Source organism: Rattus norvegicus, chromosome 11, assembly GCF_036323735.1.
Source record: "Rattus norvegicus strain BN/NHsdMcwi chromosome 11, GRCr8, whole genome shotgun sequence".
NCBI classification, from domain to species: domain Eukaryota; kingdom Metazoa; phylum Chordata; class Mammalia; order Rodentia; family Muridae; genus Rattus; species Rattus norvegicus.
The window spans coordinates 13,997,512-14,141,690 of record NC_086029.1 but is presented as its reverse complement, the minus strand read 5'-3'; positions in this window follow the sequence as shown (position 1 = coordinate 14,141,690).

Genomic DNA, 144,179 nt, shown 5'->3' with positions numbered 1-144,179 from the left:
TCAGCTATCAAAAACAACGAGTTTATGAAATTCGTAGGCAAATGGTTGGAACTGGAAAATATCATCCTGAGTGAGCTAACCCACTCACAGAAAGACATACATGGTATGCACTCATTGATAAGTGGCTATTAGCCCAAATGCTTGAATTACCCTAGATCCTTAGAACAAACGAAACTCAAGACGGATGATCAAAATGTGAATGCTTCACTCCTTCTTTAAATGAGGAAAAAGAATTCCCTTGGCAGGGAAGGGAGAGGCAAAGATTAAAACAGAGACTGAAGGAACACCCATTCAGAGCCTGCCCCACAGGTGGCCCATACATATACAGCCACCCTATTAGACAAGATGGATGAAGCAAAGAAGTGCAGACCGACAGGAGCCGGATGTAGATCGCTCCTGAGAGACACAGCCAGAATACAGCAAATATAGAGGCGAATGCCAGCAGCAAACCGCTGAACTGAGAATAGGTCCCCCGTTGAAGGAATCAGAGAAAGAACTGGAAGAGCTTGAAGGTGCTCGAGACCCCAAAAGTACAACAATGTCAAGCAACCAGAGCTTCCAGGGACTAAGCCACTACCTAAAGACTATACATGGACTGACCCTGGACTCTGTCCCCATAGGTAGCAATGAATATCCTAGTAAGAGCACCAGTGGAAGGGGAAGCCCTGGGTCCTGCTAAGACTGAACCCCCAGTGAACTAGACTATGCGGGGAGGGTGACAATGGGGGGAGGTTTGGGAGGGGAACACCCACAAGGAAGGGGAGGGGGGAGGGTGATGTCTGTCCGGAAACCGGGAAAGGGAATAACACTTGAAATGTATATAAGAAATACTCAAGATAATAAAAAAAATAAAAAAATAAAAAAATAAAAAAAAAATGGGGTTCAGAGCTAAACAAAGAATTCACAGCTTAAGAATGCCGAATGGCTGAGAAACACCTAAAGAAAGTTCAACATCTTTAGTCATAAGGGAAATGCAAATCAAAACAACCCTGTGATTTCACCTCACACCAGTGAGAATGGCTAAGATCAAAAACTCAGGGGACAGCATATGCTGGCGAGGATGTGGAGAAAGAGCAACACTCCTCCATTGGTGGTGGGATTGCAGACTGGTAAAACCATTCTGGAAATCAGTCTGGAGTTTCCTCAGAAAACTGGACAATGAACTACCTGAGGATCCAGCTATACCTCTCTTGGGCATATACCCAAAAGATGCCCCGATATATAACAAAGACACGTGCTCCCCTATGTTCATAGCAGCCTTATTTATAATAGCCAGAAGCTGGAAAGAACCTAGATGCCCTTCAACAGATGAATGGATACAGAAAATGTGGTACATCTACACAATGGAATATTACTCAGCTATCAATAAACAATGACTTTATGAAATTCATAGGCAAATGGTTGGAACTGGAAAATATCATCGTGAGTGAGGTAACCCAATCACAGAGAAACACACATGGTATGCACTCATTGATAAGTGGCTATTCGCCCAAATGCTTGAATTACCCTAGATACACAGAACCCATGAAACTCAAGACGGATGATCAAAATGTGAATGCTCCACTCCTTCTTTAAAAGGGGAACAAGAATACCCTTGGCACGGAATAGAGAGGCAAAGATTGAAGGAGACACATAAGGAACACCCATTCAGAGCCTGCCCCACATGTGGCCCATACATATACAGCCACCCAATTAGACAAGATGGATGAAGCAAAGAAGTGCAGGCCGACAGGAGCCGGTTGTAGATCTCTCCTGAGAGACACAGCCAGAATACAGCAAATACAGAGGGGAACGCCAGCAGCAAACCACTGAAGTGAGAATAGGACCCCCGTGGAAGCGATCAGAGAAAGAACTGGAAGAGCTTGAAGGGGCTCGAGACCCCATATGAACAACAATGCCAAGCTACCAGAGCTCCAGGGACTAGGCCACTACCTAAAGACTACATGGACTGACCCTGGACTCTGACCTCATAGGTAGCAATGAATATCCTAGTAAGATCACCAGTGGAAGGGGAAGCCCTTTGTCCTGCTAGGACTGAACCCTCAGTGAACGTGATTGTTGGGGGGAGGGCGGCAATGGGGGGAGGATGGGAAGGGGAACACCCATAAAGAAGGGGAGGTGGAGGGGCTAGGGGGATGTTGGCCTGGAAACCGGGAAAGGGAATAACACTGTAAATATAAATAAGAAATACTTAAGTTAATTTAAAAAAAAAGTAATTAAAAAAAAAGAATGAACCTTTGACACTCTGAGTCAGCCCTTCCAATAATTTATCTATGACAGACACAAGATTATGCTACTCAAATATACATGAATATTGTTATAAGTTTATTTAATCACTATCCAGGAGTTCTCAAATATTTCTCATTTTGATAATCTGGGATTGAGGTAAACCTCACAGTGATGCCAGCCTAAGAGGTGTTGGTCTGTTTACCTCTGTGTGTGCCTTCAAAACATGGATGTTAAAACTTCATCAGGAATTCGATGGTCTTAAAGGTAGATTCACTGAGAAGTGATTAGGTCATAATGATTAAGGGAAAGTCAATGAACTTTTAAAAGAGACTCTTGTAACCCCATGGGAAGAACAACAATATCAACCAACTAGATACCCCAGAGCTCCCAGGGACTAAACCACCAACCAAAGAGTACACATGGAGGGACCCATGGCTCCAGCCTCATATGTAGCAGAGGATTGCCTTGCTGGGCATCAGTGGGTGGAGAGGCCCTTGGTCGGGTTAAGGCTCATTTCCCCCAGTGTAGGGGAATGTATTGAAGTGGGTGTGGGTAGGTGGGTGGGAGTGGGAGCATCTTCATAGAAACAGGCAGAAAGGGAGGGAAGAGGGGGGAAACAGGATAGCTTTTGAAATGTAAATACATAAAATATCCAATTAAAAAAAGGTGGAAAAAAAAGAGACTCCAAGAAAACCTTAAATTTCTACCTCATGAGGATGCAAAAAACATGCCATCCAAAGGATAAGATGACACTAAATAGGGAGTGTCTTATTCTGGACTTTCCAGCAGCTAGAAATATGAAAAATGTGACTTTATGAGGCACCATTTGTCATAAATTGTGATCATATGAAAGGAATAGGATAATCAAGATACATATGAAGAAATATTGGTCAGAGAGAGAGAGAATGAGGAAAGAAAATTAAAGAGGAAAGTGATGGGAAGAAAGAACAGAAAGAGAGAGAGAGAGAGAGAGAGAGAGAGAGAGAGAGAGAGAGAGAGAGTAAAGAAAGAAGCCAATTCATATGAAAACTTTTAAGATGTCAATGAATTAAACAATAAATTAATTGAGATGATATTCCTGAAACATAGTGTTTCAGTTAGGGTGTCTATTGCTGTGAAGAGACACCAGGACCAGGGCATTTCTTATAAAGAAAAACATTTACCGGGGCTGGCTTACAGTTTACTCCATTATTGTTATGACTGGAAGGGCAGTCGAGTGCAGGCAGACATGGTGCCAGAAGAGTTGTGAGGGCTACGTCTGTATCTACAGGCAGCAGACAAAGAATACTACACTGGGCATGGCTTAAGCATCTGAGACCCCAAAGCCTGACCCCAATGACACACTTATTCCAGCAAGACCTCCTAACATTGCTCACTCCACATTGTCCTGTGGGGTTATTTTCATTTAAACTACCACACTTAACTTTTTTCTAATTAGAAATAAAGAGAATTTGCTATAATAGTTAATGACTATCAAGGTATTTTTATGTAAATTTGATAGAAACAGTACAGTAGGGTAGATGACATCATGAAATAATTTGTAGTTAGGAACAATTGCTGATACAGAAAATACCGATTAGATTTGCTAAAGCAATTGAAACAACTGGCATGAAATAAGTCTGGGATTCATCACTGCAGAGACATTCAGTGAAGGTTATAGAACAGGAATGCTGACTGGAGACCATAAAACTTCTCCAACTTGTCATTTGTCATTTAAAAAGAGGCAGTTAGCTGTCAATTAAGAAGGAAAGTTTCAAGACGAAGGACAGAGGTAAGATTATATATTTTTGATTTTTATTGGTTATTTTATTTATTTACATTTCAAATGTTATCCCCCTTCCCGGTTTCCCCTCTGCAAACCCCCTAACAAATCCTTCCTCCCCCTGCTTCTAGGAGGGTGCTCTCCTACTCACCCACTCCAGCTTCACATGCCCCTATTCTGGGTACTTAAGCCTCCACAGGACCAAGGGCCTCCCCTCCCATTGATGCCAGATAAAACAAGCCATGGGTCGCTCCAGGTATATGCTGATTGGAAGATCATCCAGAATCTTCCCCACCTAGGGATCTATCCCATCTGCAGACACCAAACACAGACACTATTGCTGATGCCAAGAAGTACTTTCTGATGCCACCCACTGGAGCCTGGTATAGCTATCTCCTGAGAAGGTAGCTAGAGGCTGACCAATACAAATGTGGATGCACACAACCAACCATTAGACTTAGCAAGGGGACCCCAATGGAGGAGTTAGGGAAAGGACTAAAGGAGCTGAAGGGTTTGTCACCTCGCAGAAAGAACAAAAGTATCAACCAATCAGACACATCCTCGCACTGAGCTCCCATGGACTAAACCATGAAGATAAAATATTTTGTTCAGTATAGTGAAGGATCCTCCTCTCACTTTTCATAACGTAAGTAGAGACTAGGAAGAGTCGTACTAAGGAGACTTTCTCTGATTTCTGTAGGTGAAGTTTGTGTATTTGTAAAGAAGTCTGACCATATCAGTCCATTAGACTTCCTCATGAAGCATGCATCTAGCATTATTGTCCCTCACAGAGGTATCAATGCCACTGTTTGGGTACCTACTTGACCATAAAACTGTATTCTCAAAAATAATTTTCCATGGACAAGTGATGAAGAAAGAGTCTCTTTTAGAGAATCAAACACTGTGACATAATTAAAAGGAATTTGACTTTTTTCTACTTATTTTCTCATGTTTTGTCTCTTAACATAACATTTTTAAATGAAGATATAATTTGCACTATCTCTTATGCTTAAAAAGATCACCATTCAAACACTGTCTTTCAGAAATAAAATTCTAAGATGGCTAATAAATTTCCAAAAACATATTCCTTTCACTTAAGACCAAAACTAAAGCAATATAGCATTTGAACCATTTCTGATAATCTCAGTTGTGCCAGATAAGGTATGGTTTGTACATACCAATGAATTGTAGGAGAATTTTAAATAATATAAAAATGGGAATAAAAATGTTCTTAATTCATTAAGAATATTAGCACCAACATCTTTTGTGAAATTTCAATTCACACTGTGACTTCATGTTGACACCCCCCCCAATATTGTGCTATCATCCTTTCCAATTTGTACTTCAGGAAGCAACAAAGGCATTAAAAGGCTACAGAGCCAGTCAATGAGGAAAAACCAAGGTTTCTTTCTTTCTTTCTTTCTTTCTTTCTTTCTTTCTTTCTTTTTTTTTTTCATCTTTATTAACTTGAGTATTTATTTACGTTTCGATTGTTATTCCCCTTCCCAGTTTCCAGGTCAACATCCCCCTAACTCCTCCTCCTTCCCTTCTCTATGGGTGTTCACCTCCCCATCCTCCCCCCATTACCGCCCTCCCCCCAACAATCATGTTCACTGGGGGTTCAGTCTTGGCAGGACCAAGGGCTTCCCCTTCCACTGGTGCTCTTACTAGGCTATTCATTGTTACCTATGAGGTTGGAGCCCAGGGTCAGTCTATGTATAGTCTTAACACCAAGCTTTCAAACTGCATTGTTTTATTCAAAATAAGCAAATCATTTAAAGATAACCATCCATTGGTATCTGACTCTTGTCATTGCCAGATAGAGTCCACCAACTCATATCATTTCTATGTGCAGAGACTATTCAGGAATGGGTTTCTACAAATTGGGCATAGTTCATTCTGTATCTAATATTTGACTTGCTGGTTTTCCTTTGACTAGTGGAGTCAGATTTATAAATATTTATTCACTTGTGACTTTTTTGTGTCTCCCTCTCTTTCTGTTTCTTCACAAAATTACAATCCCCTTAACTAGAATCTTCTAGTTAGCAGAAGGACTACTCTGGCTTTCATTGCCTATAGAAATTAATTTAAAATTCTCTGTAGTGATTATTTGGTTCACTACACTGAAATCATCATATGTGCCTCTAATGATAAATATAATTTTTTAAAATGATGATAAGAAATTTGCATATAGACAGTATTTGGACACTAATATATTTAATTACACTGCATGAATATATTCCCATTCCATTTTAATTGTGGCAGGAATATTATTTTTCTACTAGTTAAACATGAAGATGAATAGTTAATTTGCTTTAGTATTACTTTAGTATAAATTGTAGAAAAATACTTTAATACACTAATCAATATGTTAACTACATAAAACTTTATGTCAAATATTCTGCCTGTATTGATCCTAAGAGTTTGTAGCATCTGACTCCTGTAGACATAGGGAATATTGGGACCCTATATGTTCAGGAATTACCATGTATATGGAGATGCAGATGCTCTATAAAGTACCTCATATTGAAGTGTTACATCATGTATATGTCCCATAAATGTATATAGTAATTAATTTGTATTTAACAAATAAATTATTCATTAATAGGGTTTTATACTTACTGTGACTTAAATATTTGGGAAATATTATTACACACAAGTTATTGTTGATTAGGGAGATGGTGAGGTTAACTTCAGAGTCCAGAAGGTGAGAAAGAAATAGTGTTCTACTGTTTGATATTACTAATTTTGATTAGAATTCAGAGGAGAATAATTGTCCCACCAGAGCACTGCTTGAGCAGTATCAGTATATATGGTTCATGCCTTTTCAAACAGTTGATTCTGGATCAGTATCAGGAGACTCAAGTCTACCAGGAGGTTCTCCCACTATGTGTAACTTATCTTCATGGTGATGACTTCCTGAAAAAAGATATCTTTCCAGCTTCTTCCTTGGGAATAGTATCCTTTTACTAAACCTCTTCTCACTTCTTTATCATCATTTAACTTGACCACTTTAATATAAATTAAATGGAGTGATTCAGATTTCCAAGGGACAAAGCATTCATTTTATACATGTAGTCATCCATGACGAGGGGAGTGATGACTGCAGTTTAGCAACAAACCAAAGATGATAGTAAAATCATTAACTCTGTCAATACAAATGCTAATAGAAAAGGAAATTTGGAGACATGCTTAGTATCCCATTTTCTCTAAGAGAAAATTAGACCAGAGAAATTGAATTTGACAAATTTTAACATTTAGAGACCGACCTCAAAATTGTAGTGTGTAATAGACAATGGTTGGCAGAATGGTTCCTAATTAAAATGTGCTTTGGTGGGGCCAGAATGAATAGTGTCTTCCTAGCAAGTGAACTGATCCACAGTCTCCCAGAGAAACTCTTAAAAATACAGTACAAAATAAAGGCCACAATATCATAAAAAAATCAAATTGATAAACCTGCACTAAGTATCTTTGGTATTACAACACAGCCAATGGAACTTCAGTCTGAAAGATCCTAAAGTTGGACTGATTAGCAGTGCCTTGAACTAACATTCAGAAGCAGAACACGCATTATCTGATGGTCCCACATAACTCCACATTCTACATTCAAGGTTAAATAAGACTCTTGATTTGTGTGAATGTTTAACCTTTTACTATAAATGATTTCATTTGTGGAAAAACAAAATTAAGTAAAGTAGAGATAGATAGATAGATAGATAGATAGATAGATAGATAGATAGATAGATTAGATAGATAGATAGATAGATTAGATAGATAGATAGATAGATGATAGATAGTAGATTAGATAGATAGATAGATAGACAGACAGACAGATATTCAATCTTCTTGCAAGAACAAAGATAAAAGAATTATTTATTTTAAAGCTTAAAGGTCAAATTCTCTATCTTTAAAAGATTGTTTGAAAGTACACATAAACTCAGATTTGAAAATACTTCCAGTAAGTTTTATTTACAAAAATGAAAAGTCTGTGTATTTTATATGTAATAAAATATTTTTCAGGTATCTTTGGATCTAGTAGGTATTACACACATAATATTAAGATAGGCATGGGAGTCTAGAAGAACAAGGAAGATAGAGTAATACACACTAAACAGGAATTTGCTGGATTGGCTTACACAATGTGGAAGAAACAATGGTTGTCTTCATGTGCTAGAGGCCAAGGTACTAACAGATGCTTTGTTCACTAAGCTGGGCAGAAGGATTCCTGGAGAGGTGTCATCTTTCCAGCCACTTAGGAAGGTGAAAGAAACTGCATAACAACATTAGAGAAAAGCAGGCAAGAACCACAACTATAGAAGTAACAGTAGAGATGCACCCTCCAAAAAGTATCAAAACTAGCCAAGCAAAAGAAGCAGTGTTGAACTGAGAATAGGACCCCTGTTGAAGGAATCAGAGAAAGAACTGGAAGAGCTTGAAGGGGCTCAAGACCCCTTATGAACAACAATGCCAAGCAACTAGAGCTTCCAGGGACTAAGCCACTACCTAAAGACTATACATGGACTGACCCTGGACTCTGAATATCCTAGTAAGAGCACCAGTGGAAGGGGAAGCTCTTGGTCCTGCTAAGACTGAACCCCCAGTGAACATGATTGTTGGGGGGAGGGCGGCAAGGGGGGAGGGTGGGGAGGGGAACACCCATAAAGAAGGGGAGGGGGAGGGATTAGAGGGATGCTTGCCCGGAAACCAGGAAAGGGAATAACATTCGAAATGTAAATAAGAAATACTCAAGTTAATAATAAATAAACAAAAAAAAGCAGCAGTGTTTCCCCCTGGGCATCTATAACTAGTCTCTTGCTGGACAACCCTATCCACTCCAAAAACGATCATCTCACTCAAGTGGAATCTTCTCACAGACCCATTCATAAATTGGTCTCTTTGTTGATCCAATCAAATTTCCAATCAAGATTAAACATCACTGCTATATGCTAGGCTTTGTTCTTCTTACAGCTCTACTAAGGTTAGTCAAGTGTAATCACAATAACAAAATTGATCTTATTTCTAGTGTTCAATAATAAGAAAATGAAAGATCCCAGCTCGAGTCTCAAGATGGCCACCCCAGGAAACACCGATCCCGGACGAGCCCCCAAATGGAAGATCCCAGTCTGAGAGACACCCTTATTCAAGTCTCGGGAAATCGCGGACCCCAGACACAGAGAGACCATTTTGGATGTAATAAGCAAAGGTGAGGTTTATTACACAGATCTATTATGGGGATCTCCAGGCCGACACGTACCCCACGCAAGAGACAGAGGTGTTGACCCCGAAACTTAAAAGTCAGGGGTTTATATAGGGAAAGCTAGGGGGTTTGGCGCAGTTACACACAATTGGCTAATTCAAATAGACAACACAGCAGAAGAGTATGTGCTGACTGGGCCGTACAGAATTTTAGAAGCTAGGGGTTTGAAAGACATCTGGTTAAGGTGTGACTCTGAGTAAGCTGGGGGAGGTGCCCTTCTGTACCTTAGTGGCCCATCAGTCTTGGCTGTAGGGCAGACCCCGCCCTGTCTGGATTTTGAAACTTATTTTTTTTAATTTTATATTTTAAACCTTAAATCTGTATAATTTCCTTTTCAAAAAACGCTGTGGCATGTATTTTGAAAATAACAACAGAGTCATCTGTATGAGCAGCCTTTGGGTTTGTTGCAACCAGGCTAAATTTTAGTTTTGTTTGCTAACTTGTGCCAGTTGGGGAAAGTGAATTAATTAAATGTAGAGGGCAAGAGGTTCCTCTGTGCATAAGTAAGCCTGAAAAATTTGAAAACAGGCTTATCTCTTCAAACAACAGAGATGTTTACCTGTCTTTCTCCTAGGAATGCTGGGAAAGGATATAGTTTACAACCTTGTAGGTCTTTGCTAACTGTAGAGCCAGTCTCTACCTGTATCCCCTGGAATATTAGCTTTATGTATCCCAGATCCTTTCTCCTTAAATAGTGACCATTGTTTCTAAGTCCATAAAGCCCATCTTTATGAGAGATAACACTAGCACTTTACAACATTCCAAGTGACTTTTCTTAGGGTCAGGCAGATCTTGACTCCCACAGGCATTATGTTTACCTCAGTGATTTTTTTCCCTAGACCCGTATCTTGAGCATTGTTTCTGAGTTAATGCAACCTATTTTAACAAACAAAGCCATAGAAACATTGTAAAGAGTTATAATGTAAACATTCCTTAAACTTTGTTATACACATGAGACTGAGTCATCAGAATTTTTTTTCCAAAAATCGTGCTGTACTTAAATATGGCTAAAATAAATGTCCTTGGGTAAGATTCTAGAAGTTTGAACCAGTAACAGCTAACTAAGTTAAACTGAATGGAATTTCATTCTTGCCTCTTCATAAATAGTGTGACTGCTAGAGCTTCTAGGAATACCCTACTCAGCCTGGTTATTAAAAATATAATCTTTCTGCTTAACAGACTTACTTCCTCCCTTCCTTAATTATACTTATTCTGAGCAAGTTCACACAAATACATTATGAATCTGCCCACTGTATATTAACACCTGGGTAGTGTTACTGCAGTGATGTTTGGTTTTGGTATTCAGCTAAGAAGTACTCCCCACAGTTCCCTGAATAGCACAAAAGTTCTTGATCTGTCCTTTTCTTCAATGGCATGTTTTCCATAGTAAACTCTTGTCAGATACACACAGTTCTAATTAACCTAATGCTATCAAATGTCCACACAGAGATGAACATATTTACATTGTCTCTAGCAATATATTTCTTTAGTTTCTATGCATTTATCATGAGAAAATTAATCTCATTTTTAAAATAAAACTTGATTCATATATCCCATAAACATGAAATTAACTAAGAGAGTAAAATACATTGTATTTTATTTTATTTATATTTATCATTGAATCATATCACCTAAACCCATCCATACACATTTAAAATATACTACATCAAATCTAGCCCTTTAGTATTTACCTAACACAAATATTCATTTGCTTCAATATCAACAAATAAAGCAAATATTACTGCACAGTTTTTATAGAATGTAAGCCCAGACTTAATGGCTGCTTTTCACAGAATCATATGTGTCTACAATATGCATGAGTTGAATTTTAATTACTGTTATATCTACGGATATACATACCCAAATATTTAAGCATTTTGTAAATAGGCTGGTAGAAATTTTAAGTGAAACAAATGTTCCCAGAGTTTCACAAGTTTGAATTAAAAGAAGTGGAAAATGAAACCAGTAAAGTTAGCTACTCCTTTTCTAAAAGGAAAATGTAGGAATATTGACCTCAGCATTGTTTTATTCAATCTATTGTTTTTTCTTCATGACTAGTGACAGCAATCTATTCAATCGAGTGGGAGGTGGGGTTTAAAGGTCTCCCATCGGAGAAAGACAGCATCTTTCTTAATTATTCCCAGAATGATGTATTTTAATACAATAAAAGGATTATTATTATTATTATCTTTATTGCATATTTTCTTTACTTACATTTCAAATGTTAATGCCCTTTCCTGGTTTCTCCTCCAGAAACCCCCTATCCCATCACCTGCTTTTATAAGGGTGTTCCTCCACCTACCTATCTACTCCCACCTCCCCGCCCTGGCATTCCTGAACACTGGGGGCTGAGCAACTACTAGATTCTTGGACTCTCTATTCATATATATGTATATATATATATATATATATATATATATATATATATATATATGGAGGGAGAGAGAGAGAGAGAGAGAGAGAGAGAGAGAGAGAGAGAGATTCATTCTATACATTCTGTGACTCTAGAGGACCATGACTAATACAAATGGAAAAATTGATAAGAACAATAAGGCAAGAAAATCTGCTGTTGGATAGTGTCTTCTAAAAGTTACAGGGTAGATGTATCCATGATACCTCTACAATATGGTGACTAAAAGATACCTGACTAATGATGATGCCAATAGACATGTTCACAGGGAAGAGAGAAGTCTAGAAGGGGCCATACTTGTAGACAAAGAATTACAGGTAACTAATGATTTTTGAGAAAGAGAAAATTAGTCTCTCCAAGAGTGAGTTCCCTAGCTGGTTATTCAGTATCAAGTAGTCAGGCCTGAAACTGTATACATACAAGGACTGTTAAACAAACTCAACAATTGGTATGTTTATACTTATGTATATATGTGTAATGATAATAAAAGTCCATAATTTTACAGGGAATAAGGGGGTATGAAGGTTGGAGGGAGGAAGTGTTGTTACGGTGTTTTAAATACAATACTTTTTTTAAAAAAAATGAGTGAATAGGGATTGGACAGATGACTCAACAATTAAGAGCATTCACTGCTTTGCCAGAGTTCAATTCCCTGCAAACACATGGTGGCATATAACCATCTGTAGTGAGATTCGATACCCTCTTCTGGTGTGTCTGAAAACAGTGACAGTGTCCTCATATAAATAAAAGAAACAAATCTCAAAAAAATATAGGATGACCAAAACATTTCAAAGTATTACAAAATAAAAGTTTAAGTACACACACACACACACATCTCTATCTCTATCTGTATCTATATCTAATATTTATATATAAATGGATACATATAAATACAATAAATATTTACATATAAATACATTATATTTACATGTATGGAGAAACAGAAAGATACAGGCAGAGAAAGAGAGAGAGCAGTGAGAACACAGAGCTTACACAGAGAACACAGGGCTGCTACTTTTTAATATTTTACTGATGTAGGTGTGGGTTTTTATCTGAATAAGATATGACATTTGAACACTTCAGTCCCTGTATCATGTAAATTCCTAGAAAAACATATTCATTTTGGCATTTTTCTCATTTACCAAACATATTAGCATTTCTCACTAGCAATACTATGTGGCTAGTTGTAAACAGAGAAACCAAACATCAAGGAAACACTAGGAATGATCTTTGCAAAGACTGATTAAACAAGCTCTTCTGGCCACCCTTGCAAATATTGGCTTATTTGGACATTGTTTTTTTAAAGATGAAGACTCTGCTACAGTTGATTATCTGCCTTATATTTGAAACTCTATTGATCACTTGACATGAATTAACGAGGTGAGTTTCTTAATTGGACCATCTGGATCAGGATGTTGTACAAATATTGAGGCAAAAGGAACCTTTTCTCTATTAACTATTTCATAAGCACTAATGACATTATATATAGGGAAATTTTCCTTCTTTTCCCCATTGAAATACTTTGATTTTACAATATTGACTTTTCTTGAAAATAAAATATGACTGGATAAATAAATTATTAGACTTCATTTTAATTGTTTGGGATTTGCTCTGTAATTCATTGCAGACATTCTTGATGCTTTTAGCAAATCTTTCTAGTTCTTGAAACAATTTTCCACACAGGGTGGCTAGAACCAACTCAGACTTTACTCTTCACACACAAAAAAAGACATTTAAACCTGAACTAGAAATAGCATGGATTTTCAAAGCTTCGAAGTATCTCTGAAAACACACCTAAACTCGTATTAAAAGTATGATTGTCTACTTGCAAGAATGTGATGATTCAGAGACACAAAGATGTATTACAAAGAAATTAGAAATCACGTTTTGAGAATGGTTGGTTCCTTAGCATTTTTTATTTTTTTTAAATTTATTTAATACTTAATAATAATTCTTTGGTTTCCGGGCAAACATCCCCCTCCCCCCTCCCCTTCCTTATGGGTGTTCCCCTCCCAACCCTCCCCCCATTGCCGCCCTCCCCCCAATAGTCTAGTTCACTGGGGGTTCAGTCTTAGCAGGACCCAGGGCTTCCCCTTCCACTGGTGCTCTTACTAGGATATTCATTGCTACCTATGAGGTCAGAGTCCAGGGTCAGTCCATGTATAGTCTTTAGGTAGTGGCTTAGTCCCTGGAAGCTCTGGCTGCTTGGCATTGTTGTACATATGGGGTCTCGAGCCCCTTCAAGGTCTTCCAGTTCTTTCTCTGATTCCTTCAACGGGGGTCCTATTCTCAGTTCAGTGGTTTCCTTAGCATTTTTTAAATATGTGTCACTCTTGATTGCATATGCATCATCCACGTTTCATGTCATTTGATAAACCAATTTGAGGCAGGTGTTTCCTGCCCTCCATGTCTTATAAATAAAAGCTTTGAATCTCAGGTAAATCTATACTTACTTTTAACAAAAGAGTGGATGGCAGACCCAGAATTAGAAACTATATCTCTTATTTTTCCTTGGGTTGTTTATGATCTATTCCACATTCTTTACATCAGACTACGAATTGACTAGTACATCATTAATGTGTTCACTTATATATGGACAACATATACAAATGTGGAGTATATTTATATGTTGCACTTAGAAGTAAATAGTCTTATTATCATTCTTGGCTTTTATTTCAAGACTATTGACTCTGAATTCATTAGCTCAGGTTTCTTGTGGCTAGGATTTCTTCCAACTATGACTTGAAACAAGTATTTAGAAATAAATCTCTTTTCATAAAGAGGGTTACTATTACAGAACACTAAACATAAAGTCTGCATTGAGTGATATGTCCATGTATTTACCAATGGTTCTTTCTAATTCAGGTATATATGTGATTTCTGGCAGAAAGAAACAAGCTATATAAACCTGGTATTTGAAGTAACCCATAAGTGTCCCTATAGCATAGGACAGAGTGACTGTTGTTTATTGTCCATGTCCTTTTTTAGCCTGGAATGATCTAAGTGCTTATAGTTACTTCCATTTACTAAACACTGAATGGCACAAAGACCTTTAACAAATCCCAAGGGGCAGACACCCCTCCCCATTCATTCAACACACCAAATTATTTCTAGAGGATCAGAAAGCTGGACCAGGTAAGTTAAAAGTTTAATGCTGTCACATAGAGAAAACATATAAGTGGTGTGACCAATCTGTATGATTTCTGGATGCAGGGACACTGATGAACAAGATAATTCCTATTCAGAAATGCTACATACATAAATTGCCAGGAATAATTTTTGTCCCAGATATAAATGGGACATTTCTAGTCAAGAACAATAAAGAATAAGCATAGACATTGAGAGGTGGCACAAAGAACATAGAAATGAAAACATAGGTTTTTGTAGGTGTTTTGCTTCAAGGATTGGGAAGATGCCTTAGCAGGTGAAGTGTTTTGTGTACAAGGATCCATATAAAGACCAGACAAAGCAACTCACATCTGTACTATAGGGTAGAGAGAAGCAAATCCCTGGGCTAACTCGTCAGCCATTCTACCAGAAAGAGTTAATGCCACACTCCCTGAGAGATTGCATCTCAATAATCATGATGATGGTGGTGGTGGTGGTGGTGGTGGTGGTGGTGGTGGTGGTGGTCGTGGTAGTGGTGGTGGTGATGTGCAAAACAAAAGAAAAATGCATTCAATGTTGACCTTAAGCCTCTGAGTATTCATACACAGCTGTGCAAATACAATATCCCTAACTCCAAACATACATAAAGATTCTCATAAATAAAGTATAATATGTCAGGAATATTAAGACTTGACAAGATCTCTGGAACTCTGTACTACATTCATAGTACATTCTGAAGAGTGTAATAATCCTAGTTTGTGTCATTTTTCTGTCACGAGGCTTATCTGAAGCTCTCAGGCACTAGTCAGAGTCCTTTAGTCCTGAACATTGATTTATCATACTTGATCATGCTCGGACTAGAACTAATGAGATCTGTAATTTTTGTTCTCACTATCCTCAAATCCAGTTCAATTTTGTAAACTCTGTGCCTAATACATTATGCCCAATGATTCTCCAATTCTAATTTCTTCTGAAAGGTTCTCACAAAAGCTTCATTTCCTTTACCATACTTTATTATTTCATCAATCCAGGGGTTTTTTTCCTTTTATTTCTCGGTATAAACTAGTCTCTTAGTCGACATAAAACATAAGCATTTTTATAATAAAATATATTTGTCCCAAACTAAGTGTTTCCTGGCTCTTCTCCAGTTACTTTTCACATTCTTTAAATATTGAATTAATTTTTCACAAAAAGTAAACATTTATGCAAACAACAGTCAAATGGCAGGCTTTCTATTTGGGGCAAGAGAGTGGAACCTTTAACTTTATAAAACTAATTCTTGTAGTAGAAGAGAGAAAAATATTAAGAATAAATGTATAAAACCATTGAAAATTTAATGAAACTTTATTCTGATGAAACAATCGAATGTTATTCCTTTTTAACAGTTCAGAGGGGAAAAATCTGCCTTAAGAAAGCCCTCTCATGTAGCATTTGGGTTTCCCTTCATAATGCTTCTAGATTAAGTAGCAAATGATGTTGGGATGGTACTCCTCTTTCAAGCTTTCCAGCTAATGAATTTGTTTTGAATTTCAGTTCAGAGGGAATCTTCTCTACTCCCACTGAGGCAATCTTGCTGATCAGCAACATTTGGTGCAAATAGTAATCAGACTTCAAAATTATGCAAAACATTCTCTATTTCTCAGAAATTTTCACTGAATTATTTAAAACTCAGTGGTGGAAACAAGCAGCAGCTGTGGTGAGAAGGGGGTAGGATCTTGCAAGCGGGCACAAAGGGTGTGGGAACTCTCTGTGTTTAATTCATATTAGCTGCACACCATTCCCCTGGATGGACTCTGAATTCTAACTAGGTAGCATGCATCATTTATCCAAAGATAATTTTTTTGATTCCAATTAAAAGTGTTCATCATAGCATCCTGGCATCTGTTTAAAATGTATTATTGGTATCATACAATTCCAATTCATTCATACAGGTGGCTTTTACATGATGTTAATTGTACACTCTGTCACTAGATGAAATGTACAGCAAACGAAAGAAATAGCACGAATCAAAGAGAAGCATCATTAACTTCCCAAGAGATTGTCACAGTATACATGACCACACACGTCTATTAGATCGATAAAAATAAAGTCCTAACAGTGACGAAGGGATAAAAGCATTTTTTAAAAAGATGAGCTGTTCATTTCAGCATAGTGAATCCTCATAAGACACAGCAGAGATTTGACAAGCCCTTGCTTCATCTCCATTGGAAGTCATATTTAACAGAAATCAAGAGTCAAACATGACAGGTTATTGTGATGCATCAGACACCAAATTCATCAGAACTCTAACATGGATAGAGACTCATGATGAATACTGGGAATGCATGTTGACCTGTTTACTCCATTTTTCCTATTTCTATTTTTTTTACTGAATTATGACCTACATAAACTCTGTCTTGTGTAAATTCAGAGAACAATGATGAGTGTTTTTTTTTAAACTTTCTCCCATTTGGAATACATTCCATTCATTACCACTCCCCAAAATGATTTATGTGAGCTGCCTATTTCTCTTGAGTTAAGTAAAACTTAATTAAATCCATTTTTCCTCTAACTTTGATTAATTCCATTAAGAGATTTTAGAACGCTAAAATAAAAAAAAAATAAGACACAGTCCCTGTGTGGTTGAAATTAGGGTTTTTTTAGTTAATGTGTACGATTTACTGAACCACACACCTGCAGATTTTAGCCTTGAAACAAAGCTATATTGGTCATAAATTTAAGAATAATAAACAAAGTTTACAAATTAAACACAGGAGAACGTGCCTATTCCAGTGATCCATTAAGAATTTTATCCCTGTGTGCATAGATATAAAACTTCCCAAACCTATGATGAATCTTTTCAAGGCTATTGGTATATTAAGAACTATAGGTAGAAATAAATAATCAAAACTATGCTATTAATTACTTTAAAGGCAATCATTTCTCCTGACCTGAACATGATATTCCACAAATTTCTGTTTTGTGACTTCTATTCCTCAGTGTAGAGGAAAAGAAAATACAACAAATTGAGAAGAATAGAGAAAGAAAATTAGTAGCAACATCTTGAACGTCTTAAGCGGAAAAACATGTGTAGAAGAGATAGGACAACCTGGTAGTAAAAACAGTTTGAGACAGATATAAAAATCACTGGATATTAGTCCAGTGAATGAGAACTTAATTGTCTTCATCCAAAAGAGTCAATTAAGGAAATAAAAGCCTTTTACATATATGTTCTTCTGTTTCATGGACCAGAAAGAACTGCTTCTATTGTATGTTGTTTGATGGAGTTTGCATTTAGTCATATTCTAAGTAGTTTTGCTTAAAATAATATGCTTTTATTGAAAACACAAGCAGGAAATAAGCAATGTTTATGTCTCAGATGAAGGTTGTCACAAACATTTTGTCCAATTTCACTGTACAACGTGTCTACTCTAAGTGTATATGACAGTCAAAACTGCCTGTGGGAAAGCATGAAACCAAAAAGAAATTAAATAAATTCCTAAGCTAGAGGGTCGGCTGAAGCAGTCACTCAGTTTCAAATGAGTGACTTACTGTGTTGATAAACAAAAAATTTAAATCTAAACCAAGAGTCATGTGGATTTAAAAAAAAAACACTAAACCTATAATTTTTGTTTTTACCTTCCAAAAAGAAAGACTTGGTGGTCAAAATTGTGAACAAACAATTAATATGGAATAAAATATGGTACATATTTTATTTTACATATTATTTTGTGGGTACAACTATTTTACTCATATAAGTTGGTGCCACTTCTTAATTTTACTGATGAGAACTGAAGGGATTAAATAAGCTACCTAAGTACTCTATCTAGATTCTAGAAAATTCTGAATTCGCAGGGCTCTGGGATATACCCTTGGCTTTAAATAAATGTACACACACTCAGGAATGTGTATTTATAAATATAACCTTATCAGTGTATATAATGTTATTCATATGCATTGCTTTTAAGGAGTGGCAGTCTGGCATTGGATAACCAATTGGTGTGTTCTTTACTAGGAGAAGATGCCCCCCCCCCTCTTAGCTTTCCTTAGTTGCTTGTAGTTCTTTGAATGAGATTATTGTACCCTACCACCCGTGTCACTTCTCATCCATGTTAGCATACTTTATTGTTATTGACATTTTGGGAGGTCAAATTTTGGCAGCCATGTTGGCATTACTGATGAATGTGGCTTTTAACAATTTTAGGAAACACAAACTGCAAATGTCCTGCTCCTCTTATCTAGTCTTTGCTCCCCATTTTCTTCAAGGACCCATGAGCCTTAGGTCTTAAGTAGTAGCTTCAGCAATGAAAACTAATTCAAAAAATTATCAGATCCTACTACAAAAGTCTATACTCAACAAAACTGGAAAATCTGGAGGAAAGAAACAATGTTCTAGACAGATATGAGGTATCAAAGTTAAACCAGGATCAGATAAACCATGTAAACAGTCCCACCACTCCTAAAGAAATAGAAGCAGTATTTAAACATCTCCCAATGAAAAAAGACCCAGGAACAGATGAATTTAGTGTAGAATTCTATCAGACCTCCAAAGAAGACCTAATAATATCAATACTCTTCAAACTATTCCACAAAATAGAAACAGAGGGAACAATACCCAATTCATTCTATGAAGCCACAATTATGCTTATGCCTAAACCACGCAAGGACTCAACAAAGAAAAAGAACTTCAGACCAATTTCCCTGCAGAATATTGATGAAAAAATACTCAATAAAATTCTCACAAACTGAATCCAAGAACAAATCAAAACGATCATTCATCATGGTCAAGTAGGCTTCATCACAGGGACCCAAGGATGGTTAAATATATGGAAATCCATCAACGTAATCCACTATATAAACTAAGTAAAGGAAAAATAAAACACATGATCATTTCATTAGACACTGAGAAAGTATTTGACAAAATTCAATACCCCTTCATGATAAAAGTCTTAGAAAGATCAGGAATTCAAGGCCCGTACCTAACAAAATAAAAGCAATATACAGCAAACCAGTAGCCAACATCAAACTAAATGGAGAGAAACTAGAAATAATTCCACTGAAATCAGGGACTAGACAAGGCTGACTACTTTCTTCCTACCTATTCAATATAGTACTTGAAGTCCTAGCCAGAGCAATTAGACAACAAAAGGATGTCAAAGGGATACAAATTGGAAAGGAAGAAGTCAAAATATCACTATTTGCAGATGATATGACAGTATATTTAAATGACTCCAAAAATTCCACCAGAGAACTCAGAAATCTGATAAACAACTTCAGCAAAATGGCTGGATATGAAATTAACTAAAACAAATCTGTAGCCTTTCTCTACTCAAAGAATAAACAGGCTGAGAAAGAAAGTAGAGAAACAACACCCTTCTCAATAGTCACGAATAACATAAAATACCTTGTTGTGACTCTAACCAAGCAAGCGAAAATCTGTATGACAAGAACTTCAAGTCTCTGAAGAAAGAAATTGAAGAAGGTCTCAGAAGTTGGAAAGATCCCCCATGCTCATGGATTGGCAGGATTAATATTGTAAAAATGGCTACCTTGCCCAAAGCTAATTACAGATTAAATGAAATCCCCATCAAAATTCCAACTCAATTCTTCATAGAGTTAGAAAGAGCAATTTGCAAATTCATTTTGAATAACAAACATCCAAAGCATAGCAAAACTATGCTCAACAATAAAAGAACTTCTGGGGGAATCACCATCTCTAATCACAAGCTGTATTGCAGAACACTAGTGATAAAATCTATATGGTATTGGTACAGAGAAAGGCAGGTAGATCAATGAAATATAATTGAAGACCCAGAAATGAACCCACACACCTATGGTCACTTGATCTTTGACAAAGGAGCTAAAACCACCCAGTGGAAAACAGACAGCATTGTCAACAAATGGTGATGGTTCAACTGGAGATCAGCATGTAAAAGAATGTAAATTGATCCATTCTTATCTCCTTGTACAAAGATCAAGTCCAAGTAGATCTTGGACCTCCACATAAAACCGGATACATGGAAACTATTAGAAGAGAGAGTGGGGAAGAGTCTTGAACACATGGTCACAGGGAGAAATTTCCTGAACGGAACACCAATGGCTTATGCTCTAAGATCAGGAATCAACAAATGGAACCTCATAAAACTACAAAGCTTCTATGAGGCAAAGGACACTGTCAATAGGACTAAACAACAACCAACAAATCGAGAAAAGATCTTTACCAATTCTATATCTGATAGAGGGCTTATATCCAAAATATACAAAGAACTCAAGAAGTTAGACCGCAGGGAGACAAATAACCCTATTAAAAATGGGGTAGAGTTAAACAAAGAATTCTCAACTGAGGAATATCAAATCGTCACGAAGCACCTAAAGAAATGTTCATCATCCTTAGTCAACAGAGAAATACATATCAAAACAGCACTGAGATTCCACCACACACTAGGCAGAATGGCTAAGATAAAAAACTCAGGTGACAGCATAAGCTGGCTAGGATGTGGAGAAAGAGGAACACTCCTCAATTATTTTATTTTCTATAACTAATAACAGCCAAGATGATATGGAGAGCTGCTGCCTGAGTTTATTACTTATTTCTTCCCAGATGAAATCACACGTGGATAGAACATCCCAAAATTTCCAGAGCCAGACTTTGTTAAAAATTTCTAGGCAGAACTCTAAAGCCTTGCTATCTTAATTTTCCAAAATTGCCACTCAGCTACCCCTATGTTTTCCTTTTGCACTTCCATTACATTTATAATTTTTTATTTTTTCCTTTGACTCATTTTTTCTATCTATAATTTACTAAAATAATTATAAAATTTCACTTACTAACATCATTTATTGGCTACTGGTTCACTCAATGTCTTAGTTTTATTGCTTTGAAGAGACACCAGGACCACAACAACTCTTATCAAGAAAAATATTTAATTGAGGCTGGCTTACAATTTCAGAGGCCTAGTCCATGATCATCATGGCGGGAAGCATGGGAGACATGGCAGAGTGCAGGCAGACATGGTACTGGAGAAGTTCTATGTATTGTTCAGAAGGCAGCAAAAAGGGACTGTGTGCTACACTGGGTGCATGCTGAGAACAAGAGATGTCAAAACCTGCCCTAACAGTGACACATTTCCTCCCACAAGGCCACACCTACTCCAACGAGGACACATCTAAGAACACCGCTGCCTATGGAGCAAGCATTCAACCCATGAGTCTGTGGGCAGCATTTCAATTCAACTCAATCTTTTATCACAAAGTCATCAAATATTTTTATTTTTAATGTGGTGAAATCTTAGTTGTACATTGAAGATGGAAATATGCACTTTTAATGAGTATGTAGTTCAAAAATTTCTTAAACACCTTCAGAAAGCATCTATTTTAACTTGGAGAAAATTAAAATGCAAGCTATTTTACAATGTGTTGATGTTGTAAATAAAGATGCAGAGGCTCAATAAGATGATAAATATGGTACCAACTGAATGTTAAAGTGACTAATTTTTAACTAATCTTAAAGGTAACATTGCAATATAAGTTTCAGATAGAAATAAAAATGCAAAACTTTAGAACATAAACTAGCAATGGGATTTTGATACTTGGCTAAACTACTGATATAGTTTTGGAAGTAGGAGATGATTACGCTCGAAGTGTAAGCAAGCACCAAAATGAGAAAGCTTTATACAACAAGCAGCAGGCTCTCTCTTTTAAAGAATCTCAAAAAGCATTTTTAAATATATTAACTAATAAGAAGCTACTCAAAAAACTTTAAAGGAAGAACAATATCATCTGCTATTGTACTCAAAAGACATGTTGTTGACAAAGCACCCCATACATTGGAGAGAAATGGATTCAGGAAAGAAGTCAGAGAGTAGTTATATCTAATTATATCACGATGAGAATCTCAGGTAAAGCAGAAGCCAAGTGGCAGACCAAAATGCCTAAAAGCAAAAGAAGTCCATACATAAGGAAGTATTATTTTTCATGTGAGGAGAGGATGAAAAATAGAAAGCTTCAACTATAGGAAATTTACAATTCAGTAAGTTCATCAGAGTGAATGATTGCCACTCTGGATGACATTACTGGGCAGGTGGAGGGTGTGCAATGAAACTGTTCTGAGAAGGGAGATGTCATGTGTCATGCAGGATAATGGATTATTGGGGAAAGTGTAGCTTGCAGGTGGGACCCAGAACTCCTTAGTTCTTCGAGAGAAATATCTCAATGGAGAAAGAAACAGCACTTTAAAACTAGGGCCGAAGGGACTCTGAACTGGAATGATCTGATCTTCACTACAAGATATCCTAGAGCCATAATGTATTTGAGGCAAGTAGTACTATTGCTAAGTGTCTAAAATTTAGTTTGGGTGGGAGTCTTCCCCAGGAAGGAGGTACACATTTGTACACTCCTTTAGATGGGAGCCACAGAACATAATTTATTCACTTAAGAAAAAGAATGAACATAGAGGTTAGGATGACACTCGAGTGGATGATTTAATTCATCCCCCCACAAGTAGTCTCTTAAGAGTCACTAAGAGAGGAAGAATCTGTAAAATATCTTCAAGCGGTTGAGGAGGGAGCTGCCAATGCAAGGAACTAAAAATGATATTGCTGGATAATCATGTCAGAAAGGAGGCTCCTGCAGAGAGCCCACTGAAGCAAAAGCAAAACAGATGTGTCTGACAGGTTGGAAAATGGCAGCAAAAGAATGAAGCATTGAATTTGCAAATTTATGAAAAGTTGGTTTCCTTAAGGGGTTTTCCTCAGACACTTCTGAAAAAAGAAAAGTGCTTGTTAGAAAGCAAATGTTACTGTATTACTAAGTGCTTAGGAAAATGGTTAACGACTCTAATCTGAAGATTAGAGACTTTAACTATTAACATTTTCCTAGACATCATTTATTCTACCAATATGGAGGACAGAAATACTAATAGGCAGCACATGACTCAGAGAAAAAAAGGAAAGGAGAGAAAAAACTGGAGAGAAAGCTGATATGTATTGAATAGGAACTGTGGTCTGAACACTGCACTTGATGTTTAACATATGTTTTCTCACTTCAACTTCATGAAAGTCTTATGAACTTACAAAATGATCATCTGTGCTAGAGTGGGAAGATGCATAGAGTTAGAAGAGTTTAAGCAAAAATATTTACTTCAGCAACTTTGTTATAAGAAATAATGTGTGAATACAAAAAAGATATTTATTACCTGAAAGAATAATGGCTTTAAACTGATAGGACCAACACTAAAGAACATATACAGAACAATTTAAGTATTTCTGAATGTAAAATATTTAAAATTATATTCACTTTTCATATAAAATATCTTTTATAAATAAACATATTTAATTATTCTTATTGGTAAATAAATACAATGTTTCCCTTTAATATGGTTCTAAAATGCACAAAAGAAATATTTGTTAGAGTTTCTGGAAAGGTTTCAATAATCATAATAAACTGTCCAAGTCCTTGTTCTTGAAGTTCTTGAGGTATCTTATATTTAAGAAGAAAGTCAACACAGAACTTGAATAAGGTCACTATATAACAGTACAATATTTCATGCTGTCTTTTAACTAGCTTTCTACAGGATTTTTGGAGAGTGTGGTTGAGTATTTAGTACAGTGGATATTAAATTTGGTTTTAAGGAAAATGTTGGTGTGGCTTTAGAGTAAGACCTAGAATAATATCAATGAAGAATTGATACTACCAAGAATAAGAATATCTATAATGTACATCTGTAGAACATGCAAATTATTGCATACAGAATAACAAATCTGCCTCTTCTTCCTACTCAAAGTATAACAGGAAATGAAAGAGATTCTTGATAAAGGTGCTGAATGGACACGTGAGTGACTAAAGAAGGCAATTGCAATGTTTTAGCGATCTGCCAGTTAGTGTTCCTTCACTGTGTCAAACACTGGAGATACAGGACAAAGAAAGGAAGACTCATCTTGCCTTGTGGTCTGAGAGTTTCCATTTATGGTCACATACTCACCAGAGTGTGAACCTTCTATGAATATGGACATCATGACAAGTAGCACGTGGTACAGCAAAGCTGCTAACCTTACAATGTACAGGAAGCAGAGGGTGACAGGAAGGACCAGAGACAATACTCGCATCAAAGCACTGCCTCCTTTTATCTACTTCTACCATCCAGGGTCCACTTCGTTAGCATCCACCACCTCCCAATAATGGAGAGCCTATTGATGGGTTAGCCTATTGTTTGAATTGGTGCTCTAATGATCAAGACATCTCATAAGAATTCAATCTATCAACTGGGAACAAAGCTTTTAAACTGTGAGTCTTGAGTGGATAACATTAAGTTATCCTTGAGTGGAAGCATTAAGAGCTATATTACAATAGTTTTAAGGATTATTAAACATGGTCTACCTTCTATGTCTCATAGGACTGAAACCAAGGCTTCATATTTAGTTTTGATTTTTTTTTAAATTTGAGTGACTTATCAAACTCATGTCTTCATTCTAGCATATTGTTTGAACCACATCACCAATATTAATTTTAATATGTTTTGCTAAGCCTTAAAAATTTTTATAAGACAATTCGTCACAGTGTTTATAGTGCCTATATGAGGTGGAAGAATTTAGTTAATAGCTAATAAATGAGAATTCATTTTCATGATGGTCTTTGGTTCCATTCTTAGGATTTTTGGATATGTAAAGATTCTTTGTTGAAAACATAACAGAAATAGAGAAAAGATTTATTAATAATGCTTTAATTGTGAAATAGGTACACAATTAGGTATAGCTTGTATACATAGGACTGAATTTGAAACAAGTCATTTATTTTTCAAAAATGTTAAAGGATCTGTTTCCATCTTTATGATGATATTAGTTTAAGTTCTGACATAATATCTTTTCTCATTTATTATTTAAAAATTAGTTAAGATATAAAATAGTGACATGAAATTGTATAATGGATTATTTGAACTATCTGGTCAAGTAGTGGCTACAAGTAAATGAGTATTTACAGTAAAACTTACTTTGGAATCATAAAGTTATAAAATAGATACTTAATTACTTTTAATTAAACTGGCTGCAGTCTACTGATCTCCAAAGTCTTCCCAATGCTAACACAATGTGCAAAAACTCAAAAGCAAAAATAAAGTGAAACCCTTTCTTTCAAAGCATCATTAACTGCTTTGGCCATTATTAATTTGATAATAAAATCAGTATACATTTTGAAACACTGATTTTTATCTTGATACATAAAGTAATAGTAATAAAAATTTATATCATTCACTATGTTAATAGATCTCTCAGGGAAAATGTTATTTTTGTATAGGTTTTTAAATCTAGTATTTGTGAAAGAAAGCATTAGAGAAAGAACATCTAAGACTATCTCAAATGTGTAATATGCCAAATATTGGCTTGTGTCTCATCTTGAGCATCTACATTAATCAACTTTTACAGCAGGGATCAGTTTGATGACTAAGACTCAGCAAGGAGTCAGCCTTTCTTTGTTCCTTATTAATTATTAATTTAAAAATTGTTTCATATTGATGACATAACCCTGTAATCTTTCTAAATCCAAAATGACACAGCTAATAGAAAGAGAGAAAAGCAAGAATGAGACCTGAGAAACAGAAGTTTTGCTACTGTTTTTAGATTTGCTACTTCTAAGGAAAAAAAAGATGTTCCTTTGGATTCAAGTGCTCTTTGCAATAAATGAGTTTCAGAAGACATGAGGGAAAGGCATCATTGCATTGGGCTGTTTCTTCCCATTTGCTCTCCCCAGGTAATTTTTACTTTCTTCCAGGAAGAAAAACAACACTCAACAGCTGCATAATTTATAACATAATTGACACACAACTACACTGGGTCCCCGTGTCATTTGCCAGCGCTTTGTCCTGATATCAGTTAGAGCAACATGGCTTGGTTTCTCGGAAGGGAAGTAGAGACACTCTCCTCATGAGACAGGCCCCTTATGCTGAGCCAAGCAAAACCACCATCCACTGTTCCCATGCTACTGTGTCAGGTCTGGAAATATTTGAGTTCCTCTTTATTCACATGGGACTTGGATCTTCGCTGAAGAACTGACTGCCCAGAGGTACAATACTTTGCCTGTTGCCTGACTTTTTTGAGGAAAGGTAAGCACCTTTCAGGTGAATGGATGAACAGGTCTATTGCTAGAACAAATCGCATTTCTATGGAGTCCCTTTGGAAAAGAAAAGAGCAGCTGCAGTTTAATAATTGTGTGGTTCTTCATAGCATACTGCAAACAAAGCTTTGTACATTTCTTGACTCTGAACATGTAATGTCCTCTCCCATGACTTCTTTAGACCACAGCTGTAAAATCTAAAATATTCCTTAGAAACTATCTATACTAACTTCAATTCTTCCATTCAAAAATTAAATGAAGAATTTGAACACTTGCCAGGCTTTACAAATACTTTTCCTTTAAAAAAAATTCTCTTGTCAAAGAAGAACATGTCTTAGCACTTGCTCTGAGAAATCAACCCAAACAGCTTCTCTTCTGTGAAAAGATGACCATCCCTGCACCTCATTCTCTAATGCTCTGATGATAATGGCAGTCATAAAGTATCCAGGGATAATCTCACCAGATTCAGTTGAAGCTCTAGATGTTTGTGAAGATGCAGGAATAATCAACATCCCTCTCCAGAAATTCCAAAAGTCACTCCACAACTTTCAGATAGGCAGAAGAGATTTTGAGTCTATGTTTTCTGATTTAAGAAAGATAAACACATTTGTTTTCAACTCATTATTTTCACTACCTATAGAGATCTCAGAACTAGCTTTATTTTTTTATCCAAAAAAAGTGATAAGCAGAATGAATACATACATGTTTTGTATTGATAATGCTACTATTAAACAAGATCATGCTCAGTACTTCTTTTGAAAATAAGAAATTATCTAAACAGAACTGTTACATGTTCCTTTACCAGTAAAAACTAAGGTGAACTACCTGAACAGTTTCAGAATTGAAAGGCAGAAGATGAGACAAACAGCTATCAACAACTAACCAGACAGACATGCATGGGATTCACGTCTGTATTCACAGTACTCAGGAGGCTGAGGCAGAAGGATCCTGAGTTCAAGGTCATTCTAGGATAAGTAGCAAGCCTCTATCTCAAAATAAAATAAAGATTGAAAAAATGTATTTTCAAAGAAAATTCTACAATTACTTCTTCAAACCATTATCTTAAAACTTTACTTTTATTTACTCTGGCTTTTTTTTAAATTTTCGAAAATATGACTAGAATTATGGCATTGACAATTATTGCATTTTTGCACAGAAGTGACTGTTTGGTATAATTTGACTGTGGATCATATAAGATATGAACTATTTATGAAGAACTCTACTTTAGGGATATTCAATGTATTAAACATCTGGACTTAAGGAAGATTGTCACAAAAAGTTAGAATCAGAAGAAACTTCAAAGATCTGTAAATCCAAACTACTTTCACTGAATGAAGAAATTAAGACCAATAAAATTTGAGGGGTCTGTTTGTTTAGCATCCTGACTTTGACAGAAGAACAGTTAGTTAGTAGGGAGGAATGCAGATGAAGAATGAATCAAGGTTGGCTCTTTTCTTTAAAGAGAATATTGTATTTTAGATAACTTGGTATTATCTCAGTATTTCTAGAGGTTACACAGATCTCAGTGAAACAGTAAGAAACAAGTCATTTGCTTTCATCATGTAAATCACAATCTGCACAGCAAATGCACAATATATTTGGTAGTTGATGCTGATGTATATACAATATTCTGTGCTAATCGATTTGCAAGTATTAGATGGCAGTAAGTTAAAGAGGATTCCCTGGTAACCTGCATTATGTATTATGCACAAACTTAAATGAACTGTCTAAATAATAAAAGCAAGCCATCTTCTTATGAAAAGATCATCCAATGAGAAAGGACGCCTAAGTGGAATACCTGACTTCTCACACATAAAGGAGCTACAGGTTGTACAGAAAGCCATTTGTGACAACCACAGCTCTAGGTAAGAGAGTTATATCCTTCATTTTCTGTAGGAAAGATAGCATATGTCAAAATGTCTTAGTATCCTTTGGATATAAATAAATTGATCATTAAAGAGCTTCTGAGTTGTGGCAAAAGGCACTCTTTAGACAAATGACACAGTTTATATTAATAGTTTACTTAAAATACAGATTATGTATAAGTTCTTATGTACGTGACAAAATTAAAATAGCTGTCTATTTTGTGCAGTTTTTTGTTAATGTACTCTATCAAACCCTGATATGATTTTTTCATCTGAGAAGATAGGGACAGGTTTGGTGAGAGAGCGAAGGGATCAAATTGTTTCCCTGTAATCTGAGCACCTTGAGAAACTCTGAAGGCAGCAGCTGATGCTCTAAAGTTAGCCACATGATACTGTAAATACTCCAGTTACCCTGTTTCCAAGGGGAAAGAATAACTCAGTGGTTTCCTGTCTTCTTTTCTTCTCTTCATCTTCATTAAATTGGGTATTTCTTATTTACATTTCAATTGTTATTACCTTTCCCAGTTTCCAGGCAAACATCCCCCCGAACCTCTTCCCTCCCCTTCTCTATGGGTGTTCCCCTCCCCCACCTCCTCCCATTACAGCCCAACAATCATGTTCACTGGGAGTTCAGTCTTGGCAGGACCAAGGGCTTCCCTTTCCACTGGTGCCCTTACTAGGCTATTCATTGCTACCTATGCAGTTGGAGCCCAGGGTCAGTTCATGGGTAATGGCTTAGTCCCTGGAAGTTCTGGTTGGTTGGCATTGTTGTTCATATGGGGTCTCAAGCCCCTTCAAGCTCTTTCAGTCCTTTCCCTGATTCCTTCAACAGGGGTCCCATTCTTAGTTCAGTGGTTTGCTGCTGGCATTCGCCTCTGTATTTGATGTATTCTGGCTGTGTCTCTCAGGAGATCTCTTCTGTCTTTTTTTAAAGAAGTCCTGGCCAGTTCATCAGCTCTGCATGGATACAAATATGGTAGGTGCTTAAAGGGCTCAGAAAAGGAGCCTAAAAGCTAATGCCAGTCATTAAATATAAGTCGTTTTCTCTTTTTCTTATGAAATAAAGTAATTCAGCCAGCTTTCCCTGATAAACTATTTGGATTATATCCTTCAGTTTCTAAGATACTCCAGAATGTGTAAACATGAAAGAATAAATAAACATTCATATCATTGATAATAATTATGAAATACTCATTTCATCATGTCAAACTGTCATTACATTTTCAAATAAATATGTTATTTAGTGTCCCTGGCTACCTATAACTTTCATATATGTACTCCTAGTGTTTTCCTAAGTCATTCACAATATTGATTATATTTTCATATTCCTGATCACAACCTCTGGAAGATTATATAAGAGTATATCATTGTCCTTGCATTCTACTTATTATATTAAAAAATAAGCTGAAAAATACTTTAAAGCCGGACTCAGTGAAATAGTCACTTTTTGATACAAGACATATGGCATATTGCTTCCTGAGTTAGTGTGCTTTAAACATAAATTATTTTCCAATGTTGATTATGCAGGAAAAATCTTATTTATGCCAACTCATTAGTTTTACGTGCATGCATAATTACATACATTGTACACATGCTATTCACAATTACTCTAATAGAAAATTAGTTGCATTAGTGTTATAGACTCCTAGATCTTAATAGCCCCCCAGAACTTAGCCCAACTGACACCATTATGGAAGTATAATTCAGTCCTTCAAACACAGCATGTAAACAGTAACACCTGCCAAAATAAGGGCAAAGAACTCATTCATCAAAATCTATCATTGTGGAAACTCTTCAGTAGCACTAAGCTTTTTTTTTCTGCATCTCTAGTTCCACTTCTGGTGACTGTTTCTGTTGAGTGAGGTATGACAACCTAGGATACGTTTTGTGTGCTTACAAGTTCACCATGAGAAAAGATCACATCTGTACTGGGATCTCAAATATACAGCATATTCACTGGTGAGCTAACAAAGATATGCTATTGACTGGAATTTCATATCTGTGTAACCTTTGATGGATACCTCAAGGATTAGTAAATACTCTAAGCACATAATGTACAAGTAAAAAAAAATGAATGGTCAGATTCTATATAACTAACTTGAAGACAATCTACTGAATGAGAAGGAAACCATATTTCCTTCAATGTTGTAGTAAATGTCCTTGCTTCTCAGATGAGAGTCACTAGCTAACAAACCACAATGGAATAGCAGACAACATCTACTGAACTTGAAGAAGTTTGCTTAGAATTGTTTTCTACTCACTTTTAAAAAGTAAAATTGAGGACTGTATAAAAATAATCTTTTGCCTATCTCTTTTAAGGAATTTATTAAACAAATCAATAAATCACTGATAAAAATAACTAATAAAATCATTAATCTATATGTAAACATGATATAAGCAACGAGTTCTGCCTTTCAGGAAATGGTCTGGTAATAAACAGCTAGTGCTGATAGGTACAAAAGCAACAAAATACAATTTGCCCATGCTTCCTCTCAAACACACAAGTAAAGACGATAGTTAAAGTTTTATTTATGGAGGAGGTACAGTGTGTAATATCCTCACAGAAGAGATGTGATTGATTTGAGTGTTAATTTTGGAAATGTCATTATCAAAAAACACATGTGAGAGGCATATAGAACAGACATGGCAAGTAAGATTTGTAAGAACCAGAAGCAGGAAGCAGATGCCGTGGTGGTGATAGCGTGTGGAAAGGGGAGGGATGAAAAGTGAGGTAAGCAGTGTCTCCGTGGGGAGACCTGGAGGCAACTTCCTGAAAATAGATATTGATTATTACATGATATTTATGCATTTGGGGGAACCTGTAGACTAGCCTGGAAAAGTTGGCTACTCTCTTGGATATTTGATTCATATAATGAAGCCTGGAGACAAATCTGTTCTCAGACCACAGCCTGGACGTAAAGAATTTTAATCCATACATTTATGGCTTAAAAAAATAGGTACTGGATGGGAAGTTTCATCTTTAGACCAGGCCCTACCAGGAACCCCACAGGTTTGCTTAATCGCTTTTTGATCACCTGCAAACATATTCTCTTGGCTCTTAGAGGTTTTTCCAAAGCTTAAGTTGAATTTTCATTGAGGTTAATGAGTTTTGAGCAGTTCTAGTCAAATTACTCAGGCAGTCCTGAGTACTTGGTGACTGCTCAGAAGACTGTGTAATGAATGAAACCAGAATATGATGGTCACAAGTGAAAATTCTATCTAGATCTTCTCTTATGAACATCAGAGGTTCAAATAAGTTCAATTTAATTTCATATAATTTTATTGAAGCCACTACTAGATGTAGGGAAACCCTGCTAATTAAGGTCACAGTCTACCATGACTGAATAGGTCCTCTGAGCCTGGTGCAAAAAATAAAGGACTCTCTTTTTTTTTTTCCCACTTACTTTTTTTTCTTCTTCTTCTTTTTTTTGTTTTTTTTTTTTTTCATCTTATTAACTTGGGTATTTCTTATTTACATTTCAATTGTTATTCCCTTTCCCGGCTTCTGGGCCAACATCCCCCTAACCCTCCCCCCCCTTCTTTATGGGTGTTCCCTTCCCCATCTTACCCCCATTACCGCCCTCCTCCCAACAGTCACGTTCACTGGGGGTTCAGTCTTGGCAGGACCAAAGGCTTCCACCAGGGTTTCTCCTTCTGTGAATTTGTCTGTGGTTCTGAGCCCCCATACAATCTACCTGAGTAAAATCAAGTAGTCCTTGGCAGACCTATAAGTTCAATTTCCTCTTTGCCCAATATAAACCCACATAGCAAGTACCTGGGATTCCTGGAATGCCTCTCCATGCAAATGAGGCATTCACAGTACTTCACCCAATGAATCACCCTGAAAATTCCTTCCCACTCTCCAAAGTTCCTATATAGCACTTTTGCACCAGGAATAATACTATGTATAAAAGTTCACCCTGAATAAGGGCATATGCACAAGCTAAGATTGTTGAAGAGAGCTGTTTCATTGAAGACCAGCAGATGATGCCTTCTTCACTCACTTCCAGCCAGACTTGGATCCTGCAGAACTCCTCTTCTGAATACCCTGAGAGGGAGGAAGTGGAAGATGCAGACCACAACTATACCCTGACATGCATACCTCAACTGGATTTGCAGTATATAGAGCAGACTAAAAGCTGCATGAAACAACCCCATAGGAAGAACAACAATATCAACCAACCAGACCCCACAGAGCTCCAAGGAACTAAACCACCAAAGAGTACACATGGAGGGATCCATGGCTCCAGCCCCAAATGTAGCAGAGGATGGCCTTGTCTGACATCAATAGTAGGAGAGGCCCTTGGTCCAGTGAAGGCTCCTTTCTCCAGTGTAGGGAAATGTCAGGATTACATGGGAGTGGGTAGGTGGGAGTGGAAGCATCCTCATAGAAGCAGGGAGGGTGGGTGGGGAAGGGGGGACCAGGAAAGGGAATAACATTTGAAATGTAAATACATAAAACATCTGATAAAAAAAACTTTAAGATGTTAATTAATTAAAAAACAAAAAGACATAAGCACTAACCTACAGTTTCTTCCTCAGATGCTTGCTCTAGAGGGCCATAGTGCTATTGCTGAAAAGTGAGGGAACAGGAATTCTTTCCCAGTTTCACCTTTCTTGGTGTTGTCATGAAAATAATGGTGGCTTTGAGGCAAAGATTCCCATAAGGTTATGGTGAGTTACCATGGTGGCATAGCAATCTCCACCATCTTCTTGATTCTCTCACATTGTAGACCCTAGACAGACTAAGGGTTTTTCAGACACCATGTACATTTGGAAGACTGAATAGACAAAGAAACTTTATAAACTTTATAAATGATAAAATCAAGTATAGTTATTAATAAAATTAATTATTGCTACTTAATAAGTCAGTCAACACATGATTGAATATAACTTTTGGAGGAATGATCACATTTCTGTAGGACAGATGAGTAGTTTCTGTCTCTCAATAGGCTCTGTACGTTCCCAGAGTTGGTGTTTACTCAGATGTATACATAGGATGTTGAGCCATTTTGCTGAAGACAGCCAAAATGACTCTTATGCTCAATAGAGTTATACAGTTTAATACAGAAAAATCTGAAATGGCATGTTATGTAAACAATGGGGATATACATCAATGCACTAGTCAATAAGCTAGGCAAATACTTATAGTGACTAAATTATTAAAGGTTATACATATTTTTTCAAAATATAATCAAGGGGTTTTGGAAAATGCCACCAAAATCTAAAAGCACTAATTATTGAAGTATCTTAGACACCTCCCCCTTTGGTTTTTAGACTTAAAGTCTCATACAGCAGGATATCTTATGGTTGATGTAAAAAAAAGGGGGGGGGTGTTCCTTACTTAACACAAATCCAACAACACCATCATTTCCCTTCTCAATGATATTTTGAAATATCTTTTGTCTAATTTTATCACTAATATATCAATATATGATTTTTGGAATGTGACAGTAATGTAACCAGTGTTATTAGCATGCTAACATTAGCCTAAGAATAAAAGCCTGCAGTTATAACCACATCTTCTACACCCCATAGTGTGAAAAAGAACTGACTGGCAACACTTGACTTGTTCCGGAAGTCACTTCTTTCAGACATCTATGCCTCCCTGTTCAAAAAAGTGCTGTAACTTTACACGGACCCTGGAGGAAGCCCTGCTGGTGCTGCAGATCAGTTATGCAGATGCAAGTCAAGGATGATGTCTCTGAGCATATGTTAGAGCCACTTGTGGTAGAGAAAAGCCAGGGCTCCCGCTGTCCCTCTTGATCCTTCTGAGGTGAAAAGGACAAGATTTATTGCAAGCTTCACGGCCTTAGAAACAGGCCGGCTAGCTCAAAGCATTCTTTTCCTGACTGCTAGCATGGAAATGCATTGTAGATACGGATTGATCAAAGTTAAATGACTCTGCTGACCTGCATTTACATCTCACTCCCCTTGCCATAGAGTCAGGATGGGCCTGGTGGTCAGTTTGACACACAGCCAATTGTTCATGGGCTTCTTTGCTAGCTATTCACAGGCTGGCTTTCTTTCCAGCTGTCATGAGAATCTGCACTTGTTCCTGCTTTCTAACGCTGCTAACTCTCTGCCACATGTAATTTCATTCATCCGCTTCTTCAGAAAACACAAAATATCCAATGGAGACCTATTCGATGAGGTTATTTTTTAAAATTAATGAAGGAAAATCTTCAATAGTTCTGGGTAGATGACTTAGAGGGCAAAAGCACTTCAACAAGAATGAGGTGCAAAGTTTAGATCTCGAGAATTCACAGAAGTCTGACATGGCTAATCATGCCTGTAACCTCAGCACTGAAAACAGCTAGGTCACCAGACTGTCAGACTATTTGAACTTACTGGTGGCACACTTGCCTAAAAGCAGCAAGCTCTGGGTTCAATGAGAGAACTTGGCTCAGGAGAATAGAGTAGGATACCTGGCTTCCACATACATGCATGCCATACATACACGCACCTTCACACACAAATATATACGTACATACATACATACATACATACATACATACATACATAGAGAGAGAGAGAGAGAAGAGAGAAACATATACACACATACATACACACAGAGAGAAAGAAAAACACACACACATACTCACAGAGGGAGGGAGAAACACACACAGGAACATACACTCACACACAGAGAGAGAGAGGGAGAGAGAGAGAGAGAGAGAGAGAGAGAGAGAAACATATACACATACATGCACATGCTAATGCTTTTCAATATTACCTAAGTTATTTTCCCATGTAATTATCCTCATGTAATATTTTCTCAGGTTTTTTTTATTTGAGCTTAATAGATAATGAAGCTACAAACTATAGCATTGCTTCTGTCCATTCTCAGATATATTTCAGATATATTCTTCAAACACTGGAGTGCATTCAAGGCATCCTAGAACATAGATAAGACTGTGTAAAGAACTCAGAATAAACACATCATCTTAGTCTATGTTCTGATACTACATAAAAATACCTGTAAGCAAGTCAGAAAAAATAAAAACAGAAAACAATGGAGATTGGTTCAGCTCTGTGTTTCCATAGGACAAGAAGAACGGTGTTTGCACTGTTGATTGGTGAGGATCTCACCTTGCGTTCTAGTACAGAAGGATGTAAACTGCGCTCTTGTGGGTCTCCTCACAGTGCTCAATGTGGATGTCTCACATCCCCCATCACCTGGAAGTTCAAACCAGTGTAAGAACTTACTACAGAGATGTCACCTTTTCAAATCACCTTTTCAGTTTCTCACTTTCTCAAATGGAACGGCTGCTTCTTGTTCCTAATCAGGCAAAGAAGTGCATAGCTCCCCACTTTTTTTTTTAATTTCACGTGTTCTTATGTATATTTTCATGTATGTGGACAGGTGTGGGCGTATACCTAATACTGATATCAGGAATTTTCCTCAATAATTCTTCCACTATGCATTTATTTAGATTTTATTTATTTATTTATTTATTTATTTATATTTATTTTTATATTATATATTTATATTATTATATATTTATATTTATTATTTTATTTATTTATTGAGATTCTCTCAATCCAACCAGACATCACCAATCTGACAAGTCTCCCTACCCAGCTCGCTCTAGGGATCCTGTCTTTGAGAGGTTTATTGCAGGCAGTCTGACATACCAATAAAGCATTGGCATAGGTTCTAAGAATCTAAACTTTGACCTCACACTGGCACAGCAAGCACTCTAACCACTGAGCAACCACTCTATTCCAAGACTGTGCTTCATTCGATTCGGTTAAACATCAGTAAATGGGACTGGGCATGTCCACCCAACCTGTTACGATATACTGTCACTTATGGTGCCACAGTTGAAACCTGAGGCAGACACAGTCCCACTCTGATTTCCTACTAACACTCACTACATAACATTTCTGAAACAATTGAACTTTCTAGATCTGAATTTCCTCTTTTTTTGACATGAGAACTTTGAAACTCAGTCTCTCAGCCCCTTTGTGGCTCTCAGATTTGGTGGCTTTGTGCTTAAGTTTTACAGACAGAATAAAAAACACATTGAGGTAGCTGTCAAGAGACATATTACTAGTTATAATCCCATTAAGAAGACGAACAGCCTTGAACAGTTCTTGGTTTTTCTGAGACTCAGTTGTCATACATGCAGGAGGAGAGATTTGGGCAGAGTCTCTCCCAAAGATGGCTTAATTTTATCATTTATTATTTCATGAATTTCTTCAATGCCACATTTTTTATTTTTCCACATGCACATACACCATCAGATTTTAAACAGGAAAGATGTATCAACTAAGCATAAAACTTGACTGAATAATCTCCCATCCAGCAAAGTGTCACGTTGGTTCAGGATTTCACGTACTGACTTGGTGTTATTTCATCATGTGCTAATCAGCAAGCAATTGGAAAACATGAAAACCGATTTCCTCATTCTCTTTCTGCCTCTTTCCCAGACATGCTAACACAGACAAATTTTCAAATCTTTCTGAACTTCATCAATAAGAGTACTATCAATTTTAATAATTTTTTAAATTATGTGCAAGTTTGTGTGAGTGCAGGTAAATATTTGTTTGCATGCATGCACATGTATTGCATAGATGTAGAGGCCAGAGATGAACCTCAGATCATGGCCCTTGGTAGGAATCCATCTTGTTTGTTTATGGCACAATCATTCACTTCAACCTGAAGCTAGAGAGTAGGTTAGGTTGGCTGGCTAGCAAGGAATCTGTGTATGTCTGCCTTCCCAGAGCTCATATCATAATCATATGCCACTGGCCAAGGTTTGTAAAGCACTTTATAGTTAAACTGTCTTTTTAGACCTCTTATTTTTTTAAACAACCTATATTATTATACAAAATGATACATTTCATTATGACTTTATGTACCTATATAAAGTATTATACTTTAAATAGTATAATAAAAAGTACTTATTTTTAATGGAGTTAACTTAAGAACCATATAACAAACATTTGAAAGTGCTCTTTACCAGAAAGAGTGGAATAAATGCTGGTTATTTTAACTAAACAAAGTGATGTAGAAAGAAATTGTGTTTCTTATTTGTCTAGAACAGCAATGAGATAGTATGTTTGTGACTGTCACTGGGATTTCTAATGTGATTATATTCTGTGAAATAGTATGAGTAGAAGCAAGAAGACAACAAAGAGTGTGGGCTGAAGTTGTAAAGAAGGCTCAGTAGGTAAGGGTACTTCTGAAAGCATGAGAACCAAACTTCCTAGCCCCATCACAGGATATAGCGAGGAAGACTTGTAATCCCAGACTGGCCAGACGTCACAGCTGAAACTACAAACTTCAGACAAAACATAAGGAAATAAAACATTTGATGCTTTCCCCAGCTTCTACTGACACATACCTTAGCACTTACATGCATGCACACATGCACGCATGCACACACATACACACACATACACACACACATGCGCACACACACACACACACACACACACACACACAAATACATGCATGAATCATGGGCTGAAGAATGAAGACGATTCTGGGCATTGGTGAGAAATACATTCCAAGAACAATGTGAATCTACTAACTATGACTATTTGCTGAGGCTCTGGCTCTCCCTCAAACCACATTCCAATCAAACCACATTTCTTGAGAAGATCCTCAAGGGAGGAGTCTGAATATTGACGAAATGCTCCTGCCATAGATTTTCTCATGTCCACAGAGAATGAGATCTGCATGTTTCTGTCTTCACCAGAGTGACACAGCACTCTCTAACCTACCTGAATTTCCTGCTTGCTCAGTAACTATCATCCCTCAGATTGTATGAAACAGAAACCATCCTTGCTTTCTTAAAAGTAGTTGGAAAAGAAAAAAATGCTTTATTGTTAGGTTTAATCTTTATGTATTTAAAAGAAGTGTTATGGAAATATATTCACTTTCTAGATAAACATATTTACTTGGAAATATATTTACTTGGAAAATAAATATGCATATCTCAGTAAATATACTTAGTCAGTGTTTCTATTCCTGCACAAAAATCATTACTAAGAAGCAAGTTGAGAAGGAAAGGGTTTATTCAGTTTCTACTTTCACATTGTTGTTCATCCCCAAAGGAAGGCAGGACAGGAACTAACACAGGGCATTGGAGGCAAGAGCTTTTGCAGAAGCCATGGATGGGTGATGCTTTCTGGCTTGCTTCCCCTGGATTGCTCAGCTTGATTTCTTATAGAACCCTAGACTACCATCCTAGGGATGGCACCACCCACAGTGGGCTAGGCCCTATTCCCTTGATCACTAATTGAGAAAATGCCTTACAGCTGAATCTCATGGAAGCATTTTCTTCAGGGAGGCTCCCTTCTCTGTGATAACTCCAATTTGTGTCAAGTTGACACACAAAACTAGTCAGTATATATACAACATCATTTTTTTATATTTTGCCTGAAGTTATTTCTCTAATTTCATTCACTTAGATATAACAACATTAGTAGTTTTTTTTAAGTCAAAAGTGTCATGTGGAAGAATCTAGAATTTTCATTGCCTTGAACACTGACTATAACCTCTGAAACTATGCCTAGCAGTTCTCCTCCATTCTGATAATAAATGAGTTCTCTTTTCCTAATCAGACTACATCACATTTCTCTCCTCAAAGCCCCAATACTGTTTTCTCCTGTAGCTGATAGTCTCACCTTTTAACTAATTGAGAAAATGGAAATAAGATGAGGTTTCAAATCATCCGCACATCTACTCATGCCCTATTCTGTCTTTTCTCCTTTCAGCTTCCCTCACAGAACAATTCAGACCCTTGGAGGACAAGTAAATTGTCTGACACTTAAGGCGGAGACCTTTGAACCACAGAGTTCTCTTCCTTCCCAGCCTATTTTGTGTGGTAAGATTCCTTGTTCCTTGTTAATGTTAATCTGACCACTGGCTTCCAAAGCTAAGCAGGACACCTCTAGCCAGGCTGAATCACCACCAAGCCAGTACTCCTATCTTGGCTAACTACAATTGCCATATTGCAAGACTAGTTAATGGTATTTTATGACCTATGGCTGGCTCTCAATCTATACTCTTTCATTCATTCATTCTCTCTCTCTCTCTCTCTCTCTCTCTCTCTCTCTCTCTCTCTCTGTATGTGTGTGTGTTCAGTGTCTGTCTGTCTCTATATCTCTTTATCTCTCCCTCCTTCACTTTCTCCCTCCCCTTCCCCTCTCTTTCAATATTCACAGTTGACAACTACTTCTTAAACTTTCTTTTCACTCCTCTTTAGGAATGTTCAGTGTCCCAGTATGTTTACACCATGTTTTCTTTCCCCTCTCAGCTTGTTTTGATGGTATGTTTTCTCCAACCTAAACATTAAACATTAATTATTAGAATGGCCAACTATTCATCCTTGCCTTTATCATCACCTTTCTTTTTATACAATACTCAGATGGGTTCTACATTATTTTGTTTCATTTCTCTATTTACATGACCACGATCACTTTTATAGCTTTAAGTAAAATGTAAATGACAAGCAACTTTGAATGTAAACTCCTTCTCTCTATACTGAAATCCAGATTAATATTACCAGCACAGACTTATGAGTTTCACACATATTTAATACATCAATGACAAAGATTTTTCTTTTCTCCATCTTTATTAAATTGGGTATTTCTTATTTATATGTCAATTGTTTCCCAGTTTCCAGGCAAATATCCCCCTAACCCCTCCCCCATCCCTTCTATATGGGTGTTCTCCTCCCCATCATCCTCCCATTACCGCTCTCCCCGCAACAATCACGTTCACTGGGGGTTCAGTCTTGGCAGGACCAATGGCTTCCCTTTCCACTGGTGCCCTTACTAGGCTATTCATTGCTACTTATGTGGTTGGAGTCCAGGGTCAGTCCATGTATAGTCGACAAAGATTTTTTTTAACCACTAAGTTATTTGCTTCTTTCTTGCTGCATCTCAGTAAATGTCAGTCACAAATGCTACAGGAGTTCAGACCAATGTCTAAGAAGTTGTCTGTGATTCTTCTTCCCCCATATCCCATGCCCAGTTCACTCAAAATACAAGGGTGTTTTGTACCAAGGGTAAGGCAACTCTATGTCATGTCACACCAGGTAGCTCCTGTGCAAATACCTAGGGTATATCTATTTCTACCTTTAGGTTCACTGCACCCATCAGCATGTGTCTGATAGTTTATGTGCTCTTAAGACAACCTAATACTTGCCCTGCCTTTAAAATTACATCTGTGCAATTTTTCTTAAAAGGCTTAGTATATCCATAGCAATTTGTATACTTTGTGGAAAAAAGAAATCATAACTTCATATAAATATTTGCATAGTTAGAAATGTTGCCATTTAGGGGTCTTGATTGGGTTTGTTTTCTCTACATGTTAATGAAATTAAAGACATGAAAAATCTCAAACCCCAAACAGTAACAGCAAGGGAAATCTCAGACATCAACATTCAGAAGGAGATGATAAAGAGAGCCTTTTATCTGGGGGTGAGGAAACACACACACATAAACACACACACACACACACACACACACACACACATACACACACACACACACACACACACACACACACACACACACACACACACACAATCCCCAAGTCACATATACGAAAAGACTTTTTGCAAAGTACAGAAGAGAATCAGAAACCTGAGACCTGATTTTAGGGTAGTTTTAGGGGTCCGTCAGGGGTTTCTAACCACGAATTTAAAGATGGTCAGTTTTAACAATGAAAGGGAATCTGATATGTCCACAAGTTTGAAGTAAACACATCCTGAACTAGACTTAGACTTGTGAGAGCAGTCGCACTAACATATATATACATGCAAGTAGTTGAAAAACAGCAAGTCAACGAAACAATAAATTTAGCACTTGTTTCTGGCAAATAAATAATTCATTTTAATCTAAAAGAAACTGTAATGTGTAAAGAATAAAAAAGTGCACAGTTAAGTTTACATGAAGTATCTCACAAATTATATCAAATTATATGTTCCTAACTGATTCCCTTGTACTAAGATTCTAGATTCCTGAAAGGAGATGTTCTCCCATCATTAAGGAAACCTGGATAAATACAAACACACACACACACACACACACACACACACACACACGAATGCATGCATTCAACATTTTCTTGTATCAACAATCAATTTCCTATCACAAAAAAACAAATCAATACTCTTCACTTTATTCAACAGGGGAGTAAAAGGGACACTAATTGTACAACAAAAATGTCCAAACACAATGAATTCCCATTTTCTTTATTATTTTGGATATATAAAATATTGAAACTGATACCAGATATATCAAAACAACCAAACTCCCCAAATCAGTGAGCATAAAATTTGTTTGGTAATCAAATCAATCTGCCCTTTTTCTTCAGAGACATTCCTACTTCCTGCTGAGCTCAAAGCCTTTACATGTCTGAGTGTGTGAATAATGGTCCGTTATTCAGGGCAAATAAGTCCTACTTTCTCTGGTATTTTCAACTACAAATCAAGATAATTTTCAAGTGTTGCTTTAGTGACCACCAAATGGCCCCAGTTCTGGAAATTATTTCTGTCCTACATTGTATAATGGGCTTGAGGCCAAAAACTTCTTAAAGGTATTCTCAGTGGTTTCCATGAGGGAGAAATAACTGTATCCTAAATTCTAGTTTTCAAGGAAATGTCATAAAAATGCTTACCCTTGCTTCCTTAATGTTGGGTATATCACGTCAAAGCTATCATATCTTTATGGATAAAGCTCCCCACCTGAAATTGTGCCTTTGACTACTGAAGTAATGAGAAATATTCCCTTCTTGATTAGCCTTCCTCTTCTCAGGTTGCTCGCCCTCATGGCAATGGGCAACCCATCATGCAGTCAACCACACTCATACTCCTGCCACAACAATTGCTGGATGGGAGGCATGGGGGCAGCATTGTGGGAAAGCAATCAAGACAGCATAGTGAATTCATTTTCTACTGTCAAAATGAGACTTCATAACTCACACATGTGAGGAATTGACAAGAAAACTTGCAGGCCAATCAATTTCTACTCATCAGAGTCTTCTTATCCCTGGAAATGATATAAACTTCAAACCCAATCACAATCTAGTTCATTTCCTCTTACTCAAAGAAATGTCTGTTCTCGATATTTTCATTTTAATCGTTTTAACATAAATGTCCAATCACCAAGGAAAGCTCGCCCTTTCAATTGGAAGATAAAGTGTGGAGCAATGTTAAAATAGCAGGAAAGATTCTTTTCTATTAAATGAATAATTTGACAATTTCATGTGTATAAAGTACATGCTGATCATTCAGCTTTTCTGTATCTCACTCACTTTCATTGACCCCATCTCATCACTATAAGTCACCTTCACACATCCATGATTTTGTGACCTACTGATTTTAAAAGGAGCCATCCAAGGTACTGTGTATAAAGAAATAACAAATCAATTCTAGGGGATATCATCAGTTGCCAATAGACCATCCAGAAGGAGAAGGGTTTCATGAGCTCCTCTCCTGTTCATGATTTACTGCTAACAGGTACACTCCATGAAGGCACAGCACAAACAACTTCAACTCCTGCAAGCTTTTGTCAAAGCAGCATCATGGCCAGAAAAGAGCATCTCACAGCTCTTTTGATGATCTTCCCTTCTTACATTCTTTTCACCTCTCTTCCATAATCTTTCCTTAGAGGTAGACATATAAATGCCCTGCTAAAAGGCTGAGCACTGATTTCTTCCTTACCTTTAGAATCTTGAGCAGCCATGAGCATCTGTACTCATTACTATTCTTTGCAAATAGAATCTTTTCTGTTGTGGTAGCATCTATCTTAGGAAATAAATAGAAGCATTTAGAAGGTAGTTTGACTCCATGTCAATTTGACAGTACATTCTGCCCTAGAGTCATGATCTTCTCAGCCATATTTTTGCATCCAATTCGCAGTACCAGACTGGAATTTTCTCCAGATTTTTTGATATTCCCATGGAAATACACATACATACACATAATTATGTTTACAGTCAACTAAGCAGGTTGTGAGGTGCTGGTCAAAGATCAAAGATAAGCAAGACCATACTGTAGGTCAGTGTTATGAGCTGTTTTCCTCCCAGCCCCAAGTTCCCCAGATAACAACTCAGACTCAAAATATATTTACAAATACCTACACCATATAGCTAGGCTTGTTCCCTGACTAGCTAATAATTTGAAACAACCCATTTACATTAATCTACATTCTGCCACATGTGCTGGTTACCTGAACTCAGCTCAGGTACCATTCTGTGTCTTTACATCTTACACAGTGACTTTGCTACTTTAATCATGCATGACAACATAGATACCTAAGGGTCTGAGAAAACATAGTTGTCATTTTTTTTTACTTTCTGTGGATACTGGAAAATTGCCCCTTTGGAAAAAAGGGTAAGAAAAATACATTGTCTTTATGTGGCTTCTTTTAGCTCAAATGGCTCCATGCATATTGTGCTGTGTACATTTTTCATTTTCTGAACTTTTTTATTAGGAGATACCCAAAATAATGTTCAATGGACACCTATACTTGAGGCTTTCTGCTCTTCAAACACAGACCATTGCAGAGACATTTTACAGGCCTAAATGATTGTACACACTCAGAGAACAGGTGGCAATGGTGTTCACAGACTTATCCTGGCTGCATGTATGTCACCTGGACCTTCCAAATGAGTAGAGACCATCTGGTCAATTCATTGAGATGCTTCCTGGGGCCATACATCCAGTTCTCAATAGTGCAGACTTTGGAGATCCTTCAGAATGCTGGCATCTATTACTGTAACAAATGCAAGTCATCTGATTATTCAGATTTTTGTGCTGTGTTTAGCCACAATATGAGCCCACTCTAAAGTCGATGTACTCTGGAGATTAGAAAACCTTTACAAGCTAAATTTACTTTAGATTGCTTCTATACCAGGCTTTTCTTTCGACAGAAATGATTTCTGGAGATATATTTACAATTTTACTTAATCTTTTTTAGACCAGCTGTAGCAAAATTGTGGAGAAGAGGAAGAAGAGGCTTTCCCTAGTGTGCTGAGAATAGAACAGACACATCAAAGGGTAAGATCAAGCTTGGTAAAGCAGAGAGAACTGAAAGATAGATGAATCTTGTCCCCAACTCCACCTTACAAACTCTCACTAAACACAGGGCAGACGGGTTGATTTTGGCTCCATTTAAAACCTTTATAAAGCCTTTACAAATAAAGTTTTGTTTCAGTATCTTAAAGAAAACACGAACGTTTGAGTTGCATCCCACATCTTTGTATGACTTACTTTAAGGCAACAAGGCTGGAGATAAAAATACACATCAAGTACAAGAGAAATGCAAGTCTATGTGGGAAGGGAACACAAAGGGAATCTGGAGGTCTTAGAAACAGGTCAATTCAATTTTGTGAGTCAGAAAACTTTCCCAGCTATGTATCTTTCCTCGTTTTATTTTTAATACTGTTCAAAAGTGTGGGAAAACAGCTGCTTGGTGGGATTCTGAAAGTAAAAATGGAGAGTAACACATAAACTGGGCAGAGATGTAGGCTACCATGGATATAGCATCTCCTTTTAGAAGCACCCAGACTCCTCTGAGCATACTTGGAAAAGAAACTGGGGCCATATGCTGCATTTTATCAAGCTACTGAATACGTATTAACCCCTCCCACATATACATTAAACAATACAGAAATGAACTAGGCCATATTCAAGGCAGAGATTTCTTTCAGCTTAGAAAGCATTAATAGCTATCACAAACAAGGAGATTGTCAAATATACCACATTTATTATGTAACTTGTAAACATATCAAGTGATCACAGTATTGAAAAGGAAAGCAAGCCAACAGTTCAAATACCTTGAAAATAATATTAACCTATAGGAAATCTCAGTGCTTCACTGCTTGTTCATCAAGCATAAGGTCTTGAGTCTGACCCCAGAAGCATAATAAAGTGAAAGAAAATAAAATAGTATCAAATTTTCATATCACCATAATATTCCCAGTAGCATCTATCAGGTATAACAGAAAATTCTGCATCCATGAAAACCTGAGTAGCAGCATTCATCTTTCCCTGCATCCTCATCAACTGAATTTTATCATTCATCTTTTAAAAAATAGCATGGGAATTCCATAAAAACCCAAAACTTATAATTGCAATATAATTCAGCTTTCTTACTATGTAATATATATAGAGAGAGTACTTAAAAACAACACATCCAAAAGATACGGGTACCCCTCTACATTCATCATGATATAATTAGCAGTAGCTAAGTTATAGACATTTCCCTGATCCTATCAACATATGTATATATCTTAAAATGCTTATATAAATAGAGTGAGACACCAGTCAGATAAAATATAAAAGCCAAGAAGTTCTCTAACTTGTAAAATATAAATGAGTCTAGAAGACATTTTGTCAAATGTGCCCAGCATTTGGTAAATTATCATCCTTACCTGTGATAGCTCATAAAGTCAAATTCACAGAAATAACTATTTTCCAGAGTCAGAGACAACATCAGAAGGCATAAACCAACCATGCGTCCTATTTTTTCTGTGGCTAGAAAATATATGTTCTGATGCTCTATTGCATAATATAATTAAAATAAATACATCATATGTTCCAAAATAAATAAAAGTTTTTCACTATTCTAACTACAAAGAAATGATCACTATTTAATATGACAGCTAATTATTTGATTTATTAATTCCATGATGTATTAGCATCAGTCTGGTCCATAAAATCAAACAAACAAATACACACACACACACACACACACACACACACATTAGTTACAATAATAAAACAGTTTTAAAGATCCAGAATAAACATCCAGAACGTAAACAGAGTTGTCACCTTCCTAAACTATAATTCACATACTTAAAGGAGTTAAATAGAGGACACTCATGCAAAGCTTAGACCTCAGAGAATTAGTATCCTGTACTGCTCAAGAAAGGCCCAGGTTCTATATTTCTCTTTTCATTCCTCACCATTGAAATGCTGAAAACTAATTTTCATAGCATTTTGAAGCGCTGATATACAGCTCAAGTCTGCGGGTTGTGTCTAATCTGTGGAGAACTGTCAGAAGCAAAAGTGTTCATTGCTAATATGAGCTACACACATGTTAGATGAATCTTCCTAATGAGTAGAGACAAGCTGTTTTAATTATTACTTTAATTATACATGACAGTGTAGATGGCTAACAGGTTTCAAGACCTCTCTCATAAATATACAATTTTATCCTTCCTAGTTACACCTTTCTTGCCAGCCTTCCAAGAGAAAGATACATTAAGCTCTTGGCAATTACTTTAGGCAGAGGCTCCAACTGGAAAATCAATTTAAAGTAGAATTTCTAGAAGAAAATATATTTAGTTTGTCTTTCCCTTAATCCACAAATCTTATGAGTCCATTTTTCTAAGTATCTAAATTGCATAAACCGGGTGCATGCTCCACATATTGAGAGCCATTCAGAATTCCTAGACCTTTTTCATGATTTCCATGGGAAATGCCAGTTGTTCCCTTGGCAATCTTCTACTGTGAAAGACATCTATTGACACCAGGTTTCTCTAAGGTTTTAAATTTTACGTATGTTATTTAAAACATATAATTTTTCCCTTCCTTTTCCTCCCTCCAACTCCTTTGGTGGTTTCCCATATCCCTCTCAATTGATGTCTGCCTTTTCTTTATTACTGTACATGCTTGTGTGTACGTGTATATATGCACATGCGTGTGCATATATATGTATGTGTATGTGAAATACAACTTTAGGAATCTGGTTTTGTTCTTTTTATGTATATAATTACAGAGCTGACTGACCACTTACCTTTAATATACAAGTTATGGATACATCCCTGGGAAAGGCTAACCCTCCCTCTCTCAATAGTCATTTTGTAATTCTCTGTCTAGGGGTGAGATTCTATAAGATGTTCTCCCTTCTATGTTAGCATGTCTTCTGATACTGTCATTGGTCTGGCTTTATTTAGGTAGCCTTTTCTTGGAGACTTAGTGTCACAGCTGGCTTCCTGGTTCTCTAACTCTTACAGTATTTCTACCCCCTCTTCAGTAATGTCCTCTGAGTCTTGGATGGATGCAGTAGTTACTTGAGAATGTGTTAACTGGGACTGGGATTACCCATGATTCATTCATTTTTGCATTGTGTCTATTTGTGATTTTTCTGTAATAGTTTTTATTTGCTATCAAGAGAATCTTCTTTGATTAAGTCTGAGAGTCACAATTTACTGCAGATATAATGATAGGCTTTAGAATTTTAGATTTATTCTAGTCATGTAAAGTGGTAGTAGGAGGTTTTCTTCTAAGATCTATAACCAGAATAGTTGGCTAGGTTTCTAGGACCAGACATGATTTCCCTCCTATTGAGTGTGCCTTTTGTCCAATTAGAGAGCTATTTTGCTTCTTCCCTTGGGTTGTCCAGATGCAACTGCACACCAAGAAGGTAAGGAGGATGGAACTGAGCCAAATTCCAAGGTCCTCATTTTCCCTTGCACACCAGGCAAGAAAGGATGAAGCAAAATCCAGATCGGGTGGGTCAGCAGGATCTCATCTTTCACTCAGTGCTGGGGGTCAGGATTGTAGCTCCTTTAGACAGTAGCTATCTTAGACAATACTCAACAGAACATCCACATCTAGTGTTCCTCACGGTGCCTCTATGTATAGGAACTCTGGGGAGTGAAAAGGGGTTCTTCTTAGGGTAACATTTCATTGACTGAGGTTTTAGGTTCTGGGGATACCTTATTTGCATGGAGAGACGTTCTACAAAATTGAATCTGTAATTTTTCTGAGGATTACCTGATATTCCTCAGGTAGAAGGTTGGGTTCAGGCTCTTCAGATCAGACAGAGAAGAAAGGGAGTCCTCCATTTTGGCCTGAGCTTAGAAAGCTATCGTGACACAATAGACTACTACCTTAGTAGTGAGATGCAATAGCTGTTGATTAGCACCAAGCTGTGAATGCCACTACTGCACCTTTAAGGATATTTTACCATGCTGTCCAATGCTTTGGTTCATAGGTGTCACAGTTGGGTGGAACTGTTGATTGCTTCCCTCCCTTGCCATTATAGTTTCTGGAACAATGAAAGCTAGACTGCAGAAAGGGGACTTTCAGGTTATATCCAACTGAACACATTCTATTTCTGTATTTTAAGAGTGTGGTGTCTTCCTCAGAAGGACTTACTTTCAGCCTTTGAGAGGCAAGAGCAATAGTATATTTTGTTTTGGGAGTCACTTAGACTATCCTGTTCAACAACTTGAATGGAGATTTCTCGTGGCTGGTACTGGTGCTTTCATAGGTTTTATGTAGCTCTTGTGAAGAACAATGCCATTAAATGGGGTACAACTTTACTTAATGTAAGATATGCATGTGTGTACATGCACTTAGATGTATTAAATGTAATTCCAAATAATGACAAAATAGAATAATTCCCTGTGACTTTATCAAACAATCTTGATGTTATCTGTCAATTATACATTGACTTTCAGCCCCTTCTCCAATATAAGCCACTCCCCACTTTTTCCATTCCCCCTTCTCACCTGCATCTGGCTATTTCCCTCTTGTAATGGCTATTCTTGGTTGTTAACTTGACTTCATCTGTAATTATCTAAAGTGGCTGAGCACAGCTGTGAGGGATATTTTAAATCAAATCATTTAAAGAAAAAAGACCCACTTTTAATCCATATCTATTGAGGTGACAAGAAACATCTTTAATCAGGATCAGAACTTTTGTGGGGAGCCTCTATAAAAGATATCGAGGAAGAAAAATGGATATTTCTCTATCTCCTTGCTCTAGCTCTCACTAACACATGCATTCCTTCACTTTACATGAATTCCACTTCTAAAATATTTGTTTATTTTTATTTTATCTGCATGTATGTATGCTTACCATGTGTATCCAGTGCCTACAGAGATCAGAAGGGCATGTTAGATCCCTGGAACATGAGTTAAAAATTGTTGTAAGCCATAATGTGTGGTTAGAAATTGAACCTAAGTCCTCTGTAAGAGCAATACCTGTTCTCAGTTCACACATGCTCCTCTTATCAGAGACAAACTCATAGATACTAAGCCATAGAATCCACAAGCATTTTAAGGAAGATGACTTTCCTATAATAATAATATAATTTACTACAACAAACATAGATACCATAAAAACTCATATTTTTTTCTCATTGGAGTTGATTGCTCCTCCAAAAGACCCAAAGGTCATCTAACAGAAATCCCAATAGAGTACATAAGAGCTCTCTTTTGAGTTGTTGGCCTAAGGGACTCCCAAAACAATCAGCCTGTTTCTGTTGCCCTTGGTAACTAACCACCTGCAGGGGTGATTGTAAATCTCTACTGCTGCAGACCCCATGGACTTCAGAAACAGTGTAGCTAAAAGTGAACTGGTCTGAATACTTTCTCCAAGAGAACTGGCATTCCTGCAAAGGTACAAAGGAGGGAAGCATCAAACAATACTGCCCAGCCATGATGCCTATGAGCCACATTAATGATCAGCATGGCACAATAACCCTAAGGGTGCAGTAAAGGCACAGACAATAAGCAACAATTCTCTACTTAGACTTAAGACCTGATCATCAGGAGGGAAAGCGTGCCTTGAACTGGAAACCTTGCTAATTCTTCAGTGATAGTAAAGTCATGGTTTTTAGAGCAGAACCTACAAACTCTAATTTACTAAATCAGCATATCTAACAACAATCTATAAACATTTGTCCTTATATCCACAGCCAAGTGTAGTCTTCACCCCTCATCAAGTAACCTTCCCTTTGTACTAGACAAAGGCTCCTATAGAAAACCAAACTCAATCAAAATACTGAGTCAAGGAACTCTGTTTTAGTGACTACATCTACAAAATACTCCCATGCCTAAGGCTTGAAGAAATATTGCAGAAGAGGTATGGAAATATTGTGGGAACCATAGTATCAGGGAGTTTGCTGTGATATTGTTTCCCTTAGTGACATTAGAAGCTACATCCATAAAGTCTCATGATTGTCCAAATGTGAACTAAACAAGGATGGTACCAATGGACATGACACACTGAGCAGAAGAAACAAAAAAGCCTAAAGGTCTCAACTCTAAGAAAAGAACTAAGGAAAGCTGGGAGCAACAGAGGTAGTCTTCCCCAGGAAGAACATACCAATTAGGTGTCCAGTGTCCAACAGTCATCCCTGAACACATACATACATGTAATATTATACGAACTAAACATTTGATATGTAGGAGTATATGTGTATATACATATATTCATGTAATAACAATTAGTGAAAGAAAAGATATCTTGAATTTGAAGGCAAGCAGGGAGTGGTATATTGGAAGGTTTGAAGGGAGAAAAAAGAAGGAATAATGTAATTTATTGTCTCAAAAAGAAAAATAACCTGACATCAAGATCTAAGGTCATAGTAGGTTTAAAATTACTCATCTTGGAGTTGTCACTCAAATGAAGCCCATATCTGGCTTCAAAAACCAGAGATGCTCTTGTCTCAGCTTTGGCATCCTTCATCTCATTCTACAAAAGTCCCTGGACTAGCACACCACCTTTTGTTCCAGGCGCTGCTTTCATCTCATACTGTTCTGATTGTGCTCAGATTGCTTCTACATTTAGAAAAATAAAATGGTGAAAGGAGACATGAAGAATGAGCCTTTCTACAAGATGCGCTGTTGCTATTTTTCTAATTTGCAGTGCTTTCTTGTTGGCTTAGACTATTTCCTAAGAGTAGAATTTTCCCATTGTTTCAGACAGGATCCACAAAAAAAATAAAAAAAATAAAAAAAATAAAGTCACATCTACCCATAATATTTTCCTATCTGGGAGTTTCTGTCCTCCCTACTGGGTGATTGATAGGTTAGTGCTGATGGCATAGGAAGACAAAGAAAAAACTTACACACAAGTGAATAAATTGTTTTCCTCTGTTAAATGCATTGTCACTTCCTAACCTTAGTCTACAAATTGTCTTCATCATCTTTCTATGTATACGTATATATGATGTATAATGCTTTACATATATTTTCTTTGTCTTGTGAGGTGTCCTTTCTGTTGTTGTAAAATTATAAAAAATAAAACACTGTCTTTTATCCCCACTTGGTCTGGCACTGCAGTGCCCCAAGATATCTGCTAGCTATCTTAACTCTTAGTCAGCAAAGGCTCTCACCCGCTTTGCTCCATTCCATATCACACTGCCTAAGGTCTCTCTCTGAGCCTGGCAGCAATCTCTCTACCTATCTAGTTCCCAAGGCAGGTTTCCATGCCAGAAACACACATCCCAACTCCATGGCAGCCCAGACCAGCTGCCCCACACTCCCTAACTCTTAAATCTGCACATGAAAGAACACACAACACAATAACTTTTGATCTAATTGATAAGATATAATTGCCCACCTAAACATACAAAGCCCTGTACACATCTATCCCTTAAGAACATTCATAAAACCTGTAAAGATACAGTGTAAAATCTTTTTTTTTAATCTTTATTAACTTGAGTATTTCTTATTTACATTTCGATTGTTATTCCCCTTCCCGGTTTCCAGGCCAACATCCCCCTAACCCTTCAGCCTCCACATTTATATGGGTGTTCCCCTCCCCATCCTCCCCCCATTACAGCCCTCCCCCCAAAAATCATGTTCACTGGGGGTTCAGTCTTGGCAGGACCAAGGGCTTCCCCTTCCACTGGTGCTCTTTCTTTTTTTTTTTTTTTTTTTTTTTTTCGGGAGCTGGGGACCGAATCCAGGGCCTTGCGCTTCCTAGGCAAGCACTCTACCACTGAGCTAAATCCCCAACCTCCACTGGTGCTCTTACTAGGCTATTCATTGCTACCTTTGAGGTTGGAGCCCAGGGTCAGTCCATGTATAGTCTTTGGGTAGTGGCTTAGTCCCTGGAAGCTCAGTTGGTTGCCATTGTTCATATGGCGTCTCGAGCCCCTTCAAGCTCTTCCAGTTCTTTCTCTGATTCCTTCAACGGGGGTCCTGTTCTCAGTTCAATGGATTGCTGCTGGCATTCACCTATGTGTTTGCTGTATTCTGGCTGTGTCTCTCAGGAGACATTTACATCCGGTTCCTGTCGGCCTGCACTTCTTTGCTTCACCCATCTTATCTAGTTTGGTGGCTGTATATGTATGGGCAACATGTGGGGCAGGCTCTGAATGGGTGTTCCTTCTGTGTCTGTTTTAATCTTTTCCTCTCAATTCCCTGCCAAGGGTATTCTTGTTCCCCTTTTAAAGAAGGAGTGAAGCATTCACATTTTGATCATCCGTCTTGAGTTTCATGTGTTCTGTGCATCTAGGGTAATTCAAGCATTTGGGCTAATAGTCACTTATCATTGAGTGCATACCATGTGTGTTTTTCTGTGATTGGGTTACCTCACTCAGGATGATATTTTCCAGTTCCGACCATTTGCCTACGAATTTCATAAAGTCATTGTTTTTGATAGCTGAGTAATATTCCATTGTGTAGATGTACCACATTCCTCTGTTGAAGGGCATCTGGGTTCTTTCCAGCTTCTGGCTATTATAAACAAGGCTGCTATGAACATAGTGGAGCACGTGTCTTTGTTGTATGTTGGGGCATCTTTTGGGTATATGCCCAAGAGAGGTATAGCTGGGTCCTCAGGTAGTTCAATGTCCAATTTTCTGAGGAACCTCCAGACTGATTTCCAGAATTGTTGTAGCAGTCTGCAATCCCACCAACAATGTAGGAGTTTTCCTCTTTCTCCACATCCTCGCCAGCATTTGCTGTCACCTGAGTTTTTGATCTTAGCCATTCTCACTGGTGTGAGGTGAAATCTCAGGGTTGTTTTGATTTGCATTTTCCTTCAGCGTAGAATCTTAATATCAGCCTCCATATTCTCTCTTAGAGGCTTCTCCAAGTCTCCTCCTCTCTTCCGTTCCTGTCTTCTCCTCTTCCTTCAAACTTTTCTCCCGTCCATCCTTCTTTCTCATCCAATGGCAGGCCTCATTCTTTCTTTTACCTGCCTCATCTTTGACATCATCCCATACCTTTCAAGTTTCCAACTGTTGTTCTTTATATTCAAAGTCATGATCAGAACATTTATTGTTTTAAATCAGTAAAGAACACTTCTTTCTTATGTCAAAAATTACAATAGAAGAGGAGGTAGTGGGTAGAGAACTTTTCATCTTCAATCTGCTTTAATCAGGTATTTTGTCATAGCAACAAGAAAAGTAACTAATGTATATGTTAAATCTAATCTTGTCAATGTTCAGGATTCGTATAAGAACACAAGACAGAAAAATATATAAATAATGGCTTAGTGGTCAAACGCGCTGCCTGCTCTTCCAAAGGATCTGAGTTTGATTTCCAGCCCTCACATGGTGGCTCACAATCATCTGTAATTCCAGTCCCGAGGATCTTACATTCTCTACTGACCTCCTTGAGGACTATTATGTACATGTTACTCAGATATACATATAATGAAATATTCAGACGTGTTACTCAGTCAAAATACCCACAAATGTTAAAAAAGAACAATTAAGAAGTTGTTCAGTAATTCAAATATACATAAATTTGAAGACATATTCAATGTCTATTGTGGTGAATAGCACTTAGGTAATGTTTGTAACTACAATATAAACAATACAGTTATGTCCATGTTATCATTATTTATATATTTTTCTTTCTTTTGTTCTTATACTAATCCTGAACTTATGCCAAGATTAGAATTAACATGCACATCAGTTACCTTTTTGTTGCTATGATAAAATACATGTCCCAAGCAGCTTAAAGATGAAGAGTTCACTGTGTTCTTATGATAATGACAAAGTCCATCAGTTCAGGAGAAGTACAGGAATGAAAGTGCTTCTATCTATAGCAGCTAGAAATTAAAGTAACTGGCCATTTTACATCCATGGTCAGAAAGCAAAGAGTGTGTTTGGTTTAGTTTATTATTATTCTGTCCAGGACCAGCGCCCATAGGAAAACACCAACCATATTCAGGGTAGGTCTTCTTAACACAAAATATCCTCCTAGGAAGTGAGCAAACCTAATCTCATCAAATGCACAACGAAGATCATCTGTTGCAATTTATTTCGAGTACTATAAAGCACAAACAATTATGATTTGTCTTTTCGATGCTGACAATAATTCTAGCAATATGCAAAACTTTATACACAAAAAGACTATATGGCTCTATAATGACTGAATTGATTTTTTATAGTTTCCCTCACATAGTCTCAATTTATTTTGATTTTTTAATTATATGCATATAGATATATGCATTTAGGGGGTTTTGAGTCACTCAGTGTGGGTGATGAAAATGGAATTCAGGTCATCTGCAAGAACAGAACTCAATCTTTTTTTATTTTTTTATTTTTTTTAAGATTTATTTATTTTATGTGAGTATGCTGTCTTCAAACACACCAGAAGAGGGCATCCAATCCCATTACAGATGGTTGTGAGCCACCATGTGGTTGCTGGGAATTGAACTCAGGATCTCTGGAAGAGCAGTCAGTGCTCTTAACCACTGAGCCATCTCTCCAGCCCCCCAGAACTCAATCTTAATGAGTTGGCCAGCTCACCAACGTTGCCTTATGCTTTCCTTTGCATCAAACCCTTTCTGCATTTTAAATCTATATATGCATGTACTGAAAAATTTAAATAATGGTTTAAACAATTAGAAAAAAACAATACTCTGAAATGACAAACTACAATTCCTCATTTCAAATGATCAAACAAATATCTGTGCATATTGCAAGAAGACACTAAAACTATCCCGTCATTCTTTCCTTATAGGATATAATGCATGGCACTCTGCCATTTGATAATGGAAAGTAATGTTTCTGTGCTATAACTGGCATGGAGTATAATAGCCCATTCTCCAAAACCAATTTCTATAGAAAACATGTTTGATACAGAAATAATTGAGCTCCTGCATTTCTCAGCTGCCATTTCATAGCAAGTTGTGTGCAACTGACGAATGATGGAGTAAGAAGTAAAGGCAGCTATTACCTCAGGATGTGTAGAAAAGATCATATATTGAAAGTATGTGTCAGTTCTAATCACTCGTTGCAGATTAAATTCATGCTTGGCCATGACAGACATCCCTGGGAATGCACCTATCTATGAGGATTAATAGAGTTTTACCTGAGTATTATTCTTGTTCAAAAGGATTGGGTGGTTTTCTTTCTCAATGGCACATTTGACAATTGTGTCCACAGATGGCAGTGACTATCAGATCTATCAGATTGCAAAGTATATAAATATTGAACTGTGTCTTTTGTAACTTTAAATCTTATTTTAATAATACTATAGAAATTATAACCTCTGTTTAATTCCATGTTTAAAATGTCAGTTACTTCTGTCAATTAAAATCTAAAATCAGAAGAAAGATGGATATAATGCCCAAAGACTTAGAAAATGAGAGGATTAAGTGTGGCACTGATACATTCTGTAAACATGTCTCCATCACAAGAGTGTGGCCATGAGAACTGTTCGCAGTCTGTCTAATACCAGGATTTTCCAATAAATGAAGAGCAAAACAGACCCTTAAGTTATTAAATGTAAATATTTCTACATTTATCTTACCTACTATTAGACAATGGGAGCGCTCTCTCTCTCTCTCTCTCTCTCTCTCTCTCTCTCTCTCTCTCTCTGTGTGTGTGTTTGTGTGTGTGTGTGTGTGTGTGTGCGTGCGCATGTGCACATTTAATTAAGCATGTAAGAATACAAACAACGTCCCAACAGAAATTTAGTAGTACACAATTTTTTAAAAAATATAGACGTTTCAACCTTGAGATCAAAATATTTAGTAAGTGCTTATGCTCCATCACCAAGGACACTGAAATGTTTGTATATTTGGACATGCCTTTGCAGAGCATATGCTTTACTGAAGAAATTAAAAAGAAATTTAGTTTCAAAATTTTCAAAACAAGTGATAGAGGGAGCACTACATCTTCAATGCATTGGTATAAAACAGGAAAACTAATAAGAAAGTTTATTGTAATAAGAGCCTACATGAAACATAAGAAAATTAAAAAGCAAACAAACTGACTAGCAGAAAAGAAATATAAATTTTCACAGGTTAGAGATAAGGTATAGTTGGTAAAGCATGTGTACATGCATGAGTACCCAATTTCAAACCCTGGCACTCATATAAAAATGCTAATCATGATAGTGATTCTGTAAAACATCACAGAACAAGATGAAAATCTGTGATTGTGTCAACAGAGCTAGAAAAAGCATTTGATAAAATTCAGTACCTATTTATGATAAAAACCACTCAGCAAATTAAGTCTGGTAGAACATAAATCAATATAGTAATGTCATAGATGAGAAACCCGCAATAATAGCCAGAATGAATGTGTAAAGCAAACGTTTTTCTCACTCCTAATATTGTTAGTACTCTAGTGATAAAACAGAAGGAAACAAGACATCTGATTAGGAGGGAAGAGCAAAATTGCTTCTGCTTGTAAGTGTCATGATTTTTAAACATAAAAATCCAAAATATTAATATATAAATTTAGTAAAGTTCTTAAATAATGCATGATACTTTTATAATTCAAATGATTTCATTGAAAAGTTAAGGACACAGTCTCACTCATAAAAATTACCTGAAATAAATTTAACCAAAAGAAGCCAGTGATAATTTATGTAATGCTAAAAGAATAAAATTTAAGAATTCTTGCTGGGCTAGGTTGGTGGACCAGGACTTCAGTCTTTGGAGAAGTAGGCTAATCTGTGTGATTTAGAGAACAGCCTAGACTATATAGTGAGTTCCAACATAGATGGGGTTATGGCCCTATATCAAAAATAAAAATGAAACAAACAAACAAAAATATTTCTAAATATACAAGGACTAAATGGCTAGAGCTTCTGTACACATGAAGCCAAGATGGATTGTGATAAATCCACAAAAGGACATAGACAATTGCAGTTATGTATTTCAAAAATGTTTCTGATATAATAAATGGGCTGATTTTTGATATACAGGTCAGCCCATACATAAAGCACAGAAACAAGCTGTTTAATGGCCAGTAACTAAAATTCAATGCAGTGCTATGGAATTTTATGGAATTAAATTTTGATTGATGCATTTTTTGTGGGCATGTGAGATTAAAGAAGTGATTGTCACTATCTTAATTTCTTGAGATTTGTTTTGTGGCACAACATATGATCACAAAGAATGCTGCAAGTGGAATGAGAACAATGTATAATTTTCACATTTGCAACACATATACAGCAGAGGACTGCTGGGTCTGAGTTCAGTCAGAGAAGATGAACCTAACTCTCAAGAGACTGGAGGCTCCAAGGAGTGGAGAGGACTGGTGGGGTTGGGGGAGGGGGGACATTCTCGTGGAGATTTTGGGGGGGTATGGGGTGGGAAACAGTCAGAGGGGCGGCTGGATGTAGAATAAAATCTGGAGTGTTAAAAAAAGATTAAATAAAATTAAAATAAAATTTAAAAAGAAAGAAGTAGTCTATAAATATCAGTTTTTTAGATATTTTAATCTATGGTGTAGTTTAACTCTAGGATTTCTCTGTTGAAATTTTGAGTTGATGGTCTTTCCAAAGATAAGACTGGAACAGTTGAAATTTCCTACCTTAATTATTTCAGAATCTATCTTTGCATTTGGACCTAATATTATTCCCATCATACAACTATATGTTCCAGAAGTTGGGGTATGTACATTTGCAATTACCATTCACTCACATTAAATTAATTTTTTTATTACAACATGGTGACACTCCTACTTTGTAAAGTTTTATTTTCCAAGTTAGCCTAATAATTTATTGTTCTTCATAGATCTTTGTAGATGGTAATCTTGGCTTAGAGTTCTAAACCAAAAGGACCCATTAGATCTGTTTTATACCCATGCAGGCCCTGTGTTTGCTACTTCAGTCTTTGCAAGTTCATGTGATTGCTTATCTGAACAGATTGTTCTCCTGCTGTCCTTCTTCCTCTCTGTCTCCCACTCTTTCTCCCTCCTTTCCCAAGGGTTTCCCTGAGGGGAGAAATGTGATGATGCAGACATCTCATTTAGAGTTTTGTTCCAAAATAATCAAAGCCTCTTTGATGATTGCTGAATAAAAGCACCAACCTATGAGTACAGCAGAATATCATTAGGAGAAATTTTGTTGTTTAGTAGATTTTCCTAAACCACTAGTATTTGGTTTTACCCTAGGTCGCTGGGCTATCTAGTCTCTGATTCTTGGTTACTCAAGCAGCATCATGTATGCGTTCCACCTCATAAGAAGGGCCTTAAGTCAAATCAGACAGTGGTTGGTTATTTCCACAAGGTTTGTTACACCATTGCCCTAGCATATTTTTCAGGCACAACTGTTTTCCATCTGCTTTGTGGCTGGATTGGGATTTCAGATTTTCTTTTTTAGCCTACAGAGTATCTTTTGATGTCAAAGATGCTAACACATAGAGGTAATGGTTCAATGTGGACACATCTCCATCTTCAATGAGTTGTGAAATTTTGTAAGTTCTTACTTAAGGTTTATTTTACCTGTTGTAAATATAGCTATTACCGTTTGTACTCTGCTTCCGTGTTTTCTCTTCTTCCACATCTTTTCCTTCAGGCTGTGTGTTATTACTTGTGAAGTGAGTTTCTTCTAGGCATCCAAAGATTCAGATTTAAATAAATATATTTACTTATTATAAATATATTTATTTATTATAAATAAATCATTGATGAGTATCATCTGAACATTTTCAACCTTATTATTGGTTAGTGATGGTTAGTGATGATATGACCATGACACTCCCTCCCTCCCCCTCTCTCTCTCTCTCTCTCTCTCTCTCTCTCTCTCACACACACACACACACACACACACACAGACACACACAGATATCTGAAACCATTTTAACTTAGTGTATATGGATCTATATAGGATAAAGTTTGTAATTAGCAATTTTCCTTCATCAAAAATAGTCTTGATTTAAAGGGAAGAGGAATGATGCCACATGAACACTGTTATTCAAGTCCGCTATAAGACAAACCTAGACCAGAAAAAAGAATACTGTGAAAGGCATTGTTCAAGTTCTTAAAAACAGAGAAAGAATAAAGCAATAACTAATCCAAAGCCTTGGATTAGTTATCAATATATTGGAGTATGGTTTCCCATGGGTTTACATCTTCATCCTGTCTATGCTTTAAAAATATGATTATTATCTCATTGTGTTGTGAGTAGACTTCTCTTCCTATAATGTGCGTTGGTATTGACTAATCAAGTTATCACAGAAGGACATCTACCATTAAATCCTAATATACCAGTAATAACAAGTGATCCCTGCATAGGTAATAAAGAGAAAAAACTCAAATTATATGTCCTTCAAAAGTTAAAATCAAGGTCCTAGGTATTTAATGAACAATGACTGTCCAAAAACAATTAAAAATAAAAATAAAAGTGGATACTGTGACCAGGTAATTGTCCCTTTCATACTTATATACCCCAAATTGGGAAGGTAGGTAGAGTCAATAAGATCATTCTATCTAGCCACTAGAAATGAGTTTACAAGTTAACAAAGAAGTTCACATACCATAAAAAGAGGAAAAGATATTTCTGGGCTTTGTAGCAAAATTTGATTAAAGAAACAAAAGGAAATTCACCAAGACAGTGGCATTCCTTTTACACACACATGTTGTTTCCAAATGTCTAAATTTTTAGTACACAGAATTAAACATAATCATCTTATTGGGTATAAATTCAATATTCAAACTGTATGCCTTCAAATAAATCAGTTTTGTTTGTAGTTTTGAAAATTGTTACATTTGTGGCTATAAATAACTAGTGTTTCTATTTAATAATTTATGTTGGATATTCCCCAAACTCATATAAACTCTCTTCATAGGACAACACCAAAATATATCTGTGTTCCTCCCTCCCCTTCCACTGAACATTACAGTGATAAGGCTGAACACTTAGTATGTCTATAGTACTGTGCAGTATACAGTCTGAAAAATATTTAAATCCCATATCCTCATTCAAAAATGATTTTGGCATAAGGTTGGGGCAGTTATGTGATTCATTTGGCATTAAAACTCAAAATTGGTCCTCTCATCCCAATACTGCTCAAATTAAGCTAACAGATTTTTTACAAGATTTTTCCCCTTAACAAACTCATTTGCATCTGTGAAATCTTGTTGTGAGGCTGCATAAGGGAGAATTAAAATAGATTTAGTATACATCTTTACAACAGAAGAACTCAAATGAACTCCTCCAGGTCTGTCACATTAGCATTAAAGGAAGACAAGTAACTCTACAGTACAGTTATGTGTCCTATCCTCATTCAAGAATGGGTTCTCTAACCTGTGGGGTATGCATAGAGCTTATCTGCACTAAATGGTGGTGACCCAAAGTTAGAGGAGTACAACAGATGCAAAACATAAATAAATAAGTCTCCAAAAGTCTTAAGGAATGAACTTCAGAGAGAGGTAATCAAAACAGAGCTAAAGAACGTTTGTAGTAAAGATAGTTTCCAAATACAAGTGCACAACCCACATGTACTCATAGAAAGCATGAGCTCTTATTTCCTATACCGACTGCATCAGGAAACCATTTCAACAAAGTCCTTGTATATATTTACAAGAGCTCACAATGGCATTCTCATTTGATAATTAAAAACATGCATTCTTAGTAAACACTTCTGGAAAATTCTCAGGAGAAATCATGCATGGTATATCACATCGGCACATAAAATAATAACTAATATAGACCGGGTAGAAAACTGAGTAAATATTTAGTGCTTTTAGAAAATAAAAAATGAAATATTTGTGGCTTTGAGTCAGGGAAGATACCTAAGTCACTAGTGATAAAATGAAACATTACTAAAAATCACAAGGTTAATCTTTCTCTTTCAAAAACCCTAAGTAAATGAAAATGCAATAATTTCTCCTGTCATATTTCTTTGAATTTTAGTAATTTGTGCTGAAATATATTTCATATAGCATTAAAATTGTTTATAAGCTTCAGAAACATTGAAAAGAGTAAAGAAAAATAAAGATGTAAGCCATGGAATACAAAAAAATTTGGCTAGTACATTTATCTAATAACTTTATTTCTGGAATACAAAGCACTCAAACAACTTAATAAGAAGATAGACATGGATAAAATATTTGAATGGAAAATGTACCACATAGTTGAACATGGTGTCTCAGGTCTGTAATTCCAGTACTTATGGGTGGAGAAAGGTGGGTGAGGAACTCAAGCCTTAATTAACTAATGATTTTGAAGCTAACTTGGGCTACATAAGACCTGTCTCGAGAAAGAAAATAATACACACAAAAATGTAAAGCTTATCAAGTACTATATACAGTTTGTAAATAAATACATGGATGAATAGTGCTTCTGTATTGTTTTTCAACTCAGACATACACAACAGAATTACAAGCCATTTAAGTAGCTACAAATCTAAAACAACAGAAAAGTTCCAAGGATGAGAACAGCTACAAACTTAACAAATTCTAGTCTTTTCAAATTATACTGCATCCCACATATTAAACAACTGGCAATGATTAAATTACATAGTTTAAAAGGAACAGACTGATTCCCCACAAGAGCACAGATGAATTCAAAATCATCAAGCTAAAGGATGCCAGAGGAAAGATTTCCCACACACTGTATAATTCTCTTAAGTATTGAAAAAGTCGCACCCCAGTAATAAAAGACATGGTGGTGCGAGAGGCCAGAGTTGAAGTTGAAGGATCACCACAAAAGAACGCCTCAACTTTTAAAAGTGATAAAAGTATTCTACTATCAAGATGATGTTAGTGGTTCAAAACTCATTATTTTGCAACTTTAAAGTGAACACATATGCTAGATACTGCACAACCCATTGAAATAGACTTTTAATAAATTAACATGTGGACGCATATTAGTATTGATCTAAATTTATTGTAGAAATAGAATTTATTTGTAGAATAGAATTTATTTAATGTCTAAGTCAAGCTACCGAAATCTAAACAAATCTGTCTTCCACTGTAGCCAGTGACCAGCAAAAGAGCTACAGCGTAGAGAGCCTTAAATGAGCTCTATCGCCATTTAGTTGGGGTGAGGGAGTGTGTTAAACTCTTAAGCTCTCTCGTTTGTTTGTATGGAAGAGACTGAGCTGGCAAAGGCAATGTTGCTGTAGAACACAATAGCCAAGGCTGAGCAAATGTCCCCATTCGTAATTCCTTCTATGTCCATCTGCCAAGAGAAACTGAACAGCAGCAGCAGCAGCTGTTCTGGCGGCTCCTCAGATTGCAAGCCATGTTTCCTGAATTAAAATCTCACCAGCGCTCTGCCATCAAAGTATACAGAAGACATGGACTCAGTCAAGATGTGATGGGGGCTGGGGGAGAGTCACAAGGCAAGCTGATTACACTTGGAAAAGAAGCGAGAGACAAACAGTCTGTGCAAAGCATAGATGGATGGGTGCGGGGTCAGTGAACAGGGCTAAGCGAGGAAAGGGAGTAGGCCTTTAAGAAGTGGAGGTTGAGGGGCTGGGGATTTAGCTCAGTGGTAGAGCGCTAACCTAGGAAGCGCAAGGCCCTGGGTTCGGTCCCCAGCTCCGAAAAAAAGAACCAAAAAAAAAAAAAAAAGAAGAAGTGGAGGTTGATAGTAAAACCAGAAGACAGTCCTTGGCCTCCATTTCTGGAAAGAAATGAAGAAAACAGAGAGGAGTGTGGCATGGCATGATCAATACTACCCATATGCCAAGCAATGAAGTAATATACTGGACCCCCTCATGCAGATGCTGCAAGCCTGAATGTAATGAGTTGTATTGATAGTGCACACTACACAAAATGTTAGGATGATCCTTCTTCCCGCCTAGCCCCAGAGAGTTTCTCCTAACCAAAGAGTAATGTTCATTCTCTTCTGACAACTCTGCCTCCACTTGTTCAATGCTGATTCCTATAGCAGAACTCTATCCCAGAGTTACTTGTCTGCTGCAAATGAGCCAGTAGATGAGACATGATAGCCTTTCACATGTCAAAAATTTTTAAAGCCTTTTGCTTTCTTCCTTTTTTTTCTTTACCTCCTTTTCCCCTCTCCTTTCACATTTTCTTTTAATTTGCACCTGTTTTCCCAAAACTAGCCTGAGTTTTGACTAGACTCACACATCCGAGGAACACCCTCTAGTAGACATAGCACATCAAGTTGAGGAAAGATACCCATGGTGTCCCAGAATGATAACCATTAAACGGATGTGTTCAGAGGAGGATAGAGGGCGAGAGTACTTGGAGCAAGAAATGTAGTGAGGGGTATGGGGTCTTTGAGATGAGCTAGGACAGTGGAAACTACTAGGAAATTATGAAGATGACCCTAGCTAAGACTCCTATCAATGAGGGATATGGAACCTGAAACAGCTTTCTTCATTAACCAGAAGAGACTTCCAATGGAGGGACTGGGATACTAACCCAGCCATAAAACCTTACACCTACAATTTGTCCTGCCTACAAGAAGTGCAAGGGTAAATGTGGAGCAAAAACTGAGGGAAAGTTTAACCAGTGACTAGCCCAGTTTGAGGCCCATGCCATGAGAGAGAGCCCACCCCTGACACAATTAATGATATTCTGCTATACTTGTAGACAGGAACCAAGCCTAACTGTCATCTGAGAGGCTTCACCCAGCAGCTGATCAAAACATATGCAGAGACCCACAACCAAACATTAGGCCGAGTTTGGGGGAGTTCTATGAAAGAGGGGGAAGAAGGATTGAAGGAGCCAGAGAAAAAAAGGACACCACAAGAAAACCTATGGAATCAACTAATCTTGGCCCATAGGGGTTCACAGAGACTGAACTACCAGAGAGCATGCATGGGACAAACTAGGCCCTCTGCACAAATGTAACAGTTGTGCATCTTGGTCTTCATGTGGGACTCTTAACAGTAGGAACAGGAGCTGTGTCTGACCCTGGTGCCTGCCTTTGGATCTCTTTCCTCTAACTGGACTGCCTTGCCTAGTGCCAATAGGATAAGATGCTCCTAGTCCTAATGCTACATGATATGCCAATGCAGATTGAATCATGGGAGGCCTTCCCTTTTCTGAGGAGAAAGGGGAACAAGAGGATGGGGGAGGTGGAGAGAAGAGGGGCTGGGAGGAGAGGAGGGAGGGGAAGCCGTGATTGGAATGTAAAAAAAAAATAAATTAAATAAGTAATCAATCAATTAGTAGTAGTGGTGGTAGTAGTAGAAAGTGGAAATCCCTTTGGATTATCCTTTAATGTCATTGTCATCTATTTCTAAGCAAAGAGCAGAATGAAGACAAGAGTTCCTATGAAATGTCACTTGATGTCGACGGTAGGTGCGGTGTAGAAGCTGTTCCAATTTAGCACTTTAATTGTGACTATGATTGTTTACAACTTTAGTGATGCTCTGATGGTATATTATCTATTGAGGAAAGGGGGATATTTTTAAATAAGCATACAAAGTCACGGGTTTCCTTTTTTCTGTTTTTTTTTATTTATTTTAAACTTATTTTTCCAGTTTTTTTAATTGGATTTTTTAAAATTACATTTCAAGTGTTATTCCCTTTCCCAGTTTCCTGTCCATAAACCCTCATCCCATTCTCCCTCCTGCTTTTTCTATGAGGGTGTTCTCCCACCTATCCACCTGCTGCTTTCTGCCTCCCCACCCTGAAATTCCCCTACACTGGGGGTTCCAGCCTTGACAGGAAAAAGGGCTTCTCCTCCCATTGGTGATCAATAAGGCCATCCTCTGCTTACATATACAACTGTGAGCCATGGGTCTGTCCATGAGTACTCTTTGGATGGTATTTTAGTCCCTGGGAGCTCTGGTTGATTGGTATTGTTCAGCTATGATGGGTTTCTGGTAGGCAATTTACTCATACTTATTTGAGTTAATCCTCCCTAATCTGTTCTCCTCTGCTCCCCCATCATTCTATCTCAGCTCCCACTTATAAACTTATGCTTTCGATACTCCCCATTCCAGGTTTGTATCACAGGTGTGTTATTACCCATCCCATGTGTCTCCCTGAAAGCCTTTACTTTTTCCTCTTTTACTGGTCTCTTTCTAGTTTCCTGGTCTGTTCCTGCACTCACTGACTGTACACATAGACACAAATTAGAAGCTATGGACTATACATGACATAAAACATGCAGTGTGTGTCTTTCTGACCATGGAATACCTCACTTCATGTAATATTCCTGGTTCCATCCACTTTCCTACAGATTCCATTATTCTTTATAGCCGAGTGAAACTCCATGTTATAGTGTAATATATCCTCATTATCTGTTAAGGGTCATGCAAACTAATTCTAGTGGATGACATGGATGTGAAAGGAGCTCTTAATAACATATAATATCTTTACTATATATTATAGTATATTATAGAACAGTATATATCTTCAAAGGAAAGCATATCTAAGTCATACAATAATTCTATTTCTAATTGAGAAAAGCTCATAATTCCATCATGGTTGCACTAGTTCATACTAGTTTATACTCCCACAACAGTAAAACTGAACTCTTCCGCATCCTCGCCAGTACTTGCTCTCACTTTTTTTTTATTGTAGCCATTGTGACTGATGTGAAAGGGAACATCAAAGTGGTTTTTATTTAAAATTCCCTGTTAACTAAGAATATTGAACATTTAAAACATTTTTGCTTGCCAGCTCTATGTCTTTGCTTAAGAACTTGTTTACTTCATTGGCTCATTTCCTGATTAGAAATTTGAGGTTCTTGTATGTTCATTTTTTCCCATGTTTTCTGATTTCTCAGCTACTATGATGATGATGATGATGATGATGATGATGATGATGATGATGATGATGATGGAGGAAGTGTGGCAGGCCTTGAGTGCGTAACTGCCCGAAGGGATGCTTTGCTCACATAAGCATGGCCATTCCAAGCACTCCAAGGCCTTGGTCCCATGGGAAATTGGCAAAGCCATCAATCATACAGACAAAGCTCAATGAGATGACTAAACTTCCCTAGAGGGTGGGAGTTTCAAGTGGTTATGGACCATTGAACAGTGGGCAAAAACACAAGTGCAGCTTTCTACTCCTTCTGAATATTTACCGCCTGACACAGCTCCCCGAGAGAGATCTACTACTGAGAATAGTCAATCTTTCCCCTGTGCTGTACATAATAAACATTGTAGATTATGTGCCATTGACAGTATCAGATGTCTATCATCAGAGTCGGCATACCTGGACCTTAACCCAGGATTTCAGAGTACATATCTGTGTCTATCTTCTTATCATCCCTATGTTGCCCCTAATCAGGGCCCCAGGTCCCAGACCATGCAGTTATAGCAATATAACATTTTATTTTATTCAGATTCTATTCATGCAAACAATTCAAAATGTTTATAATCCATTGCACAGTGTAGAAAGGTAAATAACCCATTGACCTCTGTAAAGACCAATGAACTCAACACATGCATGAAATACAATCTAAATACAATTTGAGGAAAACATTTATTTGCTGAGAAGAAAAAGTATATAATTTTATGCATTTCCTGACTATAAGTTACATAGAATTAAACTTTCTAAAAAGGAGTGGATGCTTGTTCTGTTATCAGAGAAGATGCATAGTCTCCAGGGGCCTACTCTAAGTTACCGTGACAAGTTATTTGGGCATAATCCTCATACTAGTCTGGGCAGTATAATGTCTTTATCTATATTCTGAAAGTATGTCATATACAAACCTGATATTTGTAATAACTTCTTAAGATTTATTTGTGTTGCCAACTCATTTTGGGGGTCTCCTTCTGGTTTCAGGGGACATTATTTAATGAAATGTGCTTGTTTGCTCTCCAAAACATGTCAGACTTGTTCAATGCTTAAAGTCAGTGTCAAAAATAAAAATTGGAGTTGTACATAGTTACTGTTGAGATGGGCTGTTTTCTGCCCACCTGTTGGCTTGAATTTCACTGGCTTTCTTTTATCCACAGTGTTGCTGAGGGTTTCAGTCTGTTTATGTATTCTTGTGTTAAAGAAAGCACTAAATTACATCTGCAAATATTAACACCCTAAATAAATTTTCTGGAATGCAATTATGGAAATCATTAAAAAAATCAACCTTAGGAGAAATATTTAAATGACCCTGTCCAAATTATAATAAAATATATGTTTCTTGGAGGTAAGTGACTCTAACAGTTAAGAAAATGAAAGCGATCAGAGTTTGATGTATAAGATCAGAGCTATCAGAATTTTAAATCATGCTCTGTAGCTGAACACAAATATAACCTTGAGTTTATTCAAATTTGGTGAAATGAAGGGGAGCCACAGTGAAAAGATAAGTGCATTTGTAAAGTAGTCTAAAGAGCACCTGGTTTTTACCAGTCATGCCATAAATGTCAATGATGGTTAACAAATTCCCATTATTTTACTTTTATTTTATGTGTATACGTGCTTGACCTACAAGTATGCATGTGTGCATATGTGCTGTGTATGTATTTGTTGTCCACAGAGACCAGAAGGGAGCACTAAATTACCAGGAACTGAAGTTAAGGACAGTTGTCAGCTACCATATGGATGCTGGGAACTGAACAGGTGACTTCCACAAGACCAGCACATGGTTACTGAGCCATCTCTTCACCCAGATAGGTTTGATTAACTCCACACTATGCCTATTCTTGTTTCTCCAATCGTAGTAGGAAAGAAACAAAAAATCATGTTAACTTCTATCATGAAAATTATATTCTAATGGAAAGAAATGTTATCTACAAAGAGTAGTGCACCAATAGTGTGATTATAAGATGGAAACTTTTAAGTGGAAATTCAACTATTTTAAGGGTGGTTTGAGAAACAGTATTTAAGAGGGGACAGGAATCAGAAAATCCTAACGGGAGTAAGAGGACAAAAGAAGGTGCAGGTGAAAAGACCGCAAAGGTCCTCTGTGATGCGGGTACGGAAAGGGCTGCAATAGAGAAGAGTGGGATCGCTGAGTGGTTCAGTGGGTAGATCGCGTGGGGCCTTGTGACTGGTAGCATTTCTGTGACCCCTTCTGGATCATATAGGAAGCTGTTGAAAGGTTTTGAGCCAGATAATATCATAGCTGACTTCCGGTTTACCAAGAATCCTGGTAATAGTAGCTCAACATCAAAGAGTGTCTATAACCCCGCTTCTAACTACTCCATGTAAATAAATGTTTATTCCAGTATTCCTTCAAAATTGCCAGTGCTCATTTCAAAAACTCCTGCCATTCTATGACTGTCCACACTTCAGAGAACAATTCCTTGCACTCATTCGTACACAAGAAGAACCTCGGACCTTGGGATTTCTTTCTTATATGCATCTAACAATACAGAAACCCAATTGACAAAATAAAATGTTCAATCACAGAATGCACCCATATCTGTTTCATTCAAGTGTAGGAAATGAAAGAATGCAGAAAATATGTTATTTTGGTTGAGAATACTCAAGCAGTTTCTGTGGTTTTGTTCTCGGTAACATCCACAGCTTAATAGTAACTCAGTCTCTTCTTGGGTTCCAAGGCAGTCTATATTTAGCATCGGGGTGGAGAGCATCTTTCTTTCTGATATTCCTGATGGAGTCTACACTACATTGGGTTCATGTCCTTCCTGTCTCCCACATGAGTTCTTATTCTAAGGAGTTAGAGAAGCCAATCAGCCGCTGGACTTTGCAGTTCTGTTTTGCATGTAACTTTCCTACAATAAACAAGCCAGCTGTCCAGCAGCCTCCATGCAGTGCCTGACTTAGAGAACTCCAGTGACTCCCAAATACAAGTCGGAACTTCTGGGAAAGGCAAGCACTCCAAAGTAGGACAGAGGCCTCAGGAATGTTCAGCTCACTTCAGAAAGCCTTCCCCAGCTCAGAGAGAAGCAGGCAGCTATAGTGATGTGAGAGCTGGCAGGGTAACAACATAGTTCCCACCTGTTTTGCTGCTTTACACAGAAACTTAAATCAATCAGAGGCATGCTTCCTTCTGATTAAGCAACAACTGGCTGGGAAAAACAAAACTCTAGAAATCTTCATTGTTCTGATTCTCAGGCTTGGAGACACAGGAAACAGATGTGGTTTTACCAAATACTGTGACTATCAGAGTCTAGAAAGCCTTACAAAGCTTTGGACTGCCAAATATATAACTATCTAGCAAGATCGTACTACGAGCTGTGTTTCCTACAATTAAAGAAAACATTTCCTTTTGGCCTTTACTTCCTCTATACATGACCATTTCCCTTTCTAGAACAAGATAACTAGCATTTCCATTCAGCACCTAGTTACTGCCAAGCAGATCTTATAACCTGGTATAAATGCTCTGAATCTTAGGACCAGCAGTACAATAATTCAGTGGTTCCATTTTGTTTTTCTGAACAGAGACTTTCAAAGACAGCCAAAGATGTATACCACTTGCCTGTTATAATTCTCTTGAGATCTTTGCTGAGTCAAACCAACTCCTAAGATTGCACATCTGCCTTTCAAGTACTGTTGGAATGAGGAAAGGTAATCCTCCAAATGAAGACACATCTGACATTAAATCATGTCTATTTTTATAAATTCAATCCATGTCATAAATAAAACAATTCCTTTAAAATCTTTTCTGTACTCTATCTTCAGAACCTCCCTGCCAAGTCTTCTTCCCACACTTAGCAAATCAAACAAATCTTGCACAGCCCACACTCTCCCACACCTAAATTATTTGGGGTTAATTTGCTAAGCACATGAATCTTAATCAAAATAAATATTCATCTCTCTTTTCTAAGTAGGTTGATGGTTGGCATTTTTTTCTTTCCTTACCACCCCCAGAGCCGTTCTTTATCATGCAATCACATTTGGCTTTTATGTTTCCTGTCAATCATCAGTGCATAATCTTTAACCTCACTTTTTTTTTATTAACTTGAGTATTTCTTATATACATTTCGAGTGTTATTCCCTTTCCTGGTTTCCGGGCTAACATCCCCCTAATCCCTCCCCTTCCCCTTCTGTATGGGTGTTCCCCTCCCCATCCTCCCCCCATTGCCGCCCTTCCCCCAACAATCTAGTTCACTGGGGTTAACCTCACTTTTTTAAAAGAAGTTTGAAGAATACAAAAGTATTTGTTAACTTAACTCATGTACAATTTGGTATGACCTGATACTGTATAAAAATACATTCATGTGTAGCATTAAAAATGATAGGCTATAGCTTTCTAAAACCACATAGTCAGTTCATAGGCAAAAGTCATCACCCATCCTCTTGGAGCATCAGCTGATATAGAGGTCCACCTGCATCTTCACCCCACTTCTGTAAATCCCCTAAGTACTTAACACTAAAGCTTTCTAAATGATCACTGGCCCTTCCTCCACCTCCACCTCTGTCCTGTCCTCTCACTCTTTCCTAAGTGATCAAAATTGTAACTTCCTCTGATTACAAATATTCAATTTAGTGTTGAATGTGCATAGCCATAAACAGAAAAATTATTCTATCATTTTTGAAAAATGAGATATTCCAGTTTCATTTTGAGAAATCATAACTTTATAATCATGACATTAAAATGTTAACAGCTCCCCACAAAACCCTTCAAAGACTAGCTGGTTCAAAACACTATTATTTTTGTATATTTTTTGGGACATCATGTATAAGCTCAATTAGCCAAACCTGACTCTTCTTAAAAGACTCTATTAGTCTGTTGAAGGCCATTTATATATTTTTCTTCTTTTAATCCTTGTTATTATTCTCACTCTTCTTTCATAATAAATGCTGGCTGAAGCACATCGGTGAACAGCCATGTGTCTTTTGAAGTGTGGATGTCTACTATAAAACATAAATGACCATTAGTGTGGGGGGGGCAGACAGAGACTAACAGTTTTGTGTCTTTTTGTCTTTCAATGCTATTTTTGTAAACTATTGAAAAGATGCTATAAATACATCTCATTCATTTCTCTTGGTGGGAAATAGCACAGTGAGGGTCTCCATCTGTGTGCTCTAATAAATGCGTGCAATTGCTACCCAATAGAGACCACTTGAAACAGAATATTTACAAATTCAATATATTCTACTAATGTAGAAAGGATTAAGAATTGTGGGGTTATCTCAATAACCCAAAATTAGAAGCAGTGGAATTCCCACAACCCATGATTCAAAGGGCAAAGGACAAACTAAAAACTAAGAGAGCAGTCCTGTGCTACAGCCTACAGCTGGAGGGAACAACAGAGGGGAGGAACTCAGCCAGCACCAGCTGCTGCCTTGGGGGTCAGAGCTTCCACTCATTCTTGTAACATTTTTTCCTCTGTGGCCTTCAAATGAGATGATCTCCTATAATCTACCATGAGGTTTTCTGACTCTGCCAAACCTCAATCTACCATTGTAGTTGCCAGTGAAATTTTATTTCAGTTGTTGTGGAGTTCAAATCTCCAACTTCTATTTTGTTTTGTCCTTAACCATTTTCTTGCTGCTAATATTCTCCATTGAGTGAGACATCATTCTCATATCTCCTTTTAGCTCTTTAGACACAAGGTGGGGGAGAGGGAGGATGGGTGTGAGAATAATCAGTATACATCATGAGCATGTGTAAAATCGTACAAGAACAAATTGAATTGAAAAAAATCTTATGATGTCTTTTCTTGTCCCAATACTATCTAATTTTCATGGACAGTGTCTATTGATTTTTTATCCCACACAATCTTTAGATATGGGTATTATTTTGTCTTGCATGCTGTGTGATGGATGTTTCCTTGGAACCTAGCAATCCTCAATAACCAAATACAGTTGCTACCTCGTATCTCCGGGTGGTGTCTTGCTACTGCTGCTGTTTGGTAGTGACTTTGCAGGCATAATTTTGGCGTCCATGGGATTTTTCTTGTTCGTGACCACTGAAAGGCCTCAATACATTAAATTTTCACTTTATTCAAAAAGCTATTTTAGTGTATTTCATACAATTTCAATAATCTGCCTGGCAGATAGAATTCTAGTTCAGGCCTTTACCTTCTGTTTGCATAAAACTCCAAGATCAGTGAGAGATGGAGAATCAGTTCCTTAGATCTGCCTGAGCATATGCACTGGCTTGGATGACATGTGTATCCTTTTAGATGTTCAAGAGCATATGGAATTTTTCACAGTCCCCTGTGCTCACTCACTCCTCAGTGATCCTTTTTAGGATGTTTATTGTAAACCTTGTTTGTCTCAATTGTTCTCACACCTCAACAATATCCTGTCACAAATAACCAATGATAATATACACATGCCCCAGAGAGAAAGCTATTCACAGTGAGCTCTGGCTAGATTAAATGAAGAAAGCCATTACAAGGACAGGTTTCATGGGAGGTGCCATGCTGATTCCACAGTGACAATTCTCTGGGAATTTAGGGAGAGAGCTGAAAGTTTCTACTGGACCTTCTGGAATCATTTGTTATCACCATGACCAACTTAGTGGGTTTTTAAAAATATTTTTACATATATTTATATTAATTATATTATATTATGTTAGAGAACACACTTTTCCCTCAATGTGAATGTGAAGATCAGAAGACAACTTGTGGGAGTGAGTTCTCTCCTTCTACCATGTGGGGTTCTGAGAATTAAGCTGGGATCTTAAGCCTTGATTGAAAACATCACTGTCCACCAAGCCATCCTACCCAACTCCATTCCTAAGACTATTTGTAGACACTGAGATGAGTTGAATATATACCTACTGAAACATCAAGGACATCTGTGAAATATAACCATTTTTTAAAAAGTTCCTGGAAGACCTTGAAGGGGCTCGAGACCCCATATGAACAACAATGCCAAAAAACCAGAGCTTCCAGGGACTAAGCCACTACCTAAAGACTATACAAGGACTGACCCTGGACTCTGACCTCATAGGTAGCAATGAATATCCTAGTAAGATCATCAGTGGAAGGGGAAGCCCTTGGTCCTGCTAAGACTGAACCCCAATGAACGTGATTGTTGGGTGGAGGGCGGCAATGGGGGGAGGCTGGGGAGGGGAACACCCATAAAGAAGGGGAGAGGGAGGGGTTCGGGGGGCGTTGGCCCAGAAACTGGGAAAGGGAATAACACTCGAAATGTAAATAAGAAATACTCAAGTTAATAAAAAAAAGAAGAAGAAGAAGAAATTAGTTGTATTTATAGACCTCAAAGTTCAGGGCAGGTAGAATAAATAAATAAAACTCTAAAAGACACCCTGACCAAATTGACCATGGAGACTGGCGCAGACTAGGTGGCACTCCTTCCCTTTTGTTCTCTTTAGAGCAAGAAATACCCCTTCCAGATTCAGCCTTACCTACTTTGAGATCTTATATGGGGCTTCAGCTCCTCTCACTGTATTAGATGATGTTACCGAACCAACATGTCATAGTAATAATGATTTGTATGCCAGGCTAAAAGACCTACAGGTAATACAGAAAAAAATCTGCTCACAGCTGGCAGCAGCCTATGTCCCAAGGACCCCCCAAGACATCTCATCAGTTCCAGGTTGGAGTCTCAGCTACATACAACGACACAGTGCCCAGACACTCAAGCCTCGATGGAAAGGACCTTACCTGATGCTGCTGACCACCCTGACAGCCGTCAAATCTCAGCCCTCACCAGCTGTCTACTAACTGTTGGGGCTGAGAGCTGGGACCTAGAGGGACACTCAGCTATCCAAAAAGCTCCCTGGACCTGCACGTCAAATATGTGGGTACATCAGAAATGTGACTGGTGGGGTTACTATAATGCTCACTTGAGGAGGGTGCTTTAGAAACAAGAATTTCATGTTTGCCCTGGATTCCATCGAGATAGGTTCCCCAATTGTAGGTGTGGGGGTAGGCTTGATTTCTATTGCAAATGATGTAACATTGCATGTGTTAGTACTCCTAATGCTTCTTGGAACTGTGCCTCAGGGATTACAATCTGTATAAGTTAGAAGTTCTAAAAGACAGTCATGACCTTGGTGTGTAGGTTCAGATAGTGTCCAGATTGGAATCCTGATGCTAAAGCCTTAGTAAGACACAAAAGAGAGTTGTGAATTACTTAGGGCCATCTCAAGGCTGAGTCTAGGTGTTGCAAGGGCAATTACTTAGGGCTATCTCAAGGCTGAGTCTAGATGTGGCAAGGGCAGATACAAGGACATCTGCTGTTCCCCTGCAACACAAGGTTTATGGTGAATTCAGAACTGCCATTGACTTAGATATAGAAAGAGTAAAAAAGTCTTTTTAGCTGACCTCCAAGAATCCCTAACCTTCCTCTCAGAGGTAGTCCTTCAGAATAGGAGAAGATTAGACCTGATATTCCTTAAAGAAGGAGTCTGTGTGCTACACTAAAAGAAAGAATGTTGCTTCTTTGTAGACCATTCAGGAGTAATTAAAGACTCCATGAGTAAACTTAGAGAAAGGTTAGACAAAAGACAGAGAGACTGAGAAACACATCAGTGATGGTTCAAGAGCTGGTTTTGTAGATATCCTTGGATGACTACTCTGATATCTTCCCTTATGGGACCCTTCTTAGTTTTGCTTCTGCTTCTGATTATAGGTCCATGTGTGTTAAATAAACTAGTTACCTTCATTAGAGAAAAAAAAAAGGTTAGGCTCACAACCAAAATTTCAGTGATCCATTTTTTTTATTTCAATAGAGAGTTTTTCAGTTTTCATGAGTTAGTAAGCTTTCTGTATTTCTGTTATTCTTTTTATTTTCCAACTTTGATCCATGTTGGTATGATAGGATGCAGCAGTATTTAAATTTTCTGATATTCTAAAGACTTACTTTGTACTCAAGTATGTGGCTAATTTTGAAGAAAGTTCAGTTAAATGCCAAGAAGTTTTATTTTTTTTTGCTTGGGTAAAATGTGCTGTAAATGTGTGTTGTGCCCATTTGGTTTATAAAATCCATTAGGTCAAGTCTTTCTCTGTTTTGTCTGGATGACTTTTTCCACTTTCTGGTTTTTAGAGTCTCTGCTGAGAAGTTGGGTATAATTCTAAGGTCTATCTTAATGTGTTATTTGGTCTTTTAGCTTGCAGTAGCTTAGAATATTCTTTCTTTGTTTTGTATGTTTAGTGTTTGATTACTCAATGGCAATTTTATTTTTTTCCTGGTGCAATCTATTTGGTGTTCTGTATACTTCTTGTAACAGTATAGGCATCTCCTTTAGGCTAGGAACCTTTTCTTCTGTGATTTTGTTAATGTGTAGTAGTGAACATGTATGTGCAGGTATAGTGGTATAGACAAAGGGGTAAACAATATGGCATACTGTGATAGAATATAACTTCCACAATGAGATGTATTTGTTTCCTTTTGTTTTTTTCCTCTGTATTTGCTTTTGGATGGGAGATTTCAAGGGAAGATGGTATATTTGAATGAACAGGGAAATGAGTTGGATTGGAGTACTTGATGTAAATTTTACAAAAAATCATTAAAAATTTTAAAAAATGTTTAAAAAAGTTCCTTACTTAATTCTCAAAGTTGTAAAAATATTGAAAGAATCATTTTTATCACTGTTATTGGTGTTACTTCCCTTATAGGCAAAGACTTTTCAGAAATTTCTGTTCTCCTATTTCCACAGATCTTGCTACTTGTTGGGTTTTGGCTTTAAAATTTGTCTTAATCTTCTACCTAGGTTCTATTTCCTAAGGTACACCTTTTATGAGGGAAACAATCTTGGTTGTGCTGGACAAAATTAAGCTGTCAATTTTCTTTCCCTGATTTCTCTGCTTTTCAGGAGCTCTCAGACAACAGGAAGCATCAATATGAGATGCCATGACAGAAGGAAAGAAAAATGAAAGAAATGTATCGTCCCCTGCCCTCCTCCCTGGGGGTCATAATTGATGGCGCAGTTGCCTGTCAGAAACATAGTTCTCATTCTGAGTCCTGTCTGGACGCTTTTCCTTCCTCTACTTACTTCAAGCCTCTCAGTGTGTCTCACTTTCCTATTGTTTATTCTCCTATTGCTTATAAGACACTCTGAGTAAAGCAACTGAGTCATTAAGGAAGGGCTTAATCTGGCTCCTGCAGAAGTTCCATCATGGTCAGGAAGTCCACGCAGCTGGGACTTAAACCCTGTTCATACAACATCCACAGTCTTATGGAGAGCAGTGACACTATGCAGGTGCTCAGTTTCCTTTCTTCATCTATATGGTCCAGGATCCTAGACAGGGAGTGGTGTCACTAGAAGTGGGTAAGTCTTATCACTCCAATTAATGTAATTAAGTTAATCCCCAAGCAGGCATGGCCTGAGGCCCATCTCCATGGTAACTCTAATTCTGTCTAGTGTACAAAACGAACCATCACAGACAACAGAGTCGTTTACATCTCTACCAGTGTCTCCACATCCAATTCTACAGGGTTCTGCTGTATCTAAGATTTAAATTAGCATAATATCTATTAAGACGGAGGGTATAAGATAGGCTCGACATAAAGTATAACAATAAGTGGAATGAGAACCCTCAAAGGGAACAGAGAAAGTGAGTTGATTGATGGATCTAAGAAGGATAACAAGCTATTAAGCTTTGATTAATGGTTCAGGAAGATTGCTGGACGTTACACTAAGGAGATGCATGAAGTAGTTTCTTCATCTGGAGTTCTTGTCATTGGACATAAATAACCAAAATGACAGGAATTTTAACTCCTTTGACTCTTTTCAAACTTATAAATAGTTCCTTAATTGAATACTCATATAAATATATGTATATATAAAAGTAATCTCTGCTGGATTATATATGAGGTGATAGATGGATAGATGGTCGATGAAGATAGATAGATAGATAGATAGATAGATAGATAGATAGATAGATAGATAAATGGTAGATGATAGATAGACAGACAGACATATAGAAATAGAGATGATTCAAGCTCTTAAGGTATTATAGAAAAGCTTCTTTCTCTTTTCAAAATTTTATTTTTCATATATCATACAAATACAGAGACCCACATATGATGAGGTAGAAGTCTGCATAAGATTCCTTATACAGCTATAACAAGCACCTACAAACTCAGTGATACAAGATGAATAGTTTTTCCTCACAGAACTGTGAATGAGTGAATGGGGGCACCAGCTCGACTACATCAGACTCGGGTTTCCACAGAGCCATGCACATACTAGAGGCCTTTGAGATGCATCCCCACTGCTGTATAGCTTGTCTTCCAGAGCTACACTTTCACAACTCCATGTGTGCTGGATTCTTTTTCTGTCTTCACACTCAAAAGCATCTTCAGAACGATCATCAATCAATCTGCTTTCATCTCATTTTTTCTCCAATAAAAACCTGTGGTTGTGAGGTCCTCCTGGTTGCTGCCCTCACGGAGAACTTATAAGTAACACCCCACAAGCAAACGTGAGCCTCGGGACCACAGGTAAGACCAACTTTTCTGCTCCAAGCGACTTGACTGGTGGCCTCAGGACACACAGAGGCAAAATTCCTATAGGACGGGACACTTCCAGTTTTTAGCCAGATTCCCACCTTGTGATCCCGGCCCACAGCTCACAGCTCCCAAACACCGTGGGAGAGAGAGTTCACCGCCCGGACAGGTGAGCACTCCTCAGACTGCAGAGTAGAAGAGACCACCAACACTGCCCACCACTGCCCACATGCCTGGCCCAAAAGGAAACTGTATACGGCCTCTGGGATCCCGTAGATAAGGGCACTGGAGCAGCAGATCCCCTGCGCCCGAGACACCACTGAAACCTGAAGGGACAGACCAGAAAAACAGTTCTCTGTACCCAAAACCCGTGGGAGGGAGAGCTAAAGCTTCAGAGAGGCAGACACACCTGGGAGGCCAGAAGAGACTACACTCTGCCCACATTTCTGACTCCAGAGGAAAACACCAAAGGCCATCTAGGACCCTGGTGCACGGGAGCTCCGGGAAGGGGCAGTGCAGTTGCTCCAAGTTGCTGCCCTCGTGGAGAGCTCATAAGCAACACCCCATGAGCAAATTTGAGCCTCGGGACCACAGGTAAGACCAACTTTTCTGCTCCAAGCTACCTGACTGGTGAACTCAGGACACAGGCCCACAGGAACAGCTGAAGACCTGTCAACAGGAAAAACTAGATGACCAGAAGCAGAACACTCTGTTCCCATAACTGGCTGAAAGAAAACAAGAAAAAAGGTCTACAGCACAACTGACACACAGGATTATAGGATAGTCTAGCCACTGTCAGAAATAGCAGAACAAAGTAACACCAGAGATAATCTGATGGCGAGAGGCAAGCACAGGAACCCAAGCAACAGAAACCAAGACTACATGGCATCATCAGAGTCCAATTCTACCACCAAAGCAAACAGTGAACATCCAAACACACCAGAAAAACAAGATCTAGATTCAAAATTATATTTGATCACGAGGCTGGAGGACTTCAAGAAAGACATGAAGAACTCCCTTAGAGACACAGGAAAACATAAATAAACAAGTAGAAGCCAATAGAGAGGAATCACAAAAATCCCTGAAAGAATTCCAAGAAAACACAATCAAACAGTTGAAGGAATTAAAAATGGAAATAGAAGCAATCAAGAAAGAACACAGGGAAACAACCCTGGATATAGAAAACCAAAGGAAGAGACAAGGAGCCGTAGATACAAGCATCACCAACAGAAAAAAAGAGATAGAAGAGAGAATCTCAGGAGCAGAAGATTCCATACAAATCATTGACACAACTGTCAGAGATAATATAAAGCAGAAAAAGCTACTGGTCCAAAACATACAGGAAATCCAGGAATCAATGAGAAGATCAAACCTAAGGATAATAGGTATAAGAGAAAGTGAAGACTCCCAGCTCAAAGGACCTGTAAATATCTTCAACAAAATCATAGGAGAAAACTTCCCTAACCTAAAGAAATAGAGGCCCATAAACATAGAGGAAGCCTACAGAACTCCAAATAGATTGGACCAGAAAAGAAACTCATCCCGTCACATAATAGTCAAAACACCAAACGCACAAAATGAAGAAAGAATATTAAAAGCAGTAAGGAAAAAAGGTCAAGTAACATATAAAGGCAGACCTATCAGAATGACACCAGACTTTTCGCCAGAGACCATGAAAGCCAGAAGATTATGGACAGATGTCATACAGACCCTAAGAGAACACAAATGCCAGCCCAGGTTACTGTATCCTGTTAAACTCTTAATTAACATAGATGGAGAAACCAAGATATTCGATGACAAAACCCAATTTACAGAATATCTTTCTACAGGTCCAGCGCTACAAGGATAATAAATGGTAAAGGCCAACATAAGGAGGCAAGCTACACCCTAGAAAACACAAGAAACTAATTGTGTTTGCAACAAAACAAAGAGAATAAAAGAACACAAACGTAATCTCAAATCCAAATATGAACATAACAGGAAGCAATAATCACTATTCCTTAATATCTCTCAACATCAATGGTCTCAACTCCCCAATAAAAAGACATAGATTAACAAACTGGATACACAATGAGAACCCTGCATTCTGCTGCCTACAGGAAACACACCTCAGAGACAAAGACAGACACTACCTCAGAATGAAAGGCTGGATAACAAATTTCCAAGAAGAAGGTCTGAAGAAGCAAGGTGGAGTAGCCATTCTAATAGCGAATAAAATCAATTTTCAACTAAAAGTCATCAAAAAAGATAAGGAAGGACACTTCATACTCATCAAAGGAAAAATCCACCAACTTGAACTCTCAATCCTAAATATCTATGCTCCAAATACAAAGGCACATACATATATAAAAGATACCTTACTAAAGCTCAAAACACACATTGCACCTCACACAATAATGGTAGGTGATTTCAACACCCCACTCTCATCAATGGACAGATCATGGAAACAGAAATTAAACAGAGACGTAGACAGACTAAGAGAAGTCATGAACCAAATAGACTTAACAGATATTTATAGAACATTCTATCCTAAAGCAAAAGGATATACTTTCTTCTCACCACCTCATGGTACTTTCTCCAAAATTGACCATCTAATTGGTCATAAAACAGGCCTCAACAGATACAGTAAGATAGAAATAATCCCATGCGACCTATAAGACCACCACGGTCTAAAGCTGGTCTTCAATAACAATAAGGGAAGAACGCCCACATATACATGGAAGTTGAACAATGCTCTACTCAATGATAACCTGGTCAAGGAAGAAATAAAGAAAGAAATTAAAGACTTCTTAGAATTTAATGAAAATGAAGGTACAACATACCCAAATTTATGGGAAACAATGATAGTGTGCTAAGAGGAAAACTCATAACTCTGAGTGCCTGCAGAAAGAAACAGGAGAGAGCATATGTCACCAGCTTGACAGCACACCTAAAAGTCCTAGAACAAAAAGAAGCAAATACACCCAGAAGGAGTAGAAAGCAGGAAATAATCAATGTCAAAGCTAAAAGCAACCAAGTAGAAACAAAAAGGACCATAAAAAGAATCAACAGAACCAAAAGTTGGTTCTTTGAGAAAATCAACAAGAAAGATCAACCCTTAGCCAGACTAAGGAGAGGACACAGAGAGTGTGTCCAAATTAACAAAATCAGAAATTAAACGGAAGACATAACTACAGAATCAGAGGAAATTCAAAAAATCATCAAATCCTTCTAATAAAGCCAATATTCAACGAAACTTTAACATCTGCAGGAAATGGACAAATTCCTAGACAGATAGATACCAGGTACCAAAGTTAAATCAGGAACAGATAAACCATTTAAACAACCCCATAACTCCTAAGGAAATAGAAGTATGCATTAAAGGTCTCCCAACCAAAAAGAGCCCAGGTCCAGACGGGTTTAGTGCAGAATTCTATCAGACCTTCAGAGAAGACCTCATACCAATACTATCCAAACTATTCCACAAAATTGAAACAGATGGAGCACTACCGGATTCCTTCTATGAAGCCACAATTACTCTTATACCTAAACCACACAAAGACCCAACAAAAAAAAGAGAACTTCAGAACAATTTCCCTTATGAATATCGATGCAAAAATACTCATTAAAATTCTGGCAAACCGAATCCAAGAGCACATCAAAACAATCATCCACCATGATCAAGTAGGCTTCATCCCATGCATGCAGGGATGGTCTACTATGCCGAAAACCATCAACGTGCTCCTTTATATAAACAAACTGAAAGAACAAAACCACATGATCATTGCATTAGATGCTGAGAAAGCATTTGACAAAATTCAACACCCCTTCATGATAAAAGTCCTGGAAAGAATTGGAATTCAAGGCCCATACCTAAACACAGTAAAAGCCATATACAGGAAACCAGTTGCTAACATTAAATTAAATGGAGAGAAACTTGAAGCAATCCCACTAAAATCAGGGACTAGACAAGGCTGCCCACTCTCTCCCTACTTATTCAATATAGTTCTTGAAGTTCTAGCCAGAGCAATCAGACAACAAAAGGAGATCAAGGGGATACTGACTGGAAAAGAAGAAGTCAAAATATCACTATTTGCAGGTGATATGATAGTATATTTAAGTGATCCCAAAAGTTCCACGAGAGAACTACTAAAGCTGATAGATAACTTCAGCAAAGTGGCTGGGTATAAAATTAACTCAAATAAATCAGTAGCCTTCCTCTACACAAAAGAGAAACAAGCCGAGAAAGAAATTAGGGAAATGACACCCTTCATAACAGACCCAAATAATATAAAGTACCTTGGTGTGACTTTAACCAAGCAAGTAAAAGATGTGTACAATAAGAACTTCAAGACTCTGAAGAAAGAAATTGAAGAAGACCTCAGAAGATGGAAAGATCTCCCCTGCTCATGGATGGCAGGATTAATATAGTAAAAATGGCCATTCTACCAAAAGAAATCTACAGATTCAATGCAATCCCCATCAAAGTACCAATCCAATTCTTCAAAGAGTTAGACAGAACAATTTGCAAATTCATCTGGAATAACAAAAACCCTGGAAAGCTAAAACTATGCTCAACAATAAAAGGACATCAGGGGGAATCACTATCCCTGAACTCAAGCAGTGTTACAGAGCAATAGTGATAAAAACTGCACGGTATTGGTACAGAGACAGACAGATAGACCAATGGAATAGAATTGAAGACCTAGAAATGAACCCACACACCTATGGGCACTTGATTTTTGACAAAGGTGTCAAAACCATTCAATGGAAAAAAGATAATATTTTCACCAAATGGTGCTGGTTCAACTGGAGGTCAACATGTAGAAGAATGCAAATCGATCCATGCTTATCACCCTGTAGAAAGCTTAAGTCCAAGTGGATCAAGGACCTCCACATCAAACCAGATACACTCAAACTAATAGAAGAAAAACTGGGGCAACATCTCGAACACATGGGCACTGGAAAAAATTTCCTTAACAAAACACCAATGGCTTATGCTCTAAGATCAAGAATTGATAAATGAGATCTCATAAAACTGCAAAGCTTCTGTAAGGCAAAGGACATTGTGGTTAGGACAAAATGGCAACCAACAGATTGGGAAAAGATCTTTACCAATCCTACAACAGATATAGGGCTTATATCCAAAATATACAAAGAACTCACGAAGTTAGACTGCAGGGAGACAAATAACCCTATTTAAAAATGGGGTTCAGAACTAAACAAAGAATTCACAGCTGAGGAATGTCGAATAGCTGAGAAACACCTAAAGAAATGTTCAACATCTTTAGTCATAAGGGAAATGCAAATCAAAACAACCCTGAGATTTTACCTCACACCAGTGAGAATGGCTAAGATCAAAAACTCAGGTGATAGCAAATGCTGGGGAGGATGTGCAGAAAGAGGAACACTCCTCCATTGTTGGTGGGATTGCAGACTGCTACGACAATTCTGGAAATCAGTCTGGAGGTTCCTCAGAAAATTGGAGGATCCAGCTATACCTCTCTTTGTCATATACCCAAAAGATGCCCCAACATATAAAAAAGACACGTACTCCCCTATGTTCATAGCAGCCTTATTTATAATAGCCAGAAAGTGGAAAGAACCCAGATGCCCTTCAACAGAGGAATGGATACAGAAAATGTGGTACATCTACACAATGGAATATTACTCAGCTATCAAAAACAATGACTTTATGAAATTCATAGCCAAATGTTTGGAACTGGAAAATATCATCCTGAGTGAGTTAACCCAATCACAGAAAAACACACATGGTATGCACTCATTGATAAGTGGCTATTAGCCCAAATGCTTGAATTACCCTAGATGTACAGAACACATGAAACTCAAGACGGATGATCAAAATGTGAAAGCTTCACTCCTTCTTTAAAAGGGGAACAAGAATACCCTTGGCAGGGAATAGAGAGGCAAAGATTAAAACAGAGGCAGAAGGAACACCCATTCAGAGCCTGCCCCACATGTGACTGATACATATACAGCCACCCAGTTAGACAAGATGGATGAAGCAAAGAAGTGCAGGCTGACAGGAGCCTAGATGTCTCCTGAGAAACACAGCCAGAATACAGCAAATACAGAGGTGAATGCCAGCAGCAAACCACTGAACTGAGAACAGGACCCCCATTGAATGAATAAGGGAAAGGACTGGAAGAGCTTGAAGGGGCTTGATACCCCCATATGAACAACAATGGCAAGCAACCAGAGCTTCCAGGGACTAAGCCACTACCCAAAGGCTATGCATGGACTAACCCTGGACTCTGACCTCATAGGTAGCAATGAATAGCCTAGTAAGAGCACCAGTGGAAGGGGAAGCCCTTGGTCCTGCTAAGACTGAACCCCCAGTGAATGTGACTGTCGGGGGAGGGTGGTAATGGGGGGAGGATGGGTAGGGGAACACCCATAAAGAAGGGGAGGGGGAGCGTTGGGGGATGTTGGCCTGGGAACCGGGGGAAAGGGAATAACATTCGAAATGTAAATAAGAATTACTCAAGTTAATTAAAAAAAAAAACCTGTGGTTGTTTTACACCCTGACAGGTTATCCAGGACAATCTCTCTATAACAATATTATAAATTTACTAACCCACATAAATTCTGTATCTGTCATTTGTAATCCATTTCTGTGTTCAAGAATACTTGCAGACAGGGGGGGATTATTTAAAACAATGAATTTTGTTTTGTCTCCTGTTCAGGAGGCTAGGAGTCCAAGTTCATAATGCTGCAAGCATCTGCTTGGTAAAAAGTCACATTGTAGAAAAGAAAATCTGCCATGAGTGTAAGGCACAAGACCCAGAGAATCTCCCTTCATAACAACACACACTGACTCATTCCAATCCCATGGGGAAAGGAAGTAATCCTGTCCCATGGGAACAGGGCCTTGCCCCTAGGGAACAGTACTGATTGCTGAAAACAACCTAGACTCTACTTAGAGACCCACTTACCAATAACACCATAAGGGCAAACAACTTCCAACAATTGAAGAGTTGTGCTGAGATCAAATCTCATCTAAACCCTGGTAACTATGCCAGATTATATTGACAGATTAGGTGGATTCGGGTTTGCGTGCAGTTAGCCCATCATTGTATACAATCTTATGTTTCTCTCTATATAGAGCAGTTTTCTTAATACCACTAATAACCAAATGACTTTCTAGTACTAATTCCTTTAAAACAGTTTGGCTCACAACATATGCTCTATTTTTAATACAGCAGTTCAAATGTTCCATGAAAGAAATAATCTGTTCCCTGGAGTACATTTGAAAATATCTGGAGAACATTTTGCTTGTCAAAACTCGAGGATATGAAGAGCAAAAGAATGCTAGGTGGAATATTCTGGAAAGGCATTTAAAAATCTTATACTGAACAGAATCACACACATGGGAAAGAGGTTGACAAGAAGGCACAATGAGAAAAAACTCCCACCACCAATCCTGAGTTCCTTTCACAGGAACCGTACAATGGAAGAAGAGAACCAACCCCCACGAGCTGTCCTCCGATCTCTTCATGTGCTGCATGGCACTTTACTAAGCAGACCCTTTACACACACATGCATACACACACACACACACACACACACATACAGAGAGAGAGAGAGAGAGAGAGAGAGAGAGAGAGAGAGAGAAATCCAGATAGAGAGAGAAACAAAGAGAAACAGAGACAAGCAGAGAAAGAGAGAGAGAATGAGGAGGGTGAGAAAGGGGGAGAGGGAGAGAGAAGAGAGAAAGAGAGGAGAGAGGGAGAAAAAGAATAATAATTATTTGATTCGAAAGCCCAGTACTGGTAGAACTTCTGGATTCTTGCTCTTGTCTTTTATATCATTTATAACCTGCTGTAACTTCAGTGCTAAATTCTTTTCATGATATATTCTGTAATGTATCTTCATAACATTTAAGACCAAACAGCTCTATTTTTAAGAAAAAGTGGCTGGACATAGTCCTGCATACCTTTAAACTCAGCTCTTTGGAAGAAGAACTCATAGGGGAATCTCTGTAAGTTGAAAGGCAACCTAGTCTACATTATGAGTCTCAGGACATCCAGAGCTTTGTCTCAATTAATTAATTAAATTATCAGCTACATTGTAATAAATAATTAAAAAACAGAACTTTACCTGGAGGTAGGAATATTTCTTAGATTAAAATTGGAAGAGTGAATATTTTGACAATTTTAATGGCAAGCAAGAAATCTGGATGTCTCTGATCCTTTTCAGTCTGGGTATCCTTCAGTCATGTAGCCTACCCCTAGCAGAGCAGATCCCTTTCAGCAGTATCTTCAACTGTTGTGCACTTAGATCACATATGCACCATCCAAGGCCTGAAGTACTTAGCAGTGCTTCTCACAGTCCCTAATGCTATTGCCCTTTTATACAGTTCCACATGTGTTGGCCCCAAGTCATAAAATTATTTTAATTGCTACTTTATAACTGTAATTTTGCTGTTGTTATGAATTATAGTGCAAATATCTGAGTTTTCTAATGGTCTTAGGCAATCCCTGTAAAAGGGTCATTGGATACCCAAAGGAGTCATGATCTACAAGTTGAGAATCCCTAGTATAGTGAACCATGCTTAACTGTAACACCTACATAGAACAGCTAAGTTTTAATTCTCTCCGCAGACATGTATTTCTTCACTATTTTGCAGTATTTCTACATGCCTTTTCAAAAGCATTTAATATTATATTTCTCACTCAGCCATAAACAGAAAATCTATATCAATTCTCTCCCATGAGTCTCATGGAACACCATCAAAGAGGGGTTGGAAAGGATGTTAGAAATGAGGGATGGGGAGAAGTGCCAAGAAATTGTTTTCTGAATATGACAAGGCTGATGGGCACATGAACTCATGGGAGTTGTGGATACCTACAGCAGCTCTGCATGCAATCAGACCAGTTAAAAATTACATTACAGAAGAAGGCAGGATTTCCAAATGCCATACCTAGCTGATAAGCTAAAGGCAGTGATCACACTGCTGAGAAAGGAAGCATCAGGTTTTTTTTTGGGGGGGATGCCACTGCCCATGTTCTAGTCTGAGAATATGGTAGGCAATATAAAACGTGATTCAGAAGTACCACAACAAAGCCAAGGAACGTGGAGAGATACCTAGCAAGCTTATTTACATAGATCAGTCTAAGAAATTTCAGACTTGCTTTAGAAACAGCTAAGTATGATTTGCCAAACAAACAAACACACACACACACACACACACACACACACACACACACACACACACACACACACACCTAACATAAGCATTCCAATTAAGCAAGCAAGGTAAGAACATAAGAAATGAATAGCAAGGACTATATTCACCCGGTCCCTCTCACTTCTTCATTCTTCACATGTAATCAATCCACAAAATCTGGACAATTTTATTTCCACAAGCTTTTCTAGCTCCATTTCCTTCTTATCTGCTGATATTAATTTTCTATTGCCACATAAAAATTAGCATAGACTGCAACAGCTTTAAAAATCAGCAACTTCTATCTCACAGCTTTGGTCATCAGAGCCTCAGGCACAATTTGTGTGTCCTATCCTGAGTGTCTCAAAAGACTGTAATCAAGGGAATTGTCATACCAAGTTTCTTTCTGGACCTTGAGGTCCTCTTACAGACTTATGTAGATATTGGCAAACTTCAGCTCCCTGTGGGATTTTTTTTTTTTTGAAGTCTTGGCTTGCTTCTTGGCTGTCATCCACAGGGGCACTCCTGTGTCTTGGAGGATGTTTATAGTTCTTTGCCAAGTAACCTCTCAGGACCTCTCACAACGTAGCAGATGACTAATTCAAAGCCAGCAAATAACATCATTAAGGAAGATGCTGCTCATTGCCTTTGTCATATCCAGTTTATTCACTCTATTTATAGTTCCTATCCACAATCAAGGGGAGATACGCAAACATTGAAAAATGGAGAAAATTTAATGCCATGCTCCTAAAATGTCTCCCTTCTGTTCTCAAGACTCTTGCCAAGTCCAGCGAGCAAGGAAAGCTAACTAAGACCAGAACATTCAGACAAGGTTATCAGGAGAGTTACTAAGCCCCTCCCATTTGAACTGGGAGCTAGAGCTAGTTAGGAGGATATGCACTGGCTTTTCTTCACACCTAACCTTAGCTTTCTCTAAAGTAAGTTAAGCTCACTATTCTATTAATCACAGAGACTACCTGATAAAAAGAGAAGAAAGAAAGAAAACACTTTCCTTCAGTAAGCCATGTGATAAAAAGAAAAAAGTCTGTGGTTAGGACAAGTGCTGTGGTCTAGCTGGCCACATGTGATTGTTAATTGTTGGTATGCTTTAGGGATCATCCTTGCTTCATGGTTAGGGTCCTACGTGCCTTTCTTGGACCATTGCCATTACTGAACATTGGACCTTAGAAATGCAGGTGCCTCTTGTTGGCTTCCCTGCTATGAATTGAGCTCCTTTGTTAATTTTCCTATTACCAAATTTCAATCAACTTGGTGTCTTATATATCACTTCCCCATGCTTCCTTCAGTCTCTTGGCAAAATACTGTAGTGCCACAGTGCAGTTTAGCTGTGGGAGGTACACAAGGGAGTAATATAGGGACATGTTTCAAAGTTCCCTTAGTATTTTTCTTTTATAGGAACTGTGTGTGTCCTATTAGGTAGCATTGCCTTTTAAATAAAATAGATGAACTGCAATTAAAACAAAAAATCTATATGACCTTTAGTTCTACCTCCCCAACCTAACAGACAGATCTAACATGACTGGTAGCCTTTGCAGACATAATGCTAAATTTTAATATGAGTCCCACTCTCCTCATGTGATATAGACACTGCCTCACCTCAGTCCTTATCCCTCCACATTACTTCAATAACCACAATAGAAGGCATGCAGTTTCTCTCATGTGCTGTGCTAGATTCGTTGTCTTGTTTTCGCCTGTCTGCTGCCCCTTCTGCCTGAGATGTCTGTGCATCTTGTTTGCTCCTTAACCTGGATGGCTCATGAAAGGTAATAGGAAACATATACAGACCCCCAAACTGCCCCTAGTCACCTTCATTTGTAGATAACTTCTTGGTTATATATCGCTAACGTAACATTCCAGATGTGTTCCATCCAACCTCTTAGACTGTAAGACACCTGAAGGTAGGAAGAATGCCATCTTTGTGCCTTTTTGTACCCAATATATATATAATTTATATATGCTGCCATACATGTGTGTTTCTACTATATACATATGAGTTCCATCCTCCTCATATGATATATATATAATATGTCACACATATTGTAGTATATAAACTAGCACATAATAAATTATATTTATAAATATACATACATATATATTTATATGTGGGTTGAACTTGTTATGTTAAAATTTAGGATAATAACTACAAAGATAGATCACCACTCACATTAGGTCTGTTTGTTAAGTTGAAGAATTAGAATTAATGGTCTTGAAAGTTTTTTTTAAATTACAGTTTATAAATTTTATTTGAAAGATGATGCTACCCAAAAGGACACAAATAGTTCCTGAGGAAGAACACTAAAGGAACCTTGAAACATGGCCTATATCATTTCTTCATGTACTTCCCACAGCTAAACATATAGTGTGTGTGTGTGTGTGTGTGTCCCTCAAGGTTAAGAATTATATGTATGTATTTATATGCAACAAACATAATCTTTTGAATTAATAAAGAGTTCATTATTAGTCATGGGAGTTAGTACAAGCTATCTGAAGCAATCATGAATAGTAAAATGAGCTTTAATAATAATTAGAATTACCAAAGCATGCAAAAACTATGACAAACAATAATTGCATTTTTTATTTAAACTGGTGTTGCATGAGCCTTGGTTTATTATTCCAGAAGCCTTCATCAGTGTCTATGAGACCTCGCCCATGGGAAAATGGATCTTCAGTGAAATCAGTAAATCTAATATACACATCTCATAAAGAAAAGATGAAGCGGGGATTAAGATCCAAGTCTGAGATGCCAGATGAGTTCCGGATCTGACTGAATGATTTTCTTGGACCAGAACTAATTTTTATCATCATAGTATTTGTCAGAACAGTGGACACATGAGGCCTGTGATATCCCATGGCAAGTGCACTAGCATTTCCCAAGTTCATGAACCACATCCCTTCAACCTTGACACCAGGCTGAATAGAGCAGGGCTGCAATATAATTTTGATTTCTAATCCCTTGTTTTCAATTGTTCAACTGTTTTAGCATAAAAATGAAAGGGATATTATTCCTTTATCCCCTGCTGGCTATAACCCTGGTAAAGTCATAATCCCTGCCACAGTAATTGATTGCAGAAGACATTTCTTTGATAAAGCTCTTTAACCACCATCTTTGTGCACTGTGTTTGGGATTGTGCAATGATTTGGGCTTACTTTCTCTTGTGACATCCTTTCACACTTCTGTAGTTTCCCAAACTTATAATTCAGCTTCATTGGAATAAGGACAAAGAAAAAGCCCTCTCAGGCTTCTTTGAAAATCATGCCACCCTGGTGCTTAATCTCCTTCGAAAGCCCTAAAATATAAATTAGGCCTCTATTCATTGTGTCCCAAAGAGATTTCTTTTGTGGGCTCGTGCTGCCTCAGGGCCTCCCCAGCAGCTCACTGTGGCCATCTGGTTATTTTGCTTTCCCAGATGGCCACAGTAAGCACTGATTCCAGGGGCTGAGAAAAGGAGAGGGAAGAGGCATTTGGTAGCTGAAAAAATTTTACATTTTTAATGCAGACACCCATCCACATTTCCTTTACTTTCGGCTTCGCCATCACCTGTTCAGGTTGTTAGCACATAGCAAAGTGCCTCTGTAGTTATCAAACCACAATGTTTTATGGTTTTGTGATGTTCAAAGAATGCTTTTAGATGTAAAAAAAAATTCTACTAGGAAGGACTAATGCTTTATTTTTATGAAAAATATTATAAAATGTGTAAAGATATTTACATTATGTCAAAGTGGTAAGTTCAATGGTATATTATGTTCTGTAAGAGAATAACGATATATAAGTGGGGAACTCTAATAAGTTGTAGTGAAAACACATATAGGTTTGACGGTATACCAGGCAACATCTGAGAAATATACAATAGTACTAAATATGATAGCAGTTCTGAAAGGCATGGCAATTTTTAAATCTAATCTATAAACCACTTTAATATTTTGAAGAATTATATAATTAACATATTATTGACAAAAAAGAAATAAAAACAACCAAGAAACAAAGCCTGGGAGACCCTGGATTGATTTCTGCAAGTTTCCCCCAATAACGAAACTTTAGAAACTAAAATATATTAACTATTCTATTGAAACTGGCAGAAAACATCTATCTTACTCAGTGCTCTCCAACTTAATTAGATTCATTTGTGCGTGTACATTTAGTTCTATATATTTTGTCATATGTAGAATCATCTACCCACCATCATGGCTCCAAAGCTAAACAATCTGACTCTCATAAGACCCCTGCTAATGTTTGTTGGAATCATACTCATGCATGTTCCTCATCCCTCATTCTTATTAACTACTAATGGAACCTCCATTCCTAATTTTTATTTCAAAAATATTACATATATGGAATTGCAGGGTGTGCATATCCTTTTAGGGCTGACTTTCTTCATTTTACCTAATTCTCAAAAGACTCATCTAGGTAATGACGCAGATTAATAATGTACTCATTTTTATTATTTTTGTTATTTTACCCTTATGAATATAAGCACCATTCCTTTCTTAGTTGTTTAGCTGTAAGGGCTGTAGTGATGTTTCATGTTTTCTTCCTGATCTTGGAGCTTTCTATCTTCCCTTTTGTAATTTTTTTCATGATTCATGATACAAGGTGATTTTGCTTTTTGTTTCATTTAGTCTTTAGTCTTCAATTTCAATGATTTTCCTTTTGTCATAATTTTTTATTCACATTACATCCCAATTGCTGCCTGCCTTCTTCCTCTCCTCCCAGCCCTGATCTTGTAAATCCCTCTTCGCACTAGCTCATTAGTCCCAGAAGTACTAAGCACCTCCTATCTCACTAAGGTCCAATCAGGCAGTCCAGGTAGGGGAAGCAAATTTAATAGAGTGTCAGAGACAGCTCCTGTTCCAATAGTTTAGGGACCTACATAAAGACCAGACCACATCTTCTACAAATGTCAAGAGTGGGATCTAGGTTCAGTCCCTTTGTGCCCTTTGGTTGGTGATTCAGTCTCTGTGAGTCCCTATAGGCCCATGTTAGTTAACTCTGTAGGTCTTCCTGTGGTGTCCTTGACCCCTTTGGATTTCTCCGCTCTATCCCCTACTCTTCTATAAGACTCCAATTGTTCTGTGTGATATTTGGATATGGTTCTCTGCATCTGTTTTCATCCACTGCTAGATGAAACCCCTGAGAAGGCAGTATGCTAGGTTCCTGTCTGTAGGCATAGCAGAGTATCATTAGTAGTGTTAGTCAGGTGTTAGTTCTCTCCCATGGAATGGGTCTCAATTAGGCCAGTTATTGGTTATCATTCCCTCAATCTCTGCTCAATCTTTATCCCTGAGCATCTTGTAGACAGGGTAAATGTTGTGTTGAAGGTTTTGTGATTGGGTTGGAAACCAACCTGCCTACCTACCTACAGAAGGTGGCCATTTCAGTAACTATATCCCCTGCTGGTAGGAATCTCAGCTAGGGTCACAACTGTAGCACAGGGACACTTGCTCAACTATGTTCATAGTTTTCTAATGAATCAGTCTTCTTGTTCACAAAGTATCCTTTCATTTTTGCTTTCTCTAAGTTACACTTTGATATTAATATCACTCCTTTCTTTCAATTTTTACTAGTTTTTGCATGGTGTATCTTTTTCTTACATTTCTTTCTGTATTGATTTGTGTGTGAGGGTGTGAGCCTTTGTATATCACAACACAAATATGAAGGTCAGAGAACAACATGCAGAAGTCGATTCTCCTTCCTATGAGTCCCAGGCCTAAAACTGATCACCAGGCTTGGCGGTGAGCTTTTATTTGCTTAGCCACCTCACCAGACCTCTCATTTTCAACCCAGATTTTTGTGCTTAAATTTTAAATAAGGCAGGTTTTTATAAGCAGTATGTAATTGGGTATTTTTATGCATTTGTGTGTCTGTGCATGTACGCATATGTGGGTGCCCAAAGAGCTCAAAGAAGGTGTTCTGTCTACTAAAGTAGGGGTCACAGGTTGGTGCTAGGAACTGAACAAAAGTTATCTGTAATAAATGAAGTAAGTACTCTTAACTGCTGAGACATCATTCTAGCCTCATGTGATTGAGTCTGCACAGCCAATTTGGATAGTGACTCACATATTTAAAACATGTACATTTATAGTAATTATTAATGTATCAATGTGCTCTCTCTTTTGTTTTCAAGTTTGTTTGTATGGCTCCCATTCATCTGCTTCTCTTTTCTTGCTATATCTGGGTTGCTCGATCACTGTGTAGTTTTGAGTGAGCCTTTAATGGTTTTCTGAGGATTTGTTTAGACCATTATAAGGAACATGTGTATTTGACAGTTTACCAAGAGCAACGTATTTGTCCCTTAAAATAAAATAGGAAAATGTTGCTTCTGTGTATTCACCTATACTTTGGCCCTTTTGTTTTACTGCTTTTGTGATGTTTTAGTGTTCCCACTCTTTTCATACCTCTATCTGTGTGAAATTTCTGCAGTCAGAATGTCCGGGTAGGCACAATAAGAAAATCCTCCACTTCTCATCACCTGAGAATGTCTTCACTTCTGCTGCTTCCCTGTAGCATAATTTTGTGATATACATAATTCACAATTGACACTTCTTCTCTTTCAGTGGGAAAAATATGGCACTTCCTTTTTGCCACTGTGGTTTCATGTGGGAAAGCAATTGTCATTTGTCATGTTAGTTCAAACTGCCACAGCAAAGCACCATGGAGCAATTCCATAAGCAGTAAAATGCAGTTCTGGAAGATAGACATGAGACATGTGTGATAGCAAACAAAGGTGAACAGATTCTGGTAAGGGTACCATTCTGGCGTGCAGATTACCACTGCTCCAATTGTTATCTTCAAATGTGAGAAAGAGAACAAGAGAATCTCTCAAGTACCTTCCATGAAATCACTAGTTCATTTGTTTTGTGAAAGTTGCACCTTAATAATCTAATGACCTCTCTGACACCTCAGATGTAATTGTGACCAAACTGGACGTTAGTGATGAAGACACATTGGAGATAAATGATGCAGGATAGAAAGACAAGTTGCATAAGAGGGGAATGAGGCCTTTCACCATGGGATCTGCCAACATTCAAGAAACATCAGATACTACTGATAAGGTCCAAATACCTAGAGAGGCACACATATTTTACTGAAGACCTTTTAGACAGGGATGTTTAAAATCAGTGGGTAAGAGCACTTCTCACAAAGATGGACAAATGGAATTTGATTCTTAGAACCCCACACAGAGAGCAGAGCAGCAGAGATCACAGACTGCCACAAGTTGTTCTCTGATATTTAAGGAATTAGAGCCCATAAGTTCAACACACACACGCACACACACACACACACACACACACACACACACACACACTATCAAAAATAAACAAAAATCAAACAGACAACAACAAAAATGCACCATATTTACTGAGAAAAGGGCTTTATAAACACTAGCCTAGTATCAATTAGTTCAGTTAATATGTGGTCATTAAGAATCTTTCCAGGTATTTAGCTGGAACCCCAACATCACTGATCCTTGCCCACAGCTCACTGCTCCCTTGGGAGAAAGAACTCAACTCTCAGCCAGGTGGGCACTCCCGAGACTGAAAAGTGTGAGAGACCACCAATACTGCCCATCCCTGCCCACATCCCTCACACAAGAGGAAGCTGTATACGGCCTCTGAGAACTGGAAGAGTGGGGTACTTGAAGGACAGATCTCCCACAGTCCAGACACTACCCGGACCTGAAGCGAACTGCTCAACAGTCCTCTGAATCCAAACCCCGTGGGAGGGAGAGCTAAACTTTCAGAGGGGCAGGCATGCCTGGGAAGCCAGAAGAGATTACACTCTGCACACATTTCTGACTCCAGAGAAAAACACCTAACACCATCTGGGACGCCAGCACAGGCCCTCCTGGTTGCCGCCCTAACAGTAAGCTCAAAAGCAGCCCCCCACGAGCAACTTGAGCCACAGGACCACAGTAAGACCAACTATTCTGCTCCAAGCAACTTCCCTGGTGGACTCATGACACAGGCCTAGGAACAGCTGAAGACCAGTAGACAGGAAAGACTACACTCCCGAAAGCACTCTGTACCCATAACTGGCTGAGAGAAAACAGAAAAACAGGTCTACAGCACTCCTGACACACAAGCTTATAGGACAGTCTAGCCACTGTCAGAAATAGCAGAACAAAGTAACACTAGAGATAATCTGATGGCGAGAGGCAAGCACAGGAACCCAAGCAACAGAAACCAAGACTACATGGCATCATCGGAGTCCAATTCTCCCACCAAAGCAAACACGGAATATCCAAACACACCAGAAAAGCAAGATCTAGTTTCAAAATCATATTTGATCATGATGCTGGAGGACTTCAAGAAAGACATAAAGAGCTCCCTTAGAGAACAAGTAGAAGCCTACAGAGAGGATTCGCAAAAATCCCTGAAAGAATTCCAGGAAAACACAATCAAACAGTTGAAGGAATTAAAAATGGAAATAGAAGCAATCAAGAAAGAACACATGGAAACAACCCTGGACATAGAAAATCAGAAGAAAAGACAAGGAGCTGTAGATACAAGCTTCACCAACAGAATACAAGAGATGGAAGAGAGAATCTCAGGAGCAGAAGATTCCATAGAAATCATTGACTCAACTGTCAAAGATAATGTAAAGCAGAAAAAGCTACTGGTCCAAAACATACAGGAAATCCAGGACTCAATGAGAAGATCAAACCTAAGGATAATAGGTATAGAAGAGAGTGAAGACTCCCAGCTCAAAGGACCAGTAAATATCTTCAACAAAATCATAGAAGAAAACTTCCCTAACCTAAAAAAAGAGATACCCATAGGCATACAAGAAGCCTACAGAACTCCAAATAGATTGGACCAGAAAAGAAATACCTCCCGTCACATAATAGTCAAAACACCAAACGCACAAAATAAAGAAAGAATATTAAAACCAGTAAGGGAAAAAGGTCAAGTAACATATAAAGGCAGACCTATCAGAATCACACCAGACTTTTCGCCAGAAACTATGAAGGCCAGAAGATCCAGGACAGATGTCATACAGACCCTAAGAGAACACAAATGCCAGCCCAGGTTACTGTATCCTGCAAAACTCTCAATTACCATAGATGGAGAAACCAAGATATTCTATGACAAAACCAAATTTACATAATATCTTTCTACAAATCCAGCACTACAAAGGATAATAAAGGGTAAAGCCCAACATAAGGAGGCAAGCTATACCCTAGAAGAAGCAAGAAACTAATCATCTTGGCAACAAAACAAAGAGAAGAAAAGCACACAAACATAACCTCTCGTCCAAATATGAATATAACAGGAAGCAATAATCACTATTCCTTAACATCTCTCAACATCAATGGCCTCAACTCCCCAATAAAAAGACATAGATTAACAAACTGGATACGCAACGAGGACCCTGCATTCTGCTGCCTGCAGGAAACACACCTCAGAGACAAAGACAGACACTACCTCAGAGTGAAAGGCTGGAAAACAACTTTCCAAGCAAATGGTCAGAAGAAGCAAGCTGGAGTAGCCATTCTAATATCAAATAAAATCAATTTTCAATTAAAAGTCATCAAAAAAGATAAGGAAGGACACTTCATATTCATCAAAGGAAAAATCCACCAGGATGAACTCTCAATCCTCATCTTCGGTTGGTTTATATACAAGTGTGCAATTTCTAGGCTTGAAAGTAAAATGATGCTATCTGGTGCTGGATAGAGGAGCCTTATTTTTTATTATGGCAGCTTGCTATTTTTGTAACATGGTGATTTGGTTGAACACAATAAAGTACAGTAGTAACTGATCTCCCCTTCTTCCTGGATGAGTGAGGAGATGATTAAATGTTGATGTCAGCATCCTTGAGCATATTCAGATGAGCTTCTGCTTCTGTTGAAAAGGATGCTGTGTTTGATTGTGGTCCGAAGCTTTGAAGCACTACTTGGCATTTCCTTCCTTGGAGGTCTCACTGTTTAAAAATAACAGATTTGATAGCTTGTTGGTAAGGTGAGGTCCAGCTTGTCTCCACTAGGTCATCTTCATGTGAATCCGGTGGTTATACGGTTTTGTTCTAGGGATATTTCATTTTTTTAATAACGGTTTTAGCTGACATTCATGGAGAGAATGAATCCTTAGAAGTGTGCCACTAGTGAAAGGAAATCCTGTCTAGAGTATGTTTCTTTACAAAGCTGTGTCACACCATCCTTTGGGCCCTCTGCTGGAAAAGTAGAATCAAGTCTCAAATAATGCCTTTTAAATTGTATCCTCTAGTATTATAGATGTAGGACAGTACTGTATCATACCTCTGTGGATGTAAAATAGCTTGTACCTGCTTTATGATACGTAGTAGTGACCGTGCTAGTAGTAGTGACAGAGCTGTTTTTAATGATGTTGCTCAGAATGTTTTCTTTCCAGATGATGATTGAGAAGCTAATTTAAAAAAAAATGGTGCCAGGTACCACAAGAGTAACAGAACTGTGCTGTTTTCTCGGGTTTTGTTTTTTTACTTTTTTTTTTTTTAATGGAGTGTGCTGGATGTCTCTACAGTTTTGTTCAGATGACTGCAGAACCTGGAAAAGCTGTTGCTGCTGTTGATGCATAACACACTGCTATTATTGGTCTTTTTATATAAATATAAATATATATATACAGATATATAATTTGAATTTTTTGAAACTTTAGCTGTGCTGTCAACTTTGGAAAAAAGTATCCCCGTTTACTGTGTTGAGTTGGCACTGTACAGAAATTAACAGCCATATTGGTCTAGAAATGTTGAACTTAAGTTTTTTCCATTTGTACAGGGGTAACACACTGTATTAAATATGTAAGGTCTTATCAACGTGGGTTTGATTACAAAAACTAATAAAGTATTCTCTAAATTTAAAAAAAAAAGAAAAAAATGGGGTTCAGAGCTAAACAAAGAATTCACAGCTAAGGAATGCCGAATGGCTGAGAAACACCTAAAGAAATGTTCAACATCTTTAGTCATAAGGGAAATGCAAATCAAAACAACCCTGAGATTTCACCTCACACCAGTGAGAATGGCTAAGATCAAAAACTCAGGTGACAGCAGATGCTGGCGAGGATGTGGAGAAAGAGGAACACTCCTCCATTGTTGGTGGGATTGCAGACTGGTAAAACCATTCTGGAAATCAGTCTGGAGGTTCCTCAGAAAATTGGACATTGAACTGCCTGAGGATCCAGCTATACCTCTCTTGGGCATATACCCAAAAGATGCCCCAACATATAAAAAAGACACGTGCTCCACTATGTTCATCGCAGCCTTATTTATAATAGCCAAAAGCTGGAAAGAACCCAGATGCCCTTCAACAGAGGAATGGATACAGAAAATGTGGTACATCTACACAATGGAATATTACTCAGCTATCAAAAACAACGACTTTATGAAATTCGTAGGCAAATGGTTGGAACTGGAAAATATCATCCTGAGTGAGCTAACCCAATCACAGAAAGACATACATGGTATGCACTCATTGATAAGTGGCTATTAGCCCAAATGCTTGAATTACCCTAGATCCCTAGAAAAAACGAAACTCAAGACGGATGATCAAAATGTGAATGCTTCACTCCTTCTTTAAATGAGGAAAAAGAATACCCTTGGCAGGGAAGGGAGAGGCAAAGATTAAAACAGAGACTGAAGGAACACCCATTCAGAGCCTGCCCCACATGTGGCCCATACATATACAGCCACCCAATTAGACAAGATGGATGAAGCAAAGAAGTGCAGACCGACAGGAGCCGGATGTAGATCGCTCCTGAGAGACACAGCCAGAATACAGCAAATACAGAGGCGAATGCCAGCAGCAAACCACTGAACTGAGAATAGGACCCCCGTTGAAGGAATCAGAGAAAGAACTGGAAGAGCTTGAAGGGGCTCGAGACCCCAAAAGTACAACAATGCCAAGCAACCAGAGCTTCCAGGGACTAAGCCACTACCTAAAGACTATACATGGACTGACCCTGGACTCTGACCCCATAGGTAGCAATGAATATCCTAGTAAGAGCACCAGTGGAAGGGGAAGCCCTTGGTCCTGCTAAGACTGAACCCCCAGTGAACTAGTCTATGGGGGGAGGGCGGCCATGGGGGGAGGGTTGGGAAGGGAACACCCATAAGGAAGGGGAGGGGGGAGGGGGATGTTTGCCCGGAAACCGGGAAAGGGAATAACACTCGAAATGTATATAAGAAATACTCAAGTTAATAAAAAATAAATAAATAAATAAATAAATAAAAAAATACTCAAGTTAATAAAAAAAATAAACAATTAAAACGAAAAAAAATCTAAAAAAAAAAAAAAGAAATGGGTTCACTATTATTGCTTAAATGGTAAGAGAAGACCTCCAGAATTCTTTAATGCCTTATACTGAAAGATTTTTATGCAAGATTATACATAAGAATAGATATTCTTTTCTAAAGCAGTTACATTTCAGTAATAATTTAAGCCTAAAATAAAATTTAGCAAGTAATAACAAAGAAATGTAAATGTAATTTTGGTGTCTGTGATCTATAGTCATCATATAGCTCACACTGGTGTCTTTCTTTACATATATATATATATATATATATATATATATATATATATATATATATATATATGGCTGTCCTTTCTCTGAGGGCTCTGAAGTAATTTCATGATTTATATAATCTGTCAGTTCAATGAATTATGTATGTTACCTGATTTCTTTTTAAAATTTGGCTTTCTTTGACATCTTAATACTTTAGTGGAGATTTTTTTCCCCCCATTCAGCAGGATGTCAAAGAAACTTGCACTTTTTCAGTGAGGTTGGAACTAGCAATGTATACAGGTTTGGGGAATAATGACTCAAGACCAAGATGCCAGAGCAAGTGCATCGATTGCACTAGAGTCTAATATAGAGCATGTTCAAGGGAAATGGAAGCACAAGAGGATTAATTTTGAAACAACAAATTATTCAGTGTAATTTCCTTCAGACCTGGACACACCTCCTCTTTAGAAATGGATTTTGATTCTGGTACTTCCTTCCATCAAACACTACACAGATTGAAATACATGTAACTCTCAAGACTGGGTCATTGAAGGCTTGCAGTTGTCACTTTAGAATTTAATGAACTACTCCCATTCGTAGAAACTTGATACCCTGCCATGAGGACTCTGCAGCAGCTCTTTGCAGGGGGTCATGTGGCTGGGAACAAGATTTCTTGCCAAAACTACCAGGCCTGATGCCTACATTTGCTGAAGCAAGCCATTACAGAAGTGGGTCCTACAGCCCTGGTCAAGTTTTCAGATGTCAGTATCCCCATGCACAACGTGACTTCAGTCCTGCCAGAACCATCTACTTCAGCTACCTTTAAAGTTGTGATCTGTAGAAATGGAGATAATATACAATTGTTGTTTTAAGTTTTAAACTTGGGGATAATTCATTATGCAGAGACAGTTTACCATTACAAATAGTTTCCATTTTAGCCTTTGACACAGAAATCATACCTTTGAAGTCCCAAGTAAACATAGGCTGACATGAGATCGATTTTAGAAACATTCTGGGAAATATAGAACTCCTCACTTCTAACCAATTCACTTCTCCTTACTCAGGTTCACTTTCCAAAAATTTATGCTTTTATTTCTTTCTCAGAAAATCAAAACATTAGAATAGCACATCCTCAAGGTTCTTGTTCAGATAAACCCGAAGCAGTCAAATACTCACCCTGTCTCATTGTTTTTGTCCACTGAGAACATTCTGTGTGAGAAATAGTTATTCCCTAAAACCAGATCATTAATTTTTCCTCCACACAAAAGGTCTTTTGACTCCCATCCCTTTGAATATTTGTTGTTCTGATACTAAGCAGTTTTCGTACCAATGCTCTACATAAAATACTTAATGTTTTGTTGGTAATGCACAAAGAATGATATGAGATTTTTAAGCATTTCATTTGAATACATATGTATATTTACCCTTTTTAAGACAGGAAATTCAATCAAAGTTAATGGAAAAATTATCTCCAGCAAGCAAGCCTGCTGAGTTAACTGCTAAGCAAGAAATATATGGTAAACAATGCCTTCTTAAACTAGACAGCCCTGAGAGTGACATAACTCTGTCAATGGCTTAATGTCCTCCCAGAATTCCCACTGTTATGTGCAAGGAACTCCCAAACCAAACCACCCTAAGAGTAATATTAACAGCTCCAGTCAAATCTGTTTTTTCATATATATTTTTTTCTGTCTGGCTGCACATGTCTTTTCTTGTTATAGGTTTTTCAAGGGTGACAAAAGGATTGTAATGCATTAGGACAGACAATACTTAGAGGAAAGGCACTGCACTTCCCTGTTAAAACAAGTACACAGTTCTTACACAAATTATTCCATTGCTATTATTTGGTTTTGCCAAAGGCTGTGTATTGCCTGATGGCATGATTCCAAGAGTAGTTCCTATCATTCTAAACAGAGAAGGTATTTTCCTTATAAAAATAACTCAAAAGTATATTTCACATAAAGAACATGAAAAGAATAAGCAGTTTCATATCTGTTATAGGCAAAATGCTTTAGAAGTCAGAGATGTTGACTATATTTAAGTTCACTAGTTTTGTTATGTTCTAGATTACAATTCAAACAAAAACTGCATAAAAGGTATATACAAATTGGCTTGCATATCATCAAACATGACATGGCAAAGACTGTTGTAGGAGAATCCGTAATCCAGCACATTTGATTAAGAAAGGTTGATGTAAATACTACTTTCATGTTAGAATGAAGTAAAAACCTAACTGGAATTCTAAGATTAAAACCATGGTGACAGGTATTAATTGCTAAAAAGCAGTATTATGGCATCTGAATATTAAGATTAACAATTTCACCATCGGAACAATCACCCTTGACACCTACGGCTGAGCAGCTTTCCTTGTGCCCAAAGTTATGACAATACCAGCTCCTGTCTATACGTGAGGAGGACATTTCAGAGAGCTGACAGCTGATCCACAGGAATCCAGGAGGAAATATCAAGTAGGCGTTACTTCTCTGTACAGCCAGGCTTCCAGGAAGGCTGGGAGGAATTTGTGCAGCTCAGTCTTGCTGGAAATTCAGTTAATGTCCTTCTCCCCAGTGTCTCTGTGGGAATGATATAGGGATGTGGCCTGCCATGTCTTGATTTAGCACTAAGATCTTAATCACAATAAAACCCCAGCCTTGGCAGACCTCTGCTGCTATCTTCACAAGGTCTCTACAATCGTAGGCTCTGTATTCCTCTCAATTCACTTACAACAAACTTACAGTTGTTCTGGCCAACCACTCTCTTTTTGGAATTTGTATTTAGACCAATTAGAGATAAGAGTTAGTGCTTTAGGGAGCAAGTGTTAAGAGACCCAACCAAAAGTCAAGCTGTTGAGGCGCTACAGAACTGGGTAGTTGAAGCAATCAATTTTATTGCCGTACACTGTTTCTCTTGCTCCTAACAGCTGCTCTGAAGGTAGTGGGAACCTACCCTGCTGAGCAGATTGAAGTCAGAGAATGGAAAATCTGCTTCATTTCCAGGCTGGAAGGTCCCACATTAAAAGACCATAAAGCTCAAGTCATTTAAATTCTAGCTCCAGGGTCGAGTTAACTTTGCCATCTTACAAAATGTCTGTTAATACAGAGCTCAAAGGCAGGTTGCTTGTCATTTTATCATTCCATACAACACAGCAGCTTTTAAAAGTTGATTTCCTGACTTATATATTTGGATATACACGTGCACATGTGTGCGCGCGCACGCACACACACACACACACACACACACACACACACACACACACAGAGTCACTTTATTAAATGAAGAAAAAGCATGTCACTACTACATAACACATGTGAAGCTACCAGCAACCTAAAACTACCGAGACAAATTGAAACTTTAAGACTTCTTGAACAAAAATGATCATTCCACTATTTAGGCTACAGAATAATATCTAATTTATGACCAGATGCCTCAAAATAAACACTATGAGATTTGAAATTTTCTGGATTGGTGTTCTGAACCATTTCTGTCCTGTCAGTTGCTTTGGAGTTGCTGGTTTAAAATCTCAATTGATCTGGAGAGGCTGCTGTGTTCAGTGGCTGTCTGGGTGTCACTTCTGAGTGTGCCACAGGTTTCCATGGGAGATCCTCATTGATTCAGGCTGACTGCTCCTGATGCTGTCAGGGAGATGTCTCTGATAAAATTCCCTTAGGAAGTGCAGGTTTGAGGTGCTGCACTGCAATTTTAAACTACTTGGGAAACAAGGAGAGAGTGGGATAGAGAAATACTTCTGGGTCAAAAATCAGGGTTAAATGCCAAGTGGCAGCTGAGACAACTGGTAATAGCTTTAGATTCCTAAAGGGAAAGGAGGAAGCGACTAAAAAGAAAGGGACTGGACAGACAGTTGCAGCTGTTGCACAAGGATGAGACCTGGAATTCAAATCTCCAATGTGAATATAAACTGATCCCATCAGTGTCCTATGACGTAACCCTAGCTAGTGGACAGAGATAAGTGGGTGGGGTTGGAAGGATTTGCTGTCTGGGTCCAGATTCTGTGAGAGATCCTGCCTCAAAAAATATGATATCTGTGCCTGCATTCATTTTCCCTGAAAGGTAGCTGATAAACCCAGTATCACTCCAAAGATGTAAACTAATTTTTCTCTCCCAGAGCAGTGATCATTCATAGATAGCTTCAGGCCTAGGGATGGAATGTTTTACCCACTGCCCCTCATTCATGCTTGGATTTTTCATTTTTTAGTCTCTCTCTCTCTCTCTCTCTCTCTCTCTCTCTCTCTCTCTCTCTCTCACACACACACACACACACACACACACACACACACTTTTTTAAGAAAAATAGAGGAAAGAATTTGGGAATAAATGAAAGGCAGGAAAGAATATGATAAAAAATATTGTGTGAAATATCAAAGAATACATCTTTAAAGTGTTCTACAAAAAAGAGGGCAAAGAAATTGATGAATATACCCATCACCTATGTGTAACATCTACTAGCCACACAGAGAAGAACAATCACACACACACACACACACACACACACACACTCACACACACACACACACACACACACACACGAACACACCTTACAAGAGAGAGAGAAGGGGAAGAAAAGAAGGGAAGGGGTAGAAAGAAAGATAAATTGTTTTGTTCCAGGTCATGGTTACTTTTTTGAGAATAGATAAATAATGCTTCTCAATGATCTTATCATTTTAGGGTTTTATAAAGAATGCATAACAAGTTTTATACCCAGAGAAAAATTGAATTTACAAATGATGTGCCTGTTTAAATAGAATTTATAAATCTTGTCATATACTACACATTTTATTATATTATGTTGTAAGCAAAAGATACTATGAAGTATAAAATATACAGGTATTGGATTCAATTAGGATAAGACCTTATACAGAGTAAAAATTAATGGAGACAAAATTTATATGGGACTTTTAAGTATATCACAAAGTAAAAACATTAACACCTATTTCAGTTTTATTGGTTTTCTTGTTTTTTCATTAAATTATTTGAAATCGTGAATATATCTCTAAATAGAAGAATGCGGAATCAATTGAGAACTATCATCTCCCATAAATAGAAACAATCGAGACTATCCAATAACCCTTCAAATATTAACCACTAGCCAACTCAGAAATAAGCGTGATACCCAGAGATGGGCTTTTTTTACACTTTCCTCTTTGTGTTGTTTAGTTTAGCATAGCACAGCTGACTTGTCAAAGCAGGCAGTAAACAATTTGCCTAGATTGGATTTCAAAAGTGTCATTGTGAAGAAAACCAAGGAAGTCATTTTACTGCATGCTGTACCTCCCAATACCAAAACAGCAGGTAGAACTTCCAAAGATGCCACATCAGTTTTAATAACTCAAATCAGCTTTTGGCTAAAACAGGAGTAGACTTCTATAGAGAGTGCTCTTCTGAACATGAACATGTTGTGATATCTTTGGCTCAAAAAGGGAATTAAAAACAAAAACAAAACAAAACGAACAAATAAGCAAAAACAAAAGAATGGCAACAACAAAAACACTCGCCATAACTGAACCTAGGAGCTCCTGTAGTGAAGGGCCAGAGGATGTTCACTGATCCCCTCTGGCCATCTGCCTCTGTCTTTCCTTCCTTTGTATCTGCCTGTCTGATTCCATGGCTCATCAGCAACACAGCAGCTGTTGAACTGTCTTCCTGAAGATGCTTAAGCCTCAGGCCTGAGACTTCACAGAGAAAGAAACTGTAATTTGTAAATATCATCACCCTTCAATCAGACTGTGGCTGAGTCCTGGAGAAAGCCCAGCGTGATTCATAAACACACAAACCTACAGAAGGGCTCCCAGTTCACACCATTCATTCCCTCTAAAGAACGAGCAAGGTTCAGATGCTTAGGTAATTCTTGCCTTAGCCACACACATTCTGAGACTTACAAAGGGCAAGGGTAAAGTGGGAAAAAATATTTGGTTAGGGATGATGCTTACCATATGAACCAGATTTTAAGTAATTATCATCAAGCATTAAAATAGTTCAAAAATTTCAACATTCTGCCCTCAAAAATATCTATTCCATATTGGCTCTCAAGCATTCAAAGCCATGTGTTTCTGATTTATTTGGAAAATATAGTCGAAATTATTTGTTCAGGAAAGAGAGAGAGAGAGAGAGAGAGAGAGAGAGAGAGAGAGAGAGAGAGAGAACTCTGTAATTCTACAGTTCATGGTGAAAAGCCTACTATTAATAAATGAGCAGAATTATTTAGATTTACATTTCAAAAACATATTATTGTGCACATAGTAGGTACTTAAATTAATTCTGATCTTGTCATATTTAGTCACTAATAAATGTTATGTGGCCAGGGATTACTAATCCTAGTCATCCCACATTACTCAAAAACATAGGTTCTATGAGATTTATGATAAAAAAATACTAAGGAACTAAAAACAATAACAAACAAGTATTTTCCATAAATAATGAAGATTGCCTTAAATGGTTCTATGTAAAGTAGCACAGAGTAACCCAGTAAGATGTCAGCAATGTGACTTTGACGTAAAAGAAATTCTAAGAGGATTGATGGTATAGACGATATACTAATAGATCTGCTTAGGAAGTCACACAAAGCAGAATTTAATTAATTCTGCATCTACAATACGCCAATACTCCAAAGGTATGTAGCATGCTCACCAGGCTTGTCAGAGACAAGTTAAATTTATGATGCTTGGATGTAAATGCTTGTTCACCATGATTGGCCAGTCTTTAGGTCTGTCCCTAAAGATCATGCCTCTAATAGGAAGTGCACAGGGCCTATTGTAAAGATCACAGTTTTCTTCTTCAGAAAAACATAATTATACCCGATGAATGAGATCAGCCTAGGTAACAACTATTTGAAAGAAAAACAAAGAGTGTTGAAATAATTATGGCAATATCTTTCCTATATAAATGGCACATCTGCCCAAGTGGCCAGACTTGTTTAAAGTGTAACCTGGGGCCAGGACCTAAAAGAGACCTAAGGGTGACAGCATAAGTGAAATACATAAGCCCAAGGTACACGTAAGTTAGTAAAATCTTCTATTTGAAACCAACTCCTCTTTGAGCACTAGGCGCAGCAGGGCAAGACTTTAAAGAACTTGCTGCTCTTTAATCTCTAAGTGTGAGTGTGCAGTGTGATTTCTCACTCTGAAGGCATATTGCAACTTAACCTGGAAGTTACTGAAATCAGGCATGGGTGTGTCTCCGGTATCTTCACCCTCCACAGCAAGATCTCTCATTAGTCCCACACCTACTGTTAAATATTTTGTATTTCTGGAAGAACCTCATGTAAATGGAAATACACTCATATGAATGGAAAAACACATGATATTTGCCAAGGTAGAAAAAAAGGCTGTTGATGGAATGCCCCCTAAAGTTCATGACTGTGGAGGCCAGAGGTCAACATATGGTGTCATCTTTCTTGCTTCACCTCATTTTTTTTATTGTTTTATTGTTTATTATACTTACATCACTTCCCCTTCCCTTTTCCCCCTACAAATACTCACACATATTTCAACTCACTTTCTTTCAGAGCCATGGCCTCTTTCTTTATTAGCTGCTTTTACACATATGTATGTATATGCATATATCTTCCTATATAAATATATCCTGCTCAGTGTTACTTATATGCATAATTTTAGTATTCTTTTGGTACTAGATAACTAATTATTTCTGTTATAACCACCTATTTTTGTAGCCAAGGTTGCCCACTGAACCTCTAGTCAAAAACTGCTAGAAAGAACAAGAGATAGAACCAGTACTGAATGTTTTAAATAAATATTACACAAGGTCATCTACATGTCATATAGAGCTACTCCAACAGGGTGCTGACTTAAAGAGAACTGGATGATTAAAACATGGATTAGCCTAAGAAAATTAGACTATGTAAAAAAATGTAACAATGCACTAATTCATTTCAATGAGCACCTTGAGAGTTCTGCATATCCATTCCCTCTCCCTAAGTTACCATTATTCAAAGCCTGTCACATATCTGGTAATGCATTTGATATCTTTGTAAAGTGACAGTCAACCTCAAAAATAGCACAATATAGATACCAGTATTATCTTTTCTATTCACAACAGTGCAGAGAGAAGATTTTCATTGTCGTGATGAGAAAGTTTTTCCCCCTTTGATTTTACTGGTTTTGATTTATTCACTAAACTCACTTCTTTTTTTTTTTTTTTTTTTCTTTTTTTTTTTTCTTTTTTTTTTTTTTATTAACTTGAGTATTTCTTATATACATTTCGAGTGTTATTCCCTTTCCCGGTTTCCGGGCAAACATCCCCCTCCCTCCTCCCCTTCCTTATGGGTGTTCCCCTCCCAACCCTCCCCCCATTGCCGCCCTCCCCCCATAGACTAGTTCACTGTGGGTTCAGTCTTAGCAGGACCCAGGGCTTCCCCTTCCACTGGTGCTCTTACTAGGATATTCATTGCTACCTATGGGGTCAGAGTCCAGGGTCAGTCCATGTATAGTCTTTAGGTAGTGGCTTAGTCCCTGGAAGCTCTGGTTGCTTGGCATTGTTGTACTTTTGGGGTCTCGAGCCCCTTCAAGCTCTTCCAGTTCTTTCTCAGATTCCTTCAATAGGGGACCTATTCTCAGTTCAGTGGTTTGCTGCTGGCATTCGCCTCTATATTTGCTGTATTCTGGCTGTGTCTCTCAGGAGCGATCTACATCCGGCTCCTGTCAGTCTGCACTTCTTTGCTTCATCCATCTTGTCTAATTGGGTGGCTGTATATGTATGGGCCACATGTGGGGCAGGCTCTGAATGGGTGTTCCTTCAGTCTCTGTTTTAATCTTTGCCTCTCCCTTCCCTGCCAAGGGTATTCTTTTTCCTCATTTAAAGAAGGAGTGAAGCATTCACATTTTGATCATCCGTCTTGAGTTTCGTTTGTTCTAGGGATCTAGGGTAATTCAAGCATTTGGGCTAATAGCCACTTATCAATGAGTGCATACCATGTATGTCTTTCTGTGATTGGGTTAGCTCACTCAGGATGATATTTTCCAGTTCCAACCATTGGCCTACGAATTTCATAAACTCGTTGTTTTTGATAGCTGAGTAATATTCCATTGTGTAGATGTACCACATTTTCTGTATCCATTCCTCTGTTGAAGGGCATCTGGGTTCTTTCCAGCTTCTGGCTATTATAAATAAGGCTGCGATGAACATAGTGGAGCACGTGTCTCTTTTATATGTTGAGGCATCTTTTGGGTTATGCCCAAGAGAGGTATAGCTGGATCCTTAGGTAGTTCAATGTCCAATTTTCTGAGGAACCTCCAGACTGATTTCCAGAATGGTTTTACCAGTCTGCAATCCCACCAACAATGGAGGAGTGTTCCTCTTTCTCCACATCCTCGCCAGCATCTGCTGTCACCTGAGTTTTTGATCTTAGCCAATCGCACTGGTGTGAGGTGAAATCTCAGGGTTGTTTTGATTTGCATTTCCCTTATGACTAAAGATGTTGAACATTTCTTTAGGTGTTTCTCAGCCATTCGGCATTCCTCAGCTGTGAATTCTTTGTTTAGCTCTGAACCCCATTTTTTAATAGGGTTATTTGTTTCCCTGCGGTCTAACTTCTTGAGTTCTTTGTATATTTTGGAAATAAGGCCTCTATCTGTTGTAGGATTGGTAAAGATCTTTTCCCAATCTGTTGGTTGCCGTTTTGTCCTAACCTCAGTGTCCTTTGCCTTACAGAAGCTTTGCAGTTTTATGAGATCCCATTTGTCGATTCTTGATCTTAGAGCATAAGCCATTGGTGTTTTGTTCAGGAAATTTTTTCCAGTGCCCATGTGTTCCAGATGCTTCCCTAGTTTTTCTTCTATTAGTTTGAGTGTGTCTGGTTTGATGTGGAGGTCCTTGATCCACTTGGACTTAAGCTTTGTACAGGGTGATAAGGATGGATCGATCTGCATTCTTCTACATGTTGCCCTCCAGTTGAACCAGCACCATTTGCTGAAAATACTATCTTTTTTCCATTGGATGGTTTTGGCTCCTTTGTCAAAAATCAAGTGACCATAGGTGTGTGGGTTCATTTCTGGGTCTTCAATTCTATTCCATTGGTCTATCTGTCTGTCTCTGTACCAATACCATGCAGTTTTTATCACTATTGCTCTGTAATACTGCTTGAGTTCAGGGAGAGTGATTCCCCCTGAAGTCCTTTTATTGTTGAGGATAGCTTTAGCTATCCTGGGTTTTTTGTTATTCCAGATGAATTTGCAAATTGTTCTGTCTAACTCTTTGAAGAATTGGATTGGTATTTTGATGGGGATTGCATTGAATCTGTAGATTGCTTTTGGTAAAATGGCCATTTTTACCATATTAATCCTGCCAATCCATGAGCATGGGAGATCTTTCCATCTTCTGAGGTCTTCTTCAATTTCTTTCCTCAGTGTCTTGAAGTTCTTATTGTACAGATCTTTTACTTGCTTGGTTAAAGTCACACCGAGGTACTTTATATTATTTGGGTCTATTATGAAGGGTGTCGTTTCCCTAATTTCTTTCTCGGCTTGTTTCTCTTTTGTATAGAGGAAGGCAACTGATTTATTTGAGTTAATTTTATACCCAGCCACTTTGCTGAAGTTGTTTATCAGCTTTAGTAGTTCTCTGGTGGAACTTTTGGGATCACTTAAATATACTATCATGTCATCTGCAAATAGTGATATTTTGACCTCTTCTTTTCCGATCTGTATCCCTTTGATCTCCTTTTGTTGTCTGATTGCTCTGGCTAGAACTTCAAGAACTATATTGAATAAGTAGGGAGAGAGTGGGCAGCCTTGTCTAGTCCCTGATTTTAGTGGGATTGCTTCAAGTTTCTCTCCATTTAGTTTAATGTTAGCAACTGGTTTGCTGTATATGGCTTTTACTATGTTTAGGTATGGGCCTTGAATTCCTATTCTTTCCAGGACTTTTATCATGAAGGGGTGTTGAATTTTGTCAAATGCTTTCTCAGCATCTAATGAAATGATCATGTGGTTCTGTTCTTTCAGTTTGTTTATATAATGGATCACGTTGATGGTTTTCCGTATATTAAACCATCCCTGCATGCCTGGGATGAAGCCTACTTGATCATGGTGGATGATTGTTTTGATGTGCTCTTGAATTCGGTTTGCCAGAATTTTATTGAGTATTTTTGCGTCGATATTCATAAGGGAAATTGGTCTGAAGTTCTCTTTCTTTGTTGTGTCTTTGTGTGGTTTAGGTATAAGAGTAATTGTGGCTTCGTAGAAGGAATTCGGTAGGGCTCCATCTGTTTCAATTTTGTGGAATAGTTTGGATAATATTGGTATGAGGTCTTCTATGAAGGTTTGATAGAATTCTGCACTAAACCCGTCTGGACCTGGGCTCTTTTTGGTTGGGAGACCTTTAATGACTGCTTCTATTTCCTTAGGAGTTATGGGGTTGTTTAACTGGTTTATCTGTTCCTGATTTAACTTCGATACCTGGTATCTGTCTAGGAAATTGTCCATTTCCTGAAGATTTTCAAATTTTGTTGAATATAGGTTTTTATAGTAAGATCTGATGATTTTTTGAATTTCCTCCGAATCTGTAGTTATGTCTCCCTTTTCATTTCTGATTTTGTTAATTTGGACACACTCTCTGTGTCCTCTCGTTAGTCTGGCTAAGGGTTTATCTATCTTGTTGATTTTCTCAAAGAACCAACTTTTGGTTCTGTTGATTCTTTCTATGGTCCTTTTTGTTTCTACTTGGTTGATTTCACCTCTGAGTTTGATTATTTCCTGCCTTCTACTCCTCCTGGGTGTATTTGCTTCTTTTTGTTCTAGAGCTTTTAGGTGTGCTGTCAAGCTGCTGACATATGCTCTTTCCTGTTTCTTTCTGCAGGCACTCAGCGCTATGAGTTTTCCTCTTAGCACAGCTTTCATTGTGTCCCATAAGTTTGAGTATGTTGTATCTTCATTTTCATTAAATTCTAAAAAGTTTTTAATTTCTTTCTTTATTTCTTCCTTGACCAGGTTATCATTGAGTAGAGCATTGTTCAATTTCCACGTATATGTGGGCATTCTTCCCTTATTGTTATTGAAGACCAGTTTTAGGCCGTGGTGGTCCGATAGCACGCATGGGATTATTTCTATCTTTCTGTACCTGTTGAGGCCCGTTTTTTGACCAATTATATGGTCAATTTTGGAGAAAGTACCATGAGGAGCTGAGAAGAAGGTATATCCTTTTGCTTTAGGATAGAATGTTCTATAAATATCCGTTAAGTCCATTTGGCTCATGACTTCTCTTAGTCTGTCTACATCACTGTTTAATTTCTGTTTCCCTGATCTGTCCATTGATGAGAGTGGGGTGTTGAAATCTCCCACTATTATTGTGTGAGGTGCAATGTGTGTTTTGAGCTTTAGTAAGGTTTCTTTTACATATGTAGGTGCCCTTGTATTTGGGGCATAGATATTTAGGATTGAGAGTTCATCTTGGTTGATTTTTCCTTTGATGAATATGAAGTGTCCTTCCTTATCTTTTTTGATGACTTTTAGTTGGAAATTGATTTTATTTGATATTAGAATGGCTACTCCAGCTTGCTTCTTCTGACCATTTGCTTGGAAAGTTGTTTTCCAGCCTTTCACTCTGAGGTAGTGTCTGTCTTTGTCTCTGAGGTGTGTTTCCTGTAGGCAGCAGAATGCAGGGTCCTCGTTGCGTATCCAGTTTGTTAATCTATGTCTTTTTATTGGGGAGTTGAGGCCATTGATATTGAGAGATATTAAGGAATAGTGATTATTGCTTCCCGTTATATTCATATTTGATGTGAGGTTATGTTTGTGTGCTTTCATTCTCTTTGTTTTGTTGCCACGACGATTAGTTTCTTGCTTCTTCTAGGGTATAGCTTGCCTCCTTATGTTGGGCTTTACCATTTATTATCCTTTGTAGTGCTGGATTTGTAGAAAGATATTGTGTAAATTTGGTTTTGTCATGGAATATCTTGGTTTCTCCATCAATGTTAATTGAGAGTTTTGCTGGATACAGTAATCTGGGCTGGCATTTGTGTTCTCTTAGGGTCTGTATAACATCAGTCCAGGATCTTCTGGCCTTCATAGTTTCTGGCGAGAAGTCTGGTGTGATTCTGATAGGTCTCCCTTTATATGTTACTTGACCTTTTCCCCTTACTGCTTTTAATATTCTTTCTTTATTTTGTGCGTTTGGTGTTTTGACAATTATGTGACGGGAGGTGTTTCTTTTCTGGTCCAATCTATTTGGAGTTCTGTAGGCTTCCTGTATGTCTATGGGTATCTCTTTTTTTAGGTTAGGGAAGTTTTCTTCTATGATTTTGTTGAAGATATTTACTGGTCCTTTGAGCTGGGAGTCTTCACTCTCTTCTATACCTATTATCCTTAGGTTTGATCTTCTCATTGAGTCCTGGATTTCCTGTATGTTTTGGACCAGTAGCTTTTTCCGCTTTACATTATCTTTGACAGTTGAGTCAATGATTTCTATGGAATCTTCTGCTCCTGAGATTCTCTCTTCCATCTCTTGTATTCTGTTGGTGAAGCTTGTATCTACAGCTCCTTGTCTCTTCTTTTGGTTTTCTATATCCAGGGTTGTTTCCATGTGTTCTTTCTTGATTGCTTCTATTTCCATTTTTAATTCCTTCAACTGTTTGATTGTGTTTTCCTGGAATTCTTTCAGGGATTTTTGCGATTCCTCTCTGTAGGCTTTTACTTGTTTATTAATGTTTTCCTGTGCTTCCCTAAGTGTGTTCAGGTCTTTCCTGAAGTCCTCCAGCATCATGATCAAATATGATTTTGAAACTAGATCTTGCTTTTCTGGTGTGTTTGGATATTCCATGTTTGTTTTGGTGGGAGAATTGGGCTCCGATGATGGCATGTAGTCTTGGATTCTGTTGCTTGGGTTCCTGCGCTTGCCTCTCGCCATCAGATTATCTCTAGTGTTACTTTGTTCTGCTATTTCTGGCAGTGGCTAGACTGTCTTATAAGCCTGTGTGTCAGGAGTGCTGTATACCTGTTTTCCTCTCTTTCAGTCAGTTATGGGGACAGAGTGTTCTGCTTTCGGGCGTGTAGTTTTTCCTCTCTACAGGTCTTCAGCTGTTCCTGTGGGCCTGTGTCTTGAGTTCACCAGGCAGCTTTCTTGCAGCAGAAAATTTGGTCTTACCTGTGGTCCCGAGGCTCAGGTTTGCTCGTGGGGTGCTGTTCAGGGGCTCTCTGCAGCGGCAGCAACCAGGAAGACCTGTGCCACCCCTTCCGGGAGCTTCAGTGCACCAGGGTTCCAGATGGTCTTTGGCTTTTTCCTCTGGCGTCCGAGATGTGTGTGCAGGGAGCAGTCTCTTCTGGTTTCCCAGGCCTGTCTGCCTCTCTGAAGGTTTAGCTCTCCCTCCCACGGGATTTGGGTGCAGAGAACTGTTTATCCGGTCTGTTTCCTTCAGGGTCCTGCGGTGTCTCAGCCAGGGGTCCTGCCGCTCCTGGGCCCTCCCCCACAGGAGCCCAGAGGCCTTATACAGTTTCCTCTTGGGTCAGGGATGTGGGCAGGGGTGAGCAGTGTTGGTGGTCTCTTCCGCTCTGCAGCCTCAGGAGTGCCCACCTGACCAGGCGGTTGGGTCTCTCTCTCACCGGGTCTGGGAGCAGAGAGCTGCTGCGGGCCGGGATCCGCGGGTGTGGGACTTCCGGTAAACACAGAACGTGCCCGGTTCTAGAGAAATTCTGCTTCCGTGTGTCCCAAGCTCACCAGGCAGCTTTCTTGCAGCAGAAAATTTGGTCTTACCTGTGGTCCCGAGGCTCAAGTTCGCTCGTGGGGTGCTGCCCAGGGGCTCTCTGCAGCGGCAGCAACCAGGAAGACCTGTGCCGCCCCTTCCGGGAGCTTCAGTGCACCAGGGTTCCAGATGGTCTTTGGCTTTTTCCTCTGGCGTCCGAGATGTGTGTGCAGGGAGCAGTCTCTTCTGGTTTCCCAGGCCTGTCTGCCTCTCTGAAGGTTTAGCTCTCCCTCCCACGGGATTTGGGTGCAGAGAACTGTTTATCCGGTCTGTTTCCTTCAGGGTCCTGCGGTGTCTCAGCCAGGGGTCCTGCCGCTCCTGGGCCCTCCCCCACGGGAGCCCAGAGGCCTTATACAGTTTCCTCTTGGGCCAGGGATGTGGGCAGGGGTGAGCAGTGTTGGTGGTCTCTTCCGCTCTGCAGCCTCAGGAGTGCCCACCTGACCAGGCGGTTGGGTCTCTCTCTCACCGGGTCTGGGAGCAGAGAGCTGCTGCGGGCCGGGATCCGCGGGTGTGGGACTTCCGGTAAACACAGAACGTGCCCGGTTCTAGAGAAATTCTGCTTCCGTGTGTCCCAAGCTCACCAGGCAGCTTTCTTGCAGCAGAAAATTTGGTCTTACCTGTGGTCCCGAGGCTCAAGTTCGCTCGTGGGGTGCTGCCCAGGGGCTCTCTGCAGCGGCAGCAACCAGGAAGACCTGTGCCGCCCCTTCCGGGAGCTTCAGTGCACCAGGGTTCCAGATGGTCTTTGGCTTTTTCCTCTGGCGTCCGAGATGTGTGTGCAGGGAGCAGTCTCTTCTGGTTTCCCAGGCCTGTCTGCCTCTCTGAAGGTTTAGCTCTCCCTCCCACGGGATTTGGGTGCAGAGAACTGTTTATCCGGTCTGTTTCCTTCAGGGTCCGGCGGTGTCTGTGGCAGGGGTCCTGCCGCTCCTGGGCCCTCCCCCACAGGAGCCCAGAGGCCTTATACAGTTTCCTCTTGGGCCAGGGATGTGGGCAGGGGTGAGCAGTGTTGGTGGTCTCTTCCGCTCTGCAGCCTCAGGAGTGCCCACCTGACCAGGCGGTTGGGTCTCTCTCTCACCGGGTCTGGGAGCAGAGAGCTGCTGCGGGCCGGGATCCGCGGGTGTGGGACTTCCGGTAAACACAGAACGTGCCCGGTTCTAGAGAAATTCTGCTTCCGTGTGTCCCAAGCTCACCAGGCAGCTTTCTTGCAGCAGAAAATTTGGTCTTACCTGTGGTCCCGAGGCTCAAGTTCGCTCGGGGGCTGCTGCCCAGGGGCTCTCTGCAGCGGCAGCAACCAGGAAGACCTGTGCCGCCCCTTCCGGGAGCTTCAGTGCACCAGGGTTCCAGATGGTCTTTGGCTTTTTCCTCTGGCGTCCGAGATGTGTGTGCAGGGAGCAGTCTCTTCTGGTTTCCCAGGCCTGTCTGCCTCTCTGAAGGTTTAGCTCTCCCTCCCACGGGATTTGGGTGCAGAGAACTGTTTATCCGGTCTGTTTCCTTCAGGGTCCTGCGGTGTCTCAGCCAGGGGTCCTGCCGCTCCTGGGCCCTCCCCCACGGGAGCCCAGAGGCCTTATACAGTTTCCTCTTGGGCCAGGGATGTGGGCAGGGGTGAGCAGTGTTGGTGGTCTCTTCCGCTCTGCAGCCTCAGGAGTGCCCACCTGACCAGGCGGTTGGGTCTCTCTCTCACCGGGTCTGGGAGCAGAGAGCTGCTGCGGGCCGGGATCCGCGGGTGTGGGACTTCCGGTAAACACAGAACGTGCCCGGTTCTAGAGAAATTCTGCTTCCGTGTGTCCCAAGCTCACCAGGCAGCTTTCTTGCAGCAGAAAATTTGGTCTTACCTGTGGTCCCGAGGCTCAAGTTCGCTCGTGGGGTGCTGCCCAGGGGCTTTCTGCAGCGGCAGCAACCAGGAAGACCTGTGCCGCCCCTTCCGGGAGCTTCAGTGCACCAGGGTTCCAGATGGTCTTTGGCTTTTTCCTCTGGCGTCCGAGATGTGTGTGCAGGGAGCAGTCTCTTCTGGTTTCCCAGGCCTGTCTGCCTCTCTGAAGGTTTAGCTCTCCCTCCCACGGGATTTGGGTGCAGAGAACTGTTTATCCGGTCTGTTTCCTTCAGGGTCCGGCGGTGTCTGTGGCAGGGGTCCTGCCGCTCCTGGGCCCTCCCCCACGGGAGCCCAGAGGCCTTATACAGTTTCCTCTTGGGCCAGGGATGTGGGCAGGGGTGAGCAGTGTTGGTGGTCTCTTCCGCTCTGCAGCCTCAGGAGTGCCCACCTGACCAGGCGGTTGGGTCTCTCTCTCACCGGGTCTGGGAGCAGAGAGCTGCTGCCTAAACTCACTTCTTGAGTCATAAAGATAACTCTCAGTAGAAAAAATACTACAGTTTTAAAGTCTGCCTCATTTTACATAAATGCCAAAATATATTTGTTCCCATATCTCAATGTGGTTCTCTACCTGTCTTTAGGAAGCACAATCAACCACAGCTGATGCCTATCGATTGCATCCAGAGCCAAAATTCTCAGTAACAATAGATATAGCTCACAGAATCAGTACAGAAGTCTTCCCTAATGAGTCTCTGCCTGTTCCATTTGCAGGTACTGGTGCCTGCCTTAATGTACCATTCATTCTGATGACAATTCTACAGCACGCTTTCCTTCCCTTCTTTTAAGGGCCTTGCTGGAGTCAACTATAATTTTTAAAGTCACCTAAGAAACACACTTTATTAATATCTTAGGAATCTGTCTAAAAAATTTAAAAATTCCTTTTAATATATTACTTGTATACTTCCTATTGGTTTCTATTATGGAGTTTTTAATGTCTGTATCAGAATTGTTTGACAGTTTTTAGTAACTTATTTTGACATTATTAAATCCCACATTGAAATTTCATAGTGGATTACAAAAAGGTAATTTCTTGAGGTGCCTTACAAAACCAGAGTATTAGGAAACTAGTATTCTCTAATTAAATCTTGTTAATCTTGTCAGTTACATGTAAGAAGTTTTGGGTGTACATTGTGAGTGGTGCTCAGCTGGGACGTGGAGAGTGCCAGAGACCAAAGTCTCCTAGTCTTTCTTTATTGTTCTCCATATTGTTTTTGTGACAGGGATTCTGACTAAACCTTGAGATGACATTTTCGGCTGAACTGGCTAACCAACATGTCCTTAGGATCCACCTGCCTCAACCTCTCAGTACTGGCAATACGAAGGTGCATTCCTGGCATATGTGTGTGTGCATATGTATGTGTGTGTGTGTGTGTGTGTGTGTGTGTGTGTGTGTGTGTGTGTGCATATGTGTGTGCATATGTATGTGTGTGTGTGTGTGTGTGTGTGTGTGTGTGTGTGTGTGCGTGTGTGTGTTCTGGTTATCAAAATTCAAGTCCTCCTGATTGTATAGCTAACAATTTACCTACTGAGCCAGCCCATTAGACCAAAACTATTTTACTCTTCTAAATGCAACAGAGCCTTTTCTTAGAAACATTAATATTTTTATTAATTTTACAGCCTAATTTGGTTCCATAATCCTTTTTTATGAAATCTGAAGTTTCTCCAATTCATGAACAAAGAACAATGAAAATAACAGGGAACAATTTCAGCATATTATGGATAAATAAACAGATAAAGAGTCACCAATACTGTACACCTCTAGCCTACCATTAACACTGTCTTCATCTTATGGAACCAATAACAATTTCATAATATATGAAAGTACATTTAGCAACAGTGGAGAGCTGATTACAGTGGGACTCACAACAGAGACAGATGGTTGATAGATCTCTTATATAGTGAGAAAATGAATGTTAGCTAACATCCCGAGGAACAGAGTGGTGGGGGCAACAGCCAATCCTCCTGCTCCCTGAATGAAGTACTCGACCTCTTCTGTAAGGCTCTCCCTTTCTTCTCCTCATATTTGCTGCCTGTGAGGCAGGAATGGTGTTGTGAGTGATGCTTCCAGGGGGTTCTCATAAGCAAAATTACAACAATTCATGACCGTGTTTTAGTCTCCATGCCAGCACCCAAATGCCATTTCCATCTTCTGTGAAACTGAAAACATATCAACCCCACAGCTTAGAAGGCCATGGTTCCAAGTGTTACTGATTTCATTTTTCCACCAAATTGGCTGGGGAGCTGGTGGCAATGGCCCAGCAGCACACTACTGCTATGCGACAAAACACCCACCCATTATTATTCAAAGTTTCAACGTTTATAAATATAATATAAAGTAGGGAACAATAAACCTTTGGGGGAGGTAAAGTTTCCACCTTTGTGTTTTTAAAGAAACATTTGTATGGTAGGGTGTTTATGGTCAACTGTCCCTGCAGTTTTAAAGAGGTATCTGTTATATGCTTAATGTGTCGATCAGCTAGGAAATTTTCACAGTGGTTTGAGATTAAAATGAAACAATAAATTATTTTAAGTGTAAGAAAAAGAGTCACCAGTAATGAAAATTAAGCCATTTGAAAGTCCAGCATACATATTATCAACTTGTAAAAATGGAATTGCTTGGCATATTTACCAGACTTTGAATTATAAATATCTCTGTTAGAATTAAGGTCACATTTTATACTGGCTTCTCTCTCCAAATGTATTTCCTTTGTTGGCGATGTTTGTTTTTGAATTTTTGTGTATCTTATGAGTTCTGTTGTTGAAAATCAAACATCATATTTCACATGATAAGAACTGAGTAAAAAGTTCTTCAAAAAAAAAAAAAAGAAAGTCTAGGATAACAGGGTGTGATGCTTAAAGTGCCAGATAAAAATGATATTGTCCCTGTGTCATGCTTTTATCATTCTCATAAAAATTAAATGCAAACAAAGTGTGTAATCTTGTGTAGTGACTCATAGCTCTAACCCCAGTGCTTGGAAGGCTGAGCCAGGAAGACTGCTTTATGTTCAAGGGCTGGGCTACATATAATGAGTTCAGAAAAGCCTGAGCTACACAGTTACATTGTCTCAAATCAAAACTGGAGTTTGAATATATGTGTAGCTATATGTTAAATTTAAGACTGTATACACTAAATATTTTAATTAGGTGTTAAAATATGTGATTCATTAGACTAGGGTAATAGAACCTAGTTTTTAACCACATTTGGGTTTGCTTCCTTTCTTGGAAATAATCCAAACAGAACTCTAAAAATTCCCTTTACAAATGATCTTATAAAAGAAAATCACCAATTTTTACCATTTATGACCCCAAAAAATGTTAATATATCACACAGAAAATCACAATAAGACAAAAACTTCAATTTTTATATTGCAAAAGAAAGACATGAGTTAAATATTTCCTTTTCGACCAAAGTGCCATGAACTTGAAAGGATTTGCAAAGTGGAAACAGGTGTAGTCAACTGTTAGAGTATTTTTAAAATTGTTTGACACGTTATAATAGTGTGATCCCAAACTGAAACCTGACATTACATAAGCATTGGAAGATCATAAATCACTTTAGACAGCATGCTGTGGTCTCAGTTCTCCTTTGGTGGAAGCATTTTGTAACTGTGATATCATTGCCTAGTAGCACAACAGAAATACGAAGCTTCAACAGAAAATGGGAATTTAACTTTCTTCTTATGTGTTCAGAGCTACATGTACTGCTCTGTTTGTAAGGTAACTCAAGCTTGCCTTCTGCTTGAGACATAGAGATTTTTTAATCAAAGGAGCAAAGTTTTTGAACAGTGATTTACAGTGAACTTCACACAGTCACATTTACAGTTGACTGCAGAGATGCACAGTGGAAAATACAAGAAGATTGTTCCCACCTAAAATAAGTTTTGTATTAATTTGGCTTATAAGCAATAAAGTTTCACACAAGTGCCAAGACTACCGCTCTTGGATAGCATTTCCCCCAGGGGTTTTAATTTGCTGTGTATGTTAGGGAAAATAAAAACTGCTAAAATATAGTAACTAAGTCTATGAGTATAAGCAGTCCTGGCCCAGAAAGCACAGGACTGGCACATTCACAGCCCTCTACAGTGAAGCCTTCACCCAAGATAGCCATTCAAAATAAGCAACCTTACCCAATTCCAGCTCATACATTTCTGGAACAGCTTTGTTGATTTGTAGTAACAAGAACAATTTAAACTTACTTCTATCAAAAGCAAAAAGTTTTACAAAAGCCATTTATTTACACATGTATATGTGCATGTAAGTGTATATATTCATATATACATATATTATGTATATACATATATAATATTTAATCATCGAAGGTATATAATTAAGCAATTTACGTAAGATCCACACAAAAGTATCTGGGAAAATGTCACTCTTGAGATACACATTAATATAAAATTCTCAGAGAAATAATGCCAAGAGTGTTAACATTCAGATTCTTCTTTTAAAAAAAATCGATCTTCACTTTTTGTTTACTTTTTCCCCATCTGTTTGGGGCAGATGTAGCTCTGCATATCTGGCCAATTCCCTGTCTTGTTTTCATTCCTATCTCCCCTTCAGTCTGTTAAGAACATTATGATAGAATAGAATAAAATCCAGTCACCCAGGTATTAACATGGAACTGTGCTTGCTCAATGCTCATTGGCAATGATCTGACAGTGCATACCTGCAATAACTTTCTCTTTCTGTTGTCTGTGTCTCCTCCTGTCAGGAACTTTTCAGGATCATAATGTACTTCATAGACCTGAAAGTAACCCAAACAGTCTCTAGCAGGAAAATATATGGTACATAATCCTCTAACTGCGTACAACAACAGCTGAGACATAGCAGTCAATGAAGTCAAAAATGAAGGAAGTATACAAATCGTAAGTCTCAAGAACCACATAAATCTTTATGAAGTCTTATCACAACTCAGACAGAACATGATCCTTTGAAAACCCTGCCAGATGATGCCAGACAGAGTGCTCAATGTTAAGACTCAGGTGCTTTGAAGCTGTGATCTTTGAAGCTCTCCTTGAGGATGTAGAGATATAGTCACCTCCCCCCTCCCCGCCCCAAGCATGGCAACCAAACATCTATGTTGCCTTTCATGTCCCTATGCTGAACACTGTCACTTCTTCTCTGATCTAAAAGCACATAGTTTTGTTCTCTAAGATAAGTAATCAAACATTTTAAACACATTTGTATAAAAATGTGAATTGTATAAAAGATACTAAATATTGTGAAGCTGCAAGACCAGACTGGGAGTGACCAATGCAAACAAGTATAAGGACCCACTTCTTTTTGAAATTTTTTATGGAGGGTGTATGTGCATATGAGTACAAGTACCCAAAAGAGTTCAGAGGTATTAAATACCTCTGTAGCTGGAATTCCAGGAAGCTGTGAAAAATCTTTGCGAGTCCAAACTCGGGTCATCAGCCGGAGAAATATTCCTGTTCAACTTCTTAGTCATTTTTCCAACCCCCAATATATTACTTCTTAGTATAACTATACTGGCAATTAAATGTCTATGCAATGGTTAATGAGAAGGTTCATTTGGCAAACTTCCTGCCCTGAAACTATGAAGACATGAGTTCAGATTTCAAGTATTCATGTAAAACCCAATGTGTAAAACTATCCTCAAAAATAAAAGAACTTCCAGGGAAATCACTATCCCTTAACTCAAGTAGTATTACAGAACAATAGTGATAAAAACTATTGGTACAGAGACAGAAAGATAGACCAGTAGAATAGAATTGAAGACCCAGAAATGAACCCACACACCTATGGTCACTTGATTTTTGACAAAGGAGCCAAAACTATCCAATGGAAAAAAGGTAGCATTTTTACATGTAGAAGAATGCAGATCAATCCATGCTTATCACCCTGTACAAAGCTTAAGCCCAAGTAGATCAAGGACCTCCACATCAAACCAGATACACTCAAACTAATAGAAGAAAAAGTGGGGAAGCATCTCGAACACATGGGCACTGGAGAATATTTCCTGAACAAAACACCAATGGCTTATGCTCTGAGATCAAGAATCAACAAATGGGATCTTATAAAACTGCAAAGCTTCTGTAAACCAAAGGACATTCTTGTTGGGACAAAATTGCAACCAACAGATTGGGAAAAGATCTTTACCAATCCTACAACAGATAGAGAGTTTATATCCAAAATATAAAAAGAACTCAAGAAGTTAGACTACAGGGAGACAAATAAGCCTATTAAAAAATGGGGTTCAGAGCTAAACAAAGAATTCACAGCTGAGGAATGCCGAATGGCTGAGAAACACCTAAAGAAATATTCAACATCTTTAGTCATAGGGGAAATGCAAATCAAAACAACCCTGCGATTTCACTTCACACCAGTCAGAATGGCTAAGATCAAAAACTCAGGTGACAGCAGGTGCTGGCAAGGATGCGGAGAAAGAGGAACACTCCTCCATTGTTGGTGGGATTGCAGACTGGTACAACCATTCTGGAAATCAGTCTGGAGGTTCCTCAGAAAATTGGACATTGATCTACCTGACAACCCAGCTATACCACTCTTGGGCATATACCCAAAAGATACCCCAACATATAACAAAGACACGTGTTCCACTATGTTCATAGCAGCCTTATTTATAATAGCCAGAAAGTGGAAAGAACCCAGATGCCCTTCAACAGAGGAATGGATAAAGAAAATGTGGTACATCTACACAATGGAATATTACTCAGCTATCAAAAACAATGACTTTATGAAATTCATAGACAAATGGTTGGAACTGGAAAATATCATCCTGAGTGAGGTAACCCAATCACAGAAAAACACATATGGTATGCCCTCATTGATAAGTGGCTATTAGCCCAAATGCTTGAATTACCCTAGATGCACAGAACACATGAAACTCAAGAAGGATGACAAAATGAGAATGCTTCACTCCTTCTTTAAAAGGGGAACAAGAATACCCTTGGCAGGGAATAGGGAGGCAAAGTTTAGAACAGAGGTAGAAGGAACACCCATTCAGAGCCTGCCCCACATGTGGCCCATACATATACAGCCACTGAATTAGATAAGATGATGAAGCAAAGAAATGCAGGCTGACAGGAACCAGATGTAGATGTCTCCTGAGAGACACAGCCAGAATACAGCAAATACATAGGTAAATGTCAGCAGCAAACCACTGAACTGAGAACGGGACCCCCGTTGAAGGAACCAGAGAAAGGACTGGAAGAGCTTGAAGGGGCTCGAGACCCCATATGTACCACAATGCCAAGCAACCAGAGCTGCCGGGGTCTAAGCCACTATCCAAAGACTATAAATGGACTGACCCTGGGCTCCAACCTCATAGGTAGCAATGAATAGCCTAGTAAGAGCACCAGTGGAAGGGGAAGCCCTTTGTCCTGCCAAAACTGAACCCCCAGTGAACGTGATTGTTGGGGGGATGATGGTAATGGGGGCAGGATGGGGAGGGGAACACCTATAGAGAAGGGGACGGGAGGGGTTAGGGGATGTTGGCTCGGAAACTGGGAAGGGGAATAACAATCGAAATGTAAATAAGAAATTCTCACATTAATAAAGATAAAAATAATTTTTAAAAAAACCCAATGTATAGCAATACTTGACACTGGGAAGATGAAGATTGGGTCATATGTGTTCCTTCTGGCCAGACAGTATTGTTTAACTGATTGCTGCATTTTGTGCTCCATAAGATATCATGCCTCCATAAAAATAATAGAGATAGTTATCAGAGGAAATACCTTACATTGATCTCTAGCTTTCAAGTACATATGTACACAGAACACAGACACAGACACAGACACAGACACACACACACACACACACACACACACACACACAGAGGCACACAAACACACACACTCTCTACCTAAGTTTCAGAGAAGGGACAAACGTTAAAATCAAAACATTTTTTAAGTCTCTGAAATATTTAGTGCAGTGATTATAAAAGCTAATATTTTCTTGCAAGAAATTGTCCCCCATATGTCTGTCTGATTTGTTTTACTCAGAAGTGGCATTTTGACCATTGTCTACAGGCATCTGGTCCATTCATATTCAGTCATTTATTCAAAAATTGGTTCAAATGGATAAGCACTATTTTAGGTACTTAGATGTGCTGGTGGAAAATATCAAGCATCCTTAAGGAATATTTTGTGGTTCTCTTACACTGATCTGGCACCACCTTAAACCTGGTTCTGAGGCATTAAGACTGAATTGTTCTAGGGCAGTCAGGTAAATGAGAAAAAATAACCAGCTTTGGCTACTGAAAATCAGCAGCTAGAAAGTTAGGATGCAAGCCAATCAGATGCAGAGGCTTGGGAGTAAACTTTAGGATGATAATTAGTGATGGGAAAGAAGGGAGCCATATCCAATGCTGTTGATACGTTCCATGGTTTGTAGAAAACATGTCCAAATACTGCTGAAATTTAGACATATGGAAGGACTCCTGGTGGTCACATTAAGAGCCAGAACGTGTTGTAAGATCAGGATGACCTATAGTGATGCTAAAATTGTTTGCAATAGCATTCTACTGTTTGAGCAAAGGCTCTTTTGATAGAGGTACCATGCCACATACTTGGCAGTTTTCTAACTGGATTGTAGTAGCCACATCTCCATTATACTGATGGTTACTGCATCTGAACCTGTCACTCTTAGCATCTTTCTGAAGCCATTGGTCTTGAATGGAAATTCTGCACTTAATGAAAGTATTGAGTTCACTCTTCATCCTCTGAAACCTTAGAGGGTCTTCCAACATATGTTCAATAGCATATTTATGGCTGTGACTGATTTCAGAAAGCCGGTTGTATTTAACCTTCTCATTATTACCTTTGGGACCAGTACACAAATGCATAGTTTAAATTTTCCCCCAATGACAAAGCTAAAAGACCATAAAACTTTGGCACAATAAAGATGTCTGCCAAATGCCAATCAATCATTTTCCAAAGGGTCTTTGAGGAAGTTACAGATAAAAGCCCTCCCTAAGTGCATTCTATTAATACTGGAGTGTAGAAAAAAAGCTAGAGGCATTCTCAGACCACTGCACACCATAAATCCATACTTGGAACAAAATCATCAGTGATTATCCCCACCTGACTCATCCTAAACCCAAGATGCCCAGACAGTATAATCAATCAATAGTCAAATCAATCAGCCAATAAACCTACATTTGAACCTTCCTAGGTTTTGTTTCCAAAGAGTTCTCAATTCATTCTAATTGTTTTAAAATACTTTTTTTTGGAAAAATAGGGTCTTACACTGTAGCTCAGGCTGATTCTTAATGTGAGCCTCATTGCTCAGCAATCCCAGTCAATAACTAAGAAGACCCTTTAAAAAGTGAAAGTGCTGTAAACCAGAAGTTTTACCATAAAATTATTTTTTAGTAAAATAAAGATTATTCTTCATAAAAATCCACAAATCGAATACCAAAATACCTAAATTTTAATAAAGATTAATTAACATCATGCATTAAATGTTATTAGGAGGTATTTTTACAAATGTGTATTATACACATTTTAATAAATTTTGGGTAATTCTTCAGGTGTGATTATGGTACCTGATCATAAGCAACAAGCCTGCCCTTGTCAGAAATAATGAGTTTAAGTCTGCAGGACCCTGGAGAAAGCTATGGTGTGTGATATTTGTATTCTCGGATATCAACTCTCAATTGGTATTTAATATTTATATTGCCATTAGAAATTTGGTAAGTTCTCTTGGGCATATACCCACAAGATGCCCCAACATATAAAAAAGACACGTGCTCCACTATGTTCATAGCAGCCTTATTTATAATAGCCAGAAGCTGGAAAGAACCCAAATGCCCTTCAGCAGAGGAATAGATACAGAAAATGTGGTACATCTACACAATGGAATATTACTCAGCTATCAAAAACAATGACTTTATGAAATTCATAGACAAATGGTTGGAACTAGAAAATATCATCCTGAGTGAGGTAACCCAATCACAGGAAAACACAAATGGTATGCACTCATTGAGAAGCGGCTATTAGCCCAAATGCTTGAATTACCCTAGATGCCTAGAACGCATGAAACTCAAGACGGATGATCAAAATGTGTATGCTTCACTCCTTCCTTAAAAGGGGGAACAAGAATATCCTTGGCAGGGAATAGAGAGGAAAAGATTAAAACAGAGACAGAAGGAACACCCATTCAGAGCCTGCCCCACATGTGGCCCATACATATACAGCCACCCAATTAGACAAGATGGATGAAGCAAAGAAGTGCAGGCCGACAGGAACCGGATGTATATCTCTCCTGAGAGACACAGCCAGAATACAGCAAATACAGAGGTGTATGCCAGCAGTAAACCACTGAACTGAGAACAGGAACCCCATTGTAGGAATCAGAGAAAGAACTGGAAGAGCTTAAAGGGGCTCATGACCCCTTATGAACAACAATGCCAAGCAACTAGAGTTTCCAGGGAGTAAGCCACTACCTAAAGACTATACATGGACTGACCCTGGACTCTGACCTCATAGGTAGCAATGAATATCCTAGTAAGAGCACCAGTGGAAGGGGAAGCCCTTGGTCCTGCTAAGACTGAATCCCCAGTGAACGTGATTGTTGGGGGGAGGGCGGAAATGGCGGGAGGGTGGGAAGGGGAACACCCATAAATCAGGGGAGGGGGGATTAGGGGGATGTTTGCCTGGAAACCGGGAAAGGGAATAACATTCGAAATGTAAATAAGAAATACTCAAGTTAATAAAAAAAAATTTGGTAAGTTACTGAAGTCCTCAGTTTCTTTTCCTATTTGTCTATTTCTAAATCTCATTCAATCTTTTCTTACAGATTTTATCCCTGTCCTGGTCCACCTGCTGAGTGTTCCTCATCCTATACTTCCTGCCCTTGTCTCCACAAGGATGTCCACACCCCCACCCTCCCCTCAGTTCTTTATTTTTAAAATAGCACTATCTTTATTTGAAGTGTACTATATTTGAAAATGTGTAATGCAAAATACAGAGCTACAATAGTAAAATAAAGAGCCCAAACTTGATGAAATATTTATATAAAACCTTGAACTCTTTATTTTGGCCAACATTGCTAGCTGTATTAATATTCTTCAAGTAAATGAAGATTTAGCTAAAGGAATACATTTGTGGGACCATAAGGTCTGGCAAGTGTGAAATCTTCAAGGTATAACAGCAACATGGAGACCCCCAGCAAAAACTAATATTGTGATGTAGAAGCCTACAGCAGTTCAGAGGCAAAGTTGGCTCACTTTCAGGCAACCTTAATCGTTTCTCCGAAGGCTTTCAATTAAATAACTGAGATCCATTCGTTATTATGGAAAGCAATCTACATTACTTAGTCTACAGATTTGAGTTAAAACTACACCTTAAAAAATATCTTCCCCAAAATAATGAAAACCATGCTTGTCTGAAAAACTAGTCATTAATTATAGCCAAGTTATTAGATGCAGTTAAACACCATGGTCCACCCTTTGTCAAATGAGCACGGGTAATAGCCAAGTTAGTAGATGCAGTTAACCACCATTGTCCACCCTTTGTCAAATGAGCACGGATAATAGCCAAGTTAGTAGATGCAGTTAACCACATGGTCCACCCTTTGTCAAATGAGCATGGATAATACGCATCTTTTTAAACTATAGATAATCTCTCCACAAAGTCAGTCTTTCCTCCTGATTTACTATAACTTAAATACTTTTTTATAGGACAACTTGTTAACAAAAAAGAAAAAACATAAAACGTTTATGTTGCAACTTGTTAACATGCAACATAAACACTCAAAACACGAACACAAAAAACCAAAATACAAAAATTATAATTCTTATTTTTGTAACTAATGAATCTTCAAAACTAATATTTCTATAACTTCATTTTTCTACTATCTGTTTTGTATTTCCTTTGCCCTCAGCTGGTTTGAATTTCATACCTGAGAGAATGACCCAAACTTGCCTCCCAGAAGGCTTTGGACCATGACTTTTCCAATTTCAGTTGAGTTGCAGTTTTCTGCTGACTTTAATCATTTCGGATGGTTGTACTGAACATGACCTGATGTATCTCCTCTGTTCCAAACATACTACTTCTTTCTTACTTCTACAGAGAGAAAAACAATCTGATTTCTTTTTACCCAATTGTTACAATAAATGTTTTATTTATCTGCTTACTCTGATTCAAAAAATGCCCAATCTGGCAGAGTACCACCTTTTATATCTCACCAGTATAGTCATTGCAGCATCCCTTGGTGAAAGCAATATTTATCTTAGAACTAAATGTGTAGACCAAGAGGGAAGAAAGTCATTGAAACAGGAAGCATGGTGTTTTGCAAGTGTATATGAGGTGCTGCCGATGGTATTCTCAAATACACCTCTTGATTCCAGTATTGATTTCATGTGTCAATTGACTATGCAGTACTACTCCTGAGGTCATAGGTACAGGCCAGAAGATCAAAGGCTTGGAAAAGAAAGCATCAGGTAAAAGGCAGTAATTAAAGCCATTTAATTGCTTCATGTGACTTGTGCTTTGGGTACCCTATTAAACTCAGTTGCATATACATTATTTTCTTTGGATAATGGAGTGCTGCTTGGTTAACTAGATAGGTAGCTTATAAAACATGACAACTCCATGGTCCATGGTTGACTATGTAGTCTCTAATAAGAATAGCAACAAATGTAGCACAGCTTCTCATAAGAACAAATATCCACAGACAATGGAAAGGCTTTGTGTCAAATTATGAAGGGTCTGCACAATGATCCAATTGAAGGTTCTAACACTTGCACTTCAAACATCATCATCTGGCTAGATTGCATTAGTAAAATGGCATAATAACTATCATTGAAGCATGTACCTGCTTTTGAACAGTTTCTAGTTAGTGACCCACTCAAGAGTGGCGGCTTTTTGGTGTCTTATTAAGTGGGATGAAGTACCATACTCAAATGAAGAATATGGGTTCTTGATGGCTCAGTGGTTAAAAACATTTGCAGCTCTTTGGAGGGGACCTGGATTTGATCTCTATCAAATACCAAGTGGTATTCATGATACTGTGCCTCTTTCCTGGTGTTAAAAATGACCTAATGGAACAACTTGTCCATCAACTTACAAAAGATACCTACATAAGTTCTATGCAACTAGGTTCTAGAACTTTTGTTGATAAAGAAGGCTGTGAATTTTTGGTTAGGTTTATGTTCTTCCTTCTCCAATGCAAACCTATTACTAAGAAGTCTAGAGTAATTGCTGCTTCACATTCAATAGGTCTAAGAATTAATTGACCAGTGTAATGTCTTTCAGGGGAAGCAAACCAAAGTTCCTGAGAACTAAATTATGACCTAGTGTAAGGTGCCTTGTGTCTCTAAGATGGTTTAATTATGGCATACTATTGGTGTTGCCAAATGAAAACAAAAGGCTTCTCCTGATCCTTACCAGCAAAGATGGACAAAGTGAATAATTTTTCCAAATCAATAGCTGCATATGATACCAAAGTTTTTCTTTTAATTTTCTTCCATTACAAACTATATCTGGTTTTAAAATGGTAGTAATGTGATTCACTATCTTGTTAAGTCTATGCTAATACCATTTTCCACACCCCATCTCTTCTTTCCTTGCCAAATACACAAACTAAAAACAGATGCAATTAAAAATATCACTACTTTTGCATACCTCAGGTCTTAGACAATGGGATTAATTTTTTTCTTTTGCTATTGAGGTCTGATTTACTATTTCACAAGGTAGAAATCATTATAGTGACTCCTACTCCTTTCCAACCATAATGAACCTGAAACTCCATTGGACAAGAAGACTTCGGCATAGTATTTCATCACAGGAATAACTAAGAACGTAATAAATTCAATTCCAATTGTAGTCTATCTTTTTGATATCTTGCTACCTGATGAAGCTTCACATTTACAAGCACTTAATTAGTACTATCGGATTATTGATGGAGCAATCTTGTATGTGCCAGTTATTATATAGCAGTGAGTTTTTCTATCCCTTCCTCTATAGTATTTGAACACAGGTTTTCCATTTGATCTTATTTTTATAAAGATCCTGTTTTTGTCTGTTTAATCTAACAAAAAAAAATTGTTGAGGCCATTTTAGTCCCTTTAGCTTTTAGCAAAATCCAAAGTCAATGACTTTTTTTATCTTTACAAAGTCAATGTTTTGTGACTAATATCAATATATATTGTATTATTCAACTCTCTTTGCTTCTATCACTACCACACACACAAAACATCCATTACCAAATGTGTTCGCTAAATTTTCATCTGTAAGAATATGTGTGTTTGTGTGTTTGTGTGTGTGTGTGTGTGTGTGTAAATTAACAGTATGTTTATGAAGTAAAGCAAGTTATGTCAAAATTCTGCTTTATGCCTATCAGTTTGTGTGTAAAACAAAATGGTGGATGACTTTCATAAACAATTGAAATTTACTTCTCCAGTTTCTGAAGATGAAGGTACAAGATGACTGCACCTGTAGATTAGATGTCTCTTTAAGAATTACTTTCTGCCTCTGCGCCTCAGACACTGCCGGAACCTGAAGGGACAGACCTGATAAACAGTTCTCTGCACCCAAATCCCGTGGGAGGGAAAGCTAAACCTTCAGAGAGGCAGACATACCTGGGAAACCAGAAGAGACTGCACTCTGCACACATCTCTGACGCCAGAGGAAAACACCAAACGCCATCTGGAACCCTGGTGCACAGAGGCTCACGGAAAGGGCGGCGCAGATCTTCCTGGTTGCTGCCGCCAAAGAGACCTCATAAGCAACATCCCACGAGCAAACTCGAGCCTCGGGACCAGAGGTAAGACCAACTTTTCTGCTGCAAGAAACCTGCCTGGTGAACTCAGGACACACAGAGGCAAAATTCCTGTAGGACCGGGCACTTCCGGTGTTTACTGGGAGACGCAAACCCGTGGATCCCGGCCCACAGCAGCTCTCTGCTCCCAAACCCCGTGGGAGAGAGACCTCACCGCCTGGTCAGGTGGGCACTTCTGAGGCTGCAGAGCGGAAGAGACCACCAACACTGCCCACCCCTGCCCACATCCTTGGCCCAAGAGGAAACTGTATACAGCCTCTGGGTTCCCGTGGAGGAGGGCCCAGGAGCACCAGGACCACTGCTTCTGAGACACCACCAGAACCTGAAGGGACCTACCAGATAAAAAGTTCTCTGCACCCAAATCCCGTCGGAGGGAGAGCTAAAACTTCAGAGAGGCAGACACGCCTGGGAAACCAGAAGAGGCTGCACTCTGCACACATCTCTGATGCCAGAGGAAAACACCAAACGCCATCTGGAACCCTGGTACATGGAAGCTCCCGGAAAGGGTGGCGCAGATCTTCCTGGTTGACATCATAAGAAACACCCCACGACCAAACTTGAGCCTCGGGACCAAGGTAAGACCAACTTTACTATTGCAAGTGACCTGCCTGGTGAACTCCAGACACAGGCCAACAGGAACAGCTGAAGACCTGTAGATAGGAAAAACTACACGCCCAAAAGCAGAACACTCTGTCCCTATAACTGGCTGAAAGAAACAGGAAAACAGGTCTACAGCACTCCTGACACACAGGCTTATAGGACAGTCTAGCCAATGTCAGAAATAGCAGAACAAAGTAACACTAGAGATAAATTGCTGGCGAGAGGCAGGCGCAGGAACCCAAGCAACAGAAACCAAGACTACATGGCATCATCGGAGCCCAATTCTCCCACCAAAACAAACACAGAATATCCAAACACACAAGAAAAGCAAGATCTAGTTTCAAAATCAGATTTGATCATGATGCTGGAGGACTTCATGAAACACGTGAAGAACTCCCTTAGAGAACAAGTAGAAGCCAACAGAGAGGAATCGCAAAAATCCCTGAAAGAATTCCAGGAAATCATAAATAAACAAGTAGAAGCCCATAGAGAGGAGTCACAAAAATCCCTGAAAGAATTCCAGGAAAACACAAACAAACAGTTGAAGGAATTAAAAATGGAAATAGAAGCAATCAAGAAAGAACACATGGAAACAACCCTGGATATAGAAAATCAAAAGAAGAGACAGGGAACTGTAGATACGAGCTTGACCAACAGAATACAAGAGATGGAAGAGAGAATCTCAGAAGCAGAAGATTCCATAGAAATCATTGACTCAACTGTCAAAGATATTGTAAAGCAGAAAAAGCTACTGGTCCAAAACATACAGGAAATCCAGGACTCAATGAGAAGATCAAACATAAGGATAATAGGTATAGAAGAGAGTGAAGACTTCCAGCTAAAAGGACCAGTAAACATCTTCAAAAAAATCATAGAAGAAAACTTCCCTAACCTAAAAAAAGAATTACCCATAGGAATACAAGAAGCCTACAGAACTCTAAATAGATTGGATCAGAAAAGAAACACCTCCTGTCACGTAAGAGTCAAAAGACTAAATGCACAAAATGAAGAAAGAATATTAAAAGCAGTAAGGGAAAAAGGTCAAGTAACATATAAAGGCAGACCTATCAGAATTGCACCAGACTTTTTGCCAGAAACTATGAAAGGCAGAAGATCCTGGACAGATGTCATACAGACCCTAAGAGAACACAAATGCCAGCCCAGGTTACTGTACCCTGCAAAACTCTCAAGTAACATAGATGGAGAAACCAAGATATTCCATGACAAAACCAAATTTACACAATATCTTTCTACAAATCCAGCACTACAAAGGATAATAAATGGTAAAGCCCAACATAAGGAGGCAAGCTATACCCTAGAAGAAGCAAGAAACTAATCGTATTGGCAACAAAACAAAGAGAAGAAAAGCACATAAACATATCGTCACATCCAAATATGAATATAACAGGAAGCAATAATCACTATTCCTTAATATCTCTCAACATCGATGGCCTCAACTCCCCAATAAAAAGACATAGATTAACAAACTGGATACACAACGAGGACCCTGCATTCCACTGCCTACAGGAAACATACCTCAGAGACAAAGACAGAAACAACCTCAGAGTGAAAGGCTGGAAAACAACTTTCCAAGTAAATGGTCGGAAGAAGCAAGCTGGAGTAGCCATTCTAATATCAAATAAAATCAATTTTCAACTAAAAGTCATCAAAATAGATAAGGAAGGACACTTCATATTCATCAAAGGAAAAATCCACCAAGATGAACTCTCAATCCTAAATAGCTATGCCCCAAATACAAGGGCACCTACATGCGTAAAAGAAACCTTACCAAAGCTCAAAACACACATTGCACCTCACACAATAATAGTAGGAGATTTCAACATCCCACTCTCATCAATGGACAGATCATGGAAACAGAAATTAAATAGAGACGTAGACAGACTAAGAGAAGTCATGAGCCAAATGGACTTAAAAGATATTTATAGAGCAATAGGATATACTTTCTTCTCAACTCCTCATGGTACTTTCTCCAAAATTGACCATATAATTGGTCAAAAAACAGGCCTCAACAGGTACAGAAAGATAGGAACAATCCCATGCGTGCTATCGGACCACCACGACCTAAAACTGGTCTTCAATAACAATAAGGGAAGAACGCCCACATATACGTGGAAATTGAACAATGCTCTACTCAGTTTTAACCTGGTCAAGGAAGAAATAAAGAAAGAAATTAAAGACTTTTTAGAATTTAATGAAAATGAAGGTACAACATACCCAAACTTATGGGACACAATGAAAGCTGTGCTAAGAGGAAAACTCATAGCGCTGAGTGCCTGCAGAAAGAAACAGGAAAGAGCATATGTCAGCAGCTTGACAGCACACCTAAAAGCTGTAGAACAAAAAGAAGCAAATACACCCAGGAGGAGTAGAAGGCAGGAAATAACCAAACTCAGAGCTGAAATCAACCAAGTAGAAACAAAAAGGACCATAGAAAGAATCAACAGAACCAAAAGTTGGTTCTTTGAGAAAATCAACAAGATAGATAAACCGTTAATCAGACTAATGAGAGGACACAGAGAGTGTATCCAAATTAACAAAATCAGAAATGAAAAGGGAGACATAACTACAGATTCAGAGGAAATTCAAAAAATCATCAGATCTTACTATAAAAGCCTATATTCAACAAAACTTGAAAATCTGCAGGAAATGGACAATTTCCTAGACAGATACCAGGTACCGAAGTTAAACCAGGATCATTTAAACCATTTAAACAACCCCATAACTCCTAAGGAAATAAAAGCAGTCATTAAAGGTCTCCCAACCAAAAAGAGCCCAGGTCCAGACGGGTTCAGTGCAGAATTCTATCAGATCTTCATAGAAGAAATCATACCAATATTATCCAAACTATTCCACAAAATTGAAACAAATGGAGCACTACCGAATTCCTTCTATGAAGCCACAATTACTCTTATACCTAAACAACACAAAGACCCAACAGAGAAAGAGAACTTCAGACCAATTTCCCTTATGAATATCGATGCAAAAATACTCAATAAAATTCTGGCAAACTGAATCCAAGAGCACATCACCAAGTAGGCTTCATCCCAGGCATGCAGGGATGCTTTAATATACGGAAAACCATCAACGTGATCCATTATATAAACAAACTGAAAGAACAAAACCACATGATCATTTCATTAGATGCTGAGAAAGCATTTGAAAAAATTCAACACCCCTTCATGATAAAAGTCCTGGAAAGAATAGTAATTCAAGGCCCATACCTAAACATAGTAAAAGCCATATACAGCAAACCAGTTGCTAACATTAAACTAAATGGAGAGAAACTTGAAGCAATCCCACTAAATCAGGGACTAGACAAGGCTGCCCACTCTCTCCCTACTTATTCAATATAGTTCTTGAAGCTCTAGCCAGAGCAATCAGACAACAAAAGGAGGTCAAGTGGATACAGATCAGAAAAGAAGAAGTCAAAATATCACTATTTGCAGATGATATGATAGCATATTTAACTGATCCCAAAAGTTCCACCAGAGCACTACTAAAGCTGATAAACACCTTCAGCAAAGTGGCTGGGTATAAAATTAACTCAAATAAATGAGTATCCTTCCTCTACACAAAAGAGAAACAAGCCGAGAAAAAAATTAGGGAAACGACACCCTTCATAATAGACCCAAATAATATAAAGTACCTCGGTGTGACTTTAACCAAGCAAGTAAAAGATTTGTACAATAAGAACTTCAAGACTCTGAAGAAAGAAATTAAAGAAGACTTCAGAAGATGGAAAGATCTCCCATGCTCATGGATTGGCAGGATTAATATAGTAAAAATGGCCATTCTACCAAAAGAAATCTACAGATTCAATGCAATCCCCATCAAAATACCAATCCATTTCTTCAAAGAGTTAGACAGAACAATTTGCAAATTCATCTGGAATAACAAAAAACCCAGGATAGCTAAAACTATCCTCAACAATAAAAGGACTTCAGGGGGAATCACTATCCCTGAACTCAAGTAGTATTACAGAGCAATAGTGATAAAAACTGCATGGTATTGGTACAGAGACAGACAGACAGACAGACCAATTGAACAGAATTGAAGACCCAGAAATGAACCCACACACCTATGGGCACTTCATTTTTGACAAAGGAGCCAAAATCATCAAATCGAAAAAAGATAGCATTTTCAGCAAATGGTGCTGGTTCAACTGGAGGTCAACATGTAGAAGAATGCAGATTGATGCATTCTTATCACCCTGTAAAAAGCTTAAGTCCAATTCGATCAAGGACCTCCACATCAAACCAGATACACTCAAACTAATAGAAGAAAAACTAGGGCAGCATCTCGAACACATGGGCACTCTAAAAAATTTCCTGAACAAAACACCAATGGCTTATGCTCTAAGATCAAGAATCGACAAATGGGATCTCATAGAACTGCAAAGCTTCTGTAAGGCAAAGGATAATGTGGTTAGGACAAAACGGCAACCAACAGATTGGGAAAAGATCTTTACCAATCCTACAACAGATAGAGGCCTTATATCCAAAATATACAAAGAACTCAAGAAGTTAGACCGCACGGAGACAAATAGCCTATTAAAAAATGGGGTTCAGAGCTAAACAAAGAATTCACAGCTGAGGAATGCCGAATGGCTGAGAAACACCTAAAGAAATGTTCAACATCTTTACTCATAAGGGAAATGCAAATCAAAACAACCCTGAGATTTCACCTCACACCAGTGAGAATGGCTAAGATCAAAAACACAGGTGACAGCAGATGCTGGCAAGGATGCGGAGAAAGAGAAACACTCCTCCATTGTTGGTGGGATTGCAGACTGGTACAACCATTCTGGAAATCAGTCTGGAGGTTCCTCAGAAAATTGGACATTGAACTGCCTGAGGATCCAGCTATACCTCTCTTGGGCATATACCCAAAATATGCCCCAACATATAAAAAAGACAGGTGCTCCACTATGTTCATTGCAGCCTTATTTATAATAACCAGAAGCTGGAAAGAAGCCAGATGCCCTTCAACTGAGGAATGGATACAGAAAATGTGGTACATCTACACAATGGAATATTACTCAGCTATCAAAAACAATGACTTTATGAAATTCGTAGGCCAATGGTTGGAACTGGAAAATATCATCCTGAGTGAGGTAACCCAATCACAGAAAAACTCACATGGTATGCACTCATTGATAAGTGGCTATTAGCCCAAATGCTTGAATTACCCTAGATGCATAGAACAAATGAAACTCAAGATGATCAAAATGTGAATGCTTCACTCCTTCTTTAAAAGGGGAACAAGAATACCCTTGGCCGGGAATAGAGAGCCAAAGATTAAAACAGAGACAGAAGGAACATCCATTCAGAGCCTGCCCCACATGTGGCCCATGCATATACAGCCATCCAATTAGACAAGATGGATGAAGCAAAGAAGTGCAGGCTGAGAGGAGCCGGATGTAGATCTCTCCTGAGAGACCCAGCCAGAATACAGCAAACACAGAGGCGTATGCCAGCAGCAAACCACTGAATTGAGAATAGGACCCCCGTTGAAGGAATCAGAGAAAGAACTGGAAGAGCTTGAAGGGGCTCGAGACCCCATATGTACCACAATGCCAAGCAACCAGAGCTTCCAGGGACTAAGCCAATACCTAAAGACTATACATGGACTGACCCTGGACTCTGACCTCATAGATAGCAATGAATATCCTAGTAAGAGCACCAGTGGAAGGGGAAGCCCTGGGTCCTGCTAAGACTGAACTCTCAGTGAACTAGATTGTTGGGGGAAGGGCGGCAAGGGGGGGATGATGGGGAGGGGAACACCCATAAGGAAGGTTAGGGGGGAGGGGGATGTTTGCCCAGAAACCGGGAAAGGGAATAACGCTCGAAATGTATATAAGAAATACTCAAGTTAATAAAAAAAAAAAGATGTCATATTAAAAAACAAAAAACAAAATTACTTTCTGACTGCAGAGATGGCTCAGTGGTTAAGAGCACTGAATGTTCTTCTAGAGGTCCTGAGTTCAAATCCCAGCAATCACATGGTGGCTCGCAACCATCTGTAATATGATCTGGTGTATCTGAAGACAGCTATAGTGTACTCATATATAATAAATAAATCTTTTTTTTATTAACTTGAGTATTTCCTATATACATTTTGAGTGTTATTCCCTTTCCTGGTTTCTGGACAAACATCCCCCTCCCCCCTCCCCTTCCTTATAGGTGTTCCCCTCCCCACCCTCCCCCCATTGCCGCCCTCCCCCCAACAGTCTAGTTCACTGGGGTTTCAGTCTTAGCAGGACCCAAGGCTTCCCCTTCCACTGGTGCTCTTACTAGGATATTCATTGCTACCTATGAGGTCAGAGTCCAGGGTCAGTCCATGTATAGTCTTTAGGTAGTGGCTTAGTCCCTGGTAGCTCTGGTTGCTTGGCATTGTTGTACATATGGGGTCTCGAGCCCCTTCAAGCTCTTCCAGTTCTTTCTTTGATTCCTTCAACGGGGTTCCTATTCTCAATTCAGTGGTTTGCTGCTGGCATTCGCCTCTGTATTCGCTGTATTCTGGCTGTGTCTCTCAAGAGCGATCTACATCTGGCTCCTGTCCGTCTGCACCTCTATGCCTCATCCATCTTGTCTAATTGGGTGGCTGTATATATATGGGCCACATGTGGGGCAGGCTCTGAATGGGTGTTCCTTCAGTCTCTGTTTTAATCTTTGCCTCTCTATTCCCTGCCAAGGGTATTCTTGTTCCCCTCTTAAAGAAGGAGTGAAGCATTCACATTTTGATCATCCGTCTTGAGTTTCATTTGTTCTAGGCATCTAGGGTAATTCCAGCATTTTGGCTAATAGCCACTTATCAATGAGTGCATACCATGTATGTCTTTCTGTGATTGGGTTAGCTCACTCAGGATGATATTTTCCAGTTCCAACCATTTGCCTACGAATTTCATAAAGTCATTGTTTTTGATAGCTGAGTAATATTCCATTGTGTAGATGTACCACATTTTCTGTATCCATTCCTCTGTTGAAGGGCATCTGGCTTCTTTCCAGCTTCTGGCTATTATAAATAAGGCTGCAATGAACATAGTGGAGCATGTGTCTTTGTTATATGTTGGGGCATATTTTGGGTATATGCCCAAGAGAGGTATAGCTGGATCCTCAGGTAGTTCAATGTCCAATTTTCTGAGGAACCTCCAGACTGATTTGCAGAATGGTTGTACCAGTCTGCAACCCCACCAACAATGGAGGATTGTTCCTCTTTCTCCACATCCTAGCCAGCATCTGCTGTCACCTGTGTTTTTGATCTTAGCCATTCTCACTGGTGTGAGGTGAAATCTCAGGGTTGTTTTGATTTGCATTTCCCTTATGAGTAAAGATGTTGAACATTTCTTTAGGTGTTTCTCAGCCATTCGGCATTCCTCAGCTGTGAATTCTTTGTTTAGCTCTGAACCCCATTTTTTAATAGGCTATTTGTCTCCGTGCGGTCTAACTTCTTGAGTTCTTTGTATATTTTGGATATAAGGCCTCTATCTGTTGTAGGATTGGTAAAGATCTTTTCCCAATCTGTTGGTTGCCGTTTTGTCCTATCCACAGTGTCCTTTGCCTTACAGAAACTTTGCAGTTCTATGAGATCCCATTTGTCGATTCTTGATCTTAGAGCATAAGCCATTGGTGTTTTGTCAGGAAATTTTTTCCAGTGCCCATGTGTTCCAGATGCTTCCCTAGTTTTTCTTCTATTAGTTTGAGTGTGTCTGGTTTGATGTGGAGGTCCTTGATCCACTTGGACTTAAGCTAATAAATAAATCTTAAACAAACAAACAAACAACAAATTGCTTCCTGGGTTAAAAAGTAGCACACTTTCTTTATATGGTAGAATGGAAAAGGAAGTATATAATTTTTGAAATCAGTCCTAACCTAATGAATAAAGGGTCTAAGCATCTAACCCAAATCTTCCTAGGCACTATAAAACACATACTGATTAGCTTCTGCGGTGATTTGAGTTAGAATTCCTCCCACAGATTAATGTGCCTGAACACCTCGTCCCCTGTTAGTGGAACTGTTTAGAAAGTACTAAGAGGTTTGGGCCTCTTGGAGGAGAAGTGTATCACTAGTGGTAGGCTTTGAGGTGTCAAAAGCTTGTACCAATCCTAATTGCCTCTGCCTCTGCCTCTGCCTACCTACCTCTGACTCTCTGCCTCTGCCTCTCTACCTCTGACCCTCTGCCTCTGCCTCCCTACTTCTGGCTCTCTGCCTTGCCTCCAATGTAAGCACTCTGTTATTGTTACAGAATAACACTTGTATGCCTGGCACCATGGTCCCCATCATGATGGTAATGGACTCTACTATTCCCTAAATATAAGGGCTTCTTTTATGAGTTGCTTTGGTCATGGTATTTTTGTCAGGGTAGTAGAAAAGCAGCTAAGAGAGTTCTCTTGTGAAGTTTGAGAGGGAGCAGCTACTCATTCTGTTTATAAACCCCACTATTTAAAACTGGAACCTATTTACAGCTTGAAGTCAAAGTGAAGGTTGGCTTGTTTGGAGTTAAATCAGCAGGGTTGTAAAAGTCACCTGCTTCAAAAAAAAGGCTATTAGAGTTTGCTCTGGCAAATCCCCATTGATCTCCTCTGATGGAAGAATTCCCACTGGCAAAGAGGACTAGAATTAAAAAGTCCAGTGCCCTTTTTCTGATCAGGATTTTCTGAAATGAGCACATTTACATTTTCAGTATCTCATTTCTTCCTAGCCAATGCCTTCATTTTACCAATAGATACACTGCAAGGTTGGGAATTAAATTTGTATTTTAATTCAGTTGCCAATAGAACAAAACCCTGGATTTACTTTCCAGCCATCTCTGATTTGTGTGCCTGGGGAATAAGGAATTTTTTTCTGAGCAAAGAGCCTATCAAGTCATTTACGAGTCATTTTAGCTGGCCATTCAAGTCCTCGAGCTCATTATTGTCTCTATTCACCCTTTCCAGCATAATTCAGAATGGTCAGAGTATTTAATCTTTGCTGATCTAAGAAAAGTGCTGTTGTATATCAATTGCATAGTTACCCACAAACCAAAAACTTGCCTCTTCACATCAGAGGTGAAACTTAGGAACTGTGTAGGGTAAGGAGCAAGAACTGACAGTTCTTGGAATTTTGGAACTACTTTCTGAAGTACATAAAGACAACATTGACAAAAGATGTCAGCACAGGAAAGAACAAGGAGTGTGTGTGTGTGTGTGTGTGTGTGTGTGTGTGTGTGTGTGTGTTAGCAATTTATGTCTCTGAACTTGTGTGAATTTAACGTTCTGAAAAAAAAAAACTGTATATATAAGGATCCTACAAGTAGTCTTTGTGATGTATGCCTATAATAGCAGTAGTCTGGGTAAAAGAAGCTCACATGTTTAAAGTTAACCTGTGCTATATAGCAAGATTCTGTCTCAAAAATAAAATACAATAAAACAATAAAAATAAAATAGGCAACCAGATCCTAAAGACCATTTGACTTGACTAAGTAAGTGGAGAGTTACAGATTAAAAAAATATCATCTTGGGTTCTTTTGCCAATTTTACATAGATAGCTATTAATTTTAACCTTTATAAATAACCTAACATTCTCAGGGCTACTACGTAACATATCAAAATGCATCATTATTAGCCTTTACTAACCCTAAAAGGAATGCTGTAAAATACATCTGAAACCTTTGAAAAGGCTTCTTCATGTTTTTACAGCCCACCTGCCTACTACTTCTACCTATATTGACAACCTTAATTGATGACTTCATTCTTAGTTTACTAAAATTCATGTACTCTCTTCTGCAGAAGAGCACAAGATTCAGGGTCAATCAAATCTGTGTTACCTGGCCATGATCACTCACATTTCAAACAATATAAACTATTACTCCTTTCAGGCAGAGTTGCTGTTCTCAATAAACCTTTGGAGTAAAGAAGAGAGCCATAGATTGAGTGCTGTGGGTGTGAACATTTCTGTGTGAGAGATACTTTACTAAGTGTCATGGGAGGTTTGGCTCTTAGAATCATCAGAACATAACAAATTCTAGAATATTAAAAATGATCTCACCAAGCTGCCTTAATTCCAAGGATTATAAATTATGAAACAATATTAAGATGTCTTAGGTCCTCGATATTCTTTTATAATATGACTTAGACTTATAACTCCCATAGAAAGTTGCTAATTCTCTTAAATGTGAGATCTACCTAAGACTGTCAAAACTAACTGACTTAAGGAAGTCATGCTTGAACAAAGGGTTACATAAATAATTCTATCAAAGAAAGATGAAAGGCTAGAGTGAGTGTTTATATCCACAAGAAAAGTCTGCCTAAGCCTAAATTAGATGAACAAAGGCTATGATTGAGTGCACGTGTCAAATAAAGTGCCAATCCCTCCTTTGTACCCCACAGTTATGAATAAGGATGAGGCAGGGAAAAATTAAATGTAGCCATTTATACAACAGCTAGAATGAACATTTTAAAATAAAAAATTGCGTAGTAGTTCTGACTGAAACACAATCACTAGTTTGAGGCCAGGCTCTCCCAGTTCTAAATTAGTCCATATTATGTGAAACGGTGATTTTTTTTTCAGGTTCTGCCTGGTCCTGGGACACTTCGTTTTGCAAGAAGCTTTGACTCTGCCTGAAGGTAGAGGATGATTGCAGTCTTGGGTGGACAAACCAACACTACCTATCTGGCACCACTTATGCTACAAAGACTGATAAATGGCTTCATTTTAGAAGTAGAAGAGAGCCCACCTATAAATGTATAGAGGTTAATGGCATGTGAGCAATCGTAACAGGGATGGTAGACGAGACCAAGGAAAGTACATAACTCCTTTACCTGGACCATTAACGTAATGGACCCAAACAATGAAACACGACAGCCTCATGTCAGTCTGTCACGTGACACCTAGTATGTGCTACAGGGACCAACAGGCAGAGAACTCTAAACTGTCCCTTGAGCTTTAGCTCCCCTAAAACCCTCACTGTTGATTAAGCCTGCCTGTCCTCCCACATCCACCTGCTTGCCCATCTAAATCTAAAACCACTTTTCAAGCTATGACCCTTTTCTGCCCTACCATCTCTGAAGCAGACAGCATCTCTGTTCTGCCTCCTAACCCTCTCATGACCTGGAGTATACAGCAGCATCTTCTACACAGCAGCTGATTCCGGATTCATTGTGTTACCAGTGCAGACTCTGATTTCGATTCTCTTGGTTAAACTTCTGAAACCTCTTAAACTCTGCAGCAGTCTTTTTGAGTTTCACTCAATCTGTAAACTACAGAGATAGATCCATGTAGGGCATGTGGGACCATGTTACCAGACAGACATGAGAACTGGCGATGTTGAGGGAGCTCAGAACCCAGAAATCTCAGAGTGGAGCCACTCCCTACCTGTCTGTGTTACTGCTCTTGAACATGTAAGCAGAACACTTCACTGTGGGGGAAAATTGAACCACAGAACATAACACCTGGAATTCTTCTCCATGCTAATGAGATATCTAGATAGCCCTGAGCCTTCAGCCAATGAGCTTCCTTTTCTAGAAACTCCTTCCTGCAGAAGGTATTTAATCCCTGGTTTACCCCAAATAAAGTGTATACATTTACATCCACCACCAAATAAGTCATTATGAACAAGCAAGAACTGTCTCAGAAAGCTGCTTCATTAAGGATCATCATGGGGAATGCCTTCAACCAAAGAGTCATACCTAAGACTCCTAAGGAAGGCCTTCTTCCCTCCAGCCCGTGGGTACTCTCGGCCCTCACGCCCAATCAGACCAGGTTCTCTCATCCAGGGTTCTACCTCCACACTCTGCCTGTTGCCCAGATGCCTTAAGGACAAGCATCGACCATGGAAACCTCCCAAGCTTCGCAACCCCATGTGTGTGGATACTGAGAAGACCTGGAACCACAGCACTCATACCAGGCTCCGTTGTTTCCTCTTTTGGTCCCGCGTAGGAAGACACAGGCTGTAGACCCCTGTTTCAGACTTTACCTCATCTTCTCCTGCTACATGTTGGTGGCGCCCCAGTGGAGCGGCAGGACACAGTAAATAGATCCATTTACTCTGTTCTGTGTGATATATGATCTGATATTTGTTATTAGTATTTGAAGATTGCAATAAAAGAACCATCATTTCTCCCTGCTGGATTATCAAGTAGTTGAGAAAGATTATATCCTTAATTTGTTGCCATTGAAATAAAGGACTCCTAGTTATGGAAGCTATAGAGCCATCTTCTGTAACCAGGCAAGATGTCCAGGATTAGGACTGGGACACCAATTCAGACACAAAACTTTCGACTCACAACTTGTCCTACCTGCAAGATGTGTTGGAACAATAGTGACTCAGAGCTTTTGGGAGTAGACAACCAATAACTTGAAGCCCATGCTGGAAGAGTGACCTCATGCTGGACACTGCCTAGATGGCCAAGAAAAAGAGGCTGAATAGCCCAGAGACTTAGACTAGAACCAAATAACTGGGATAAAAAGAGTCAGTGAAATGATTCTTAATAATATCCTGCTATACTCATAGATTGGTGTCTAGCCCAGATAGGAACAGATGCAGAGGACCACACCCACACACAAGAATTAGGCAGAACTTGGGGAATTCAAAGAAGACGGGGAGAAAAAATTGTATCAGCCAAAGGGGTGGAGGACATCATGATAACATAGGCCACAGAATCGACTAAACAGGGCTCAGAGGGCAATCATGGAGACTGCATGGTTTTATGCTAGGTCCTCTGTATACATGCTGTGGTT